The 144,179-nt window shown below is 44.4% G+C and overlaps 2 long non-coding RNA genes across 4 annotated transcripts; one reads left to right on the top strand and one right to left on the bottom strand.

The window, feature by feature from the left end:
- Nucleotides 1-81,437: 81,437 nt before the first annotated feature.
- Nucleotides 81,438-109,088, bottom strand: LOC311608576. Of its 2 annotated transcripts, XR_014783023.1 has the most exons (4): nucleotides 108,966-109,088; nucleotides 108,749-108,847; nucleotides 85,847-86,014; nucleotides 81,438-85,002 (listed from the first exon to the last, which is right to left on the bottom strand). It is a non-coding gene; the product is annotated as an uncharacterized lncRNA (long non-coding RNA). The 2 variants fall into 2 exon arrangements; XR_014783024.1 differs by lacking the exon at nucleotides 85,847-86,014.
- Nucleotides 109,089-123,814: 14,726 nt separating this feature from the next.
- Nucleotides 123,815-134,991, top strand: LOC311608573. 2 transcript variants are annotated; one of them, XR_014783019.1, is made up of 3 exons: nucleotides 123,815-124,219; nucleotides 124,573-126,146; nucleotides 133,867-134,991. It is a non-coding gene; the product is annotated as an uncharacterized lncRNA (long non-coding RNA). The 2 variants fall into 2 exon arrangements; XR_014783020.1 differs by having other exon boundaries at nucleotides 123,815-126,146; nucleotides 133,867-133,999; nucleotides 134,146-134,991.
- The last annotated feature ends 9,188 nt before the right edge of the window (nucleotides 134,992-144,179 follow it).

Below are 144,179 nucleotides of genomic sequence, written 5' to 3'. Positions count from 1 at the left end.
GGTGTGTTCCCATCTGTGTGAGGAGCAAATGAACTTCTGAGTGAATGTGTATTGTTGACATTTGCACAGCCATGTCAAGGACCCCAGTGCCTCAGACACATAGGAATGGAAAGGCCTTCCCCAGGCCACAGTAGGAGTGCTGAGAGAGTATACAGTATATGACTATGGCTTTCTCCTCCCCTACAACTATAGCCTCAGACTCTGAGACTGCACCCCCCCCCTCTCTCTACACACACACACACACACACACACACACACACACACACACACACACTCCTTGTTCATCTGTATACAGCAAGCCTGCATCTTTGAGTCTCTTGTATAAAATAAATGTGCTGAGTTTCTGGGCTGCTGGTGTGTCCCCATCAGGGCACACAGCCTACCAGATCCCAGCTTTTCTGGATGTGTGCCTGTGTGTCTGCTTTTTCTTCCTTCCCTGTAGCCCCAATTAGGACAACCCCTAAGCTGTACAAATCAAGGCACATTGGTCTTTGTAGTTTATCAAGTTACATTAGACAGAGTTCATACCTGGCCCTTAGGTATGAGAAGAAGCCCTTGCCTCTCCCCGCTCCACCGATAATTTCATTCACCCATTTATTCAGTGACCACCTTGACTACATGTGCTGTATGCTGTGAAGACTTCAATATGGCTCGTCATCTAAGCTGCATGGGTTGGGGATGTGAGACGTGTGCACAGACCACAGCCTTATATGACCCAGTGAAGTAAATAGTGCATGGTATTTATAAACAAGCAGACATGGGAAGTCAGCGAGGAGTGATTAATTCCAGACCCTGTACTAGGAGGGAAGAGGAAGGATTATTGAAGGTTCTCTCTGGGAACCAAAAGGTTCACTACTCTGGGAAGTGAAGGTGTTGTAACCCAGTGTGGGAACCTGCAGTTTTCATAGGTTTGATTTCTGACTCTGTTGGCTGTTGGTTGTTTTCGTTTTTTGCCGTTGCTGTTGTGTGATTGATTCATTGATTGGTTGGCAGGTTGGTTTTTGTTGCCGTTTACTTGTTTGTTTTCCAGCATGGCTCTGGAGTTTTCTGACTCTCACCTTTGTCATAATTCTCCTCATCTCCTGGGATCACCCTGACAGTTAGATGAAGTGATACGGGGTTCAGCACAGAGAGTTCCACGCACCTCCTCCCCTGGTACTTCTGTGATTGCACTTGGGAGGTGCTGGCCAGGTGAGATTCCTGGGATGAGCACAGTTGCGAAAGTCATGGAAGGGAAACGGGGCTGTTCTGAGAAGGAGCAGCCTGAGCAAAGTCCCAAGGGAAGAAAGTTTTCAGAGAAAGATGACTACCCTGTGTTTGTACAATGGAGTATGTGGGCGATCACAGGGAGGGGTGGGGCCGGAGACGTTGGCGGCATTGGGTAAAGAAGTGGGTCACTGATCTTGGAAGGCCAACAAACGAGTCTGATCTTGGTAGGGCAGGGTTTCTAAAGGACAGCACATGCTGCTGGGAGGAAATGGACATTGTGTTCTATTTTCATTCATATTTACTTTTATTTTATAAAAAGAACATTGGCAACACTACTATTTCATATATGTCCTGACCCCTCTGCCCCAGTGGTTTCTAGTTACATCTCTAGCCCAGGCTCTTCTGAGGCACCGTGTGAGTGGTAGGTTGTAGGAATCTGCTATGTTCCTTCAGCCAGTTTCACAAGCTTATGGATTCCTTATATAGACTATACCCAAAACACTCTCACAAAAATGAGGCAATGTTGGACCACTCAGATACTCACCAGGCCTGGCTTGCTGAGCTCCTGGATCTGAGACATATCCAGGTGGGGCATTATCCCACCCTATTGAGGTGGGATATCCATAGTCAGACACTGACATTCTTTAAAGATATGTGCAAAAACCCTGGGGATGAAGAAAAAACCCAGAACAAGCAAGCAAATAGAAATATGATTGGCCTTCCCTACTTCCTGATTTTAAATTAGTTACACATTGGGGGCTAGAGTCAGTGATACCCTAGCCTTATGGAGCAAACCATAGGCAAATAAGTGACTATCCAGAGAAAAATCTTTTTTTTTTTTTTTTTTTTTTTTTTTTTTTTTTTTTTTTGGTTTTTTGAGACAGGGTTTCTCTGTGTAGCCTTGGCTGACCTGGACTCGCTCTGTAGACCAGGCTGGCCTCGAACTCACAGCGATCCGCCTGCCTCTGCCTCCCGAGTGCTGGGATTAAAGGCGTGCGCCACCACGCCCGGCTCAGAGAAAAATCTTAACAAATAGGTTTTCTGCACTATTCTTAATGATGAAGCCCCCTGAAGATAGTACATCACTACTCAGATTAACACATGTAGAAGCATTTTCTTATATCAGCCTCTTATTTTATTATTTCTGCCTTCGATTGGTTGTTATGGTGTGTAACATACTGGGATGTGTTTACTCGGATAAGTTTGCACATGAGCCATCAGCCTTTGGGTTAGCGATTTTAGCATCTAAGAAAGTTTGCTCACTGCCTTATGCTATACAGAACTATCACCAAGGAACCTGCGCAATAGGTGTTGTGCTCGGAGCTGGACTGAGGGGTCTCATCTCATTTTCTCAAGGGAAAACAGAAAGAGCTGCACAAGGATTGCAGGAAGTAGAGTCCGGCGGTGACTTGTTAAAACGCTTAGCCTCTTTCTCTTCCAAAAACCTTGTCCTCTCCTCCCTGAGGTAAGCCACTGCCCTCAGACAATCAGCAAGAATTAGGCAGGTTATGATCCATGAAGCAGGCCTCCTCTGCCTGTTACCCCAGAAGAAGGCCAGTGGAAACTTTCAGCTCCTTCCTCTCTTCTTGAGAAAGAAGCTTTGACCTGTGACTCAAGAAGGTCAGGCTAGTTTTGTTATGACCTGAGCTCCCCTACTTGAAGGAGGCAGCATATAGGCCCATCCCAGGTATGGGGGAGAAGGAAGGGTTCAGGACTCAGGCAGCCTCGGCCCTGGTGCCAGCTCTCTCAGTTGTAGCCAATGAGGGCTACTTGTTTTCTTTAAGCCACAGTGTTTTCATCTGTAAGGTGAAGATAGTCTACACACCTCGGGGGCAGTGAGAGAACAGCATGATTCCCTAATACGGAGCACACTGCCTAAGAATTATGAGTTTAGCTCCTCACAAGGGGGACAAATTGGGGCATGATCTGAGGTGCCTGTTGTGGGACCCTGGGAGGCTTCCAGGAATGGAAATCCTACCCTTTTCATTAGTAACATGTAGACCAAAGAATCCACGCCCATGGCAGACACCAAGCTCAGACGCCTCTTCAGGGAACAGCAGTTACCTTGGACCACCCATCTTCTTCCAGGTCATCTGGTACTTCTTTTCTCTCTGGTTATTGCAACAGCCCCTCCCAAGAAATTAATGAAGCCAATGGCCTGTCCAGTCATGCCTGGGTGCATAGGTGACCCCTGGGCAGGCTGCCAATCCTTTTGCATTTTAAGTTTCCGTGGGTTCACCAGAGTCTACATGTTTTAATTTCCTGAAAGAAAAAAAAAATTTAAGTACATGTTAATAATCAAATTCAGGACTTGGGACCGTAAAGCAATACTCTGAATTTTTACAGGGTGGAATTTGCCAAATTAAAAAAAAAAAAAAAAAAAAAAGGTAAGGTGGGTAGCAAGGCTAAGCCCTGGTCGGTCCTAGCCACCTCTTTTATTTCAAGTATTAAATAATCAAACTTCCATATCGATAACTGCTCACTTATCTGAGTCAGAGGATGCCTAAAACACTTTCCTCTCTGATAGTAGCAATAATAATACATACAGTTCTTGAGCTGGCCCTTAATCATTTCCATTCTCTCTTAATCTCCTAGCACTTCCAGTGATAAAAAAAAAAAAAAAAAAACCAAGGCTCTGAGACTCTCAGATCCCAGATTAAAGCGCCTGGGCTGAGGAGTCAGCCTTGAGGTTTAGTGCCTCCTCCCGCTCCTCCACTCATGTGACTTCCATAGGGCAGCTCCAAATCCCTTCAGGTCCTTCCTCAGCCTTTTGCCTTTGCCAAAGACGTCGGGCCTGCTACTTTCTCTAGCCGGTAAGTTTTGGACTGTTGGCCTGATGACCTCTGTAATCATCTCCACCAGCCCGCAGTTTCTTAGAAAACTGAGGTTCTCTCTAACTCATCTGTGGGTGTCCAGCACCTAACCCAGAAACTTGGATGTGCTAAGTGCTTAGCCACTGAATGCCGAATTAACCACACCTGCTGACTAAATATCTCACAAGCTCCTGTGCTTGGATTCCTATCTATCCCAATCCTAGCTTAGGGCCTTGGATGTAGCCTTCCCTGTTGAAACTCCGTAGAATCATAAACTCTTAGCCAGGTTCTTTGAGCAAACACATCGCTCAATGTTTAGCTTAACCCCAGGGTTCTTGGAGGGAAAAGATTCAGATCATGTTTGAGTCCCCAGTGGGATGGCTCATGAGACCTGGGTCAGCTCTGGGCAGAGTGGGCGCATGAGCCCACGTTCACATGGCTGTTCTGCATTTTGCTGAGGAGCTGGTGGGGCAGATTGCGTCAAGAAGGTGCCTTGCCAGGAGCTAATTGGTAAGACACAGGAGCTGATAGTCAGAGCCTAGCCCTTCCCTGGCCTGATCAACGGCCCCTTTCACAATCCTGATGCTGTCTCACAGATGTTCTTGCAGATTCCTTGAAGCCAGAAAATAGAACTCGGAAGGGACGAGCTGCTGCTGAAAGGTCATCACTGCAACTGGCTTGTATAAGGGCATGTAAACCAGCAGCTGGGCCCACCATCAAGCAAGAACCAACGCCAGAGGCTCTGGGAGAAGCTGGCTCCCAACAGGCAGAAATCTAATGAACGCATGAAAGAGAAACATGGCATTAACTTGCTTCAGTGAAAGAAGGGGGCTATGGTTGAGAGCGATGTCCCTGAGCAGATGGCTCCACCGTTAAAGGCTAAGCTCATAATCAAAGGGACAAGAGCTGGTTGGTACCGGTAATCCCATTACTCAGACAGAGGCAGGGGTTCAAGGTCATCCTTAGCTATATAATTAGTTTGGGCTATAAGAGATTCCCCTTCCTAGAAAACAAAGCAACAAACAGCAACAAAGAAAGGCTGTGATTAAAAATAAGTTAATCTGTGGAGGTGAGAACAAACTCTTTGTCGTTTTCAGCCTTTGGGACCCTGTACTTCTGATGTTAAAGATTTATTCTAAGGAACATGGCTGATATTAGGGGGAAGCGGAAGAAACAAGGTATTACTGGAAACAAAAATGGAAGCCACGTAACCTAACGTCCAACAATGATGTCTGAGTGCTGATGTAAATTAGAATGCACAAATAACATAATGCTTTGAAGTTATCTGTATCTGTGATTCTTTAGATCACATCGCTATTACTCATAGTGTGAGGCTCACAGGAAAAAAAAAAATCGGAACGCGAAGGCATATTGTGTTGCATGTCCAATACTGAGTAGGGGGGGGAGGGGGGGCAGGAGGGAGGTAATGCTTTTTTGGAAAAGACAGGAAAGAGTGGAAATAGATGGTTTGTAAAGATAGTAAGCTTGTGGGTGGCTTTTTATTTCCATAATCATGGTATTATGTTTTTGTATAATTTTTTTTTAAAAAAACTTATGTTAATCAGAAACTTTGAATAACACCTTAACAAGAATGTGCTGCTCACCGCAGCCGTCCCGGAGAAGCTAGCTTTCAAGATGCTCCCTCCGTTCAGACTTTGCACACAGGAGTCCGGGGAAGATCGCTCTTTCACTGGCAACAAGTTTGATACTGCACCGGGGAAAGCTGAAACCCTTTATGCATTGTAGATGGACACACAGAAGCTGTGGATCCAGGCACAGACTTAAGTGTAACTTCCCAACAAAGACAGAACTCCCATAACAAGCGTCTGATGCAAAACTAGGCCTATACAGGAAGACTGGGAAAGACCATGAATGTATGGATTTCAGTGTCCTGGCAAAAGCACGGCAGCTTAAAAATCAAGGCGGCCCGGGCTTTAAGGCATGAGAGTGGGAGACACTTGTGGTCTTCTTTCCAGATGCTCCCCAGGTACCCACATGCGGCCTGTCACCCCCAGCGCTCTGTATCTCTTTGCTGAGTAGCCTTTTAAACATGTTAGAAAACCCGGGTACCTTTCATCTCATCCAAGTCTAGGGCCAATGTTCTCCCTAAATACCGAGGTCAATAAGAAGGAAACCATGTAATAGTCTAAATCCCAGACACCCCCTACTCACCCCTGCGGTCTCCAGGAGTCCTGGTTTTCTACCTATCAGAAAGGAATTCTAGTTTTTTCCTAAGGGCCTGGACAACAGTCAGTCGCTTCACTTTGCCTGAGAGAACAGCAACTGGTGCTGTCAATAGTTATTATCCCAACACGGACTTTAAAATGAGCCATAATTATGCCATAGCCATTTTTAGAAAGTTGTAAAAGTCTAGTGTCCACAGTGTTTCTTAACCTTTCACAGCTTTTTTTTTTTATTAAAACATGCTTTGATAACTAAAACAAAGCAAGGAAACAGTAGTATGTTACTTAATTTGCTCTGGCTTTTTTTTTTTTCAAAGTAGGTGGCATATTATGACCTACAGTACCTGGAAAATATATTCTGCAGCTTGAAGGCTATTTGTATAAAATACAATATTTCTCTCATGATCACAAGAATGTTTTATACTCTAGTTTTCTCACATTTTTACTATGTTTTGGTACACTTGACTGAATGTCCTAATTCAGAAAAAAATTTTTAATTAAAAAACTTCAAAGTAAAAAGAATTAAATTTTGATCTCTGTGTAATATCAGACAACTTAAATATTCACAACAATCTATAATTTATGACAAATAACAGGAGACAGTATATATTCAAAATTAACTTTATATTTAACTAAAGACTACAACGTTTTGAGTTTTGCTTGCTTCTTTTAATGAGCCTATCTCTGATGAATCTTAATAAAGTGGCTTTAACAAAATTATCCACTGTGTATTTAGAATGTTTCTCAGGTCAAATATATGTTTTCCTTTTTTTTTTTCAAGATCCTTAGACAGACCCCCAAAATGGAAAAACAGAAAAGCATAATCTTTCATTTGAGTTGACATTTATGATTTCAGACTTTTAAGGTTCTGAGTGGGGCTTATCTTTCAATAATGACACAAATATAATTTATGAATCATAGCTGACACAAAAAACACTCTTGAATTTGGGGTTAGAATTCCAGTTTAGAGAATTTTTGTTGTTGTTGCTCACATTTCTGATATGGCAGCCTGGCTTTAGTCAATTGAGCTTCGAGATAAATAAATAATACTGAAAATTGCCCTTTTGGCTTTTCACTTAAATCAAAGCCTCTGCTTGCTACTCCACCCCCACCCCAGTGTAAACCTAGTGGAGTTAGTCAGTTTTGCCATCTTTCATTTCTCTTCAGTATTGGTCAGTGAGGTGGATGCCTGCTGTTGGTTGTTTAATGTCACTTTGCCCCCAGAACAATCTAGGTCACTTTGTTAATGAAAACTTACCTGTTCCTTCTTATTTGTCTTACATGTTTGGACATTCCGATCCCCTTTCCAAATAAATTCTACTAAATCCAGAATTTTTTTAAAAAAATCCCTGAGAAGACAGATCTAATAGTTACAGCATTTTTGCTTTTCCCAATTATCACCAGCCAGCAATTTTTTTTCTTTATATGGGGCAAACCTGGCATGGATTTATGAATGAAAGTTCCTGAAAAGAAGCTGTGTATGGTTACGAAAATAAAATTTTGGAAGAAGTTTCTCTGTCTGCAGAAACTGATGGACAGGTTGGATGTTCAATACTGTGGAGAGATTCTACATTTTTAACTTCAGAGGCTAATTATTTAGGGCTAGTTTTAGCTTCTGGAACTGCTACTCCTTGCCCCACTCTGTATCTGAGCTAATACCTTGTTAAAAAATAAATTAAAACCCCTTAGAAGCTGTATTAACTTAACAGGACACTAGCTCCCTCCAATCGGAGAGAGCTAAGAATGTCATTGTTTTCCTTTTTTTTTTTCATTAATTCATTCATATTACATCTCAATAGTTATCCCATCCCTTGTATCTTCCCATTCCTCCCTCTCTCCTGCCTTCCCTCTACTTCCCTCCCCTATCACTGTGACTGAGGGGGACCTCCTCCCCTGTATATGCTCATAGGGTATCAAGTCTCTTCTTGGTACCCTGTTATCCTTCCTCTGAGTGCCACCAGGCCTCCCCTTCCAGGGAATGTGGTCAAATATGGGGCACTAGAGTTCATGTGAAAGTCCGTTCCCACTCTCCACTCAACTGTGGAGAATGTCCTGTCCATTGGTTAGATCTGGGTAGGGGTTCAAAGTTTACTGCTCGTATTGTCCTTGGCTGGTGCCATAGTTTGCGCAGGACCCCTGGGCCCAGATCCGCACATCATAATGTTCTTCTTGTAGGTTTCTAGGACCCTCTGGATCCTTCTATTCCCCCATTCTCCCATGCTTCTCTCACCTAGAGTCCCAATAGGATGTCCTCCCCTCTGTCCCACTTTCCTGATAAGTGAAGACTTTCATGGGACATATCCCTTGGACTAGTGTCCAGATATAAGTAAGTATATACCGCTTGAGTCTCTCTGCTTCTGGGTTAACTCACTCATTATGATCATTTCTAGTTCAATCCATTTGTCCACAAATTTTGGGAATTCCTTGTTTTTAATAGCTGAGTAGTATTCCATAGTGTATATGTACCACAGTTTCTTTATCCATTCTTCAACTAAGGGACACTTCGGCTGTTTCCATGTTCTGGCTATTATGAATGAGGCTGCTATGAACATGGTTGAGCAAATTTTCTTGTTGTGTGCTGGAGCATCTTCTGGGTATATATTCCCTGGAGTGAAATACCTGGGTCTTGAGGAAACCCTATTCCCAGTTTTCTGAGATAGCACCAGATAGATTTCCAAAGTGGTTGTACTAGTTTGCATTCTCACCAGCAATGAAGGAGTGCTGGCTAAGATTAAAAAAAAAAAAATCAAGCGACACCACATGCTGAAGAGGATGCAGAGAAAGAGGAACACTCCTTCATTGCTGGTGGGAAGAATGTCATTAACATATTGGACCTACAGAACAGCTCCTCCATCTCACTGCACCTGCCTCTCTGATGTCCCTACAAAGGCATTCAAACTTGCCTTGATTTATGGCTTTCTTTGCTCTGTAAAACTGCTTCCATGTTGGAATATGGGATTTAGCCTAGCCTAATTTTATGTTCCCAGGCCATTGTCTCTTCAAATGACTCCAGAATAAATGATCTTTTATTCCCTTTCAGATGGAGCTGTGTTCTTTACATCGACATAGTTAAGTAGAAGCCATTTTTTGCACTGTGAATTTTCATACTTTCATGGCCCAGCATGTGAGGTCTAGCTCCCATGCAGCCATGCCATCCAAAGGGTAAACAAGGGACACTTGGCAGTGTTGTGTCTTGGAGCTACAGAGTTCAACAGGGTAGTTGTAGCAGGTTCACTTCCAGCTCAACACAGTGAGCTCACAGCTCAGCCCATTGTCAGCACTCACACTGTCCATCTCTCCACACAATCCCACCTGGACTTCTCCGTATACAAAGCAATGTGCTCATTTCACTGGTTTGTCAAGGAGCTGGCCAGTCCACCTTACCATTTCTTTGATTCTTTAAACTTCCTTCTCCATAAAGTCCCCCCAGTGCTTCCTTCACTTCTTTCTTCAGAGAAAAGTTGTATTTAGGCTTCCACATTTCTCTCAATATCTACAATATTCTACTTTCAATAATCTAAAGCTATGCTCTATAATAGGGTAGCCGCAGGCACAGACCAACATTTAGGCCTCAGTTGATTGGCATGAAATGTGTTCCTCTTCAGTTCACTGTCTGCATTGTCTGACTGGTGGTTTTGACAGCACAAATGCAGAGCACTCCCAAGGTGGCAGAGAGCTCCAGCAGACAATGCTGATCTAAGGAATATGACTATGTTTTTCTTAAAATGTAAATGAAAGTCAATGTAAAAGAGCAAATTAAAATTACTCTTCAGAGACATTTCTTTGAAAATATTTTAAATATTAAAAATTATGAATTAAGATTCCCAAGAAATCTATAAACAAACTATAATTAAAAGACACCAGTGTCTTAAAATAAAAAGTCCTTGAGTAAAGCCAAGTTTTTAAATTCAGGATTTTGAAAATCAAATCTGCTTTTGCTAGTTCTTTAAGCAAAAGTTGAACCACTTAACAATTCCAGTACCTGATGGTTACTTAGTTGAAAATGTCATGGATCTATATCTTACCTGGTCTATAGGTCCTATCTCTTTAAAAGTGATATGACTTGCTTAATTTGCCAATTTTCCCTTAGCTGCCTTGTAGAACAGTTGGACATCTATGCTAATTCATGACCATCTCAAGAGTCATGGATTAGAAAATTCAGAGAGAAAGAAAGTAGGCTCTCAGGTCTGGTTTTGGCAAACATCTACACAGCTATGCTATTTATTTAAAGGAAGACTATAGCCCACTAACTGATGGCTATGCTCCTGTCTCTGAAGCATTCTACTCAAACCTTATTCTTCAAAGCCTAACCATGTCCCCAAAGCCATAAGTAGCTCAGCTCACAGTTGTTCTAGCTGCTCACTGTTTCTGAGACACAGAACAGATGAACAGATCTGAGGGCCTGAGACGGATTAGCCACAGAACCAAATAGTTTGAGTTATGAATCAAATCCCGAAAGACCAAAATGCTTCATGTGTTTTTGTGCTCAAGATACACAGTGGCATTTGTCTTGAGAGGTGGAGAAAGGAGCCCGAAGCAGGGAGCTCTTCTGCCTGCTTCTGAGAGCTGGCTCAGTGGCTAAGTGGAGCCGGTTGGTCAGGTCTAGCACACACAATTGATCACCACTTCCACGTGCTTCCTGTAAGTCCTGTGTTTTCATTGCCTAGGCTAGACACCTCAGTGAGGAAGCAAGGCCCTTTCAGTCCACTTTACCTGGGCCAACGAGACTGAGAGGATTTAAGTGGTTTGCTCAGGATAACACAGCTGATTAGCAACAGATTCTAATTCAGAACTGGAACCCTCTTGAAGGCAAAGCTCTATGTGTAACTGTCCGCTATCCTATCCTAACTGGCTTCTCTGTGAAGAGAAGTCTCCAGACATGCTCCTACCCCTTGTCCCACCCCCCGAACCCGAACCCATCATCTGAGGGATGAAGTTGAGTTGAAAGCTGCCTTATCTTATGGCTGAAGAAAGTCAGGCTGGCAGTGGAGAGGGGTGGCAGAGGTTGCCAAGAGCAGGCGTGTGGTTGTGGTAGAGCGTCTTCCATCCTCACGTAGATCTAGTCACGTCTTTCCTCTGTGTCTGATTTTCCATTTGATTCTTGGTGGTGTGGGTCAAGTCCCATTCTCGGGATATTCTTAAGGATGCCTTCATTTTGCCCCAATCAGCTGATTTAGCCAACTCTTCATTCCCACCGACCTCTAGAAGAGCCTCAGTCTGGGCAAACACTGATTTTGCATCTCCCCTGCCTTTGCACACGCTCTTCCTCTAGCTACAATGTCTTCTTTCTTCTTGCCTGCCTGGAGAAAAGATGTAGTTCAAAGGCTACCCTTAACATTTATTCCCAACGCACATGCTAAGGAGGTTGGCCACACCATCTTCTTCCACCTCCAGGGTAACTTCAGTTCTCAGTTAAAGCTCTCCCAGTCTCTCTTGTGTCCACTGTCTCACCAGGTATTAAGCCTCTGACAGACACTAAGTCTGCATCCTTTCTGCTCCCACCACACACACACACACACACACACACACACACACACACACACTCCCTAACAGAAGCAGGCTCTTGGTGGCATACTGAAAACATGAACAAAGAGACAAAGGTAGGTGACCCTGAGGGCCTTGTGTCCTGGGAGAAGACTTTGTCCTCAGCCCCTACAGCCCCCTTTGAGCAATATCCCATGCATGGCATTGAGCCACTACTTGGGGCCATTGCACAGGAGCTTAGGGTGCGGTCCGATGTGAAAACAAACAAGGAGGACAAAAACAAGCTGTGTGTTGAAACCTTGAAGGGTTCAAACTGGTCACACCCTCTAAGTCAGATGGGCTCTTGGTACAAGGTGGGGGGTATCAGGCTGTCACAGGTATGGTCTTTTGGAGCAAAGCTGGAAAATGGGGGAAAAAACAAATGGAGATGTGAAACTGATTGCCTTGCTTAGCTTCCCCCCCCCTCGTGTGCCTGCGCTTGTCTTCCCAGACCGAGGAAATGCTGACCTTCCTCTGCTTTAATTACCTAATTATTTTGACACCTTGGGCTGTTGCATCACCTCAACACATTGTTTGTCAAGGGCACTGTGTTGGGTGTTTCGAGGCTTCAAGGGAAGCAACTGACAACAGACAAGTTCTGACAATGAGGGGAAAGCTTTGAGCATAGAGAGAGAGCCAGTAGAGGAGGAAAGGGTGGAGCAAGAGAGAAAAAAGGAAATGTTTGGTGAGTTGGGAAGAGACTGTCTTGAGAGAGGTGTCAGTGAGGCTAGTAAAACTGTGTGTTTGGGTCTGGAAGGTTTCCCTGAGCAGGCTATGAACAACATTGTTATCAAGCAGGAAAATCAGTATGTTGCAGGTCTACAATAGCCACACAGTGCCATATGGCTGCTTGTCTAGGGCTGTCACCTGGCTGGGAGGCTTTCTTTGCTTTGGACCACCCTAGAAACAAAGTCAGACTAAGGACCTTTTCTCCAACACACACACACACACACACACACACACACACACACACACACACACACACATACAGGCACGCACTCACACATGCTCACGCACGCACGTGCATGCACGCATGCGCACACAGAAGCATTCCTACTTAAATGCTTTCAAGACTGAAACTGAGAGAAAGAAAGCAGCCATAAATCAAACAGTTCAAAGAGAACTCCAAAATCAAACATGAGCAAATATTATTTATCAAAATTGTGAAACATAGCCCAGATTGCTCTCTCCAATGGTACCTCCCAGTACTGTGTGTAAAAGGAGCCAAACAAGAGGGATTATAGAGTTGCCAAAAGCTTGACGGTCTTGAAACCCAAGGACAAAGCAGGGTTTAGTGGTATGGCCTACGGTGGGTTCTAGGAGGCCTGGACTTCTCACTAGCTTGATATTGATGCCTAACATAAATGGCCTTGGTCTTCCATCTGTTGAAGGACATAGCTCTCTTTCCTTCATTGTCTCAGGGATAGGGTATTACTGGAAAACTCTGGTAATGGTAGTGGCTATTGGTAGTCTCTATTAAGTTTGGCAAATCATCCTACAACTTCAACTGTACTCAATTGTCAAAGGCTTTAAAATTTAGTTTTTGAGGCAGTTGGGTCAGAGGTAGAGCTCAGTTGACAACGTGCTCCCTGGGCAAGCATGAAAGACTTGACTTCAATCCCCTGGAGCCAGAGAGTTGGTTAAAAGTACTTGATGCTCTTGCAGAGGACCCAGGTTTGACTTCCAGCACCTACATGGTGGCTCACAACTATCTGTAACTCCAGTGCCAGTAAGTCTGAGTCTTCTTCTGTCCTCCAACTCCTGGTCTTCTGGACACCAGGAACACACATGTAGTCATTCATACATGAGGGTAAAACACTCATACATATAAAATAATTCATGATGGTAATGACGATGACGATGACAAAAATAACAACAACAACAACAATAATAATAATAATAATAATCAGGCATGGTGAGACTCGGTTGTAATCCCAGCTCTGAGAATGTAGAGAAAGGTGGGTAGCTGGAAATTGGCTAAAAAGTCTCCCTTAATCTGCAAGGCCCAGATCCCAGTGAAAGGACTTTGACTCTGAGGTTGCCCTCTGGCCTTCACATGCATTCATATTCAGCTACACACACACACACACACTCACACAGGGGGGGTGGAACAAACATTCTTTTTTGTTAAAAAAAAAAGCAATGTGCTTGCTCAACAACTATTTATTGGGTATATGTTTTGTGCCAGCTACTGGTTTAATATGAAGGTAAACACAGGTATTTTATGGAACAATATGAATAATTTATATTATCTAAAAATGTACCCTACATTATTTTTCATAAGCAGAGGAGCTTTCAGTTGTGGCCTCTGTTCTTTCTTCCAACAGCATGACACATATTTGTCTTCCTTTGCCTCTTTACACGCACCAATGAGCAGGTGTCTGAGAGACCTTCGGTCTCTTCCTTGCAGGTACAGCTTAACACCTGAAATGATTCATCCCCCATCACTGTCAATAAGGAAAAAGTGAGGGAACCATGGCTAGGCCCAGCACTGCTGGAGGGGATCCCTAAATCTCTAGAGTGCCCAAGACCCACTTTCCCTCTCTAGAACGCAAGAAGAAATGTTGAATATGGCTGCATGTGGAGGGCTATTGAGAAACCTACATGCGATCATATTGTGATAGATGTCAACATTCTAAAGTACTACATAGAGGTTTCTGTGGCTCACCTAAAGCATCGCGGTATGGAGCCAGTACTCATAAATAGGATTCCTGATTCCCGCTGAAACAGTCCTACTGCTCTAAGGTCCTCGAGATTCTTCCTCTACTACAGGAAGCAGGTAGAGAGAAGAGCCCTGCAGAGGGAATAGTATCAAGGTCCCCACAGGACCAGGCAAAGGGAGTTTCCCAAAGGGAGTGAGGCACTCAGGGAGGGTCTCTTTGATATGCCATGAGGCAATGCCAGATGAGTTTTGATGACAGCAATATCAAGCCTATACATTGGGATATCTAGTGTTGGCCAGGACTCCCCACCTTACCCCACTCCTCACATTTCCTCCCTAGATCTTTCTCCCTGACTCAGCACTGTGAGCGCGTGGTTGGGACTTTTCCAGGCCATGCCAAATGCTTCCTGATTCTTTGAGGTTCTGTCCATGATCCCCCTATTGTATCACTGGAGAAACTGACATCTTGAAGAGACCACTGTGATTCACTGTTTTCTTTTCTTTTTTGTTTTTTCTTTCTTTTTTTTTTTTTTTTTTTTGGTTTTTCGAGACAGGGTTTCTCTGTGTAGCCTTGGTTGTCCTGGACTCACTGTGTAGACCAGGCTGACCTCAAACTCAGAGCGATCTGCCTGCCTCTGCCTTCCAAGGGCTGTTTTCTGTCACTCAAGGTCAGAAAGCACCACATCTGAGGAATCCTAGCTCCTCACACATGTCATTTCAACTAGTTGTTTTGTAGGTTCCTTAAGAGGAGAGACCTGGTTGTCATAGCAACCGGCACCCCTCAACATCAGAAGTGGCACGCAAAAGGCACTTTGCACAGGGTTCATCTGTATCTGGGATGCCAACTCACAGCTGCTCTTCTTACTTTTCATCTGTAGGGTCAGGGGCTATAAATGAGATGATCCCTGAATGGCATTCCATCTCTAACTGGAAGTTTTTAGACAAGCTGACTACCTGAACTTCACAAACAGAAACACTGTGGATCTCTTTAAGAAAGTGACTGGGAGTCTCCAGGACCAAAGGGAGATGGGGGAACTAAAAATGGGTAAGCATGAGAGGTGAGCTCAGACAGACCTCTAGGAGACAGAGTTCTGGGTAAAATAGGCTCCTCAGCAGCAGCAGTGTGGGGAACAGGAGGCTGTGATGTGCAGTGGAAAGACATGTGCTCCTGGGCTGAGCCTGTCCTTATTTGCCTGGGGTCCCTGAGCCTCCTGCTATTGTGGTTTGAAATGAAAACATTAATTCTTCCCCAATGTCATGAGCTATCAAGAGTCTTACAGACTCTCGAGGTGGCTGTTTCTCTCCGAGTGAGTTCTGATTAACAGAAAGGTTTCGAGACAGCATGCTGATGGCATCCCTAGTTACACACAGCTCAGTGCTCTTGCTGGCCAGCTGATCAGCCTGTTGGGACCTGTTTCTTGTACTGTAGGACAGTTCCTGGAGAATTACTGTCCCCACAACTCTCTGTTGCCTGTGTACTGCAGAGAAAGCTGTTCCAACATCTAGCCCTCCGCCTTTAGAGTCACACTCCAAGCTCACATGAATCACTCAGAAGCCCATAGTAACCTATTTGCTTGAAAAAAAATAATGTTTGACTTTGAGGGGATTTTTCCTATTCTTTGATCAAGGGAATGTTACCCACTTTTTAATTTATGAGATGGTTCCACACAGATGATTGGGGTTAAGTACTGCCTTGATTGCAGTCTTGGTTTTGGCTTACTCAGAGGTGATATGACCCAAATCCAGTTATTTTCCCTCTCCACGTCTCAGTTTCCTGGTACATAAAATTAATACTCTTTTCTTTCTGGACTACTGAGAGAATTAGGCTGAGAATTCAAATTAGGCAGCTTGTCCCATGAAAAGTACCATTAAGAGATTAAGAAGACACGGTTTCTTCACAGTCCAACCTTATCCTCAGCCCGAGTCCTTTTTGGGATCACTGCCCATCTTATTGGTCTCAGAGACCATGAAAAAGTAGGCCTGAATCCTAGTTCCACTTGGCCAAATATCAAGTATTTCCCTTTGACCACAAGCCCCATCCATGGCAAAGGGCCTCAGCAGAGAAACTGAGGTGGGAAAAAAGTGTACCCAGGGTTTCACCACAAGTTGGAAGGAGAACCAAGGCATTCTGACTTCTGCCCTGGAGTGCTCGACCACTTCCCACCTACCTCCAAGAACAGAGGGACCAGCCAGAGCTCTTGGAAAACTGCATCCTGGTAACACAGGCCACTCAAGTGCTAAACTCTAGCCCTTTGATGTGGCCTTAGCTCATGACATTACTTTATTTCCGTAAGGTAGAAGATAAGCGTGGCTGCTGGTGCCACTTCGGGAAGGAGCGCAGTGCTACACCCAAAGGCTTTTAGGAATTTTCCCACAGGAGTATTGCAGCCAATTGTGCAACCTTGAAAATGTTTTCCTGCAAATGAATTTTGCAAACACTTAACATCGCTTTCGGAATTGTTTTATGACCCTCCCAGCATCTCTATCCTACCAGAATTCTTAGATAACTGCTTCCTTTTTTCAGGTAGAAACAATTTCTGGAGCAAGAGAGGGTTTGAGTAAATAAGCAAAGACTTGGACAAACTGTCCTACATATTGACTGGGCACTGAAGGAAATCTGCACGCTATCTTTCTGCCTGCTTGGGATGTGAGCACTGTGTGATCCCTTGTTTAGAACCGAGATTGGGCTGACAGTTGGAAAATGTCTCTCCCTTTATGTGGTCCCCTGACTTGTCCCAAGGAGAACTTTCCTATCTCTAGACGATCTTGAAGCCTGCGTTCCATGCAAGAGTTATTAGCTTACTGAGGTCATCATGGCGGGATTCTTCCACTAGGATACTGTGTAGGCTTCAAATCTTTCAAGGTTGCTTTTCAACCATGAGGTGCTGTTTTCAGATCTCTACTTATTCTACAGGTGAGGGTTTTATTAAGAGGCTCCAGCGGAGGCTGTTACTCACTGGTAGCTCAAAGGGTCGTGTGTGTTGGTCAAAATGCCAGGGATTCATTATGCTATTTCCTGTGTGAGGCTAGAGAAATCTCAACTCTGTGACTGGAGCCCAGGACTTAGTTTTGACCTCCCGTCAGTCTCAGGGCAGGGCCCCCGGCCATTGCTCTGCTGACTAGATCAGAAAGTTGTTCATATTAGTCATCGTTCTCTGTCTATGGAGTGTCCCATGCAATGTTTACTGTGTGACTTCTAAGAGTTCCAGAGTTGATCCATTCCCTTTTCTGTAGCTGGAGCAGCTAGGTAGGGTGCAGAGCCATTTGTCTCCAGTAATAAGTAGCTCTCTCTGGCTGTCCCAGGATAATAATACCGTGGCTTGATCTGTGTGCTGGAAAACATGGAGTTTCGCAGTCAATGTGAAGTCTTTCAAAATACATAATATTATTTTAACATGGCGGAGGCAATAAAAACTGGCAAGGCTTTGTTTATGCCGACGTTGTTTCCGAATTTCCTTGGGAACTGCTGCCCTCACCACCTGTCTCCATGTCCCCATCTACGGAAGAGAATCTGTAACTCAGAAAGGCTTAGCCAAGTCTCAAGTGCTCCCTCACATCAACTGCTCTAAAATAGCACCTACCTTGGGCCCTGCTCGTTAGGCTCAGATACCATCTCTTCAAGCAGCCTTCTCTGACTTGTCACCTTCTAGATAAGCTGGAAATATAATTAATTGCTCGGTTCTTCACATACCCTTTTCTTACAACAAAGAGCAGGCTTTGCGTCCTAGGCAGTGACATTGGGGTGAGGGCTTCGTACTAATGCGTAACTTGCAACATTCCCTAAAGCACCCAGGGGAGAAGAATTGGGACTGGAAGAGAAAAGACAGACTAGCCGGATACTTGGTTTAGGGGCCACAAAGCACTTATATTTCATGAATTCGGAAGTTTGAGCTCCTCAGGAGGGATTTTTTTTTGGGGGGGGAGCATTCTCTTGGGAGCTTTCAGAGATTCTGGAAATCCATGACAGATTATTTTATAATTTTAATAACACAATCTAGCTGGGGGAGGGAGGGGAGGAGGGAGGACGAGAGCACACGGAAAGCATTAGATGGCCCTGCTAAGCGGAGAGGTACAAGGGAAAAACAACTTTGAAACATTTGCATGTTAAAGTAGAAAAACCCTTCACTTAGCAAACTGAGTACTTGGAAGACTTGAGGTTAAATTGGTTAGTAATATTTTTGAATGGACACCTTTACAAAAACAGTATGGGAGAGTCAGTCGTAAGATGTCTGGGCACAGTTTCTCAGGCACCTCATCAATGGTATTCTGGCATCCAAGCAAAAGTTATACAGTTCAACAACACAGAAAGCGAAATGCACAAAGTTCTTCATGAAATCGTAATTTTAAAAAAGCAAATACCGAGAGAGAGAGAGAGAGAGAGAGAGAGAGAAAGAGAGAGAGAGAGAGAGAGAGAATCTAAGACAACATGACGGTGTCAGAATGGGATCACGGTCTTATTAGGTAGAAAACATCATGCAAATTATATTATCTAGGCATTATAATGAAAACTTTAAAAGGAAATGCTCATTATGTAATGTTAAGTGAAAAAAAATCAGGCCATAAAATGAAATATGCATTATGCATGCATATGATGAAAAGACAAGAAATAGATAAGAATATGCAGAAATCCAAATAGTTGGATTTGGTGTGGGATTTTGGCTTGTTTTCTGTCTTAAAGCCATTACATCATCTTTCCAATGACAAGCTACATTTTAAGTTATTGAAAACAAAGTCTTGTTAGCCCTGTCCTTGCATAAATTCCCAGAGAACACATTATTCTTATTCCTCTCTACCTCTGCTACTTGTCTTGATTTGGATCCGTTCCATCTCCCTTTCCTCTTCATTCCTTAACTAGAGTGGAAAAAAGAAATGGACCCTCATGAGATGAGGAAGCAAAAGGCACGGGATGTTGAGGAAGCCATGCATCTAAACTGGAAACGAGTGGAGTGGCTTTAATACCTTAACTCATCCCTTGGGTCACAAAGACAGACCCAGATTCTTCAATGACCACAAGTGGCCTCGGCCTAACAAGCCTTGCCAACGAGGCACAATGTTCCCGTCCTCAGAAATAGAGCCGGGCAGAGCTTCCAAAGACCCATAAAAGTCTGCACTTTTGGAAGAATGTGACAACTCTGGCAACAAACACAGATTCGTCATTCTCTATATTAAGAGAACGTTCAGTTGCATCAGGCTCCTGAGCTGGGCCAACACTTAGTAAAAAATTGAAGTTGGCAAAGTCAATTTTCATCTAGCCCAAGGCTCCTTTCCCTCCAGATGATCAATAAACACGCCGTAACAGTTGACAAGGTCGGTCCACACTCAGTTCTCATCTGAATCTTGTTATCAGCCTAATTAGGTCGGTGTTCTTACTAATCTGACAATTCAGAAGTGAACACTGAGGCTCGAGCAAGTAGAGTGACTTGTCTATGGCCACCCAGCTGGCCACCGACAGGATGAGAACAGTACAAGAGAGTGAGGCCTCTGACCTGCTGCTGCGTGTTCACTCGCCTTCTGTTTTCTGGGGCAGTTAGTACACGGCCCATCTCAAAAATTACCTGTGTTTTAAAGGATGGCAAATGGGGAAAAGGCAGTAGGCAGTGTGCAAACTATACAAAGAGAAAACAAAGTAGTATTCTTAAGATGCTAAACTTGCCTGACCTGATTGTTCTGAGAACTATAGAGGGGGAAAAAAACCAGTAAAAATTAAAAAACTCTATTTGCTTATTTTTGACTGTGCAGCATATGTATCTGGAATGGCCCCAGAAAGTTTTCAGGCTGCGGTGGCAAAACAGAACGAGAAAGGGGTTGTTGCTTCTCCAAGTCTTCATCTAACTTCCTTCTCAGCTCCATTGTCTCGGAACCTAGAGTTCTTTATTTATTTATTTATTTAACTTTTTATTTATTTATTTATTTACTTTTTTATTATTTTTATTTTTTATTATTAATTTATTCATATTACATCTCAGTTGTTAGCCCATCCGTTGTATCCTCCCATTCCTCCCTCCCTCCCTCTTCCCCCCCTATTCCCCTCCTCTATGACCGTGACTGAGGGGGACCTTCTCTCCCTGTATATGCTCATAGGGTATTGAGTCTCTTCTTGGTGACCTATTATCCTTCCTCTGAGTGTCACCAGGCGTCCCCATCCAAGGAACATGGTCAAATATGGGGCACCAGAGTTTGTGTGAAATTCAGATTTCCTTCTCCACTTAACGGTGGAGAATTTCCTGTCCATTGGCTAGTCTGGGTAGGGGTTCGAAGTTTACTGCCTATATTTTCCTTGGCTGGTGCCATAGTTTGAAGAGGACCCCAGGGCCCAGACCCGCCTGTAGTTTTCCAGGACCCTCTGGATCTTTCTATTTCCTCATTCTCCCAGGCTTCTCATACCTAAAGTCTCAATAGGATGCCCTCCCCTCTGACCCACTCAGAAAAATGGGAATAGGGCTTCCTCAAGACCCAGCTATTCCACTCCTTGGAATATACCCAGAAAATGCACTACCACACAACAGGGACATATGCTCAACCATGTTCATAGCTGTCTTATTCATAATAGCCAGAACATGGAAACAGCCTACGTGTCCCTCAGTAGAAGAATGGATAAAGAAACTGTGGTACATTTACACTATGGAATACTACTCAGCTATTAAAAACAAGGAATTTCCAAAATTTGTGGACAAATGGATTGAACTAGAAATTATCATAATGAGTGAGTTCACCCAGAAACAAAAAGAGTTAAATGGTATATACTCACTTATATCGAGACACTAGTCCAAGGGGTACGTCACTATGAAAAACTTTTTTAACTTTTTAAAAAATTTATTAATTTATTCAGATTACAACTCAATGTTATCCCATCACTTGTATCCTCCCGTTCCTCCCTCCCTCCTGCTTTCACCCTTTTCCCCTCCCCCCTAGGTCTATGACCAAGGGGACCCTCCTCCCCCACCATATGGTCATAGGCTATCAAGTCTCATCTTGGTAGCCTGCTTATTCTTTCTTTGCCATCAGGCCTCCCCACCAAGAGGAGGTGGTCAAATATGGTGCACCAGAGTCAGTCCCCGCTCTCCACATAACTGTGGAGAATGTCCTGTCCATTGGCTAGATCAGAGTAGGGGTTCGATGTTTACTGCTTGTACTGTCCTTGGTTAGTGCAATAGTTGGAACCTAGAGTTCTTGAGTGCTCTTCAGATGCAAAGCTGGGGTGATGCTGAGGTCTAGTACCTGACTGAGAGAAATGAAAACACCAGAGAGATTGGCCTCATTTGCCCACTGCCTTGTCCTCTCCCTTAAAGCCTCCAGTCCTTCCAATGGAGGGCACATTGGAAGAGCTGACCAGAGGGGTGAGTAGTGATCAGCTCTGGTTTATACTATCTATAAGCCCTCACTCTGGGTTCATCTTCCATCCCCAAGCTCCACCCTGAACTCTTCAGGATCTGTAAAGACCGAGTCTTATCTTCAGCCTCTGCTATCAACATTGCTGGCATCTACCATCTTAAATGAGTGGAAGCTCGTGGCTCCAAAGAAGAAGCAACCATTTCCAAAAAATAAAAAATAAAAAATAAAAAACCAAAAACAACAAGAAACAAAAAAACAAACAATTAGGGATTTTGTAGAAACCAACAGTATTAAAGCTGACAGATCAAGATTTTGCAGACACCACTAAGGAGTTCTATTAGTAATATAAAAGGAAGCACAGAAAGAATAAATAAAATGTTAAGTGTGAAATCTATGATAATTGGTGGGGGACAGGGTGCTGGAGTGATGGCTAAGTGGTTAAAAGGGTTAAGAGCCAGTACTGCTCTTACAAAGTACCCAGTTCAGTTCCCAGCACTCATGCCAGAGGCTCATAACTGCTTATTACTCCAGCTCCTGGGCACTCAGTTCTTCTAGCCTCTGGGGCAGCCATACACATGTGCACATACTCACCTCATTCTCACACAAATAATTATAAATAAAAAACAAACCTTTAAAAATATGAGAGCGCAGATAATGATCATCATTAGGACCATAGACTCATTAGTGCAATGGGACAGCAAACAGAGATTGGCTTGAGGAAATCATTTCAAAAGTAAGAAATATGCAGATGTTTTGTGTAGCAATTTCCTCCATGATTGAAACATTGCATTCTGAAGGGAGACTCCTTCAGCTGGAAGGCAATCAATTCAAAATAGCTCCAGGAAGTTCCTGAAACCGACCAGATTCATTAGGTGCGTATCTTCCAAGAGTGAATAATTAAGACTGCCAAGAGTCACTCTTGGACGTGTCAAGCTGCAAGGAAGATTCATAGACCAGACCAGCTGCCGGGAAGAAGCAGAAACCAGCCAAGCCACCTGCGAGGTTTAGACCAACTGAGTCATTTGGAAAGGACATTTGCTCTCCAACCTGCTGAGCTGCCTGCAGGCTGTGCAGTGGGCTCCAGGTTCCCAGTTTTTGTGAGCTGTCACCCATACTGGGGTTGGCTTTGGTGAGGAAGCTGTCTTTGAGTCATTTCTGCTTCTGTAAACAACCCCTCACCCCATTCCTGTAAAGAGCTCTAATAAAACTCATTGGTTCACCAAGTTGAAGTTTGATGCTATCTGTATTTTGGTCTATTGTGAGCTCTCCGTGGAGTGAGTGGACGTGTGTGTGCTGCACCTCCCCAGGAAAAGTCTTGTCACACAATAATAGCCAATAGAGAAAAGCCACAATATTCCCAGAAAGAAAAAAAGCCATAAGTAGGGAAGAGGGAATATCTGAGAGAATTATGGGAGATAATTATCAAAAAGGAAAAGATCAAAGGTTGGAAGAACCCATAGGAGAAAATAAAATAAAGAAAAACATTTAGACAACAATTATACTGAAAATTTAAACACTGAAGAAAAATTTTAAATTATAAAAAGCTTTTATGGAGAGACAGTGAGACCAGACAGAGACGAGGAGTTGGGGAAAGACATCAACTACAAACTAGCGCAGTAGTGGCAAGACTGTTTCTGGGGTAACCAATTGCTCTCTTGATTACTTTTGAAGTCTGATCACAGGATCGAGTTATACCTGAACGTGTAAACACGGTTAAAACCCCATGGCTAGGGAGGTCATAGACACCACCAGAGAACTTACTCATATTTATTTTGTAAGTGGTCATGTTGTCAAATTGCTTTCTAAATATTTGCTTATATCCATACACTTGTTCTCCTCTCAACCTTGCTCAGAGAATCTTATCTCAGTCTTAATGCAGAAACTTGTCACTGTGCCGAAGAAGTGGAAAGAACGTAAAGAGACAAAGGGCAGAGGGCAGTGCTGTGAAATATGTATGGCCGCTGCACATGTGAAGTGTATGTGGCCGCTGCACATGTGAAGTGTTTGTGGCTGCTGCACATGTGAAATGTATATGGCTGTTGCATACGTGAAGTTTCTATGCACACGTGTGAATTCAGAACATCTGTGGTCACCTGTTTCAGACCAGCATAAGATTAAGCCCACTTAAGAAATTCCCAAATAAAAGAGGGAGTTACTCCTGAGGCCCAATCCCTAGCCAAGAAGCTACTGCAGTTGATGGCCTCTCAAGGAAGGAGTCACTTTCTTTGTGTTGCACCACTGGTAGGTTCTCCATGCCCCAGTGAGTGACCCCTCGCCTATGCACATCTGGACAGTGTTATTTGACTCCTCATATAAAAGAAAGAAAGGAACTTGGCATAAGGTTGGAAGGGAAACCTGATGACCTGATGATGAGCTACTGGAAGAAGTTGAAGAAAGTATGTGGGGTAGATATAACCAAGGTACATTGTATATGTGTGTGTGTGTGTGTGTGTGTGTGTGTGTGTGTGTGTGTGTGTGTGTAAAAGTTGCAAAGAGTAAACACAAAGGAACAACAATGATAATAAATTTTTTCAGCAACAAGCGAAGATGTAAGAGGACCATGAAAATATTTTATCATATTTTTGAAAATAGGGAATTTTTGTATCCAGTCAAATGTTTGTTCAGATGAAAAGGCATGTTAAAATACTCTAACACATGCAATTTTGAAAGCTTGACATGCAAACAACCATATGTAGTACATTTTCAGTGAAACAAATGAAAGGATGGAGTAAGACATATGTCACATAAGGTGACCAAATATCTTTGTAAATTTGTTATTGTCTTTAAAAAAAAAAAAGGCAAATTGAGAGACCAGAGAAAAGAGGAAACAAAAGCATGTCCAAAAAGGCCAAGAATTTAAAGTCTTAATGAGATCCCCAGAATAGGCATTGGATAATGAACGTACATTAAAGACCTTGACTTACATAATTGAAAACATGGACAACTTTATATAAGACAATGCAAAAAAGGAAAATACAATGGGCACATGTAGGGGGAAAAAAAGTACTGGTATATAAATAACCACTTTAGAAATAAAACAGCCAACTCACCAAATAAAAATTAGTCTACAGACTTGTTCTCCACATGTTCCATGCACGTTCTAAATCACCATATACTTTAAAAGATTTTAATATATGATTTAAAATGATCAATCAAGAAATATAAAGTAGAGCTGGCATTGGTATAGAAGACGGTTAATCCAATTGTCAACTTGATCTGTAGACTCACCCCGGGATAAGCCTCCCAGCATGCCTGTAAGGGTCATCTTGATTATGTTGATTGAGGAGAGAAAAATGAGACCACTGTGGGCAGCAGCATCCCCTAGCTGGATTCCTGGACTGTGTAAGCTCAGAAATGAATCTGATCCCCAATCCTAGCTATGGATGCAGCTTTACCAGGCTGTATGAAGCTCCTGAAGCCTGAAGTTCCTCACCGTGGTGATGGACTGTGCATGCTGAAACTGTGAGCCAACATAGACCCCTCCTTCCTAAGATTTTAAAAAAATTTTTATCACAGCAATAGGAAAAGAAACTAAGACAGTTATTATTATCAGGTAACAGGAAGATTACAAACTTATACCAAAGATAACAAAGAACTAAAATAGAGAGAGATCACACAGCTCAACTGAAGTTTAGGAAATTTAATTCAATAATTTCTTTAATTTAGCACATTGAGCTTATCAAATGGTAGAGGACAATTTGAATATTAGAAAAGCTATAAATATAATCCATCCTATAAACTAATAATTACAGTAAATGAGGGGGAAATGAAGGACTTAAGGACTGGGAATGACGAGATAAAATTTTCTTTTTTTTTTTTCTCCAGATGGTGTACTTCCTTTCTTAGAAGAATCCACAGGCTGGAGAGATGCCTCAGTGGTTAAGAGCACTTGTCACTTTTGCAGAGGACATGGGTTCAGTTCCCAGCACCTACAAAGCAGCAAAGAATCGTACAGGACTTCAGTTTCATGGGACCCAACACCCTCTTCCAAACTCCTAAGACATCATGCATGCATGTGGTGGACATACATACATACATACATACATACATACATACATATAAGAAAATCACAAGAATCATAAATTTTTTAAGAAAATGAAATCTACCCACAATATATTAAAAGTAACAGTAGTCGAGTAGCATGACTGATTATAAAATTAATTTGAAAAATATAATTAGATCTCTTCAACAAACAACTAACTAAAAAACATTATTTTTTAAGCATGATGTCTTTTGCAGAAATATCAGAAAATGTCAAATGCTGAGCGGAAAGGCAGGTACCAATACATAAGGCTTCTATGGGAAACAAAAAATATTATTGGAATCTCCTCCTCTGTGACGTTTCTCACTTTCACTTGGGATCTTTTCCTTCAACTTGAACAATTTCCTATAGCTTCTTGAAATGCTGTTAGAAAGACACTCTCAAACATTTTTAAATGAAAATATATTTATTTTTAATATACTTGTTGGATATTAAAGCAGTTTTAATGTGCATTTTAAAAATGTTTGTATGTATGAATGTGTGCTGTCTTCTCTTAAGTCTCAGACTAATTTTAATTGTTTTAAGAGAAGTTTAGATCAATATCAATTCAAATACCACTTTTGCCTTATTCTTGCCTCTCTTTAATTGGAATATTTGACTTTATCTCATGTATATCTAAAGCAACTCACAGATAAGCTGTAAATGATTGTATCTTTGTTCATGCTTTTCTGTCTCTTGATGTTTTCCTATTGTTTCTTTGTTCCGGTGTTTGTGCTTTTCTTTGGATATTGCTGTTGTATTGCCTTGAAATTCAATATACTGTCCTTTTGGTCCATACTTATTGGCCCAGTATGATCTTATACACTTTTAATAATTTCTTAATCTTTAGAGGTTATAAGATTTTGAGGTGTTTAAAACAGATTTTCGTGTCTCTTGTGTGTTTTTAAAAAACAGAATAATAGAATACTTCCTACTCCTTATCAGTTAACTCCACAATGCCATTTACTTCTGAGTCTAGCATTCTGCCTCTTTTTTCCCTCTCAGTTTACAGTTCTTTGTTCATTATTGTCACCATGCCTTTCAAGTTTTGATGCAATGCTGATCATTGTAGATATGGACTTTAGGGATTTGGGGGTTCTTATTTTTATATAAAGAAAATGAAACTTGCTTCTGCCGAGCGGATAGGTGAGCAGCGAGTACTCTGCATCCCGACGAGGCCTGGTTTTAGACATCATGAGATGTTGTCCCCTTCCGGCATCTTCCTTCTGGCCAAGGCCCTCCTCCCATAATCGTGACATCCCTCCCTTGGCTTGCGACGCTACATGGGCTTAAGTGGAAAATTCACATGGTCCACTAGAGTCCTTCCGTGAGGATAAACCTTACACTCCATCTTCTGGGCCTGAAACACCTCCTGGTACTGACAGCTCGGCTGGGCTCAGCTTGGCTCTGCTGTTGCTTTTGCAGCTTAAAGGATTCCCCTCTCTTGTGTATCTCAGGAGCTGAGCACAGCTAAAAGAGAAACTTCACACAGATGTCTAGGAATTGCTTCTCTTCTCTTCTCTCCCCTTCCCTTCCTTTCTCTTCTCTCCCCTCCCCTCCCCTTCCCTTCCCTCCCCTCCTCTTCCCTCCACTCCCCTCTTCTCCCCTCCCCTCCCTTCCCTTCCCTTCCCTTCCCTTCCCTTCTCCCTCCCCTCCCTTCCCTTCCCTTCCCTTCCCTTCCTTTCTCTTCTCTTCTCTTCTCTTCTCTTCTCTTCTCTTCTCTTCTCTTCTCTTCTCTTCCCTTCCCTTCTCTTCTCTTCCCTTCCCTTCTCTTCTCTTCCCTTCCCTTCTCTTCTCTTCCCTTCCCTTCTCTTCTCTTCCCTTCCCTTCTCTTCTCTTCCCTTCCCTTCTCTTCTCTTCCCTTCCCTTCTCTTCTCTTCTCTTCTCTTCTCTTCAGAATTCCCCCTTCTGGGCTACATAGGTCTTCCAAAGCCCTCCCTCACTTCTCAGCCCTGCAAGCCTTTTCCCCACAACCCCTTCCCTGAACCCTTGGGAACTATTTGCCTCAACTGAAGGTGGGAAAGGGAGGGAAGAAGAAAGTGGAGTGTCCACCTAGTGAGCTCTCACAACTTGAGCATAGAAATGCCATCACTTCTGCCTGACTTGGCTTCCTTCCATGCTTTCAAACTGTTATCTCGTAGACTTTGACCAAGTTTAACAGTTGGCTTTGATAAGGGGCATAGTCACAGCTAGAACTAGAAGTTTATGAAACCACAAAGAAAAACAAACTTGATATTATCTTGCAAAATTGAGCGCTTATGGACATTATGAATTCTACTCACATACATGTGCTGCAAAGAACTCTTTACGTGTGTAGACCAGAACTGCGGATATGAACATCTTGAGAATTACTGCACATGCCGGCAAGCTTGTAAAAATCCACTCAGTGTGCGAAGTGATGAAAAAGCTATTGGATATTCTCACAGAACAGCAGTTACATGAACTGTAAGAAGCAATAGACATGAGGCTTCCCAATACAATCTTAGTTACTAAGTGAAAGACTTAAGAGCCAATTGTCGCAGGTCATTTTTCTGTTACTATAACAGAACCCCCTGGACCAGGTAGTTTATGAAGAAAAGAAGTTCAAGTGCAGCCCACAACGATTCTTTCCCACTCTGTAAGCTGTCTCTTCACCCCGTTGATAGTTTCCTTTGCTGTGCCAAAGTTTTTAATTTCACATAATCCCATTTGTCAGTTCTTGGACTATTTCCTGGGCTATTAAGTTTCTATTTAAAGTTCTTGCCTATACCCGTCTGTGTTTTAAAGTGTATTCTCTATGTCTTCCTCTAGCAGTTTTATTGTTTCAAGTTTTAAATTAAAGTCTTTAATCCCCTTTAACTGATTTCCGTGCAGGTGAGAGATATAGATGTAATTTCACTCTCTCAAAATGGATCTGTTCAGATTTGCCAGAACCATTTTCTTATATAGGTTCTTTATCCCAGGGCAGATTTCTTAAACATTTATTTATGTCATGCATGGGGAGATCAAAGGACAACTTGTAAGAGTTGGCTCTGTCCTACCACCATGTGGATGCCAGGGTTTGAACTTGGGGTGTAAGGCTTGATGGCAAGCACTTTTATCTGATGAGTGACCTTGCTCGCTCCAGAGCATGTCTTTGATGCTTTTGTCTAAGACTAGGTGGTAATAGCTTTATGGGTTTGTTTCTGGACCCTCTCCAATTGTTCTATGAGTCTGTTTTTGTGCCAGCATTATGTGGGTTTTGCCACCATGGGTCTGTCTTACAGTTTAGGGCCATATATTATAATTCTTCTGTTGTGTTCTTTCTGAGTGGCAAATTATAGAAACGATTTCTTAAAGTACGCTGTGTTCTTGCTACCTAGGATTTCTTTGGCTACCAATGCTCCTTGTCTTTTCATGTGGATTTTGCAATTTTTTTTCTAGCTCTTTGAAGACTGTCATTTTAATATTGATAGGAAGTGCATAGATTTAAATTACTTTAGGAAGTTTACCAATGAACCCAACACTAATTCTACCAATAGAGAAGTGTGGAAAGACTACCTCACGAGTGTCTTCTGCAATTTCCCTTTGCAACGTCTTACCATTTTCTTTGTAGAGGTCTTTCACCTTCTTATTTAGATTTATTCACAGATATTTTAATTATTGAGAATGGACTATCTTCCTACCTTTTTCAGCAAGTTCATTATTGATATATAAAAAACTATTGGTTGTCATATGTTAATTTTGTATCTTGCAACTTTACTGAAATGGTTAGTTAGATCTAAAAGTTTTTCTGGTAGATTCTTAATGAATAGAGTCATATCATCAGCAAGTAAAAGTAGTTTAGCTTCTTCTTTTCTAATTCTTAAGATATCTTCTACACATCTCTTGTCTTATTGTTATAGTGAGGAGTTTGAGCACTATACTGAGTAATCACAGAGAGAGTGGTCATCCCTGTCTTATTCAAGATTTTCTTTCATTCAAGAGGAAATGGTCACAAGACTCCCTCTGCTTCATCTAATGTTTGGCTATGAGTCTCTGCATCTGTTTGGATGTTAGGTGTAGCCTCTCAGAGGAGAGCTATGCTAGCCTCCTGTCTGTGAGAAGGTCCTGGAGATGACAGGAGCTTCACAAAATGACCAACAGAGCCAACTAAACAGGGCCCAGAGTGGCTTGCAGAGACTGAAGCACCAACCAAGGACCACACATAGACTGGACTTAGGCCCCCTATACACATGCAGCCCATGGGCAGCTGAAGCTTCATGAGAGTCCCCTAGTAAAGGGAGCAGGGATTGTCTCTACATAGACTCAGTTGCCTGCTTTTTGCTCACCCACCCCCATGCCCCCACCCCTACCCCGAGTGCAAGGCTGCCATGCTAGGCACAAGGGAAGAGGATGTGCTTAGTCCTGATGCAACTTCATGAGCTGGGGTGGGTAGGGGCTCCCCTTTTATGAGGAATAGGGGAGGGGAGATGGGGAAGAGGGAAGGAAGGAAGGATGGGACCGGGAAAAAGAGGAGGGAGGAGGCTACGATCGGGATATAAAGTGAATAAAGAAGTCAAAAGTTTTAAAAAATATATTTGAAAAAAAAAAGAAAAAGAAAAGAGGAAATGGCCCAACCTTTCTCTTTTAGTGTAGTGAATGTTGGCTATAGGTTGTCATATACAGGCCTCGTTATGTGGAGCTACTTTCAGTGTAGTCATAGTCTTTCAAGACATTTCTCATGAAGCCATGTTGGGTTTTTCCAAATGCCTTTCCTGACTTGAGTAAGATGACCATGCATTTTCTTTCCTTTAACTGCTATTATTATGCATCACATTTACTGGTTTTTATGTTGAATCAGTCTTGCACTCCTAGAATGAAATCAACTTGGTTATGATGCATGCTTTTCTTAATGTGTTCTTGAATTTCATTTGCAAGTATTTTGTCATTAATTTTTATATCTGTGTTCAACAGAGAAATTAGTCTGACTAATTAGAGTTAGTCATTTGTTTTTGGCTGCTACCAGTTTTTGTATAAGGGCAATTCTGGCTTTGTAGGGCTAATTTTGTAGGGTCCCTTTCTTTTCTATTTTGTGGAGCAGTTTGAAAGTGTTGGTATTGACTATTTCTTAAAATATTTGTAATATCTAAACATAGAAAGAACGTCAGGAATTAAAAAAACCACATACACACATTCATACTATGTGTGTGTGGAAATGAGAGAGAGAGAGAGAGAGAGAGAGAGAGAGAGAGAGAGAGAGAGAGAGAGAGAGAACCAATAAATAGGCCAGTAAAGCTAACAGACAGTTCTTAAAAGAAAAAATATAAATAGCTATATTTTTAATGTTCCTCATCCTTAACCTTCAGGGAGATACAAATTAAGTGAGATTCAGTCTCAACCCAGTTATGACAGTGGTCACCAGAAAACAAATGACGACAAATTCTGGTAAAGATGTAAAGGAAAAGGGATCCACTGTTGGAGTGAATGAAAGTGAGTGCGGCCACCATGGAAATTAGTGTGGAGTTTTATTGTTTTTAATTTATCAGTATTAGTATGATCAGTATGCCCAGCTAGCAATCAATTAAGATACTGACACTTGAGATATATATATATATATATATATATATATATATATATATATATATATATATATATATCGCATCCCATACCTGCCTCAATCCCATGTCATCTGCTTCTAATAACTTCTATCAAGCTACCTCCCATCCATAATCCCAAATACTTGTTGATGTTCTTCATCTGGCCCAGATTCTCCATCCTTGCGGGCCATGTGCTTTTCCTCCAGCTAACCCATGGCAGTCTTCCTCTCCTCTCCTCAAGTCTCTCTCCTTCCTCTTCATGGTGGCCTCTCTTCTTCTGCCCAGGATTCCTCTATCTCCTTCTGGGGATCCTTTGCCACACCTCTAGCTCCTCTGTCCTGCCTAGGTGGGATGGCTTTTTATTAATAAAAAGGTGGGTCACAGAGACAGCAAGCAGTAATTAGCATCAAAATACATTAGACCATCCCCAACAGAGTTTATTAAAAAACAAAAACAACTAAAATAGATATACCTTGTGAGCAATGATACCATTCAGGGGCATGTTTGAACAGGGCTCTATGTTCAAACACAGAGTGCTTGCATGTCCATTTATTCCTGCTCTAGTCACAATAAGAAAGATGTAGAGGCAGCTTAAGTGTCCATAACTTGATGACTTGTCCAGGGATGGTCTTGTGCACTGTGTATTCAGATGCTAAATTCTGTGCCCTGAGATTTGGCTACAGTCTAGACATGGGTATTGTGTTGTTTCTATGAAGAACCTCCTGAAAAAGTGTTGTGTAAACAATGCTCCCCAATTATCTCTGTTTGGTTAATAAAGAAGCTGGTTAGTCAAAAACTGGGCAGAGAAGATGGGAGGAAGGACTTCCATTCTGAGTGAAGCACAGTTGGAGAAGGTAGAGGAGAAGGAAGCTATTAGGAGGTCACCATTAGGAGGTCACCAGAAGGACAGACAGACACAGTAGGCACATGTGCCAGAGTGAGACTAGATGGCAGGTAAAAGTTAACATGCCTGAGAAGTAGCCAGGCTAGTGCAGACAGGTTAGAATAGAAAAATACCTGCCCAGTCATAGTGCTTAAAGCTTGTTGAATAAACCTAATAAGTCTCTGCATCAATTATTTAAGAGCTAAAGTGAGTAATAGAAAAGGCCCCTACTAGTACCATCATTCTACAATGACTGGGTAATGAAAATGTGCATCATTCAAATCCTCCATAAAGGAATACGAAATTATGAAATTTGCAAGAAAATGGATAGAACTGGAAAATATTAGATTGATTAATGTAACTTCAGCTCATAAAAACAAACCCTACATCTTCTCTCTCATATGTAAATTCTAGCTTTCAATTTTTATATTATATCTGCATGTTTGTGTGAGAGTGGGTGTGACAGAGGCCCTGAAACTAGAAAGGGGCCCATAAGAGAATAAAAATAGGTCTTAAAGAAGAGCATAGGGAAGGTAGTCGAAAGCAGAAAAGATTGGGGTAGGGAATGGAAGGGTACAAGTGGGAGATGGAGCAAAAATAATGGCAGAGGAGGAATTAGGGAGAGTATTGACCAAAACCAAGTGTTATAAAATACCATAAGGACATTTGCGACATTTGTTACAACTCTAACTGGAACATGATGCCTGCATCTTAAGAGGACTGACGCAGTGCATCACAACAAGACGGAATGCAAAAACTCAAATGTAAGTGAAGAAGGCTGTGAGAGCCGACGAACTCACTCTTAAAACTCACTCTGAGAACTGGCTTGCTTCTGCAATAATGGCATTGGTCCATTCCTGAGGCTCCATCTCTGCAACCTAATCACCTCTTAATGGCCAGTCTTTCTCAACTGTTACATTGGCAATGAAAGTCCCAATGTGGGAACTTTGGACACATTCCAGTCACTGGACTTTCCCTCTCTTTGCTTTCTTCTTCTGCAGGAGTGGGATTTACGTCCCGCCCACTGCAGTGCACGTGAAGATAGACCTTGTTTGTCATCAACAAAGTATACAATAAAGAATACAGAGGGACAGGGCCTCGATGCTAGGTCAATAGGTCATCTAACTCCTTCCTTTTGTGGGGAGTGAGTTAGAATCCCAAGCCTGCATTACAAACAAGGAGTATACTCACCCAGATGCCACCTTGTTGTAAGGATGCTCAGGTGACAGGGATAGGTGACTAGCCAGTGCTCTAGTCTGACCAGAGAAATAGTATGAACTTCTGTTGCTGAAAATGCTTCTAGATGACTGTAATCTACAGCTGTGAACCTCCAACCTGTGCATTCTCCAGCTGAGGCCCAAACATCCTGAAGTAAAAGCAAGCTGGGCTTTTGAGTTCTTGGCCCAGAGAATCCATGGTCCTGGTAAATCCAGCTTGTGTCTTCTGAGTTTTTTCAAGTGTCACTAGAGGTTGAGTCTAGAAACTCTGAGTAATGTGGCCTTCCAGGCATACAGGCACTACTCAGAGTGGAGGTAGCTCCAGCAATGTGCTTGATGCCTAACCTCATAGCCTTAGGTCAGCCTTTGCTTTTATGAGTCTAAAATTTCTTTTTAGAAATACCTTAACAAGTCAGTCAGAGAGCTGTTGTAAAAATCAAATAAGATAATGCATGTGAAAACACATTGGAAATTAGTGTGTTCTGTACAAATCAAAGGCTATTATATGTATGTGAAAACCTGCTCGCTGTGGTTTGGGAGTATTCAAATAAAGAGTAAGAAACAGCTAGTATTTGAACTCCTAAATCCAAGGGCTCATGCCTTGAGAGACTGCAAATGTTAGAGATCCTTAAATCCAACCATTCATCAATCAAGACTACCACATCTATTATAAGAATGCAGTTGAGACTTGATACCCTATGAGCATATACAGGGGGAAGAGGTCCTCCTCAGTCACAGTCATAGGGGAAGGGAGGAAGCTGAAAATGGGAGGGAGGGAGGAATGGGAGGATACAAGAGATGGGATAACAATTGAGATGTAATATGAATAAATTAATAAAGTATATTTTAAAAAGAATGCAGTTGCATGGCGTGTGTTTTCTGAGGGAGAGGGGGAAAAAAGGGAACAAAAAAACCTTAGGGTAATCAGTGCAACCTCCAAAAAAATGTCCTATTAAGTTTGGAAGCCAAAAATTGGACAGAATGATAGAATACTGAGAGCTTTCTGTAGGCTGTTTCCAGAAGCCTCTGGAAGTAGAGTGAAAAGAGGAAGAAAATTAACATGCTTTTAGAACCTGCAGCATGCTGGACACTATGCCAGACTCTATACATGTCAGCTCACTCGACCCTCACATTACTGAGGAGTCATTACTCATCAAGATGACTTCATATCATCTACCTTTCCCAGTGAGGAAACAGACATGTGTGTAGATTGTCTTGGCCAAGTTCACACCTGAAGCAAGTCAGCATCAAAGACCAGGGCTAGTGCTATTGCACCATGTTGCTAACCCCTTGAATCATTTCTCTACTCACATTAATAAAAAGCCAACCAACAAACAAGAACAAAAAAACCAATCCCTTCTCAGGTATTTACTTGTTGGTTCATAGCATTCTTATTTTATCAATTCACTCTAAAAACGTATAGCAGAATAACTAAAAGTAATATCTCATTTGCACAGGACTTCAGCGTTTACACTGTGTTCACATCTTTTATTTCTTGATCTTTACCAGTGCTGTCAGGAAGGCATGTGTAACAGGGAGCATCATACAGATGTTCAGCAAGGGAAGGATTTATACTTCATTTGCTGCCACATAAAGGCTTTCTGTCAGGCTCAGGATGTCCACAAAATCACCTCTTCACATCATTGGCTCTATCATGACAAAGTGCACACGTTTGTGAGAAAGGATGGCTGTAAATCTATTTTCAGAATCGCTCCTGGATACCTTCAGTTGCTTTGTGGTTCACTTCCTGGTGCTGGTGGTTGAGTAGTTGTTTTCCCTTGTAATGTGTCCAGCAGATGAAAGCTTTCTCACTCATTAAGGATGACTAAGGATGGCTTTGAACTTTTGATCTTCCTGTTTCTACCTCCCGAGTTCTGGCATTATGGGTATGAGACAGCAACAGTTGGTTTACGCTGTACATGAGGCTGAACCCAGGGCTGCAAGAATACTAGACAAGCACCCAATGACCGAGCTATATCCCTAGCCAGAGAAAGTTCTAGGAGATACAGAATGGGAAGCTCTGCTCTTTCCTTGTTGCCTGATGCTCCTCGTGGCATTGACATTCTCTTCAACCTGCTGGCTGTGCAAATCCTTTAAGGCAGAAATCATCTTACGACATTTTGAAAAGATAATACAGAATAATGCAAACTGCAGATCCACTTGATGGGGCTCCTCTTCACGATACACCAAGAGCCAAAAAAAGAAAAGAATAAATGTGGGGAGCCAGACATGGTGGTGCACGTTTGCAATCTCAGCATTTGGGAGGCAGAGGCAGAATGGTTGTCTCAAGTTCAAGGCTGGCCTGGTCCACATTATAAGTTCCAGGCCAGCCAGGATGACATTGTGAGAGCTTGTCTCAAACAAACAAGCCATAACAACAATGACAAAATAATAAATGTGTATTGCCACAGACTTCAATTTCCATATTCCCAGTTGGCTCAGATGTTATGAAATATGATTGCATATAAGCTGGCAAAGTTTTCTTTATTTTTAAGATTTAAAGCATAAATAGAACTTCTTGGTGGATATGAATATATATCTATTTTAAAAAGCAAGCATACATACATAGAGAGTCCATGTAAATATGTGGAACTCAACCCAAGTGCTGTGGCTCGCACAAGTGTTGACTTCGCTGGTTGGATTTTGGACTATGGTAGGAGAAAACTAGGTGAAGAGGGTAAAAAGATACCCTTCATTTGGCTGTGTTTATCTCTGCCCTGTGTAGTGCTCTTTCCTGTAGTGTAGATTTCGAAGACTTTACCTTTCTCCACCAGATCCTTCAAAGGCTTTCATACAAAATAACAGAATATTTGAGAACAAAACATTTTAAGATTTACTGTGTTTCTCTCTTTGTGTTTATGAACATGTATATGTGCAGATGCCTTGAGAGATCAGAAGATGGGGTCGGGATCCCTGGGAGCTGGAGTTACAGGCGTTAGTGAGCCACCTGACAGGTGTGGTGGTGGTGGTGGCAGTCCTAGGACAGGGCAAAGCATGCTCTTAACCACTGAGTCATCTCCAGCCCTGGCAAGCGCTTTGCTGGCAAAAAGTGAGTGAAGGAAAGAGGTGGCTTTACCTACTGAATAATAGCCTCCTCGGCTGGGGCTGTGGAAGCCCAGAGGACATGCTGACTAAGCTTTGCTCCCGCGACCTCTCAGTGACCTCTCCAGGCTGCCCAGATGCTAGCTGCATAGGCAATGGCCCTTCAGCTGACAAAATTACAAAGAGTTTGTAGAGGGGCTTATATGAGGCTTAGAGCCTGCTTAAAACGGTGATGTCTCCCTGACATGGAAGCTGTCCTCAGATGCATAACAATTAAAAGCACAGAAAGCTGGGGAAGGAAGGGCTATGCCTTTCCATATTTGTGTACAGCTCCTGAACCCTGGAAACTGCTCAGTTGGGAATAAATATTTATCTAGGATACGCGAACAAAAAAGATCCTTATGATGGCTATTAGGGTATCGAAGGGAGTGCAGTGTTCCAACTATGCACCTTCCTATGACCCGGTTCTCTGCATTCATCCACAGAAGGGGATATGCACACTTCTGCACTGCAACAGTGCTTGCATGTGAGACTCTGGAGACAAGTCGAAGTGTCCATCAGTGGAGGATTGGTTAAAGCAATGTTTTTCAGTTTTAGAGGAAATGATTTAAAGGCGACATCCTTTCTTTTCTCTACAAAACAGTACAAATGATATGGGTCAGCAATGTTACTGCCCCATGAGAAAGAAAAGGGCTAGCAGGAGCGGAAAGGCAGATCCTGCTACACAGGAACACCTGGAAACTTCTGAGAGCGTACTGGCATGGAAAAGGTTCTTCAGTGGGTCAGATGGTGATTTCTGTAGGAGCCTTATAGATAAACACAAATAGTTTAGCAACCCTAATTTCCCTGCTCCTGGTTTTACTAAATACTGAAAGAATACTCACAAATAATCTATATTTACAACTCGTTAATAAGACTGAAGTTATTTGGTAGCATGGAGTTTAAGTTTTATCTATCCTCTGCTCAACAGGAGGAAAATCATAGCTGGTACTGGAAACCTAGCCAACTTCCCAGGATGATAATGAAATTTTGGATCTTGGAGGGGGGTGGGCGAGAGAATCTACAACCCCCCCCCACTTTATTACACCAGCATAATTCCTAACTACCTTCTAAACACATTTGTCCTCATATCCACAGGTAAAGAGAGGTCTCACCCCTCAACGCAGAAACTGCTCTTTGCAGGAGACCACAACAGAAAACCGTAGGGGACATTTACAAAACGACTGAACCCAAGGCTCACTGGGAGATCTTTTCAGAAGAGAGGGTAGAAAGATTATAAGAGTCAGGGGAGTAGGAGTTTGTGTGAGGTGGTGTCTCCTAGGAATATCAGAAACTACCCCCATAAAAATCTCACCAACATGACTGCTAAAGAAGGACAGCAGCACATAGGCCAAAGCAGATGCCGAAAAGCCCAGCAGGCCTTGCAAGGAACTACCGATCACTAAGTCTTCCGCATGAAAGAGAACATCATTTGGCTCTCCAATACCAGATGGTCATCCCTTAAAGTATGCATTCAAACAACGTTATACAGACTGAGCAGGTTGTCTTTATGTATTTAGAAATGTATAGATGCATAAGTATACATAAGTACATATGTATGTAATAACCATTAATGAGAGAAGAACCATGAATTTTAAAAGAGCAAGGAAGGGTGTATGGGAGGGTTTGGAGAGAGGAAAGGAAAGGGCGAAATGATGCAATTATGTTATAATGCCAAAACATACAGAAATAAGTTTTAAAGATTGTATCTGTCCTGGTGTCCTTTACAGTGCATCAGGTTATAGTGTTGAGTGTGTCCAATGCTGTGTGAGGTTTCTCTTGGGATGAGCCTGTTCTGCAATATAACACTGTGTTGTTGAAATGATCCACCAAGTTCTGGCCCTTTTCTTTCTTTTGATCTACAAAATTACCTTGTAAGTTGAGTGCTGAAGAAATAGAAGCAACACTGAGACCAGGCAGGGAAGAGCGTCCTCTTCATGGCTAGTTCCTGCCCTGCCTTCCTGCCAGCAGCCCACAGTTTAGACAACAGCAGCCAGCGTGATGCTGCTCTCCCAGGAGCAGGGGATTTGCTTCTGGTACTCTATGCACACGCAGTATGAACCCATCTTCTCAACGTGAAATAAGAAGTTATTTGAAGTTACTTAGGATGAAGCCATACTGTACTTCTACACACACACACACACACACACACACACACAGACACTGAATTGGAACAAGTGTGGGCAGTAGAGCTCTTATTGTCTTTTTTGCCTTGGGTAGCTGAGGGGATGTATTTGCCTCTGGCCATGGACTGCATGTTACTTATTATATATATAATAATATATAGAGACATAATATAGAATATAGAATCTAATATATAATTTAACATATGAAAGATATATAATGTAATATTATTTATATATTATTTATTTGTAATTATTTATAATATATTTATTTATAAATATAAAGAATTCATTTATTTATAATATATATAATATATATACTATCCTAGATGAAATGCCCAGATTAATCTTTCTAAAGTATATCCTGGTCCTAAACTACACAACTTAACACAAACAAAACAGGTTCTTAAGCCCAACACTTAGGTCTCATGCAGTGTTAACTCAACTGTCTTCCCAAATTGATTGTCTTTCTCCTGACTGGCCTTCCATTCCGAGCCGACTAGTCATCAATGCCTGAACACAGCATATGTGTCTCTCCCTCCAGCCATTGCTCATGCTGGGTTCTGTGCATGGAACATTCCTCCCGTCATCCTTCCCAACCAGCAGATTTCAACCAATTTTCTTCAGGGAAATTGCTCTAGTTTGGGTGTATGTTGAATGTGTCTCCTGTCAGTCCCTGTGTAGGTGTTTTAATCCTCATTGTGAAATTTTCAGAGAAATATCTCTCCTCTCTCTCTCTCTCTCTCTCTCTCTCTCTCTCTCTCTCTCTCTCTTTCTCTCTCTCTCTCTCTCAGCTCTGTTCTACTCTGCCTTAGGGCTTTTTTAGGAGAAAGGTTACAGTCACATATAAACAGCTGAACGTCGAGAACTATGAACTATGAGCTGAATAAATGCTTTCTCTTTGTAAAGGAACTCTTCTTCGGGTTAATGCCTCAGGTAGTATATCCAGTATAGTATACACCAGAGACTAGGTTTATTGTTCAGATTTGGGGTTAAGGTTGGAATGTAGTGCATTGGTAGGGCTTGTCTAGGATGTGCAAAGCTTTGAGATTAATTCCCAGTGTGTGCACATTTGCACACACAGAGAGAAAGAGAGAGAGAGAAACAGAGACAGAGAAAATGAAGCAAAAATAGGAAAGGAAATGGAATCAATGTAGATGCTCATCAAATGTGGTTTGTGTACACAATGTGTATGCAAGAGCCTTTGTAGAGGCCCTGGGATCCTTTCCCAGCACCCACATGATGGCTTAAAACTATTTGTAACTCTGTTTCAGGAGACCTGAAACTTTCTTCTGACTTCTTCAGGCAGCAGGCGTGATTGTGATATGCATACATACAGGCAGGCAAAAATGCCCATTAGACATAAAATAAAAAGAAGTAAATCATTTGAAAATCAAAAATAAAACGTATTAAATTTGCAGGAAACTATTAAGTAAGGTAACCCAGGTTCAAGAGGACAAACATTGTACGGAGCTCCCCCTCATACTTGTAGCCTAGCTTCTAGGTTTTACAGAAGGGTACATGAGTGGGCAGAAAGAAGCTTTACAGGAAGAAAGTAGGGGTGGACACGTAATATGAAAATGGGAAGAGAGAGGGACAAAGAGCAATCTTACTGGAATCTACATATTTCAACTACTGGAAGCCCAAGCAATCACTCGATAACATTTTAGTACCTCTTGGCTGGTCATTTCTATCACAACAAGGCACTCCACCCACTGTAATCCTACCTGTCAACAAGATCATTGGGATGAAAGGAAACCTCAGTTCTCCCTATGGGTCAGGGCTGATTGCCCAATCCGGGGATGTTGAGACAGGTGGACTCAACCTCAGCCCAGTTCTTGTTTCCTTTATTTTGGTTCATCTGCAAAGGGAGAAGGTGGTAAGAGACTTGCACTCTGGCCTAGTGAAAGTAAAGATCTCGCTTTGCTCATAGTGAAACACCCGCTAGAAAAGAGAAGTGACTGCTCACAGCCCTGTGGTGATGACGGTGTTTGGTCTGTGAGCTCTGAGGGATTGTGTTTGCCTGCCTCAGTAAATATTGAATGATTAAACAGAGCCTGAGCTGGCTCTAGGGTACGTTTCTCTTGTCAGTCTAGAGCCCATGATGTTTTTCAAGTGATCAGCATCTTCCACTTCCTTAAGTGTGGGTTTGAGTCCACAGACCCTGCATCTCTTTGTTCATGTTTGTCTTCCTCCTTGTACTTGGTGGATACAGGGACTTTCTGAGCTATATATAGTAACCGGGGCTGGAGAGATGGCTCAGCAGTTGAGAGCACTGCCTGCTCTTCTAGAGAATCAGAGTAAGGCTGCCACCAAATCACAGAAAATAAACAAATACCTGTAATCAAGTTTGAGGAGACTTCTCAGCTTATCTGTTGGTGAATTTTGGTTATCTTTTTGGGTGTCATATCTACCCAAGACTACTGAAGTGGACTCCAGTGTTTTTTCCTGGGGCATCTTTCATGACCATTTCAGAAAGAGTGAGTTGTGTCTCCAGTGCGCCCTGTCATCTTGCCACCTTGCCTGTGTCTCTACTATACCTTGTGAGTAATCAAAGGTTTAGATGGTAATTCTGGCCTGTAGAGGGAAAATCTACAGGTCTACAGTTTTCAGAGTGAGCTCTGCACCTATAGCCTGTTGCTGCGGGACTGAACCTGGAGTGGATATGCTAGTGATTTTTGAACTGATGATCAAAGAGTTTCAAAGTGAAATGTCTTAATTGGGAATGTCTTGAAATGTGCACCTAGACAATTTTTGTTGATGGTGGCACAGCTTTGGGCTGGGAAACCAGGTGCATCAAGGCCAGCGAGCTTGGGGTGTTTGCTGTAGTTACCGGTTGTTCCCCAAGTCAACCACGTCACTTTGGGCATTCGTTGTCAGTGTGAAAGTATGACGTCAGAGCTGAGGCTTCCTCTGGAACTTACTTGCTTCTCTCCACATGTCTCACGCTTCCTTTCACTAGGCCGTTGTTGAGCCAGAAAGTTCAAGCTTCAAAAGCATGGCTTTCTTGATCTCTGGAAGAGGCCTCATGCAACTAAATATCTCACCCACCAAGCTCCTCAAAAGCACAAGTTGTAACCCCCTAGGATAAAGGAAAGTTAAGAAACCATCAACAAAGATCATTTAATGAAATCACTGTGAGTGATTCATGACAGACCTCTCAATTCCAGCTTGCTATGCCAATTACCATTTTCCTGATGGCAATGTCAGTGTGGTTTCTCTTGTCTAAGTTGCATAGGTAAAATATATGTCAATTTAGACAAAGTAAAGAAACAGGCAGAATCTCACTGGGAAATGAGAGGATTCAAATATGGCATGACTGCTTTCTTCACATGGGAAGGCTGAATATGGATGTGGGGACCTACAAAGGCCCTATGCCAAGACCTAGTTTCATTTACTTCAATGAAGAGTTTTCAGCTCGGTGTAGTGGTATGCAGCTGATATCCCAGCACTTAAGACATGAAACTCTGTAGGATCAGGAGTTTACATATCTACACTTAACTACATTGTGAGTTCAAGAGCAGCCTGTCTCAAAAACAAAAAACAAAACAAAAACAAAAGAAGAGAAAGGAAGGAAGAAGGACAAGGAGGAAAACTAAGGAAGAAGAGGAGGGAAAGAGGAGGAGGAGAAGGCTCCTCCGTTACAGCAGCTTATAAATGACAACTGGAACAGGCTGCTTCAGGAGCTAGTGAGTTACTGTCAGCTAAAAAGTGTTTATTAGGTGCTTAGTACAAGCTAGGCACTGTTTAAAGAAACAAAGGTACAGGGGGTGAAGACAGCAAGCACAGAGCAGTAGAGGAAACAGCAAGGGTAAGAGTGTGTTTTGGGAAACGCTCCAGCAGAGGCTAAATGACACACAGGGACACAGGAAGGGCTTTAGAACTAGAAAAGATCATCCTGAGTGAGTAACCCAGACCCTGAAAGACACACATGGTACGTACTCACTTATAAGCGGATATTAGCCATATAGCACAGGATAAACATACTACATTCCACAGACCTAAAGAAGCTCGTCAAGTCACATCAGGTCTGAGTGTGTCCTCTTCTCCTGTGGCCTGGCAAGGCAGTCCTGCCAGAGAGAAGTGTCTGAAATATTGACAAGAGAGTCCATGTCAGAGAGAGCCCCCATTTCCTTTACTAGGGGACCCACCCACATGAATCCCGAGCTGGCTACATCTTTGTAGGGGGCCTAGATCCAGTCCAGGAAAGGTCTTTGGTTGATGCTTCAGGCTCTGCAAGCCCCTGTGAGTCTCAGCATCGGTTTTGAGGCACTGCTGGGTGGAGTATCTCAGAGGACAACTCTGCTTGACTCTTGTCTGCGAGCATAGCAGATTATCCTTAATAATGTCAAGAGTTGTTTCATTCCCGTAGGGTCTTGGGTTGGACCAGACATTGTTTGGACCTTCCCTCATTCTCTGCTCTATCTGTTCTATATTTATCCCTGCACATCTTGTAGGCAGGGTAAATTTGGGGTGGAAGTTTCTGTGCATGGGTTGGTGTTCCTCTCCTACTACTAGGAGGCTCGTCTAGTTAGAGGGTGTCCTCTTCAATCTCTATGGCCCTGCCTACTAGGAGTCTCTGCTAGTGTCCCTCTCACATCCCCTGGGAGCCTACTATGACTTGGGTCTCCAGCTTGTCACTAAGATGGCGCCTAACTACAGTTTCTGTTTCTCTCTACAGGCCTTTTGTTCTCTTGATCCTGCTCTTCCCAGGTCTGCTCTCCACCCTCATGTCTCTCTGTGTTTCCTCTCCTACTTTAATCACTCTCTCTAACCACTCCCTCTGTCTATTCTATTTCCCCTTCTGAGTGAGATTTGAGCATCCTCCCTTGGATCCTCCTTGTTACTTACCTTCTTTGGGTCTGTGCATTGCAGTGTGCTTTTCCTGTACATTATGGCTAAACTGCACATATCATGTGTGTCTTTCTGCATCTGGGTTACCTCACGCGGGATGGTCTTTTCTAGTTCCTTTGATTTGCCTGCAAATTTCACGATTTCCTCATTCTTAATATCTGAGCAGTATTCTATTGTGTAAATGCACCACAGTTTCTTTATCCATTCTTCTGTTGATGAGCATCTAGGTTGTTTCCAGCTTCTACTTATTATGAATAAAACTGCTATGACGGATGCACCAACCAAGGACCGTACATGGAGAGGTCCTCGACGCCCGCCTCAGATGTAGTGCATAGCAAGCTGAGTCTCCATGTGAGTCTCCTGATACGGGGAGCAGGGGCTGTCTCTGGCATGGACGCTGTGGCTTGTACTTTGATCACTTCCCTCTTGCCAAGCCACAGAGGAAGAGGATGCAGGCAGTCTTGATGAGACTTGATAGGTTGGTGTCAGATCGTAGGGGAGGAGGACTCCCTCTTTTTGAAGACTTTGGCGGGGAGGGAGAGGGAGGGGGCATGGGAAGGGGAAGGGACAGTGGGGGGCTACAGTCAGGATGTAAGGTGAGAACTAATTTTTAAAAAGAGAGAAGGGCTTCAGAGAAGACAAAGTTTGAATAGAATCTCAGAAAGTAATTCAGACATTGTAGAATATTGGAAATACTTAGGTTTTGAGGGGGTGCGCAAAGAGTAACTTGGGAAGGATTTTCTGGAGAACTGGGTGAACTATATTTCTAGTTTCTTTTAAGTCCCAAACACACTTAAAAAATTCCAGGGTTTTTTGTTGTTGTTGTTGTTGTTGTTGTTGTTTTTGTTTTGTTTTGTTTTGTTTTGAGACAGGGTTTCTCTATGTAGCCTTGGCTGTCCTGGACTCACTTTGTAAACCAGGCTTGCCTCGAACTCACAGCTATCCACCTGCCTCTGCCTCCTGAGTGCTGGGATTAAAGGCATGCGCCACCACTGCCCGGCTAAAAAAAACCTCCAGTTTTGAGGGTAGAAGATGGGAGGATGGTGTAGTTACATTTTAATTAAAAATAATAAATTAAAAATGTTCAGTTTCTCCCATGCCTCCAAGAATATGGAGTGTTTGCTATACTCTGCCCACAGAGTGATCACTCAGGAAGGACCCTGGCATTTGTAGTCAATAAGATGGCAGGATGTTGAGATGCTTGGAATACAAGTGTGTTCTCAGAACATGCTCTGGGAATAACAGGTTTCTATACTATTGGAACTCATCACATTTGTCATTTGTCATCTTCCCAGAAAACCCATTCACGGTAGATGGCATCAGCGCCACCTTCGCTCTGTTTGGATAATCCATGCAGTACCACATGGGGTTCAAATCTCAGAAGGTCCTCACAGAATCTAATTCTCCAACCTACAGACAGAACTTCCACCAGAGAAAGACGAGTTTCCTTTGTATGATGGCTTGTTCCCTGGATGACTTTATTAAAAATGCATTTAACACATTTGAGAGAATGCCCAACACTTGAGCTCTTTGGATTTTTTTTTTTTAATCTCTTTGGCTCTTGGTGATCCCTTTTGGGTCTGGATGTTTTCCTGCGTCAACTCTAATCTTCTTGGCTGACCACCAAGGACTGCTCTTGAGTTGCCATAGGCTCATGTTTATTTGTCTATTTTTTTTACTCCCGGTTTTCTGCCTCCTGAAGAAAATCTCTGATGTCTAAGCTGGCAAGTTGACCAGTACTAACTTAATGTCCTTTATTAGTAAAACTGGGTCTAAAAGAATTGACTTTAGGAACCCTGCAGCGGCAGTCCTTAAATCACCTACACGCAGACTCTAACAAGGGAAAGCACACTGCTTAAGCTGAGACTGTTCACCTGTCTTCCTGGACCATTTCTATCACCTTTTCATGTAGTAAAATCAGGTCCCAAACCATGTTCACATAAATTCCCATGAAGTAATGGATATAAAATTGTATTCATAAGCTGGGTGGTGGTGGCACACAGCTTTAATCCCGGTACCCGGGAGGCAGGAGCATATGAATCTCTGAGTTTGATGCCAGTCTTGTCTTCAGAGCGAGTTCCAGGACATGCAGGGGTACACAGAGAAAACCTGTCTCAAAAACCAAAAACCACAACCAAATTATTCATGATCACCTGACACTGGAAACAACTCGCACATCCATAGACTGGTAGATGACTAAAACACTAGAAAATTCATACAATGAACTTATCTTCAGCAATAAAAAAAAATCTACTGAAATGAGTTTCCAGTGCATACAAATAAAGGAAACAATTCTAAGAAGTAAATTCTATTATTTCTGTGGCATTCTTAAAAAGAAGCAAAAATACAGTACTGGCATTGCATATGAAGGATCAAAATGAATTTTTCTTTCCATGAAACTATTCTATGCTTTGATTGTGATATTGCCTAAACAACTATTTGCATATGTCAAAACTCATTGAATTAGATGATAAAAATGGGAGGAAATTATTGCAGATAATTTATATCTACATAAACCTGATTTGGAACAGCAATGCAACAATAGAACGACCTCTTCATTTAACTAAACTTGGGACTCCCATCCCCACACCCACCCTACACACGAACACACACTCTCCCTCTCTCTCTCACACACATACACACACACCCTACACACACACACTCTCTCTCTCTCTCTCTCTCTCTCTCTCTCTCACACACACACACACACACACACACACACAAACACACCCTACACACATACACACCGTTCACACACACACATACACACACACCCTACACACACACACACCCTACACACATACACCCTACACACATACACACCGTTCACACACACACTCTACACACACACACATACACACACACCCTACACACACACACACACACACACCCTACACACACACACATACACACACACACACACACACACTTTTGACCCATCCTATTTGCCAGCTTTCTCTTCCATCTTCTGTGCCTCGGGCTTCGTCCTGCAGCTCAATGGACTTTGTCGTGTCTGTGTGCTCTGCTCGGTGTCTTCTCTCCTTAGCAAAGTCCACAGCTCTAGACCCTCTCTTCAGGGACCCTGCACCTAAGGAGGGGCCTCTGCTCACTCTTGTGAGGAGGGCGCATAACCTCTGAGATTTTCCACACTCACTCAGAAGGGATAATCCACACTGGCGCCTTGGTAACTCTTGTGTGTTATTCTGCACAGAGGAGGAAACCTCTCCCCCCCCCCCTTTTTTTTTTAAAGAAAATGTCTATTATATCTTATTTAAAACAACAATAAATTCATTACATGGCAAAGTTAAAAAACAAAACAAAACACGCAAAAGCCAGCTATTTTCCTCACCAAACCTGCTGCAGTGAGAAGACAGTTACTGTTTTAGCTTTTCTTTTTTTTCCAAATCTCTCTAGTGTCTTGCCTAACTGGGGACAACTGAACTGCCCTAGCTGCTGCCACATGCCCTCTGTTGCAACATCACATGTCATGTCGCCTCTGGAAAACTCCATTCACATTCATGATTAAATGAGTGTGAGAGAAACAAGCAGTGTACTGTGCTAGGGTCATTATGAAATCACTGTTGTGAAATTAGCTCTCCGCAGTAGGGTTCCAGAGAGCCACAGGGGTTCAAGGATGACACTTTGAGAACCACTGCTTACAGCTGCCTCCCCCTTTTTTGAGACAGGATTTCTCTGTGTAGCCGTGGCTGTCCTGGGCTCGCTTTGTAGACCAGGCTGGCCTCAAACTCACAGAGACCCACATGCCTCTGTCTCCCCGAGTGCTGGGATTACAGGCGTGTGCCAATACCGCCTGGCTTGTCCACTGCTTATGTTACTCATGGTTGTGATTATTTTTTTGCAGCAGTTTTAGGTAAGAACAGGTTGTGTCAGGGCTCACTGTAGGAGTTGTGTGTTCTATGGATTTTGATAAAGAGCTTATGTCAAGGCTCCACCGTGGTTACATATGATCATGAATGGGTTTTGAGCTTTTGTCAAATACCTTTTCTGTATTATTAATATGCTTGTGTGGTGTTTGCTCTTTTAACGTGTCATTACACTGTTACATGAATTGGTTTGTGAATGTTGAGCCATCTTTTTTTTTTTAACACTTCAGATAAGACCTACTTGGTTATGGTTTATAAATTCTTCACTTTTGAACTGATTGATTGATTGAATGTGTGTGTGTGTTTGTGGGTGCAGGTATGCCTGACTATGTGCACATTTCTGGAGGCTGGAAGTGTTTTTCCCTATTGCTCCCCACCTTACTTTCTTGATATAGTCTCTTACTGACCTTGAATGTCACCTTTCCTAGGCGGGCTGACTGGCCAGTGAGCTCCCATGCTCTTCCTGTCTCCACATCCCAGTACTAATAACAGTCTAAAGCAGCCATGTCTGGGGCGACTTACGTCACGGTGCTGGGAATCCAGACTCAGGTCCTCCTGCTTGCACACACATGCTCTAACTCACAGAGGCGTCTCCCTAGCTCCATGTGTATAATTCTTTTAAAGCATTGTTGGATTCAGTTGCTATTATTTTGCTCAAGAAGGTGGCCTCTGCATTCATTAGAGACACTGGCCTACAGAACGTGTCTTTATTTGTATTGATGGTCTGATTTTGGCATTATGGTAATGGTGGCCTCACTAAACACATTTGGGAAGTATTTCCTGTTATAGTATCTTCTGAAAGAGAATTGGTGTCATCATTTCCTTTAAAAATTCACTAGCATACCCATCTGATCTCCCTCTCTTAAAGAAAACTGTACCATGGTAACTGTAGCCTTAATGTGGGTGTTAAGTGAAAACAGAGGGGGGCTATCACATATCCTTTACCTAGTCGCCCCCAATATTAACATAGCGGCTCTATAGTGTTACATCCCAACCAAGGTCTTGGTATGTGGCCCAGACTAACATCAAATTCACTGTGTAGCCTAATGTAACTTCATATTTACAGCAATCTTCCTGTTCTGGCTTCCTGAGCACTGGAATTACAAGGTGTACCCCACCATGCCTGAATGATACAATCTATGTCATTTATATTTCTTCATTTTACATGCAGTCATATGTGTCTGTTTTAGTTCTATGAATATTTAGCATAAGTATTGGTGTGTTATCTGTGACCAGAATCCAGATTAAAAAAAAAAAAAGTCTGGACTCCTTATACTTACTGTCACAATCTGGACACATCTTTGTTGTGATATGTTGGTGTTGGTTCTCAGCTCGACAGCGTGTAAGATCACCTAGGCAACAAGCCTCAGGCCACGCCTATGAGGAATTGTCTAGATTAGGTTAAGTGAATTTTAACTGCGGGTGGGAGCATTTCCAGGCTCCGAGATCCTGGACTGAAAAAAAGGAGGAAGCAAGCTGAGCTCTGGCATTCACCCACCCGCTTCCTGACTGTGGGTGAAATGTGACTAGCTGCCTCACACATTTCCCCACAACTTCCTTCTCCCTCCACAACCTCCTCACCACCATGGACTGTACCCTTTAACTGTGAGCCAAAAGACACCTCCCTTAAGTTGCTTTTGTTGGCATTTTTATTGTAACAATGAAAAAAGTAACTAACACGATTGCTAGCCCAATTTTTAGGGGATATCCAGAAGCATATCCTGCGGTTTCTTTCTTCTATTGTCTGTCGGAGTGGCCCCATAGGCCATTACAAAGAGCTGCAGCTGATGTGCGCATTTCTGTATCAGCTACTGAATTCAGTGTCGTGTTCATGTCACGTACTGTCACCACTTTAACTATTAGAAATTGATGGCCACAACATGTCTTTCCCCAAGTGAGAGATAGCCTAGTCACCATTTCAGAGCCAAGGGACAGCATTCCTCATTTGTGACAGTCAACAAGTGTCATGTTCAACCTGCCTTCCAGGCTGTGTGTGATAAGCTTGTGTCTTCACAGCACACTGCTGGTTTGGAGGACATGCTTCATAAGACAACCCGTTTATTCACTAATCGGTTTTGAGGGATGCCTTTTGTGTCAGTCCTGGGAAGGAACCAAAGATGAGTTGAACAAATACTTCTATAAACAAAACTTAGATCCTAGTCAGGAAAACATGACATTTACATATAATCAGTCTTCTTCAAAATAACATCTTCACAGCACTGTGCCCAGCAGGGCAAACACCCTTTCACTAGGCCTCACATGGTGTCCTTTTCTCTACTCCATTTCCCCCTCTTTATGAATACTTTCACAACACTCCAAGCAGGCTCTCTTCCTTTCCCCTGTAAGATGATTTTTAGGTATGAAATGACATATACTTTAAGTAACTTATGCACATGTCTGAGGTCCCTGGTAGATAAAAATGCTTGACTGGTAGGCTCTAGTTCTATTAAGCTGAGACTCCAACATAGGCATCCCCCAACGTGGGCAAATCCAGTAACATCCTGATAAAGCACAACTACTTTGTGACGTAGGACTCAGTCCTGCTTCCTCTATCCAGAATTCTACACATAAAAAATTAAGATACAGTTAAGCTGTAAACACTTGGTATGGAACTTAAAAACCATGCGCAGAAAGCACGAGACCACAAAATATTCTCAAATTTGTTTTGTAACCCCAAAGCTTATGAGCATTCCTTGGTTTCCTGCCGTAAAGAACATCCCCCCTAGGTTCTAAGTAAAACTCCCCCAGGAATAGAAAGATTAGGAAACACTCTGCAAGAGGACACCACAGCTGAACAGTGCCTTAGGGATCTGCTAGTTCAACAAACTTGTTTTAAATATGAGGAAACTGAAGCACAGTAGAGGAAGCACAGCATCAACTTGACAAGCTTATTTTACCATTTCCCAACAGCCTATCTGAAGACACCGCCTGACTTGTCCTCAAATGGCCACACATTATACATCGAGCCCTCCATGATATTGGCAGTGTACAGCATTTGTCCAGGGTTACATGAAGCTGACAAACTGCAGAGAAGGAAGAAGCTGTACATCAACAGTACCAAAGGGATCCTCTAGTGACCACTAAAAAAATCAATATGTAGCTGTAGTTGGGGTTGGGGTTGGGTGGACAAGGCCATCTTAGGAGTGAAAAGCTCTTCATCTTGGAAGAACCTTAGGAACCATCTAGAAAAGTAACCAGAACCTGCATGATGGGGGACCTCTATATGATGATGTCACCTATGAGAGGTCATTATAGAAATGATTGTGGTAGACGTGTGTCCATCTCTGGCACTCAGTTTTGAACCGCATCAAATAGACAGGTGCTAGATGATACCAAAGGTGCTTTTCAAACCGAAATTTGGTTTTGATTCTACATAGCATCCAATTTCCTAGCTTGATAGATGAGGAAACGGGGATATAATTCTTTTGAAGTGAGTTGGTAGCCTAGCTCTCTGATTTAGAGCCAGGGCCCACTTTTTATCCATTGTCTATGTTTCTGGAGTCATCCCTTCCACAGTATCCTGGAACCTTGGGCTGACTTGTGCAATTGCTGTCCTCAGGCTGTTGCTCTTGACCTCCTTTTTACCTCTGGGACTATTGGCAGCACTGGAGTCTGAACACATCCTGAAACTGGTACATGGGTCAGAGAGCTGTCTTTCCTTTCCCTGTTAAAATGAAACCAAAAGAGATAGGATCAGTGCCTTGCTCAGCAGTCATCAGAGAGTCTTCCTCCTTCAGCAGATGGGGACAAATACAGAGACCAACAGCCAGACGTTATGCAGGGAGTGATAGACCTCGGAACATTCGCCATTAAACTGGGTGTCTCCATCAAGTCTCTCCTCTCCAGATTCAAGGAAACCCATTGAAGAAGAGGCAGAGAGAATGTAAGAGGCAGAGGTGATGAGAAACACCAAGTAAACAAGGCCCTGTCTAAATCAACAAGATGGATGCACATGTGAGCTCACAGAGACTGAGGCAGCATGCATAAGGCCTGCACAGGTCTGTACCAGATGGGGTTCTAGGGCTGAAAGGAGAAGTAGATGCGTGATTCTCTTCCCCAACCTAGAAGTTATCTACCGCTGATAACCACTTCTAGATAAAGATTTAATTTTCTCCAAGGATGTCTCACTGGGGACACAAACTATTCTTACATGCAGGCTACATGCCTAGCAGTAGATGGACAACACAAAATGAACTGAGTAGTACCTTTGGAGACCCTTGTCTCATAATCTCATGTCAGGGCCTTTCCTCTTATCTTTTCTTTTCTTTTTTATTCTTTTTCTTTTTCATTTTACAGGTCCTTTGCATATATATTATGGCTTCAGGCTTTGTGTTTTTATGGAATTCCTGAGTGTACAAATGAGTGGGTCTTAGATTCTCCTCCTCTTCCTTCTCCTCCTCTTTCTTCTTCTCCTTCTTCTTCTCCTTCTTCTTCTTCTTCTTCTTCTTCTTCTTCTTCTTCTTCTTTTCCTCCTCCTTCTCCTCCTCTTTCTTCTTGTCCTATCCTAATTTGTTTCTGTTTTATCTTATTACTATTCCCTATATACTTAGAGACAAAAGGAAATAAAAGATGGAAGGAGATGTGGACAGGAACTGGGAGGAGTAGGAGGAGAGAAGCTGTAATCAAGCTATGTTATGTGGGGGGGGAAAAAACCTATTTCCAATTAGAAAAAAACACAAACAACTATGTGTGTGCTCATTTTTAAGGCTGACTAAATATTAGAAGTAGCCTGACAAAGCAGGCAACAGCCTACATGATAAAACCCCACTACCTCACAAACACACTCTCCCATATCTGCTGTAATACCATCAGATGGTATTCGCCCCACTTGTTTTTACAAGAGATTCGTTCTGAATGGATACATAATAGTTTTAACATTCAAATTCCTCCAAGGAAAATGCCCCGAGGTGGAAACTAAAACTACAAGTAATTTTTAAAGACATTACAGTAGCAAGACTTGGGAATTTTTAGGTTTAGGATAAATACTTAGGTTTTCCAATAATATTCATGTATTAAAGGTCTTTACCTCACTTAATGGTCTCCCTAAGATGTTACAGATTAGATAGTTTATAAATAAAGAGAAAAGTTTTTCAGTGTGAAGTCGGTGGTAGAGATAAACATGAAAAATAAAACCAAAGAAAGGAAATGACCATATTCACTGGAAAAGCCACGAAGCCAGCACAGCTGTCAGACACAGTTCCAGCAAAGGTGACCCGGAGGCTAGAGTTGCTGTCATTATTTCTGTCACTCTTTGCTTTTGGGGTCTCTGCGTGTTGCATCTTGGGGAGTTTCTGCATTATGATTCATTTTATGTCTTTTCCCCGAGAAAATTATATTGGAGTCTTTTTTTTTTTTTTTACAAAAGTCCTAAACTTACTATTCTTTCTGCTTTGGGGAAATAACTTTATCTGGCCCTATTTGGAAGTCTTCCTTATGCCTGAGAGATTATGATAAGCATGAAGTTGATGCTAGAAATTTCTTCGTGAGGCATGACTTCAGGAATCTTTTTAGGGTATCAACCTCTAAGCAAACCCAAGCGGCATAATTGGAACAGGGTATACTTAGAGACAGTTGACAAACTCCAAATGGCCAGGAGAATTGGTAACAGATTAAGGGCACTTTTTGTAATATTCTTAGAGCTCTCTGAAAATATAGTTTGAAGATAGGGGGCCATGCAGGGCGTGCCCCTAGAGTAATAGAACTCAATAAATCAGGTGGATTGACTAAAATAGCTTTTCCTACTTAATAGCATGGATGATGAAAGGATAAGTAGAAGGAGTGAGGTATTAGTATTTGCTATTCATAAAAAGGCTGGTTCAGGTGTTTTTATTTTTATTTGTCTGAAATGCTTTAAAACTGCAAATATCACCAACCTAAAAGTAAGCTTGTCATATAATAAGTACGTTTGCTTTGGTGGAGACATCCTTTAGATTCTTTGAATTGGAGTTATGGGCCTGATGATAATAGTGAAATCTGTTGTATTTGTACTTTCTTATTGTGATTGAACTTGTAATCCCAGACATGTAATGAAAAAAATCAAACATGTCCGGAGATAAAGTGACATGATCTGTACTTCTTGGATAGCCAGGAGTCAGTCATTGTTCTGTGAAATCTGTATAAATAAAGAAGTGAGCTGATTTCTAGTAGGTCAGAGCTGCAAGATTCACCTGACCACCGACCGTCTTGCCTGACTCTCCCCTCCTTTCTTTTCTCAGGGCATCCTGCTAACTGTTGGGCCTGGCCCCCAGCAGGGAAGAATGAGAGAAGGAGAAAGAGGCAGGTTGTTTTATGATTTCATATTTTTAAAAAACAGAGTCTCAGATACACTCAAATCCCGGGCTCAAATATGTGCATATGAGAGCATGTGATCCTCATTAACTGGTAAATAAAATGGGCACGAATCAAAAAGTATTTAACCTTAGTGTGCTTTATAAAAATAATAAACATGCATCTTTTGTTCTTTAAATGGAAATAAAACAAAACAAAGTTTCTCAAAGTGGGTTAGGGGGATGGAGAGGCGGGCTGGGAGCTGCCTCTTAGCCTTCACGTGACAGAGCTTGTTGTCTTTCACTGAAGAACTGATGATGGTCCTGCCTGAATTCTGCAGGGTAAAGCCAGGCAACAATCTGAGGCCTGGGAGAGAGAGTATGACTCAGGAGAATCAACGCTAGATCATGGTGCAAAAACTACATCCAGCACTGCAGGGGACGCTGACTTTCCGTAGGACTTTAAAACAGAAAAACCTTTGAAAAGGCATTGGAAATGCGCCGTCCCTGGACGGTTTCCCAAGCATTACTAGAAATCTGATGACATTCTTATCTTAGTCAGGTGCAACCTGGATCTTTCGTTTTCTCTTCAAAAGGCCACATGGCTCCATACACCCTCAGGCCAACATAGCCCTTCTTGATAGTGCCCAGTTTTGGGGTGACATGTCCAGCATCACACAGAGAAGGGAAGCATCAAGGACAAGATGACACAGATGGCCCTGCCCCCAACCCCCATTCTCTGTTGTTAGAGTCAAAGAGTGAGGATCAGGAGAGGAAACAGTCTCCAGAGAGATAGCGTAACAACTCCTAAGCTGGCTACTAAGGATCAGATAACCAGAAGTCCAAGGTCACAGGAGAACGTCAGGCCATCAAGAGTTGACCATATTGCACCCACGTCCTCAGGAGAATTCTGTCCTGCTAGCAGGAGGAGGCAACGACAGCAGCCAAGGCCAAGCCTGCGCTTTCGGAATGGGGTCAGACTCCAGGTCCCTCAGAATCCAAACTGTGCCAGGAGCTGGGCAGGAAGCCGGAGCCAGGCTAGACTACGTGCTTTCCATCAGAGACCTTGAGACCCTGGGGTGGTGGCACGGAGGACCTTTTAAACATACTTTAATTCAGTCTTCTGAATTTGCAAGCACAGAAATTAAAGTCCAGAGTGAAGGACGGGGACACAGGAGGCTCGTACGAGGTCACTTCGCAATTTAGAAAAGAGCATGGCAGAGTCAAGGGGTAGCTTCGGTGTACGGCTGTGCTCAGAATGCCCTCGATGACACTTCCTGCTAAGAGCTGCTGGGTGAGCAGCTTGACCACCCTGAATATTAATGTGGACAACGTGAGATGAGGGTGTAACTGTACTGCCCCAGTCACAGGGCTGTTATGATAACTAAACAAGTGATTTGCACACCGGAAGTCACTCGTCACACTTCCAAGGAAAGCCATGCTCCTCTCTAGGAGAGGCAGCCCAGAGGTCCCAAACCTGACTGTAAAGATGACATCATTCCCCTATTGCATGTTCCTAGATTTGTAATAACAGTGAGAGTTTTGGTGATGAGTAGAGTTTTAGAACCAAGAGTAGGCAAGGATGTATGACCCCAGGACAAATAACACACTTTCATTTCCTTCTTTTTGGTAAAAAAAAAAAATCAACTAAAAATAGTCTGGAAAGTCAGGTCAGACACACACTGATCTTCTGGACGGTGAATGTCTCTGGTATCTCATTTCTACAATGAGGATTGCCAAAGGATGGGACTAGAGTGAGAATTAAGTCAGTAGCTAGGAAAGAGGGCATGAGGCACCTGACACAGTTCTTGGCAAGAGCAATGTGGACTCTTAGCGGCTGAGCTAGCCCTCTAGCCACCATCACTGTTGTTTGAAACACAAAGAATTTTGAACTGAGTACTTGATCAATGTCATCTGCTCCCCACCAGCACCAGCACCAGCACCAGCACCAGCACCAGCAGCCCTTTGTCTTTGCCTTTTAAAGTCTCTACTCTTTTGGTCAATCTTACAAAGTAATTATGTTTCTGATCAGTAAGATCAAAATACATGGACTATTTCCAGGGTAGGAGTTGAGTTTTAGGTAAATTCTATCCTAAATGCATGGGAAAGAACCTCGAACTGGTAAAGTCTCCATTTCCAGTGATGAGATACAGAAAGGACAGACCTGCATGGATAACTCTCTGCTTTTGGCCATCTTGTGGCCAAAAGATGATGATGATGATGATGATGATGATGATGATGATGATGATGATGATGATTGTTATTATTATTATTGTTGAGACAGGTTTTCTCTATGTAGTCTTGGCTGTCCTGGACTCTGTAGACCAGGCCGGCCTTGAACTCACAGAGAATTGCCTGCTTCTGTGTCCCAGAGTGCTGGAATTTAAGGTGTGCACCACCACGCTTGGCTGGCCAAAGATATTTTAAGGCTCCTTTCAAATGAACTTGGTACACATCAGTTGATGTCATTGCTAGATTTTGTGTTCCATGAGTGAAAACTGCCATGGTTTACAGCATTAAAAATGCAATTGCTTTGTGTCCCAATGGTGTAAGGTTTGTTATTTGGGAGGGTAGCTCATAGTGTATTAACATTCAAACTCAAGGACAATCCAGGTGTCTAAAATCCAACGTGTACCTGGAAAGTATCCTTAGAAAATATTTTCACTTGTTTAGAATGAGAGCATTTGCTAAGTGTCACAACATATATGTTGGAAGAGTTTAAGTCAGAAGATTCTTTGTGCCTGCCATAACGGTGAGGGGGGCTGAAAGACCAACTCCAATAGTGAAGAGCTTGTGATTCTCCCACAGTGCATACAAGTTTAGCTCCCACCATTCACGCTGGGTGACACACAACCACGTGTAACTCCAGCTCCAGGAGATCTGAACCTCTTTGGTCCCCAAGGCACCTGCAACACAACACATACATACATACATACATACATACATACATACATACATACATACACACACACACACACACACACACTTAAAAATTAAAGTAAGGATGATTAATGATGTTAGCAGTGGTCCACACTTGTGCAGAACTTGTACAGGCCACACAGCCTTTCCTTGCTAGCATTTCTATGAAGGCGCTACCCTGTGAGGTAGGCACAGTTTATCTCCGAAAGACAGATGAGAAAATAGAGAAAGTCGATAACTTATTCCAGAGGCATAAAGTCTCATGTCTTCAGCTTGAATACACCACCAAGAGCTCCAGCAGCTGGAGGCGTGAAACAAGAATTTGGTCAGTGATAAATCCTGGTAATGCGGAGCCAGTAGAGCCAGGAGGATCAGCCCCATACTAGCCCTCCAAAGGAGGGAGCGTGTGGAGCAGATGGTGCACACAGAGCCCTTCAGCCTGTTTAGTTACCTGGGTATGGATTAAAAAGAAAAAAAATCAAAGCTAGGGTGTTTGGAACTGAGGGCGCAATCCCTGTGCCTTAAAAACAGCACAAATTACATTCTTAAGGTTCTGGAAGCTGCTGACATCTCTCTTAAATTCCCTGGGTTTAAGTCGAATCATTAGCAGGAAGGACTTCTTCCAGAGGCTAGAGAAGGATTCTTTTCCTTGTCTCTTCAGCTTCTCCTTCTTCGATTCAAGCCTCTTCCTCAGTCCATCACTCAAATCTCTCCCTATTGTCATCCCCCCCCAACTCTCTTTCCATCCTACTTTGTAAACATCCCATGCTTATGTGGTCTCTTATGGGTTATCTAGGATGATCTTTTTTTCACCTCTCTCCTCTCAATTTAATCCTACCTGGGGAGGGAGGTAGCATGCATTCACAGCTCTTGGGGGGGCGGGCGTTAGGCTCTGGGCATCTCTGAGGCCATCAGTCAGCCTATCCCAGGTGACGAGGTGACAGGTGGAAGGTGGCAGTTTTGTTCTGGCAAGTGCACCACTGGATTGTGTTTGCCTGTTGAAAGTCACTGTCCTCTGCCACCTGACATGCAGGACCAAAATAGAACCTCTGTCTTCTTATTCAAAATTAAATGCTCTTTCAGGTACAGCGCACATTGCCTCTCAACACCGGCATTCATTTTCACAGATAGCCCCATTCTTGTATAGATAGTAATTAATATTTGCATAATGCTTTAGAGTTTACAATGTCCCTTTTTATTTACATGAAATCATCAAACCCCTACAATAACCTTCTGAAACGGTTATTATTAACGCAGTTTTACATATGAAGACACTAAAGCTCAGAAGGGTGAAATGGTTTGTCCAAGGTCACCCAGCTGGTAAGGGCAAGACCACAATGCAAAACTCCGAGCCTCCACTGCGTTCAGTTCTAACTAACGCATCTGCTCTTGTCTACTTTTACCAGATGTGGTAGTTAGCCTTTGGCATGTACTCAAATGATGTCTGGAACCTCAGACTTCCTTTGGAGAGGAAAAATGGGCTTGTGAGTGTCTTGTAGTATGTAGGATGACTCGCGACACTTACCCAACATCTCTATCATTGCCACCATCACCATCATCATCATCACCACCACCATCACCATCACCACCATCACCATCACCATCAACACCATCACCATCACCACCATCACCATTATCACCGTCACCATCACCATCACTACCATCACCATCATCACCATCACCACCATCACCATCACCACCATCACCACCATCACCATCACCACCATCACCATCACCACCATCACCATCACCATCATTACCATCACCATCATTACCATCACCATCACCACCATCACCATCACCATCACCATCATCACCATCATTACCATCACCATCACCACCATCACCATCACCACCATCACCATCACCATCACCATCATCATCACCATCTGTTCTGGAGACCAAGAAGAAACTCAATAGGAGAAAACTATTTCTGTTTAGAATACTGACCGCTATATTGTAGTCCTTGGGAACAATGCTGTTTTAACACATGTGAGGGCTCTGTGGTTTGTTGGCTGCCATGCAAGTGTGGCTGGGGACAGTAGCCAGGCTCTTGAGCACTTACAGATAAACAAGATGGCTCATTGCTTGGTGAAGCAGTGACCCTTAAGCTCATCACTTTATAGTGGCCCTTCTAGATGCATGGTGATGCTTGCTGCTTTATTTATTCTCTGGTAGTTTCTTTTCAGACCCCTGCAAGGCCACTTGTTAGGTGTCACAAATCCAACTGCTTGGATGAAGAAGGGGGGTTTAAGGCTGACAGGATGCAGGACAGTGGTCAAGTCATGGCTGCTCTTTTTTCAAGGTGGAACTCTACTTCACCACCCTTTCTGGTCTTCAGCCTTTTTTTTTTAATTTAAGAATAGCCACCAGCATCTGAAATTTGCAACCTCAAAACCAAACTAGGGGTTCACTGGGCGGACTAGGCACGCTGCATGTGGCGGAGCAGTCAGCCGGGCCCCCACTTCATTTGAGTGAGACCGCCAAAAGCCTTCACGTGGCGGCTTGGCCACAAGAGTGTAATTAGGAAGTGCTCCCTGCCCCTCGCAATGGCCACCCCTCACCAGCCTAGGCAAGGGTGACAGATGGTAGGCAGGTGCATTCAAATGGTCTTGGTTTGACCAAGGGAAATGAACTACTAAAACCCAACTCAGTCCCACAATGAGTCAGAGGTGGGGGTGGGGAAGCCTCTCAGAGCTCTCTGGCCCTTGCTCTTAGGAATGCCCAAGAAGCAACACGCATTCCTAAGAGCATTTTTTACTAGGGGCCAGGAACAATTTCGTGGCTGCCTCATAACAGTAGAGCGCCAGAACCTGACTCCTAAGGCCCCTAGTAAAAATGTTCGCTTTCAAACTCGGGTGCTTAATCACACACGTGCCAGCCACCTGAAAGGTTCTCCGAACCCCAATAACCCACCCATACTTCACTTTCATTCTTAACCCCTTCTTAGAAGCCCTTCCTCGGCCCAGTTGAGGAGGCACATGACTAGAGTTTCCACCCTTGGAAGACAGCGGTGGTGGAAAGATTGCTGTTAGCCAAAGACCAGGCCAGGCAGGGCTATGGAGTGAGGCCTTACCTAAAAACACAAGGAAAAGCAACGCTAGCTAAACCTTGCTACCTGAGCCCTGAGCCCTCCTGCCTCTTTACTCTCCGTGTTTGGGATATCAATCTGAAAAGGAAAAGAGTTTCTCACCGAAGTGTTAGGCACCCTGCTAAAGACTTTCACACTTTTTGTTTTGTTTTTTGTTTTTTGAGACAGGGTTTCTCTGTGTAGCCTTGGCTGTCCTGGACTCATTCTTAGTCCAGACTGGGCTCGAACTCACAGTGATCCGCCTGCCTCTGCCTCCTGAGTGCTGGGATTAAAGGCGTGCGCCTCAAGCCCGGCCACGTTCGCACTTTTTAACTTGCTGTTTCACCCCCTAATATCAGACCAAAAAAAAAAAAAAATGAAGACAGAGACAGTGACCCATCACTCTGACCCTGCCAAATGGTGCGCTCTCCGGAAATTGTTACTGGATTAACATTTTTAGAAAACTACTTGAAAAAAAAAAGTCTTAGAGAGGTAAAGAATCTAAAGGTAACCAGGAGTGGTCTTGCTTTACTCCTAAGGTGCTTTACCTGGCTCAGAACACCCTACACATACCTCTTTCACCAGTGCAGTCCTTTCCGTGGTCCCTCTGTGGTCCCTGGGGACCCCCTCATTGCCAAATCAAACCACCTTTCTGCAGGTTTCATCATTCTCATCTCCACAGTTAAACTTTCATTTAAAAATTAATTGCTTCTTCAATTTAAAAAAAAAAAGGGGCCTGCGAAGCAAACCCAGGGACTTGTTCTTGCTACGCAGGCACTCTACGCCCCCAAACATATCCCACTTTAAGAAAATCTCTCTTGGTTCCCCCACTGCCTGTCCTCTGATGTGTACACACGACAAGACAGTACTGAGATTCCTCAAGAATCCATTCTGAGTCTCTGCCCACTTCTCCTTCCTAGATACACTCCAAATCCTGATCTGTCCAAAATCTAGGCCCCGGGCCCCATTTCTCTCCCAAACATCAACCTACAGCTCCAGTACGATGCTACCTTCTGGCATCTTAAAAGGGTGGTGCACACTTTAATCCCAGCACGCTTTAATGGAGGAAGAGGCAGGTGGGTCTCTGTGAGTTCGAGGCCAGCCTGGTCTTCAAAGCGAGTCTAGGACAGCCAGGGCTACACAGAGAAACCCTCTCTAGAAAAACAAAACAAAACAGCCTGGCCAAAAGAGAGGTGTTTTCTTTTCTTTTCTTTCGTTCCATTCTTTTATCCCACCTGCTGAATCTGCCTTTGTTTCCTGTTCAGCCCTCATTAGGAGCATTTGCATCCACTACAGTGAGGAAGTCAGGAAGCAGTTTATCCAGATAGATCTTCCCTTTGATGGCCACATGCCAATCACCAAACTCAGGGAGCTTAACTTTGGAAGTCAACATGTCAGCCATCCTGTCTCTCCATCCATCATGGCCTGGATGAAACCCTCATTTCTTCTAGTGGGACCCCTGCATCACATACACCCTACTCTCTCTTCCCCTTCATGTTAGTGTTATCCCCTTAGGAAGTAAATATAATCAAGGCCTTGAAATCCCTCTTCTTACTCACTGACTACAAGGCCGAGGTGAGGTGCTCTGGCTGGGCACATGCCCTTCTTGATTCATCCCCATCCCTGCTACCCCACACAGTGACTTGGGTCTCTTAAATCCTCATGTCACTTGATTCCACAGTCTGGAGCCAGCAGAGCTTGGCACATTTCTCTACCTTTTCCCCCCTGGCATGTGCTTCTGTCTCGTGATTGCCAGCTCAGTTGTACTTCAAGACCTCAATGACACTGCACCACCCTTATGCCGTTGCCCCCTTTTCCTGCTAGCCAGAACTGTGTACTCTGGCCCAATCTCTCACAGCAATTGTTTGTATTTCTATCAAACCACATTTTTACTGTAATTTGCTTCATATGTCAGTCACTCCATGTGCTTTAGGATCCCGAGAGTTGATAACATGTGCTTCCTTTTGATGTCTTCAGATTTGCTCACAGTCAGCCCTTGGGAAAAAAATGCATATTAAATTAATTGGTGAATGCTTTCAGAGGTGCTATGTGCTCAAAGAGGCTTCTCAGTGAAATGCCACTGTCTGTGGATGTGAGCTCCAGATTAAAATGCAGGTGGACTTTTCAGTCACCTACGCTGGAAACCAGATCTTACCTCTATGAGTAACTACACATATGATTGTAGGCAAGAGTTCTCAATTCTGGGCCTGACCTCCTTCATCTCCAAATACCTACCTCCCGGTGTTGTCACAAGTAGATAAGAATTTAAATATATATAGAGTATGAAATCTAACAAATCACACGATTATTAAGTGATGGAATGGTTTCTTGGATGCTCCCTTCCTCTCCCTGGGACCTCTTTCTATAGAATGGTTTTTCACTGGTGTCCCTGGGGTTATAACAAGCTCTATTACCATAAGATTTCACTGCAGTGCAAATCTGTAACATTAACCATTCGGCCCTGAAATTTACTCTGCCTGGAATAACTTCTTTTGAGAGAGGAGTCTCACTGTAACCTAGGCTGGCCTGGAACTTGCTTTGTAGGCACCTGCCTCTGCCTCCCAGATGCTGAGATTATAGGCAAACACTGCCATGTCCCAACCCTGCCTGGAATTATTAACTTTAACAGTTTCTTGAGCATAAACTTTGCTCATTGTCCTAACCAGAGCCTAAGAATAACAGCAACCCATCATTGCTGTTCGCTTCCCATCATTCCCCGCCTGTGTCTGGCTCAGGACTAGGCATTGAAGAGGCTCTTGAGTCTTACTTGTGGATAAAAGAGGCAACTGGAAAAAAACAAGATGTCTCTAGGGGTCACCGTGAATGGCCAGGACACAGCAGTGCTGATTTCCCACCACCACTGTGCTCCTGGTGTAAGCTTTGCGAACTTATTTTTGCAATCCCGTATTTACCCCCAGCCCATTCTCATTAATGTCCTGTTAACAGCCTCATTTGAATTGCGGCCACTGTCTTTCACACAAAGAGCACACATGAGTTCTATTTAAGTGTCTTTGGAGCCTTTCAGAGAAAAGGTGCCTTTATCCCACATTTGCACATTTAAAATTTATTTTTGACATCTTAATATGATTATTTTTGTTCTAGTAAAGCATTGGAGCAGAAAAAAAAAAATAACCGGTTAGGTTTCTTCCCTCAACATTAAAAACAAGGGATATAGCCAATGTTTCAGAAATGAGTTGTTTGGAGTAACATTTAAGGTCTTTCTCAGTAAAATAATTAGTCATTTCTAAAAAAATAAAAAAAGGGGATTGTGGGGAAAACAGTGTTCTTAGGCCTTTGTATGAATACTGGGGGCGTGTCCGGGGCTGTCTACTCTAGGGAAGGAGGATGCCAGAGAACCACTCCATAGAGGCAGGACCATGCATCCAGAGTCAACCCAATGGGGCTCTCTCTTCATCTCCTCCAGTTGCACAGTTTGGCCAATTTCTATAATACCGTTTCCCCATCTGTAAAATGGGGATAATACCAGTACATACTTTGTTGTGACATTAGGAGAATTGGAAGAAAAATGTCTAGAAACCATAGTGTATACCCAATAGATGTTGAGTCCTGCACTGTGGGGAGGGCATGGGCCGAGAGGACTAAAGCTACCCGTGTCTTTTTTGCCCCGCCTTGTTCCAGTTATACTTAAGGCTTAGAGAGAGAGAGAGTCAAGAGAAAGTAAAGGCAATACAGTAAATTAGACTGAGAAGTTTCTGAGAAGTTTGTCTCACAAAATGTGCAGTTCTTCAACTGTGTCACAGATGTGTGCCAAAGGTCAGAAGTCTGGAGGATAGCCTGTTACCCAGGGAAGGCCCACGCTTTTCCACATTGAAAATGTTCTTCTGTTTCTTTTTTCTTTTCTTTTTGTGGAAAATGCCCACTAAGAGACAAAATCTAATTTCCTTTCCCTCTTCAGTGTTTGTCTTACCAAGTGACCCTGTTTAAATTATGCCGCTGCTCTGGCTTTTGCATCCTGGTACACAGGGAAGATGGAGCAGCATAAACTACTGGCCTTTTCTTTTCTTTTTTTTTTTTAAATTTTTTTCTTTTTTTCTTTTTTTACATCTCGATTGTTAGCCCTTCCCCTGTTTCCTCCCATTCTTCCCTCCCTCCCACTTCCCCCCTTCTACCCTCCCCTATGTCTGTGATTGAGGGAGACCTCCTCCCCCTATATATGCTCTTAGGATATCCAGTCTCTTCTTGGTAACTTGCTATCCCTCCTCTGATTGCCATCAGGCCTTCCCATTCGGGGGACATGGTCAGAAAAGGGGCACCAGAGTTCATGTGAGAGTCAGATCTCACTCTCCACTCAACGGTGGAGAATATCATGTTCGTCGGCTAGGTCTTGGTAGGGGTTCGAAGTTTACTGCCTAAATTCTCCTTGGCTGATGACTACTGGCCTTTTCTAATGTCTACACTTTATAAACAGATTTTTTTATTCACTTTACATCATAAACCCTTCCTCCCTCTTGTCCCCTCCTCTGTCCCCTGCTCCTCAGATACAGGGAGCCTCCCACTACCAAGTCACCCCAGCACACCAAGTCTCATCAGGACTGGGTGCACAGTCTTTTCTGGAGAATACCTACACTTTCTTTCTCTGCCTGTGCATAACTCATGAGATGGCTGCCCTGGGCTTTTGTAGCACACCTAAGAAAACTAGCTCTTCATCTGCAAATGTAGGCTATTTCATTCTCCTCTACCACAGGCCTCCTGACAGAACTCAAGGAACCAAAACTGCCCCTTCAGTTAGGCAACCATTACAATGGGGCCATTAGAGGCAATTAAGGGTAATGTGGGCAGGTCTAGATCGCCAGATAAAGAGATGTTATTTCCAGAACTGTCTTTTTCATACTTAATTCCCAATTCTGTTGACCCTTTGGTACTGACAATTCTTCATCTCCTTTGTTCTCAGTAGGACCTGGGGAGGGCTCCAGCTATGCTGAGCATGGGGAGTCTCTGGCTTGCAGTCTCCTCAGGAGCTGCAGTCAGTGGAACATAGCTTAGGATGGCGTTTCAACCCTGCTGTTTTGATTTGTATTCAAGCTCACACCAGGAACTCAGTGTGAAGGACTTTTATCTCTACCAGATTTATTTCGCTTACTTCCTTTCTGTCTTCTCAGAGCCCAGCTGTCCGGCAATCTCCACCCTCACCCCAGCCCCCCCCCTCAACTTTTCTCAGTCAAAAGAAACTTTTCCCACAGCATTCTGCTAACTTCTGGCTTCTTCCTTCACATGCTCTCCAGAATGTCTGTGCCTTCTTTTTTTCTTTGCTCATTGCTGTCTAGAGCCAGAGTAAGTAACCCCCCCCAAGACCCCTCAGTAGATAAAGCTAAGACAGAAGCAAAATTCCAGTCCAATCTGCAATGCTTCCGAACCAGCACTTCATGTCCATTGGTAAATAGAACCGTTAGTAAACTTTACTCTGAACACTCCAGTCAGTGAGCGTCGTGTTTCTCGGTGCTTCTACAATGCCAGCAGTCCCCAAAATGGCCTGTGCACCAGGCCCTCTAGTGATCTCCTAGTCTAGTGATCTAAGTTTCTCCCAAAGATTCAATACATAGGAAAGTTCTGGAAGCCAGGTGCTGTGGCACACTCCTGTAACCCCAGCACTCTCGGAGGCAGAGGAAGGCGGATCTCTGTGAGTTCCAGGCCAACTTGGTCTATGAAGTAAATCCAGGACAGCCAATGATACATAGAGAAACCCACCTTGTCTCAAAAGAAAGAGAGAAAGAAAGAAAGAAAGAAAGAAAGAAAGACCTGGAAACAGTGGCTTATGGTAATGTCATAACTCAAACACAAGTAACCCCTGTATTGTAATTATTAATACACTACTGGTTATAAATTACAAACTAATTGCTTTATTACATTTCTGTTCACCACAGAACCATACAAAGAGAGAATATTATTAAATGATTACATTGTTTTACCGAGGTTCTAGGCACTAAATGACTACAAACAAGTTAATGAGTTCAGATGGCAGCACTGGGATGACGACTGAGGAGAGACAGAGGCCTCTAAGACAGTGGTTCTCAGCCTTCCTAGTGCTGTAACCCTTCAGGACAGTGCCTCATGATGTCCTGACCTCCCCAATCATAATTATTTGTTGCAACTTCATAACTCTAATTTTGTAATCAAATGTAAATATGTGATATGCAAGATGTCTGAAAATTAAACCAAGAATGATGACTCTTTGATTTAATTCTGCTAAGAATAATGGGTCTAGACTGGAAAGGGTTAAATATTGTAAACTAATTCCTAATGACCCAGAATGGAAGATTCTGCAATTGTAACCAAAGAAAGCCAGAGAAACATCTCTTCAATGGAAAATTTAAAAAGAACATGACTCTTAGTTTCAGTGCTTGTTTTTGTTTGCATGTTTTGATTTTTGGGACAGTTTCTCACTATGCCGTCTAGGTTGCCCTTGAAACTCACTGTGTAGCCCAGGTTAGATTTCAACTGGCAGTTCTCCTGCCCCAGAGTCCAAAATTACATCATCGACCACCGTGCCTGGATTGCTTCTAGTTCTTAACTGTAGAGGTTGGGCAAAAAAAAAAAAAAAAAAAGTCTACTAGGAACTACAAAGAGAATTTTATTTCTTTGTCTGTCAGTGTAGTGAGTTTATGATGCTTGCTTAGGATTACAAAACAATCCATTGTATTTGGTCCAGGCTATAAATTCAGGTTTTCAGATTGCTCAGAAGACTGTTCGAGAAAGCCGGAGGCCGACTGTCCAATCTGGCTGCTCCACGTGCCAGGGGTTATTAATTATGTCTGTTCTAATAACAAGCACCGGGGAGCAGCAAACTCAAAACATGAGGCAAAAGCAAAACAAAATAAGATGGTGGTTTGCCTTAATGACAGGAAGCAAGCGGCCACAGCCACAGCACAAACCTTGCCAGCAACAGATTGCAGCTGTGACCCAGCAGGGCGGCCATTACTATGGCGATCTGGGGACACAGAGTCCTGGGGACCTCTTTAACATCTGCCATGAGCAATGAGGTCACCTTCTTTCCCCGTGCTTTTCAGGGATAGGTGAAGGAGCATTAAAGACGTGAAGAAGAAGGGCCAGTGGACTGTTCTATAGGAGCATGGGTTAGAAAAGCTGCCTGGTGCATTATCCGGATCAAATAAACAGCCCAGTCCTAAACACTTCCATACATAAATAAACTGAATTCTAGACAAACTAAGTAGGATAACCCAGGTTATCAAACAATGGCAGTGTAAGAGCTGGGGTTTCCCACCCCACCCCCCGCCCCTCTTCTCTAGCTAACATGGGACTCCTTTTCTTTCTCCCCAGGAGAATGGCCTTCCTTGGCTTCCTAAAGATTCCCGCGATAGCCACCAGCCTCACTTAGGTAGATGTACAGGCATGCGGGTTTTCATTTTTGCCTAGAGTGCTGTTCAGATATGCTGGAGAACTGCTCACCAGCCATCCTACTTAGAAGTCTTTTCTTGGTCAGAGGTTCAAACATGCAGGTTCTAAGCAGGAGTGACATCATTTCTATGGGCACATGGAAGCTTAGACTTGGTAGGACAACCATCATTTTACCAATGAACTGGTAGGGCTGGTTAAACAAAGGAGACATCAGACTCGCCGGAGTTTGTCATCCCTTGACCTACTAAAGAGCCGGTTGCTTGGGATTCTCTAAGGAGAAAGGCTTGTGCTCCCCTCTGACCCACTGGTCTCCAAGGCAGAAATGAGATCATGGTCATCTCTGTATCCCGATTGCTGCCTGGGTGGTTTTCAGTACGGTTTAATAAACGAATGGGTCTAGCACTTAAAGGGATAAACGTACTAATTAGAACTCACACTCAGAGTCGGGGGCGACCTGGGTGGTAAGGTGACAAGAATTTTAATTCTTTGGGAATAAGGGGTTAAAATCCAGCTTGAAGAAGGAAATGGACAAAACGTTCACTGGGGAAATGTCTTTGTGTTGGCCGGAGGCTGGCTCTGGGATGAAGTAGCCAGGGGCCTAGCTCTGGGATGCTGAAGAGAAGATAGCTCTCCAAGGCTTCAGGCAAGCACGAGAAGTCCTGGGAAAGGAAGAATGTTGCACGTCTTGTGAATCAAGGAAGAAAGAATCTGCTGGGAAGAGAGTTGGCCATTTGGAACAGCAAGAGATGTGTTACAGGAGGCCACCCGGGATAAAAAAAAAAGTGTAAGGGATAAACACTAAGCTGTGCTGAAGACGGTGTGTAGAAAACGTTGGGTTCAAGGGTAGGATGAGTGTGTTTGCTGCTCCTAAGTTCTTTCTGTATTTCACAGCATACTGATTGTTGTGTCTTTCTATTTGCCAAGTGCTCTGTTATAACTTCAGTCCCTCTGATGACCATCCCCACTGAGGGACAATCAGAAAGCCCCACTGCATATAAGTTCAACTTGAAAAGATGAAGGAAATTAATTAAAAACAAACAAACAAACAAACAAGCTGGTGAGGTTTCTGTGAAACTGGCATTCTGTATTGAACAGAAATTTGAAGACAAATTGAAACAATTCGTTTGGAGAGCCATTTTAGCAATACTTTTCAAGAGCGATAAAATTCATCTAGTGATCCCACTCCTGAAAACTTAACCTAAGGCAAAAGTCTCTAGAAGAAGAAGAAGGAGGAGGAGGAGGAGGAGGAAGAGGAGGAGGAGGAGGAGGAGAAGGAGAAGAAGGAGAAACAGTATACTCTCAGGGCTCTTTAAAATAACAAAACCTGGGAAAAAGCAAATTCCCTTGGAGATGGTTAAATAACTTACAATATATTAACTCTATAGAAAATCATGTGCCCATTAATATGATAAATGAGAAGACTTTGTAGCAACATAAAAGACACATGACAAATAATGTTCAAGGGCAACATTGGAATCATGCCTACATATATGTTCCGATGGTAAAAATACAACCAAAAATTGAGACATAATGAAGAGACTGAAATTTTGTGTATAATTGTTTCATTTTTTAGGAAAATGAAAACAGATGAAATCTTACCTCAGCTAGAAAAAAATTTGACTCAGCATGTAGGTTAGATAGCATCTTTTAGACCCTTGGTCAATGCTCTCATTTTATAATTGTGCAAATAAAGCCCTGAGGAAAGCAGCTGTTTTGTCCCCCAGCCAGCCAGTGACAACCTTGGGATTGAAACACATGAGCGCAAGGCAGAAGGACCCTAGAAGATCCTATTCCAGAGGATGATAATGTATGGAAATACACCCAATAAAGGACATTAGCAAAATCAGGGGCCATAACAGTTCTCAGATGTGGGTAACAAATGGTGTTGGTGAAAAGGGACTTTTCCCTCCTGACGAAGGCCAACTATAACTGCTCACAAAATATGCTGAATATGGAAGATAGTGGGTAGTCTGCCTTTATAGGCCATCTTCACTCCAGCCTCAATAGGTCAAGGTCTCTCTACCAATCAATCACTATGTGAACACGTGTCCACTTGTTAAGCCTGGAGGTCCCATGGGGAATAGGGCATAGAAGGCTTTTTGCTCTAACAATGATCTCACCTGAAAGTAGAACACATTGCAAACAATTAATGATTGAACACAGCAATAAGTACTAGTTAAAAAGCGAAGTAAGAAAGTCAACAGAGACCATTGAGGAAGATACCCCAGGATGGGCCAGGGGATGCATGAAGAGCCATAAGCATGAGGGAGACACAGCCTGGTATGTGTCTCAATCCTTCTTCTGATGGGTTTTAGTTTTAGGACATTTGTATGGCAGTGCCATCCCTCTGCTCAGGGACACTGTCTGTCTTCCCTTTCCGTGGCCTGAGATCTTTACAAAATTAACGGGCATATTATATAAACTGAGGACAAGACTACTCCAAGATATGGTTGAGGGGAAGGCTTCTAGTGTAGATATGGGGAAGAGAACATCCAGAGGCACCTGGAAAATTCCAGAGTGAAGCGAGAACATGGTAGATTGACAATGGCTGACAGATTGAACTGGGCCATGAGAGAAGAGAGGGAGAGAGAGCCAGAGAGGAAGAGAGATGCAGGCAAAGGAGATGGGACAAGTGATGAAGAGGAGGGAGATGGAGGGAGGGAAGGAGGGGGGGAGAGAGAGAGAAAGAGATAAAGAGAGAGAGAGAGAGAGAGAGAGAGAGAGAGAGAGAGAGAGAGAGAGAAGACAGAGAGAGAGGGGGGAGGAAAAGGGTACGGAGGAGGGGGGAGGGAGGGGGAGGGAGGGAGGGAGGGAGGGAAGGAGGGAGGGAGAAAGGGAAGGGAGGGAATGACTAGAACAGTAGGGCTATATGAGAATGAGAAACTGAGGAAGGGCAAGCCATGAACTGCAGAAGTTTAGGGAAGGAAGTGAGGTGAGGAGAGCTGAGAAGAGCTACAGGCCCTTGTGACACTGAGAAAGCCTAGTGGCCAACCTGTGCTAATAGGCATCACAGATAGCTGTTTGTCCTTTAGGAACTGACAGATGACATTGGGCTCTCTGAAAACATTTAACAACTCTTTGTCAGTGCCAGGCTAAAGGCCCAGCTATGAAGGGCTCCACACTGCCTCCCCATTCACAGGGTCTCAGCCTTCCTTGGCGTGCCCACCTCCTGTTCACTGCTTTCATGGGACGCTGCACTTACCTCAGGCTAGGCACCGAAATGGGGCCTTTGCCTCTGTGATCACTACTCTTTGCTTAAAAGACCCCTTTCTCTTTTTTCCTCTGAGGCTTTGAAAAATTGTCTCCTCATCCATCTAGGCAGCACTTTCTTTGTGCTCTCAACATGCTTGGTTCATGCTTTTACATATCACATTGAATTGAAAGTATTTGTGAGTTGGGGAGCAGATGCCATATCTTATTCATGTTTTCATTTGTTTGCTTGCTTTGTTTTTTGTTAGAGCTAAGCAAGAGCTGTGGACCTATTAGTGGGCATTTGTTGAACTATCAGGTAGGTAGGTCACTGCATGGAAGAATGGATAGATGAATTTACTACTACATGAATGAATGATGGTTGATTCCCCATTTTAAAGGTAAGCCAGCTATGACCCAATACCTGATCTTGAAAAGAAAACCAAGATGAGGTGATTTTTAAGCTTATTTCCAGATCTGATGTCCTTGGGTCTAAGAGTCAATGAATCACAGTGGACTGTTGTCATTGGAATCAGAGATTCTACTTAGCCTGGTTGCTTGAGATAACTCAGAGGGCTTCCAGGTTCACAAGTAGAGATCAAAACATGTGTAGTCTCCTGACCTGAAAGACAGCTATACTAGGATTAAAAAAAATCTTGGGCACAGGCTGAGTGTCCGCCCGTCCCAGTTGGCAACATTCATAATACATCAACATACCTGCCAAGGGAAGAAACCTCCAGCAAAACAGGTTCTGAGCTGGCTCAGACACAGCACAGTATACATTCCTGTAAATTTCCAGGGCCATGAGAAGTCTTGAGCAGTTATATATGCCCAACTACCATACTACAGTTCCTGCAGCCATCTTTGCTACTTCTTGGTCCTGTCAGTGTAGACTTGAGGAAAGACTTGTACAGACTTAGGTCAGAGATCAAAATAGAAACAACTCCTTACCTCTGCTCTCAGTTGAGGAGAAGAGAGCGAAGACGCACCATTTCCTCGCTACCTGGCTGGGGGAGAAGTTCACTTGAGGCGCACGTCAAGCCAGAGGCCTGTCTTGATGTAACCATGTGCTAAGCCCTGTCTTGAGTGACAATGGAGAGCACAGGGGACAATACAATGACTCCTGTCTTCAGGCAGTCTACACATAAGTAGAGACCAGTGACATGTCAAGACGGTGTCAGTTAAGTCATCTGCAGCACCGAGTGGGTGAAACTCTGAAGACTGGAGGAAGGAAATAGCACACTATAAAGGAGTGTGCTCAACAGAAACAGGGATCCACCATTTCAGCGAGGAAAACTGCTTTAACAAATATCTTTAAGGAAGATGTGAGAAAGAGGGAGTGAGCACATCTAGGGACCTACCTCCTTATTTAATTTTTTAAAAAAAGTCATCTGCTGCCAGTTTTCACAGAATCCCTGCTGTTGTACTTGAATAGCAACCTCCACACTTTAGAATGCACTGCATGAAACGGAGAGCCCTGGAGAATTGTGGGGGCTTGCATCCCTTTGTCACCTGGATGACCACTAGCAGAAGGGGCTTGGCATAGCTCCGCCCTCGTAGGTAGAAGGCTGCACAGGGAAGCTCTCTGACCTCTTTCTTCTAAGGAGCTTCTGTGATGGAGTGTTTTTATAACCAATACAAGGCATTTGTAGAAGATAGGGAAATGTTCACGCAGACCCACATTCAGATAGATGAAATTTACCTGGCATGGTGAAGGTTACCATCTAGAAGCTGGGGGCACAGGACACACTGCTCCGGCTGGCAGCTGGGTCCTGTGGACCCTGGGATCTGACTCTGGACTTAACTGTCACATTGGACTGTGACCCCAGCCTCTGGCCTGTCCTGCAATCAGCAGGTTTCCAGGCCCAGGAGCAAAGGTGAGAGAACTAACTGCTGAAGAACAGAGACCCTTGGCTCTGAAACTCAGAATGTGAAAAGTACTTCCAGACCACCAGAGCTCTGTCCAAACACATGGAATCCTGCCCTTCCAAAAAATGTCACCAGCTTTGAAGCCACTCACTTCCTCCTTCCTGTCTTTTCGGAGGGAAGAGTGACAGTGAATCAACAATGGGAATGCACCACCAGCACAGGGTGCGGGCTTTCTCTTTAACAGAGCCAAGAGGTAGAGTTAGGAGTGATTCACGTGCAAGGCACAGGAAAAGTGCGACTGCCGTAAATGCAGGCCTGCCTCGGTGGCTTTTTGAAAGGTTTTCTCACAGATGTGGGGAAGCCTGTGGGTCTTTGCTATTTGGGGGAGGTTTTCATTTTGACTGAATCCTGGGGACTCTGTTCACCCTTTACTCTCTCTGTGAACCCTTTCAGGTCTGAGCCGAGGGTGCGCACACAGACGAGGCCGTCAGTGATCTTCAGATGGAACGATGAGCTCCTGGAATCCCGCGGTGAAAGCCTGTGTGTGCTCTGCCACCTTCCTTTGTTGTGCTGTGTGATGGGAGTCATCCTGCTCAACAGATTCCTAGCCTGGTCTCAGCAGATATGGTGTGTGTGTGTGTGTGTGTGTGTGTGTGTGTGTGTGTGTCTGTGTGTCTGTGTGTCTGTGTGTCTGTGTGATAGTATATTAACAACCACAACCCAGAATTGGCCTAAGCCTATAGAGGACTCCTGGGCTCTCTCTATGCCTGAGTTAGGCCAGCAAGATGGCTCCCGTAGGTAAAGGCACTCACTGCCAAACCTGATGACACGAATTTGATTCCCGGTGGGCCACAAGGCTTTCTGTCAAATACCTGCCAATTGTCCTCTGACCTCTTGCATGTGTACACACACACATAAATAAATCAATGAACGTTAAAAACAACTGAAAAGAAATGAAATCTGCTGTATTTATTCTGTGGCCTCTGACACAACTGATGCTTTCTTAACTGATTCGGCTCAAGCGTCAAGCTGGGGAAGTAATTGAATCACATCATTTCATTTTTCCTAACATTCCCTATCTGTCAGTCTGTTGTCTGTCTGTCTGTCTGTCTGTCTGTCTGTCTGTCTGTCTGTCTATCTATCTATCTATCTATCTATCTATCAACCTACTTATTTCCCTTTTGTAAAAAGTTCCACCCTGGAACTCATTATGTACTCTAAACTGCCTTTGCACTCTTGGAAATTCTGCCTCAGCCTCTCAAGAGCTACAGTGAAAGTAGGAGTCACTGTGGCCAGCTTCTATGGCACTCTTGAGGGAAGGAATATCTGTAATGCAATAGTCAACAGTACACCCAATAATATGCAATATGTCTGCTGCTGTATTTCTTCCTGTCAACAAGCCAAAAGATGACAAGATGCTCCCTGACCAGTCCCCACCCCCAGCACCAGCAATGTCAATGGTCTGGTTGGGGTATCCTACAGTTGCTGCCCAGAGTTCTACATAGTCCACATTTCCACTCTGGGTCCTAGAAACTGAGAAACTACGATGCTAATTGTGCTATCGGGTGCTGACAGATCCGAAAGCACCTGTGAATCACCAAAGAAAGCCTAAGTCACATTTTAGCGTTCAGCAAAGTGTGTTGTAATTACTTCTTTGGAAACCAAGAATCTCAAATGATATGGATGGTAACCAGATGAACCAGAATTTTCCACTGCCTAGAATACTCCATTCCCTGGCCATTATATGTAAACAGGAACTTGCTTTAACATTAGAATAATAATAATAACCTACAGTGACTAGATGTTCATAGTCTCTTGCTTGCCAACTGTCCAGTGGCATGTCAGCAGCAGAGATTGCTGTCCACAGCGGCCAGGTATTGTGGGGATCCAATCAGACTCCATTTCAGAAACCATGGGCGGTGTTTCCATGGAGCTCTGCCCAAAAAGAGGTGATCTAAATCTTGCATGAGAGATGTACATCAACAGGGAGCTTTGCCTAGAACACCGTGACCTACAAAATCCTATTAAGGAGCTCAGAATACACAATCAGTTTCAGAGACATCAAGGGACCTTGTGCAAGGCACCCCACACATTGCCTTGCCTACTTCCCTCTTCCCCCTTCCCCTCAAAAGAGCGACTGCCTCTGTCTGCAGCTCCCCAACCTGGGAGCAAGCATGCTGGTTTTCAATGCCCTGTTTTGTTATTGTTTGTTTGTTTGCTGTTATCGTTTTTAAGGCAGCCTGCTCCTTCTAGTAATCATAGTGCGGTTTTATGTAGTTCTGGAAAGGCACACACTGATTCCCAAGGGGAGACTTCACCTAGTGCTCAGACTCTAGCAGCCTTCTCCTCCATGTGTCTCCTTTATTCGAGTCTGTCATTTTACTTTTGATAGATCCCTTAACTAAGGATGCACATTTCTTTACTATGTGTACGGCCAGGAATTGGTTGGCTGACCTCCGCCCACTCCCCGATCTGTATTGCATTATTGCACATTTTCCCCTTGTCTTTTGTCTGAGCTGCTGAGGGCCTCAAAAACCGATGCTGCATACCTCATTATTTCGAATTGTGGATTTTCTTCCTCTAACTTCTGTTCTCTTCTTCCGTGACAAGGCCTGAATCTTTTCTCTATGATTTAGTGGTCACTATACCCATTTTGGAAATAAGGAGCATGCAGGTAAAAATGCAGACCAATGTGTCTTATGAAAGATTTCCAGATAGGAAAATTTGAAAGCTTAATCTTTTTCTTTTTTTAATTTAATTTTTTTTTAGTTATTTTTTTTTTTTATTTTTTGTTTACTTTTTTTTTTTGACAGCTTAATCTTTATCCTATGGTAGCAGCTATAGCTTCACTTCCAACACAGGTTAATCACTAATATTCAAAAGTCTATAGGTAAAGAAAAATGACGAATCTTTGCACAGTTCTTTCTATCTATAAAGCAAGTACTTCCCCATGCATGCTCTCATTTTGTAAGTATAATTGCGCTGTACCTATGGAGAAAGGGAGGCTTAGAGATCAAGTGTGTAGACAGAGGTTTTAAAAAAAAAAAAAAAAAGAAGCTTGGGCCTGCTAACATGAGCCAGGGTCCTTGGATTTTTCTCTCGGTACCAACTGTCTCCCACTGCCTTCTCATTTAAGTCATCGCCTTCTTCTTCTTATTCCTGGGCGAGCCTTTTGAACATGACAACCACACAAATGTGCTGTTTTCGTGGGTCTTTCCCACCTTCAGATGGCTCGCTGTAGGAGATCTGAGCTCCCTGACACCCAGGGTTTCATGCTTTGGTCTCTGATAAGCTTCCCCCTTCTAAAATAAACTCTAAACTGCCTCTCCCGGGCCCCTAACACCTAACTATCATAACAAAAGCTTTTTGGGAGAGTCAAAGAGAAGAATGGCTGTAAATTGGTGGGGCTTCTGGGTGAGAAAACACACGATAAGATCTCAGGGTCATGTGGTCCCACTAAGTAGTTGAGTTGGCTGAGTTCCTTTAATGTGACTCCGAAAAGAAGGTGTTGGGAGGCACTGTGTTGATTTTGTTTTCTGTCAGTTCAGATCACTGAGTCACTGCCAAGTTCATGGCGAAACGCCTTGGTGATGGTCCAGAAGCTCGGCGGCCTGGAGAACCACCTGGAAAGTGAAGCGCCCTGAAAGAGATGTGCATCCACGGTGTTGTGTCTGATCCTTCTCCTCCAGATTAGGCCAGATCTCACACTTGTTTCCCATTAGGCCCCAGATCCTGCCCACAGTCTGGGGGCTGGAAAGGCTAATCTCAAAGGGCCAGATATGAGTCAGTTTCCACACTCAACATCAGGCCTGTGGCTTCCTGAAGCACAGACAAGGAAGTGCTGAATTTCAAAGAGCAAGGTTTTTTTTTTTTCATTCTTTGCATACCATATCCGGAACTGAAACCACCGATTCATTTCACTTAAGATCTCACACTACACTCAAATCATCAATAGCATCCCAGAGATAAGATACTAACGTTTCATCAACGCAGTCTTTGTCTACCCTCATCAGCACCACACCCTTTTCTTTTGCTATGTTATTGCAGGATTCTTCCTTTCCAACTTTTCCACCTTTGCTGCAAACAGCACAGACTAGAAGGCTTAGTCATTTGAAAAAAAAAAAAAAAAAAAACGGTGTTCATGACCAGGAGTCAAGTATCCAAACACCTGCCGAGAGGATGGCTAAGCTCAGAACTTTCTACTTTCTTGCTAGTCACCTCAACTTTCTGTGAGCTTAGCCAGATGCTCACTTGTCCCACGCCAGGGGATAAATGGCTTGGTGAGGGTGACAGACAACCTCATTAACGCGTGACAGCGGTTAAAGGATGAAGTCTGTGGACAGACTCATGCAAAGCACCCTCAGGAAGAGAGAGGCAACGGAAAACAGACACATCCTCTAAGAGCTCGGGCCTGCGGCATCAACCTGTTAGCAGGAAGAAGGATTCCTGCCCTTACATAGCACAGCACATCTTACAAACAACTTTCACATCCTTTCTCTTTCTTGATTTTTACCAGAACTTGTGAAATCAGTCACACCAGCCTTACCCTCCCCACTTTAGAGATGACGGGACCCAATGCTAATGAGAGTGGGAAGATGGGCCTGTGTGGTAATAGGCCGAAATCTGCAGACTCTAGTGCTATGGTTTCTAAGTCCAGTGTTCCAGTAACTTCCATCAAACCTTACATATAATGCTTTATTGCACTATAGTCCATGAGCTAATGCTATAGGCATTTTAATTTTTAGGATCTTACAGGCCAGGGTTAATGGTTATCAGTCATTACATTGACACAACCCTTCCAGGCCCCAGTTTTCATTACTCAGAAGATGAAGAAACGGTATTAAATTTAGTCTTGCTTTCATTTCAAACACTCTGTTGGAGCAAGACATGCGTGACTGCTGAATTCAAAGGGTTTGCTCTGGAGCATGCATTTCCAGTATGGCAGTACTGTAGGTTAAGAAACAAACAAACAAAACAAAAACAGTCATCTGACTTCTGTGGTGAAATAAGTTAGTGAAAACCACCATTATTCAAAAACAGTGCTTACCTTCAGTCCTGTTGAGACTTCATAAATCTATGAGAGGGGGGATTATACATATACAACATTCCTCCAACTTGGCCCTAGACCAGGCATTTCAATGGATAAGTACCCTGTAGTGCTATTATGATCAACAGTAGGGACATCCCTGGTGATCCTATTGGCCTCTCAAAGCATCAGCAAGCGTTCTAACAAAGCTTCTATAACCACCCCAGCCCTACAAATCCCCATTCTTATCCACTGCTAGTGTTGCGCATGCTAGGCCACACAGTGTGGTCCTCCAAGCCCAGTACCACCTAAAGTTGATGGTGTACAATCTGGGTCCCATAACCCATCTGAAAGCATGTCACGTGAGCTTAGGAGTAGGGACAGCGCCTTATGTTGGTCTTGGTCCTTTACTGGCTTTTTCCTTCGTTGGCGGGCAGAATCGCGTCGTTCTCTTATGGTGGGAGAGGGTAGGTGAGCTTGCCCAAGTTTCAATCTGCCTATTGCCATTCTGTTCCCATGGTCAGTCTGGACTACTCCCTGTTTCGAAGAAAGGGACACTAGACATTTTGGAGAGGTTCATGGGATACCACCTGGGACATTTTCCTATTTAGCATCCTTTCTGTTGCCTCTGTGGGAGTACATCTGGGATAAAGCTCTTGCTAAACTACAGAGCAGGACAGCTCCGTGCTGTACCAGCTTAGATCCTTCAGAAGTTTGTAACTATATTCTGTCTAAAAGCAGTTTCTTCCTCTGTGTGCTTCAATCAAGCCTGATCCCGGCATCCAACAAGTGTGAAATGTATGCTCTCCAATTAGTCAAGGGGCTCGCTTTGTTTTAAATCTGTATCTGGGAAGTGCTATGAGCTGCAGACACTTCCAGATCGGCCTTCAGCTTCAGCTTCCGCTCTCTCTTTCGATCTCAGTTTCTCTAAAGGGCAAGTCTTTGGAACGTCACAGATACCACTGGCCTCGTTGCATTAGGGAGCCTCCATCCAAAGCTTAAGCTTCCTCCCTTGAGTTTGGGCAAACAAATAACAGAGCAAAACTTATTGTTTCTACTTTTGACCATAGACAAAACTGGTGCTTGGTGGCAGGTTTTCAACTGTTTGGGAGGCTGACCCAAATTATCTTCCGTTCTCCAATGCCACGAAGTATTTAGAACTGAGTGATGCAAAGGAAAGAAGGCTGTACTCTACAGACATCTACAGCAACCATCAAAACAGGGCTATAGCTTAGTCAGTAGAGTGCTTGCCCAGCATGCAGGAAGCCCTGGGTTTGACCCCAGCAGCACATACAGAAAATGTGATGGAATATTCCTGTGATCCCAGCACTCAGGAGGTGAAGGCAGGAAGATGGCTACAAGTGAGTTTACTACCAGCCCCCAGAATGTATGAGGCACTGTTTCAACAACAACAACAATAACAACAACAACGACGAAGACAAAAATCTTTGGATATTCTGTTTTATTTGCAAGGGAAAAAAATCTGAATTTCATTTTTTCCTTGAGTTGATTTTCTGCAGTGTCTTCATCCATTTGCGTGAGGATTTTCACTTGGACATTTCACCTTTATTATCTTATTAATCTATTTAAGTATCTTGTCAGGTCAGAACCATTGCATCATGTCATCATATTTTAATTATTTTATGAGCACAATGATGTATCTGAGGTCATTATTATGGGCTAGAGCTTTAAACTTTTGTCCTATTATCAGTATCCTGGACTGTGATTCAACCATCTAACCTCTGAATGACCTTGGGCAAGTCCTTTTTCTCTTTGGTGTTCTACAATCACAAAGATTTGGGGGTAAACTAAGTTAATCCCTAAGAGCATAATGTTGTTCAGCCTCTAGAATACCATCAAGGAATCAGAAAAACAAAGCCAGTTCCAGGAGAGCAACTTCTCCCTACTGCCTGGTCACCCTTCAGTGTATGAGGAATAGTCTATCTTTATCTCTTTATCTGAAGGGTGAGCAGCCAGGACCACTCACTGCAAGTGTCATGGCGATCAGTATTTTTTACTTTAGAAACTCTGCTTGGTTTAGGTGGAGAAATATTTGAGAGAAAGTTCACGTCTTGAAACTGCTTATGTCTTCCTGTTACAGTATGTGGGACACCATGGGGGCGGGGAACAATAAGCCAGAGTCATTCTTAAGGGCAACCTCTTTGGTTTATGTAAAATATGTGACTCAAAGCAAATTTGTCCATGTAGGCTGCCATGCCCGAAGGAGGACTTAACCTGGCTTAAAGGTAATTGAGCTTTTCACATATTTATCAGTTGCAATTTCGCATTTTATGTTGTGATGTCTAATTTCCAGAGGAAAGATAATTTACAAACCACATAAATGATAATGCTTTTGGAAAAAGAAAAAAAAACAATGAAAAGGAAAGCCCACAACTCCTAAAAGTAAAGATTTCAGTATGAACTCACTTATTATTTGTATTTTACACCCACAGTCTTGAGTCTCTTATCCCCAAAGTAAATTTGGTTGCCAAAGAATGTTTGGTACATTCCTGTTCTAGGGGCTTTGGATAAACAGTCCAGTTTCTGCAGACAGAATTGTATGTGTACATGTGATTGAGCGTGAGCGTGTGTGTGTGTGTGTGTGCGCGTGTGTGTCAGTCTTTCTCTTTCATTCTCTCTATGTCTATCTGTCTCTCTCTTTCTGTCAATCTGTGTGTGTGTGTCTGTCTGTCTGTCTGTGAGTGTCTGTCTGTGAGTGTCTTCTGTCTGTGTGTGTGTGTGTGTGTGTGTGTATGTGTGTGTCAGTCTTTCTCTTTCATTCTCTCTATGTCTATCTGTCTCTTTCTTTCTGTCAATCTGTGTGTGTGTGTCTGTCTGTCTGTCTGTGAGTGTCTGTCTGTGAGTGTCTTCTGTCTGTCTTTGTGTGTGTGTGTGTGTGTGTGTGTGTGTGTGTATTAGAGACACTGAATGATACAAGCTGTTGGGCAGAAGGAGAGAATGCATATGACAGCAACTCCTTGTTCCATTATGGCTCTTCCTTCACAGTTATCTTTTGAGACTACAAGGAATTTTTAGGTAACTTCATTCAAACACTAAGAATAAAAATAATGGCTAATATTTTTAAGCACTTAAAATGCCTCAGGAAGTTTTGTGGGAGAGTGTTAATATATGCTGTTTACTAATTATATACCAAGGGCTATGAAGCTGTTGTATCTATCCCATTTTACAGATTTTTTTTTTAAAGGTGAGTGACACCGTGGCAAGCTCCCAGGTTCCTTTATTCACACGAATTAAATTTTCATCTGACCACCACCAAGACTCCAGAACCTTTTCTTCAATGAGATGGACTCTCAGTTTCTTTTGGATGATCTGTCTTCGTGTTCTTTTTCCTGTTGCTGTGATAATCTGGAAAAAAGCAACTTAAGGGCTTTGGCTCACAGCTCAAGGTGCACACATCATAGTCAGTAAGTCAAGATAGAGCAAGCTTAGAGCATCTGGTTGTATTGCGTCTACAACCAGGTGGACAAAGAGGATGGATGCAAGACACAGTTCAGTTCCCTTTCTGGATGTATAAAGCCTAGACAGCTCTGTTCATTGAAATGATAGTGCCAATGATTAAGATGAGTCTTGTTTGGCGGGGGGAGGGGGGCAGGGGGGCAGGGGGGGCGGGGGGGGACAGTTGGAGAGATGGCTCAATGGGTAAGAGCATTGTCTGTTCTTCCAAAGGTCCTGAGTTCAATTCCCAGCAACCACATGGTAGCCCACAACCATCTTTAATGTGATATGATGTCCTCTTCGGGCCTGTAGGAGTACATGTTAGCAGAGCACTGTATACATAATAAATAAATAAATCTTTTTTTAAAAAAAGATGAGTCTTGCCATATTAATTAATGAAAACAAGACCACTTCCCACAAACATGCCCAGTTAACACTAATCATCAAACCACCAAAGCTTTCTTAGGACACTGAAGCCTCTACCTTAACTCACAGAAACCTACCGAAGTCAAGTAAGTAGAAGAGTCTTTGCAGCAGTCAATAATCAAAGTGCTGTTGAATTTATTCTGTTTTCCCATTGCACAGAGGAGTCTCTAGGACTGTGTGGATCTTACAGGTGGGGGGAGGAAGGTATAGCAGATGCCTCTATATAAGGGAAGATCATTTATAGAGCCTATCAAAATCGGTAATCACTGCCTCTGACTGGTGAGGCCTTGGAAGCTACAAGCCTTCTATTGCCACTTTCCTAAACCAGTGCAACTCCTAACTGGATTCTAAATGCCTGTCCTTCTCCACAGAGAAGTGTAGCTCCTGCTCTTCAGAAAGAAGTCTCCTTTTCACAGTAGACAGAGATCATTCTAACAAGTCATAACTGGCCAAAATGCAGAGATCAACTGACTGTGGGGTAACCAGACCCAGTTAATAGGTTCACAACACATCCCCAATACCTAAGACTCAGGAAACATCATGGAAAAGAGGGCAAAAAAAAAAAAAAGACCAATAAAAGCCAGCAGACCAGGGCATCTGCTGAGAGACATTATAAAGCAAAGAGAGGGCACAAAATAGGAGCCGGGAGAGATAGACGTGGATGGAGTTAGAGGGAACAGCTGGGTTGAATATGATCTAGATGATATATTATATGAAATTCTCTAAGAATTAACATAAAATGCTTTGTTTCTTTAAAAAAGAAAAAAAGGTAATTCTCTAAGGTTTGTCCACTTTAGCCCTTTCCAGTAGATAGCGTGGTCCAAAGAGAAGAAATTAGTGCCCCCCCCACACACACATGAAAAAGAAAGAAAGAAAGAAAGAAAGAAAGAAAGAAAGAAAGAAAGAAAGAAGGCAAGTCAGTTTAATAAGTCAAGTGGGAATAAACTCAGGACAGGTGACTCGCAAATGAGATGCCTCTCTCCAGTACATTTTTCTAATTGCTGTTAACCGTGTTATGAAACGATGATTCCTAAAATAAAGTCTATCTGGTTATATTTGGGCTAACTGTTTGATATGGGTTCGAGTAAGTTCTCAGGCTAGAAGGCCAGTTCCAAGGTACTGGATGACAGGTGGTCTCTATTTTTGATCACACACTAAACGTTTGTGCCTACCAGGCCATGGTGAGATAAATTGGTTGCTTGGCATCAGAAAGGCATGAGTAATCCTTCTCACCAGCAATAAATCCGATGCCTGGCACAGGGCAGATGAAATGCAATGTGACAACAGACACTGGCGCATGCTTGCCCCCCTCTGTCCTGACTCTTTGGTCCGCTTGGAAGCTGGCAGAGAGTATTCCAAACTGTCCTTGCAACGGTGGTCAAGGATTTCTAAGTAAATGCTTCTTTCTTGCTTAACGTTGCCAGCGGCTGAAGGAGGGCAGACGTGAAGAATGTTTGGATACAGCATAGTGGCAAAGCAGGACGAGAGGTCCGTGTGAGTGTCTCAGCCTTGACTCTGACTCTGCATGACTGTGGACATGACACGTGTCTCTACGGACCCCATTTTTCCTTCTGAAACTTAAAGGGGCTCCCTTTCCACCTCCAGGCTCTGCTGAGCCCCTGAGTTTGTCGAGCCCTTGTGTCTCAATTGTGGTGCTGTAGGTTCTCAAGCAAGCAGCAGCTCAAAAATTTCTTGCCTCTGCTAACAGTTTTGACCTACCCAGGCAGAGGTCATTCGTTGGACGCTGAAAAGGCACACGAATAGCAGGCAGAAGAGCAAGGTCAAGTTGCATCTCTGCTCAACACCCAGGTGACTGTGACTCAATTCCCTGCCTCTGTTTTGACTTTTGAGACAGGAGCTCTCTCCATGTTTTCCTCAACCTTAGAATGTTCCTCTCACCTCAGCCCCATGAACAGTAGGGTTAGAATTGCAACAGCACGTCTGGCCTAATTTCCTATCATAATCTTCATTTTTTCCCCTCTCTATAAAAAAAAAGTTATAATGTCTATTTCACAAAGTCATCTTGTGGGTCAGGAGCCATGGTGCTTATAAACCTAGAGCCTGACAGAACTGAGGACTTGGACATGAGGGTGGGGGCATTAAGAACACTTACTGGTTTTCCCATGAAGACACAAGTGATATACAGGCTTGGTCGGGGTCAAGAGCAAGGCAAATGTAAGGCAGAAGATGTTCTCTCTGAGCTGCTGTGTGTGCTCGTCTGACCATGAGAGCTACTCCAGAGCCATGGCCTTCTTCCTCAGTTACAGGGATCTTCCCTCTGAGCTTTCTAGTCCAGCAGGAAGTACCGCCTGCCTTACATTTGATGCCTTCCTTGGTCCTGCTCCCTTTCCCTAAAGACCCAGCCAAGGATACCAAATCAAAATTCCGGTGCAGATTTCAGCCTTCCCTTCTGAGTCTTCTAGATGGCTAAAAGTCAACAGCTCAGGAGTTCTCCCGACCCATGCCCTTCCTCTTGACTTGAGCTACAGTTTGCCTTTAAGACAGTAAGAGCTCCTGACCAGTGATGGGTGGGTAAGCTGGCATTGGTGGTAAAGCTGAAGCTATCAGAGAGAAATGAAACTTTTAGTACAAAGCATTGCCTTCTGTGCCAGTCCACGAGCTTAGACAGCTATGAAAGACTTCAAAAAGGTTAACTTCAGTGTCCCGTAGTGTGGAGTGCTGGAGCTGAGCTCAGCAGAACAGAATGGATGTGCAGTGTCATTTAAAATAGAGACAGAAGGACAGTCAAAGAGCGTCTAGACCACATTTAGCTTTAGGCAGATGAAGAGATGGAGGCCACTGCTAATGGACTTCTTGAATTAAACCAACTGTGCTGATTTCCGAAACCTCTGAGCCTAAGTTGGGTCTCACTTCATGAGACCCCATAAAATACAGACAGTATGGAAACTGCATGAACTCAAGCTTTAAGGTCAACTGACAAAACAATGGGTTATGATAGTGATGCAAGTTTGGGTAAATATAATTTACAATAACACTTCAGAACTTCCATTTCCCCTACAAAGTGTGATGAAGGTTCATTTGTGGAAGAGGTATAGAATATATGGCTGTAGGCATAAGATCATTACATGGATTGGCCTTTGAGCCAACCCTGAAGGCTGAACAATCCTTGTAAGGGCAGTTTTCTAATCTCAGGAAGCAGCTTGTCTCTGATGGTCCAAAGTTGGGCCCAACTGGGTGAAAGTTAAGCCAAGAAATGAAAGGGCTTATGTGTGCTTTGGGCTCGAAGCCTGTTGCTTACTGCAGTATAATCTGCCTTTCAGGCCAGTGGTGTGCTTCAAATATTTAGTAACTGGTTCACAGTTAGGAATCCCTCATTTGCTGTGTTTGCCAATGTCCTTGGTGAAAGCCCTTCCACCATGGCCCAGTTCAAGTTGGCGATGGGAAAGACACCAGCATTACGCCATTGCATACTATGTCCAGCATACCAAGTGCAGACAATGTAGGCAACATCACATATACACTTACTAATAATATGCCAAAATAAGTAGGAAACAGCAAGATGTAAGCATTTAGTATCATTTTGCTGATTCTTTTGTCTTGTGAATTAATTAGTGTGGATTGATATTACGATATAAAATAATGCCTCAAGCCAGCTGAAAGAGCCCCTGAAATTAACCAATCAGATCTTGTGAACTGGATGAAGCTAGCTCCCAGCAGTCCTTGGCCTAGATAGTCATGGGTTCAGATCTTGCCCATTGATGGGCCAATTGTACAACACCAAGTGAGGCTCTTGAACTTTGTGGAGCTTTAGTCCTTTCATCTACTGTGGGTGACAACAATAATAATGACATCATGGTTATTTCATGTGGTAAATAAATGTGCTACCAAGAACATAGTAAAGCAAGCTGAGCAAATCATCGCTGGCACATTCTCAAAATAAATTCTGATGTTCAGTAAACAGATTTGCAAGAAGCATGTGTGTATGATGCATGTTTGTAGGCACATATTTATCTTGAAACAGGGTCTTCTTTGTGGCCCAGGATGTCTTGGAATCCGCTGTGTAGTCCAGGCTGGTCTTTCAACTTCTGTCCTCAGAATGCTGGGATGTGTGTCACGTTGTGCAGCTACCGAAAGACAACAAAAACAGAAACAAACAAACAACAACAAAAAAAAATCAAGCAAAACGAAACAGAATAAAAACAGAACCAGAAAGATTTTATAGGCACCTCTTAACTGTACAAAATCCCTCAGGCATTACTCTTGCCCTGTTTCCAGTAGCTCATGGTGTATCACAACAGAGTACAGACCTGAGTAGCAAAGTAGACTGCAGACTAACCCATGACCAGAAAACGTAGATTCAAAGAGCACGGTAAGCGAGGCAAAGGGGGACCAGGAAGGATTCCTAGAGACAATTGCGTGCAGCTCAAGAAACAGACACGAAAGAAGGCTACCCAAGAGGAGCCCTGAAGAGAAGCAAAGGTGAAGACAGAGGGACTGAACCGGCAGGCACAGACAGTTTGCAATCGGTGGGACAAAGAATATAAAAAGGAGTGGTGAGGACATCATCAGAAAGACTTCCAGATCCTGCTAGCCTGAAAGCTGAGAAATCTGCTTCATGCCTACCCGGGAAACAGTGGCCCTAGGGCAGCAATTCCCTCTGGTGAGACACATAAATCAATTTAAGTACCTGGCACTCAAATAACTACGCATGGTAACTGCGAGAACCCCAGAAAAGCAGAGACACTTGTAAACTAAGTGAATTCCCTGTCTCAATGGGGATGTGATGTGTTCGGGGATGGAGGACGGCTTTGAGTTCTTAGCGGAAAGCAGCCATTTAGTTTCAGGCTTTGATAAAACACTGGAGCTGTTCTAGCCAATAGCAGTACTTTGAGAGCTCCGTATTGTCCACCGCGCCCCTCCTGCTTTACACTTCACACACAAAAATCGCCGTGTGACCTACATCCTTACCTGCTCCCGTCTGAAGCTTCATACTTAGGCTTGGGTTATGAATGTTCTTTCGTATGGAAAGGTCAGGTCTTGCATAGGTACATCAATATAAAGCCCTACTCATAACGGCACAAGCAGGAAGATGTGCAATTGAAAAGTTACTGCTGACAGGGGACTCCTGGTAGTTTTCTGGGAAAAAAAAAAAAAGCAAAGGCCTTAAACTTTGTCACACAAAAGCCTTGGTGTGGTGATAGGACCTTTTCTTTCTGCCTAGCAAAACCTTGCAGATGTGAGCCTGATTTGTATCAGCAGGCTGGAATACTCCCATACTCCCGCTCTCTCGCTCTCCCTCTCCTCCCTCTCTCTCACTCTCTCCTCTCTCTCTCTCTCTCTCTCTCTCTCTCTCTCTCTCTCTCTCTCTCTCTCTCTCTCTCTCTCTCTCTCTCTCTCTCTCTCGTCTCTCTCTCTGTCTCTCTCTGTCTCTGTCTTTGTCTCTCTCTGTCTCTCTGTCTCTCTGTCTTTCTGTCTCTCTCTCTCTCTCTCTCTCTCTCTCTCTCTCTCTCTCTCTCTCTCTCTCACACACACACACACACACACACACACACACACACACACACACTTGACCTCAGCAGAGACACTAGGTATGGTTAGCTCCTCCTCATTCTCACAGCAAATGCTCATGGAACATCTGGAGGCGGGGCTGGGGCAGGCACCTCAGTCAGATGAGTACAACCTAATGTGAGGTTTCCGGTCCTCAACACAGGCAGGGTACAGCAGCCACACTCGGCCAACACTGTGACACCAGAGAAAGGTGAACTCTTACTTTTAAGCTAAAAGTTCACCCAGCGGTTCACATAGCACTTTGTCAACCAACTCTCTCAAGTTGGAGCTTCAGCGTGAATGCTTGCAAAGACCGAGCCACTTCAGGAATGAGGCCTCGTGGCTGAATTTCGATCCTTTCTCAACAAGACCAGTCTCCTGGCCAGAATGAAATGGCTTAGCAACTATGCAGAATAGAAGTGATATTTCCTTCCTTTAACACACAAGAAATTGACATTAAAAGACAAGAAGTGATTTACCCCAGTTCCCTGGGTGGCTAAGGAGATGAGCTGGATTTGTGATACGGTCCTTTCCTTCCGAGATCAGGCTCCTGATAGACGGGGTCAAAGACTATTGTCCTGTAGCCAAGAAACTAGCTCTGGGGTGGACAGTGTTAGCATATAAAATAGGAAATGACATTGTGGTATCCTCAATTAGGCAAGCCTCACACTGGAGTCATTATAATATGGGGCTCACCTTGTCATATTGAGTAAAGTGTTCATTTGAAGGGCAGAGGAACCTGTTTCCTGTTTTAGACTAGATACTATCAAGTATGCATCCATGTATTCACTCATTTATATATAGAATATAATACATATTTATTGAGGCCCTCCCAGGCCCTATACTAAAGACAAGGGACACGGTGTTGAATGCGAGAAATTTAGATAAATTGGCTCCCTATGTATACATGGAAAATAGTCAATAGTTATAACATATGGCAAGATGACATCTTTGTAGCTTACCCCTTATCCACCCCCTTAAAGTGTTTACTCCTCTGAGGCAGGAGTTCTACATGACCCACTTAAGGATCTTACTGCCTAACACCAAGAGCGTGCTGCTAACAGGCTACAACAGTGCTCTGCGAGGTCGCAGTTTCTTATAAGGACTAGAGTGACTTAGGGTTCTTTCTCCCATTTGCTGACTATGGTTATTATGAAAATTCTGCTCTTGGGTCTGGCTGTTGAAAGTGCCCTGATAGCAGTCTCAGATGGTTTACAGTAAACAGTGGCTGTCACCCACCTGGCCAGCTCTCTTCCCCTAAACTCCCTTAGTTTGCCCTCCTTCAGGAGATGGGCTCTTCAGTTCTGAGCCTCCCAGATACAGTCCTTTCTGGTCACTTCAAAGTTCCTTAGTTGACAACTAAGAAAGGTCTGGGGCCCCAGGAGGCTGCCAAACAGAGGGATTCTGAGACAAATACTTGCTTAGATTTCTGTAAGACTTGGAGCTAGCAAAGGAATCTCTCCAGAGGGTAACGATGGGACTGTCTGATGAGGCAAAACTTTTCTACAACTGGAAAGGCACCAGAAGTGAAGGTGCCACACCAATAATGGGGCGGGGGAATCAAGCATGGGATGGGACGGGGACCTCTCTGAGGTGTCTCTTCAACCCAGTCTTCCATGTCCCTCCACTTGTCACCATTCTGAGCACCACAGATAGAACAAATCCATGAGATTTTTCATCCCTTTCTTCTGCATGAAACTTGCTCTTCATCTTCATCAGTCCTCTGATGGTGGTGATGGTGCAAGTCTGAGGCAAATGGCTCTCTTCTAATCTAGTTTTCTTCAAATTCCACATTATCATACATACAACCATCACAATTCCTTCCCCACTCTAGGCTAAGATCCCATCTTATTAGTGTGGCATTAGAGACCCTTCTCCATGAGTGTCCAATACATCAGCTTTGAGCCTCACCTTGAGCCCATGTTGATCACACTCCTGATTCTATAGTCTGCTGAATGTTGAGATTCTCATTTTCCTCATATGCACAATATTCTCCACAGAGCCCCAATACCAACCATACTCCCACCAACAACGTCCTTGTCCCTTGGACCGTTTCCGTGTGCTTCGTTTTCATGTACCCTGTGCTTGGCCCAACACTCAGATTATTTTCACTGGGTAGAAGGAAACTGAACTGTATTCTTTTCCTTGCAGGGAGTGTAAGCGCACACTTGTCAAGAGCACTGCAAACAGACTGCCTTAAATGAGTCCTAGCTTTGCCACTTACTGATGGGGACATTTATCACGTTACTTATATACCCTTCGTATCATCTGTAGGATGGGACTAGCGAAGGGCTTACCTCATGAGACTTGTATGGCTGGGTTTTATCCTCAGCTCAGAGGCAGTTAAACAGCTATCTAGTTGGATGTGACTGTTGATTCTGAAGGTCTCTTTATTTATACCTCCTCCATGAATGCTAATTCTATTTTTCCATGTATGAAGCACTTTAGAGTTTACCAAGACCTCATATGTGAGTTTTCACATTCAGTCAGCTCGGTTAAATGGGACTTAGGTGTTGCTATCCTGTGAAACTTTAGGTGACACAGGTCAACTCTTGGGGAGAGAAGGTGACAAGATCGGAAGAATTCTGGTTTTCTGTGCATAGAGTGATCAATGCTCTGGTCCGAGTTTGAAGCATTGGGAACAGTTGGGACACTGCTCATTACGTCTTCTTCATGTAAGGCCTGTCTCCACCAAAGGGTTCTGTAAAGCTCTTTACAGACCCAAAGCCAGACTCCAGTTCCTGCTGAGCCTGAATAGATCAATTGTGTTTCTGGGCCAGCTGGGGAGGCGGGGACGTGCTGTTTCACACACTCCCTGGAGGCTTCGTGGTTTCACTTAACCTCTGCTGCTGCTGGTTCTGCGACCTTTGTGCTGTGTCTGTATGTAGACCTCTCTCATTGCAAGACACCACGAGACGACAGAATCAGATCTGGGTGGTCACTAAAGAGGAGAAGCAACTTGCCCAAAGACCCCATTACTGTATGTGCTCCTCCCTGGCACAGGGCCATGGTCAGATGCTGAGTAAATAAGGACAGGCCACGTTTTTTACAGATGCTCAAAGCTTGGTTAGACTACCACATGGTAGGTGCTCCATAAATGCTTCCTGACAAGTGGCTGAATGACGGCTGCCGCCCAGCCAGTGAGGTGCAGTTTGCCATGCTGAGGCTCTTCCCTGCTCCCACTTTTCTACCTCTCCCATTCAGACTCCCCGTGAGTTTATTTGGTAGTAAGGCACCCAGTGGGTAAAAGACATAAGTGTTTCATGGTTTTTCTGTTTATTGTGGATTTCTACTCACATCTACAACTTCTTCTGTGCCTTTCTTCTGATGAGACAGAGTATAATCTGAGAAGCAAGAGGACCCCACACAAGATCAGCATTGACAGATCCAGGAAGTGGTTTGGAATTCCAATACTGTCTGAGTTTTAGTTCATTTCATAGAGTGTTCAAGCCTTGGAGACAATTCGTCTTAATAGACCCTTTATGGAACAGATACAAGGCTGAGAGTAAAGCCAGGTGTGGTAGCACATGCGAGAGAGCCGGTCTTTAATATCAGAAAACAGTAAAACAGAGAAAAAGAGAAGGGGGCGGGGGGAGAACACTGCTGTTCTTTACATGGACTTTCCTTCCCCAAGTGTCAGCTGCCTACAGCAAACCTGTCTCTTCACCAAAGTCCCTCTTCTCTGCCAAGCACTGCTGACACTGGGCTGATCTCAGAGGACCTTTCCCTATACCACAAGCCCCATGTTTACAGCTTAGGGAACTTCATGTGGTCCAGAGGAGAAAAAAAAAGTTCATGGCCTTGGAATAATGGTAACAACCTGCAGCTGACCCTCTCATCACTGGGCCATTTTCTTTCCTTGCACTACACATGTTCAGATGCACAAGATGTTTATGCCATGGGTGAATTAAAGGCTGGTGAGCAGATATGACAGCACTGATGTGTTGTCACTCCAGAGCCCTCTGCAGTGAGAAAGAAGCCCTGCATAATATCATAATGGCCTACTTTGGGGCTCTCTATTTGGCCCCTGATGCATGCTTAAGGAACCGCTTTTGGGTTTCTCTTGTGCTAAATAAACATCATCCAACTGAGATGGTTCAAAGAACCACAAAGAAAGAAACTCAAACCATCCTGAAACCACATTTAGAGATGGCCAGTAGTTGACATTTTGGTTGAGTGTTTGTCTCTCTTCAGTCTTCTTATTCGAAGAATGTACATAATTTTTTGAATAAATTTATTCTAAATGAACAGCTTGGTAATTTGTTTTTTTCCCCTCCATTTTGTAGAAAATCACAACTACCTAGCCTGATGTATATTAAATGGGAGAATAAACATAATATTTTTTAAGGCTTTTAATGTTTTGAGATTCCTAAACACTTGGAAGGGAAACAGTTCTCATCCCATTGGTTTATTTTGCTATTTATCGCAGGAGGCCTTATATCTGATAATGTAATGTCTAAAATCCCCAAGACTGGGATGTTGTTAAATCTGAGCAGTTGTGGGGCCTGATAGCGCAAGCCTGTAGCTCCGCTTACCCTGAAAGCTGCAGCAGAATGGCTGCAGACTTAAAGGTCTGTTTGTGCTACGTAGGAAGTGCAAGGACAGTCAAAGAATAGTGAACTTGTCTTCAATAAAGTAAAACGGGCTAGAAGTACAACTCAATGGCATAGCTCTTTACTATCCGTGTGGAGGGCCTCAGCTTGTGTCTCTAGAAAGGCAATGTATGTGTGCATCGTGTGTATGTATGTAAATTTGTATGTATATGTGTCATATTTCATATATATTAAATATATATAAAGTTAAAATACTTTTGAATAACAATTTATGTTTTACTTGACACCAGTGTTCTCAGTAGGTAGGAAGAAAATATCTATCTCCTGCATGTCACACATCAGCCCCGGGATGTGTGTGTGTGTGTGTGTGTGTGTGTGTGTGTGTGTGTGTGTGCAGCTGTGCTCACCTGCATCCACCAAAGGCGAGTGTCAGATGTCGCACTCTATCCCTCTCTGTCTTGTTCCTAGACACGGACTCTCACTGAACCTGCGGGCAGGCAGCTCCAGCAACCCTTCTGTCTCAGCCTGCGGCAGCCCTGCCATTACAAGAGGGATTGGCCCTTCCCAGTCTTATTATGTGGGTTCCTGGATCCAATCTCAAGTTTTCACGCTTGCCGCAAAACAAACACTCTTATCCAATAAACCATCTCTCGAGGACCCTCCTGCCAATCTGTTGGGAGGATATCGAGGTTCAGGGACGTTATGGTTCCAGGCTGGGTTTGTCCATTTGTTCGTCTGTTAAAATATTATTTTCAAAAGTAAAACAGGTTATAAAAGGATCCGATGTTATGTTCAAAGTTAAGTTTTAGCTGAACATTAATAACTGTTCTGTTTGTTTACGGTAGAATAGTGACAGGGGCACATTTTGGCTTTTCCTCTCAGGTTGCTCCTTAAACTGTGCTGCCTCGCTGCCTTTGGAGAGTGTCTGAGAGTCTTGACTCTACTTCAGACCCTAGGCTGGGTGTGCATCTAGGTAAGCATGCCAAGCCCTGTGCTGCCCAACCGCTACCCGTGCGAGTGCTGACGATGCTTTCTGTGGCCTCCACAGATGGGTTGAGTGCCTGTCACGTCTGTGGACAGGGTTTAATTTGATTAACGTGGGCCACTAGTCAGGACACCCTCTCTTGCTCAGTGAGGCAAGAGCTTCTGGGCATGGCTGGCTGGAGGGCCAGAGAGTGGTTGTGATTCATTTCAGGCCCCAGGCGCCCACCTGGCGGGGGGCCTGCTGCAAATGCTGTGGGACCTGGGGAAAGTGAGAGGCTGCAGGCTCCTGCCTGAGAGCTGAGCCTCAGGAGTAATAGCGAGAAGAGGGTGAGAGCGGCAGCTGCTGAGGTCGATATTTATATAAGGACTCTCTGGGTTTGAGGCAGGAAGTGAAACTCGTGTTGTGCCTGAGCACTTTCCTTCCCCCACACCTCTGCCCGAGGCAGTTCCTGAGGGTCCTGCCTTAGCTGGAGGGCGGGGTACCAGACTCCCCAGTCTGCAGCATGTTGGCTGAAAAGCCGGAGCCCAGGATCCACGAGCCCCAGCGTTTCCTAGTTCTCCACTCTGGTCCTCTCTTTCTTCATCCTCACCTGGTTTCCACTGCTGTGGCACCTGTACAACACAGCCAATCGCACTTCTCTGCAAACAGCCGGCTGTTTTGCCCCGGCTTACTTGGAGCTTCATCACTTGGGGTTTCCACCGCATTCCCTTCTGTGTCTCAGGTAAAATTTCTGCCTCGTTTCTGAATCAGAGTCCGCATCATAACAAGACTATCCAAGCACCACTTCTACTTGGAGAAGCCTTGGTCCAAGACGTCATCAATAGGTAGAAAGAAAAGCCCCAAAGATAGCATACACGCATAGGCAACCATCGGGAATCAAGAAAGAAGATCCTAGCACTATGTCTAATGTGTGCCCCTCAGCTCCACATGAGGCCTTCATGTAGATAGAGTGCAGTACTGGCAGAATGACACATAAGCAGGGCTCTCGCTCTCTCTCTCTCTCTCTCTCTCTCTCTCTCTCTCTCTCTCTCTCTCTCTCTCTCTCTCTCTCTCTCTCTCTCTCTCTCTCTCTCTCTCTCTCTCTCTCTTACACTGAGTTTTACTCATAGGTATTACCTAGTTCACTTTAACTGTCAACTTGTCAGCCTACAGTCCTCTAAGAAGGTACTGAGGCATTGTCCTGAACAGATGATTTGGCCTGTGAGCACATCTACGGGGATGGTGTGTCTTTGACACCGGCTGTTAACTGATGGAGGAGGCCCCCTTCTATGTGCAGCAGCATTCCCTACACAAGAGATCCTGGGCTGAATAAGAAAACTAGCTAAGCGTGGCCCTGGAGCAAGACAGAAAGCAGGATTCTGCCACAATTTCTGCCTCAGCTTTTGAGCTGAGTTCCTGCCTTGATCTCCATCAAGAGTGGACTATGACCCTTGTGTAAGCCAAATCAACCCTTTCCTTCTCAAGCTGCCCTTGGTCAAAGTGGTTGATCACAGCAACAGAAGGGAAACTAGAACAGCATATTTCAACTTATTTGAATAATAGAACAAAAATCAATACAAATGAGTTCCTATTGTCTCCCTTGAGCTCTTACCCGGTCTAAGTTGCCATGAAGTTTACTGCATTTCAGAGTATACAGCATGCTTAATTAAGCGTTCTTCCCTCATCACTTATTTGAAAATAAGCCTTCTGGGTGATGGCAAGAAACAAGAAGTGTACTGTCAGGTGTTTTAGACAATTCTATCAAGGAACTTTCCAGGAAGACTATGAATGTCAGCATGCTTTAGTGTCACAAACTGACAAAATTGCAAGAGACATCGGAGGTATTATATCCTACCCTTTTCACTATCAAATGAAGATGTTGAGTCACAAAGGGAAGTAAACACTTTGCTGGTGTTCATCTGAGAGACACAAGTTATCCAAATCGCTTGCTTCTTAAGCCAAGGTTTTGTGACTTCTCGCCCAACTAAAGGCAATGGACAAACCAAATGCATTGGTAAGTAGGACTGGATAGCACTCACTTGAGGGTGCCTGAGTAAGCAGTGACCAAAAACATGGAGCTATTGTCCAGAATATAGAATCTTTAGTGTAAACAGTCACCCCTATGGGGAAAGAAAAGTCCTGCTACCTATAGAACTCTCCCCATATAACGGGTTGCCTGGAAATTATAAGCTAAAATATCACTTTTTAGTGGTCTGGAATCTGAAATAAAGATCGTTCTCCTGGAGTGGCCTATAACATGCGGAAAGACTAGTGCACTCTAGCATGCCGAGCTTCTGTAAGAAATTAGAACTAAGCTCTTAGGAGGGGAATGCTGAAGCTTCTAGAAACCAATGTTAAGAAATCCAAGGTGTTTGCCATTGGAGTTTTAGATCAAAGAAAAGAATTGGTTGGCATGGCACAGTGCTTAGTGTAGCTTCACCATCAATGACCCTCAAAGCACTCCATGGGGGTAGGCAGGGAAGTCTTCCCTCTATCCCTTTATGCTACTAGGAACCCATCACTACAAGGAACGGTATCTTTCTAAAGCTTAGGGCACTTGAAGCTCAACTGGCCCCAATCTTTCCCTTACACAGTATGGACACGCTTCTATGTGCACATCTCTGAAGGCGCTACACACACAGACGAGGCCATAGCACGGAGATAAGGCCCTGTGAGTGGCTAGGACTACATTCATTGCTATACAGTTAACCTGTTGAATTAGGACTAGGACTATCTGTAAAGTAAGGATTCTTTTCTTGCTTTCTTCATATTACAAAGTAGAATAGTTCAACAAATTGCCTGTTACCACAAGCTAGAAATTGACAAGACTTGGATTTTAAGTCAACTGGGATGAAACTCTGTGTTCCAGTTCAAATATATCTGTGATGTCAATGTCATAGCTGAGGAAAAAAATAAAACAAAACAGAAAACAGGAGAAATATGTTAACAGACCAGACCAAGATGGTAGAGCAAATAAATCAGAGGTGGCATTCACATTGGAATCCTCTGGTTTTAAATCTCCCAGATATAGAGAAAAGTCTCAAAAGAAACAGGAGAAAGTGTTGACAACTGAGTCCAGTGTGGGCAAGTACAGAACTCTCTTGTGCAAAACATACTACAATTTCTGTTTCTAAAACAATGGATTCCAGTGGGTCAAAGCTCAAGATGTGTTCAATGTATTTAAATGTATCTTATTTCCCCTCCACAAACATAGTAAGCACAGCCTCCTTTTCAGGCACCAAGACAAATGAACAAAAAAACTTGTAGGGAGCATTCTTTTTCTATTTCTTAAGCTGTAAAGTATTGACTTCTTATGTGCATGCACCTATCTCTCTCTATCTATCTATGTGTGTGTGTGTGTGTGTGTGTGTGTGTGTGTGTGTCTGTGTGTCTGTGTGTATGTTTGTATGGGTCCATGTCTGGGTGAAAGTATATGTATATGTGTATACACATCTCTGTAGTCCTGAGGTCAACTCAAGTATCATTTTTCAGGAGCATGATGTGTAGTTATCCTGATGCCTAGGACTATCTGTAATGCTAGGATATTCTCTCTCTCTCTCTCTCTCTCTCTCTCTCTCTCTCTCTCTCTCTCTCTCTCTCTCACACACACACACACACACACACACACACACACACACAGAACAGTTTAGCAAGTTGTTACTACAATCTAGAAATTGACAAGGCTTGAATTTTTAGTCAATCAGCTCAAACTCTGTGTCCTTGGTCAAGTGTTTCTGTGGTCTCAATGCTACAGCATTGAGTGTTTCCTGTTGTGGGTGAGTGGTTGTTTGATTGGTTTTGGGTTTTGTTGTTAAGACAGTTGTCCATTTGCTTGTTTTCAGGCATTCTGCTCTTGTCTTGGGAGATGGCTCATTGAGTGAAATTTTGGCATGCAAACACAAGGACTTGAGTGCAGATGCTCAGTATCCATACACTATGCAGTTTTGGCCCCATATGTCTATAACCCAGGTTTTTGAGGAGCGCTTGTCCACAAGTGGATCCTGAGGGTTTGCTGGCTAACCAAAACACCAAGCTCCAGGTTCAGTGAGAGACCCTGTGTCAAGAATGAGGAACAACTGAAGTTGACATCAGCTTTTGGCCTCTTCACCCACTGGCACAGGTGAGCACCCACTCACATATACATACATATATACATACATACACACACACACACACACACACACACACACACACACACACACACACATGAAACAACCAAGGGGAGAATTACGCTAGTGAATATGCAGCACTGTATAGCTGGTAGTGACAGGGCCAACACTGAGATCACCTTGAAAAATCTGAGCTCAGTGGTTGCTCAAGCTAAGCGATCATAGGAATGTTAGCTTCCGTCAGAAAGAGTAGGGAAGCCATGTAGAGAAACAAACTGTGAGCCACCTTTTGCACTAGATGGCAATCAGAAAAGAAAGGGATGGGCTCAGAAAAGAAAAACACAGAGGTCTTATTCAAGGACCTTAAGATGAATTTAGTGAACCAGAGAGGTAAAACAGGAATCCAGGAGAACTGAGTTCTGAGGTCCCACATAGGATGGAAGCATGTTGGTATACAAGCAGTACATTTTGCCAGTCAAAAACGAGCCAGCCAGCTAGAACCGGGCATGGTGGCGCACGCCTTTAATCCCAGCACTTGGGAGGCAGAGGCAGGCGGATCTCTGTGAGTTCGAGGCCAGCCTGGTCTACAAAGTGAGTCTAGGACAACCAGGGATGTTACACAGAGGAATTCTGTCTTGAAAAACTAGAAGAAGAAGAAGAAGAAGAAGAAGAAGAAGAAGAAGAAGAAGAAGAAGAAGAAGAAGAACAAGAACAAGAAGAAGAAGAAGAACAAGAACAAGAAGAACAACAAGAAGAAGAACAAGAACAAGAACAAGAATGAGAAGAACGAGGAGAAGGAGGAGGAGGAGGAGAAGGAGGAGGAGAAGAAGGAGAAGAAGGAGACAGCTGAGTGGAGATTTGATGATGCTTTATAGTAGGATCTATGCACTTAATCAGCAAGTATCAGAAAGACAGCCTCTTTGACCCCAGAGTTTGCCAGTGTTAATTTTAGAGTAAATAAGAGGAAGTACTAGTTTGCATAGTGGATGGTGAGTTCAATGAGAGGTATCAACTGGTTGGCAGCACACAGGTGCAGGTGGCTTTAAGATGTGATTATTTAAACACCGCATCAAATTCATTCCACATGTGTTTGAAAGATGTGAGAGACCATGAAGGGTACCAAATGAAGCATCAACCTAGCAAGCCCCTGCTTGCTCACCTCTAACAGAAGACAAGCAATAAACACTCACTTCTCTGGCTCACTACTTACATTTTGATAGCTCTACATGAGGGGGAAAAAAGAGCCTTTCTTAGTTTTCAGCAACACCTACCTCTAAAATGATCCTTCTCATATCCACTTGGGCTCTATTTCTGTATTTTAAATTCTAATCAACGAACACAAGGCCCATTTTTTTATATCCTTTCAGATATTAAATTCTGCACTCAAGCCTATTTATTAAAGGCAGGATTGTGAACTGAATTCTAATATTCTGAGTGATCACCTGAGGGAATCTCAAAAACTGTAGGAAGAGTAGTGTGTAGCCTTCCTGGCTTTGGGGAGGCTAAAGAGATAAGCGATAGATTTCGCTGCTTGCTACGTTCTGTGACTATAGGAAGTGCATGTCACGGAGTCTACTATCATTTAGCAGATGGACATCCCATGTCTTATCCACAGTTCCTACTGTAAAATAGAAAGGCTGAACAAAATCGTGTTTATTTTTCCTTCTGGCTTGTATCTATGAATCCTCATAGTTCAGAGACCCATGGCTATGTCTTCCAACAAACCCTTTCAGTGTAGCAGACACCACTGGAAAGGCACTGCCAATCAAACCAAGGGATATACCATTGTCAAGTGGACATTTTCTTTACCATAGTATGTCCCCACTTTCCTTCTTCCAAGTCTGTGAGTCCACCCATCATGGAGAGGCAGAGTTTGGGGATCCTTCCTTGTTTCAGCTAAACTGGAAGAGAAGTCACCCAGGAGACAGAGCTTCTAGAAGTTTAGTAAAACTGATCCAAGTGGCAGGAACCTGTCCCCACACAGGTACAGGATCAGTGACCTTGATCTTAGATCATGAGATTTCCACATGATGAGTGTTTAAGTCGCCATGTAGAAGTCACTTAAGAACAGTGAACTGGAGGGACTGTGACCATTGTGTGGAAGGTCCAGGGCAGCACTGGATACATGTGGGCATCTTGAGAATCCAAGATTAGGTCTGAGACTGAAGCAAGGATCCCAGTCCTGGGTCATCATAGTAGGATCCTATGTGTATGGTTTATGTAGCTAGTACATGCCAGCATATGCTAGACTCTTCAAGGTGTGCCATCTTCCCTGGTCTCCTTCTTAACTTGGGGAGAAGAGACAGAAATTCCAGCCCATTAATCTATTTATCATCATCATCATCATCATTATTATTATTGTGTGTGAGAGAAAGTTCATGGCATATGAGGGGCAAGCATACCACAGTGCGGGTATGGGAGATCAAAGGACAACTTTGTGGCATCAGTTTTCTCCTTCAACCTTTATGTTACTGGGGACAAGCTCAGATTGCCAGGTTTGCATGGCAAGTACATATTCCTGCAAAGTCAACTCACTGGCCTGCAGCTGTCTTGCTAATGACAGAAGTTAACTTCACTAAAGGGGGAAAAAAAAGATCAAAACTTCTGATGTCAAGTCTTCCCATTAGAACGTAGATGTTTCTCAGTTCATCCACCTTAAACAGTTAAAAGAGAGACGAGGACTTGGGATGTGCCAGCCTGTCTCCTGGATCCTTGGTGGGGAGGGCTCTTCCTGCCTCACCTCTGTGTATTTTTGTCCATCTCTCCCATTTCAGTTTTCGCAAAGAAAAATAACAGACTCCCAGTGCTCGAATCAGGAAACTAGGTTTCCAATGTGTCCAGATGCCAATTGATTTTAACTGGGCAAACTCTGGTCTTGACATAAATGACAACCCAGGAGCCCTCTGACATGTCTCTTGTTGTCTTTCAAGTACTCCCTCTTCTCGTGCAATGACTCCCGTCCCTCCCCCACAATAACTGCTGTGCCCCCCTCCCCCCTCCCCCACCATCCCACCCCACCCCCCACCCCACCACAGCAGTGTGGGCTGAGTGGCCTGGCACTATGGGGGACACCCCAGTGCTTCACTGTGTAGACTGCTCCAGGGCCACAGCTGCCCCCTTACATTGCCCACTGTGGAGATTTACATATGTAAATGAGGTCCATGGATAAGCAAGTCCACTAAAGAGGAAAGGCCTTCTTCTTTGTGTTCACTTGGCCTTTACTTCCCCCTAACTAACTATGAATGGGATGCCAAGAGAGCAAGGCAGGACCCCCTTCTCATCCCCTCCCCCCTCTGCAATTCACCTGCATAGCAAGAGTTTGGATGGGGAAGTTGCCTTCCATTTTCAGTAGGGTGTTCTAGTCCAAGATTTTGTTAAGGACTTTGAGAGAAAAAGAAGGGAGTGTGAAAAAGAAGGGGAAGAAGGGAAAAAAGAGAAATGGGGAGAAACACAGAAATAGAAAGAGGATTAAAATGGGCTTTCCGGGCAATCTCATAGTCACTAATAGTCACGTGACCTTGGAAAAGCTAAGCCTGCACTGCAGTTGCCTGTGGCCTAATGGAACCAGATTTTCTTTCTTAGCCAATTCTCTATTTCTATTGGCCCACGACACCTCACAGACACTTCTTGAGACTTGTGTGAGTTAGGGTTACCTAACTCTGTTTCTAAAATCTGTTTTCCCTTCACCGGTCTTCTCTCGACTACACCTGTTGGGACGTCCTGCAGCTGCGTCCAGAAGGCCCAAGTTTGATGAACAATGAGGAAGCACTGGGTCATGTGTTTGGGCAGAACTTTTGACACCGTGCTGTCTTTTCCCAAATAGCTGTGAACTTTCAGATTTGGTCTGGCTCCCATGGAGGACTCTGGTCACCCCCAGAGGCTCAGGGACATGCGGGGTGCCTTTTTCTCTTGGCTTCTGCTTGGGAACATGCAGAGGGCTATATAAGGGTTAAATGAACTCTTTGTGATTCATTCTGGTCCCACCCTAAGAAGCTTCTTCCAGCTTCTGTTGACTCCTGTTACCAAGCGTAAGGCAAACATTGCCATCTCCCTCATACCTAGTTTGTTGCTTCCCTGTTTTACACTTCTTCGCCAAGCTTTCGCCCCTCCGGTAACGATTCTTTGAAGGTATTTTTCTGCATGCCCATTAAAATATATCTCAATTTACTTTGGGGTTTATGGTTGCTCTTACCGAGGCTAAGATTCAAAAGCAGCTGGATCTCTCCTTTCCTTTACATCATTAGTAATTCATGAAAAACTAAGTGGCAACTAACACGCAAAGTTCTCCAGGAGGTAAAACACGGAGAAGTAGCCATGACATCACTCAAACAGCCACGAACAAGCCCCCAAATAGGAGCGCGGATGAGCCAGCCACATATACACTCGGGGTTGAGGGGTTAGTCGCCAGGTAGGCTTAAGAGAGGTACATTTAGAACGAACAGAAAGTCTGGGGTTGGGTTTGCACTTTGGGGATGAGGAAATGGCAAACACGGACAGCACCCAAGAGAAGGCTACGAGTGGAAAAGTACAGGAGCAGGAAGAATTACCCGAGCAGCTTCCCCTGGCTGGCATGCAGCGCCTGGCGTGCTCCAACTGGAGCGAGAGGAAGAGGGCTAAACAGGAAGGTCGAGATCCAGGCAGGGGTGTAGGGGAGTGGGGCGGGGGAGGGGGCGTGTGGGGAGTTGGGAGCCTTTTGAGGCAGAAGAGAGCGGGTGGGGGCAGTGAACACTGGAGGGAAGGCACCGACATGATGAGAAAGGAGAAAGGTTTCAACAGAGTTGCCTGAACTCTTCCAACTCCTTGACTCATGCACCTTACCCTGCCCCCCCCACCCTCCTCTCTTCGAAAGCTTATCTTTTGATCTTCCAGGTGCATGACTTTCTGCCCAATTACTTGTCTTCAACCACTCAGAGCAGGTCAACCATGCAACTCAGAAGTCGCACTGTCACACTTGGCCTCGGCTGCTCCTGGCACCGTCTACACTACCAGTACTCTGCCACTAGAGTCCCAGGAGAAGAACTGAAGCTTCCTCACCCAGGTCCTCACATGAAGGTTTGCTCATAAGATGCAACCCAGAAGAAGGGTTGAGCACAGGGTGGTAGTGGGGAAGTCACCTTCTTCCCAGTCTGTGTAGTGGACTTGCCCCCATTTAGCCCATCACATCTTATGGGGTGGAAGTGGGGCAAGCAAGAGGGACAAATCCAGTGGACAGGGAAACCAGATCAGGAATAGTAAAGGACCTCACTTTGGCAAAGGAACCAACTCAGCCATGGCCACCACTAGTGCTGAGAAGCATTGGCCAAAAAATAAAAATAAAAAATAAAAAAATAAAATAAAATAAAAAATAAAAAAATAAAAAAAATCAACACAGAGAAAGTAAAAGTGCTTTGTCTTCACTGAGTAAGGGGACCCTAGGCCTCTTGTTCACTCCGCACCTCAGTTTTACATCTGTGCAGTGGTAATTATGACATACACTGTATTTATTTCCCTGGGCTGTTTTTAAGCTGGGAAAAGATGTGGGGGCAGGATAAAGACGTAAGTCACCATGCTCTGACTCCCCCCCACACCCCACTCTCCAGGACACACAGGCATGAAAATGCGAGCTGGGGAGAAAGCCTACTACCTGGAGGGTGAAGACTGCGGAGTGTCCTCTTTTCCACAACAGACTGAGCACGAGTGACCTCAGTGCAGTCTGCTCATGTGACTGGTTCCCACAGGGAACAAATGGTCCGTGATCACAGAATGAGTCAGAGGATAAATCCAGGTTGGGAGGATCCCGGCCACCCGTATACCTTTCTTTCACCACCCGTATACCTGCGGCTTTCCAAAAGGAAGGTCATAAGAACAGAGTCCGTGGCCCAGGGACTAGACTCGCTTGAGTCCTGAATTACGGTTGAATTCTTACATAATTGGAAAAAAGGAATTGCTTTGCTTGGAGGGTGGATCAGACACCACTTTAAAAAAAAAAACAAACCATCACGTAGTATCCTAGATAACCATTTCTTAAGATGTACAGCACGCATGCACTGAGAAAAGATAGTCCAGGGCCCAAATCTAGGGTTTCCTACCTTTTGTCTTTAGTGGTAGTTGGCTCCAAGGAGAAGAACTGATATTCCCTTGTAGTAGCGAGTAACTGCCCTTTATCAAAGGCTTTGCAGGTACCAGTCCTCTGACACGCTGTGCAAGTGTCTAACTTATTTTGTCCTCTTCACAACTGAATGGTTAGGATGCTTGGGTTTACAGGACAGAGAAGGTGGGATGGAGGGAACCTAAAATTGCCTCAAGTTGGAGAAGTCAGGTTGTTTGAGGGAGGTTGTGCCCCCTAAGACCGCTCTCATCCCAGGAGCTCTCACAAACAAGAGAAGCCTCCACTCCAAAGCTTTTCGGAATGGGCCCAGCCACCCTCCCCACGACCAGCACTGTTGGACAACAGGAGGCTTTCTTCCACTGGGGAGTCTATAAACACAGACCCTGCCTTGGCCACTAGCTTGAATGTTTTCGTCTTCTGGTGAATTCGTTACACAAGAATTTCCCAAGGACAACACTTTGTGGGGTTCCAAGAGGCGAGGGGGGGGGGGAAGGGCCACTCTTCCCTTCAGAGCTTTGAAGGTAAGCAAGTAGCCACAGAGCATACTATCAACTCCAATCAGGGGGGAGAAACGGGGTTACACGGCGAAAATAAGGATGCCTTCTGGAGTTTAGAAGTTAGTGGATTGGGGCGTGGGTGGGTAAAAGTGTTATGTGCACATTGCAAGTGCATCCAGGGCAGGCAAGCCAAGTGCATGATGTGGGCAGAGGGCAAGACCCAAGAAGAGGAAACAGGAGCACAGGGAGCCAGAGAGTCAGGGCAGAATTCTTGTGACCTCAGGGACTTCCCTGGGCCTTCCTGTTCGCCGGCCCTACTCCATCCTAGATATAAGTGACATGGCTTCTTAAGACCTCAGTTTCCCCCCCTCTGTGCAACAGAAAGCCTGGAATGATCTCGGATGAGATGACTAGAGGAAGGCTGGGCCAGGATCATTTGCTAGGGGCGCTTAGATCTCCCGAGGCTAGCGCCCCGCAATACAATGCAAATCATAGTTATTTATAATGACACAAACCGAGGCTCTGAAAAGACATTGGCCGCCGCCGCCCAGCGCTCCCTCTGGAATCCTAAAAACCTGCTGCCTGCTGCAGGACTGTGCCCAGATCCCAGCTGGAAGCAGGCTTATCTCTTCTCAGCTCCTGGCGCTTCTTCCCATCCTGCCAGGATGTTCTTCATACAACAAACACTAAGCTGCCTGCATAATTCCACCTACTGAGGAGAAAGCTCCTGAGTCCTTCTGCCCTCCCCTCTCAGGGAGCAGAGCTAGAGCCCTGCACACCCAGGTCGCGACAGCTTCCTTTTCTGGGCCATCAGCATCTCACCCTGTTCAGGCTAGACCTGCCTGCCTGAAAATGCCTTGGCTTGGGAAACCAACCAGTGCCTCCTCCGCATGCTGGATGCAGACCTTTATTGGCGGAGCTGTCCCTTCCCAGCCAGGCTCGCACTAGGCATTAGGGACTCAGACATCAAAAAGTTAAAGAGCAAGGCAAGGGTGGGGTGGGAGGGAGTCTGAGGTCCTAATGCAAACAGAACTTCCTTAGTTACAGTAAGACGAGGGAGGCCACGCTGGTTTCAGCTTTGTAATCTTCTTCTAAATGCAAATGAAGACATTTTTCCTCAAATATAATCTTCTATATATATATATATATATATATATATATACATATACATATATGTGTGTGAATATATATATATATATATATATATATATATATATATATATATATATTTCTTATTTGATTTCGCTCTGTGGTCCACACTGGCCTGGAACTTACTATATAGCCCAGGCTAACCTCAAGGTTTCAATAATCCTCCCACCACAATGCTGGGGTTAAAGGCATAAACCACCATCCTTCCTTGTTCTATTCTTTTTTTTTTTTTTAATTAGGCCTCACTTATAGAAGTTGATCTCACTCACCGGTGCCCCTCTAAGGAACCTCAGAGAGGCTCAAGAGTGGTGCTTTCAAATGAGTACACAGGTGCATCGAGGGTGGTGATGCCTGTGTGCAGGCTTGGATTCAGAGCCCCAGAGGTCTCTGACAGGAGCTAAGGATCTCTATTTCTAGTAAGTTCCTAGTTAATATGGGCAGTGCTGACTCAGACACCTAATTTTAAGTAGCAAAGGCCTGAGCTCTAATTACGCAGTTTGAAAAACTACACGTCTTGAGGATAGCAGGGAACTTCCCCACCCTTCGTCATCCCTAGAGATGACAAACCTTGGCTTCTAGGTCTAGCATCTGCACCACTTCCACACCAGGTTCATCATCTTACTCCTCCCTAACTCCCTCAGGCTCTGGGTGGGTGTCTACTGTCCACCTGGCAGGCTGGGAAGATTCTAAGCGCCCTGCCGTGGAGGAAGAGCTTTAAGGCATAGCCTTTACTCCAACAGAGGAGCAGAAAAGGTCAAGTCACTCTTTCCAGTCCCTACATGCCACTGGAGCACACACAGAAGGGAGGGAGGGAGAGAGGGAGGGAGGGAGGGAGGGAGGAGGGAAGGGTGAGAGGGAGGGAGGGAGGGGAGGGGGAGGGGAAGAGAGGGAAGGAGGGAGGGGGAGGGGAAGAGAGAGGGAGGGAGGGAGGGAGGAGTGGGGGGCTCTTGGAACACTCACCTTCTCCATGACCTCTATTAACCCTAGCTTATGGAAGTCACATCCCTCTCAAACCCACTCTTCTCCCAGGTCAGCTCCCTTTGGGTCCCAAGATGCTCCCACTGAGGTAAAGAGTATTTTTAGTAATGCCATGTGGCCCATTCTTTGCCAATCCTCCCTGGACATGAATCTTGGATTCCACAAACACCAGGGCTCCTGATCCAGGAGGCCTAGAGGAAGAAGAGACATCTGAGTGCATTGGAAAATGCAGTGTGTGGCTTTTTGAAGGTTTAGCCTGGACGCTGTGTATAATGAAAACAATATTAACACCTACTGTTTGGGAAGCATTTCAGCATTTACCAAGCACTTGCTCTAGACTTCTTTCATCTCATTTTCCCAGGAGGCACTCAAGGAAAGTAGGAAAAAACTAATCTCATTCATATTAGTGGGAGAGCTATATGACACAGTTACTAAGTGCTCCACTTGGGTCACTTAGCTGCTAGACCTAGCCTGGGGCCTTTTTTGATCATCTCCTGTAGTCCTAGTGTATTCTGGTTTTGAAAGGACCTATTTTGAGATTCTTGCCCCTGGTGCATTGATATTCCTAGATGGGGCTCTTGAAGAATCAATTAATCGTGAAAGCTATGACATCACCAATGAATTAATCCATAAATTGAGGGGTTCACAATTTAATGGGCTATTGGGCGGTGATGGAGGTAGAGTCTAGTTGACAGGTCGTTCAGAACGTTCATTTCTTTGGCAGCTCTATCTTGTCTCTAGTTTCCTCAGTGCCTACCCTGCTCCCTGTCTTCCTCCTCCTCCTCCTCTTTCCTCTTTCCTTCCTTCCCACATTACTTCTATGAAGGCAACAGCAATACAGTGAGAGAAAACAGCATCTATAGATTATATTACAAATCTGTGGTCAGGCTGGGACATGGCTCAGTGGTTAAGAGTGTATACTCCAAGGACTCACATAGTGGCTCACAGTCACCTGGAACTTCAGCTCCATGGGACCTGGCATTCTCTTCGGCTTCCTTCAGGCAACCTCGCCCCCCCCCACCCCCAACACACACACACATACACACACAAGTTCCAACCCACATCACTGCACAAAATTAAAAACAAACAAACAAAAAGCCTGGGGGTTAGTTTTAATGTTCTTAAGAAATCTTAGAGTAGAAACAAAAACGGGACAGCACGCATCAGTGGTCCGGGGAAATGACAAAGAACACATTCAGTCTGTGTGCTGGAGGAGAGGTTCGCAGGGTAATTCTCAGAGATGCAGGGACAGCTAAGAAAAGGTAGGAGATGGTCCTGAGGCTCTCCCAGCCTTTAGCCTGAAAGAACAAGGAGAGAAGCAGTTCCCTGGGTCTGAGGACTATGGAAGAGGACAGCCTGATAATAGCAACAGGTTTCAGAAAGCAGCCACTGCAAGCGGCAGCTGGCAGAGACTGGGAGGAGCAGCAGCACCCCATTTTTCTCCCTCCTTTCACTTCATCCCTGCTAATGTGCCTCTAGCCAGTTACCAAAGGACCTTTCCAGCATCCACAAAGTCCAGTGTCCTGAAGAGGCTGGAGAAAGGTTTGAGAACAGAATAGAAAGTCTGGTCGGGGACAACCCAAAGGATGTCACTGCCTAAGATAGCCAAGGAGGCTGAGGAAAGGATGTAAGCGAGAATCTGGGCTGAATTGACTCAATTCTCCCAGAGTAAAATGCCCCAGCTCTACTGCAACTCCCTAGGAACCAGTCTGGAAATGGGCTTCAGGAAAGCTCAACAAAACCCAGACTAAAAAAAAAAAAATCCAAGAAAACCTATGATCTCCACAAGGAGGAGTTGGGGTTCCAGCCCTGGGCTCAGATCCCAGTCAGATTGTTCAATCAATCCCGGGATGTCATTCTTCAACACCTTTGAATCTCTCAGAGCTGAAAATGATAACCGCACTAATAACATTGACCTCTGTGCTGACTCTCTCAGGACGGAGTGGCACATGACACCCTGGGGATACCACATGGGGAGGTACAGACTAAGACAATGTCTGCCATCTGGCCTGGGCCAGCTGAACTTCATCCACCCGCCCTCTGGCCCTCTGCGAACACAGCTCACCACACCTGGGTCTTAGGGAGGTCAACACCACGTAGCATCGGAAAGGGTAGACCGGGGCGCTCTGCTGTAATCAAAATGCCTACAAATGCTTAATCAGCTGCTAGGTTACAAATACTCACTTTTAAAAATGGGGCGGGGGGGGGAGGAGGGGGGAGAAGGACGCCGGGTGTGGTGCCTGTAATCCCAGCACTCATAGAAGCAGAGGCAGATGGGTCCCTGTGAGTTTGAAGCAAGCCTGATGTACAAAGCGAGTCCAGGACAGCCAAAAACAAACAAAACAAATGAAAGAAAGAAGAAAAAAAAAAAAGAAACCTCACTGGCAGGGCAGAGGGCAGACCATACAGCTCTGCTTCTTACACCCTCACACGGTGCCACATGGAGCCCTGACCTGCCCTTGCAAGTGACAGGTCCTACCCACGTGAGAATCAAACCAGATGAAGAACAAGGAAATATTTTGCCAGTTACTAAATTTTTATCCCAGCGCCTAGAAATCCCAACACTAATGAGGTCATCAAGAACATGGACAAGTGGTACTGCTTCGTCTGAGGAGGCTCCTGAGGACCTAAGAACATTGGCTAAGCACAGGACTCTGGACAGAGGACAGACAGCACTAGAGACGACTAGGGTTCAGGACATGACAGGTGGGTAGCTGAGCACACACCCGAGTCGGACACATGCGGGAACCCCCAACTCAGCAAAGCTAATGACTTGGCAGAGTCCCTTCTAGGGTTCAGTTCTCAAAGATTTGCTTCAGCAGCAGGGTTTGAGGAACAGTCTTCAACAGACATGTCCAAATGTGGACCCCAAATAATGAGACCAGAACCATGTCTTGTACCAAGACCCTGAGCTGTGCAACTCTTTTTTTTTTTAAGATTTTATTTATTTATTATTCTGCACGCATCTACACCTACATGCCAGAAGATCACATTGTAGATGGTTGTCTTAAACTGAAAGGCAACCCTGGCCTCTCGGAGAGGCACCTGTCACGCATCACTGAGCTCGTCCTGTTTTGCTCCTGTCTCCTGCCTGCCTCTTCCTGCCTCTCCCCTCCGTGTCTCCGCTGCTGCTGTGCTCTGCTCTGAGGGTCTCAGCCTCTCTCTCTCCCTACGTTTACTCCATGGCCCCACTGAGGCCCACAGTGCTTATTCCAAGGAGTCCAATGCTAGATGACACATGGTGTCCTGCTTCCCCCAAAGCCCAAGTGGCATCAGAACCCAGGTTCGACCCAGGGAACAAAGCTGCCTGCTCTGCCTAGACGGCCATTCTCAGCACGTGTTTCTTTAGGCAGCAGGATGGAACCATTCCCACCTTGAGGGCCTTCTCTTTGTAAAAAGCAGCACAGCTTCAGTGCTGGGGGTGGGTGGTATTCCGAGTCTGGGACGAATTCCCAGCTCTGCTTGCTGTGCTACCTCACCTTAGTTACTTAAAGTCTCTGAGCTGTCTTTCCCACCCCTAAGTTACAGCATCTGTATAGAACTTATGAAGGATGACATTAAGCCTTGAAAGCCGACATTAAGCCTTGCTTGGACTCTGAACACAAAGCTGGCCAATCACTCAGTGAAAGGTCACTGCTACTGTAGGCAATCTGAACCTCAGAGAGAAATACACCACTAATCTAAGGCCATTCGCCTTGCTGGATGACCAAGGACTACAACCCGAGATGTTTGAACACAGGGCCCACATTCCTCCCTGTCTACTGCCTCCCTGTCTACCATGTTAATCTAGCCTTTATCCCATTGGATAGTAAAACAAGTCAGGAAATTTTGAGATCCCTGAAGACTGTCGCCTTTCCCCACAACCCAGCTAGCTCCAACTCTTGGCTCCCTACGCAGCCCTGCCCCCCACCCCCACCCCCGCCATTCTTTCTAAACCACAGCACTTTTCAATGACCACTGCTTTATCTTGCTTTGCTCTGTTTACCTGAGGCCGGCCTTCCCACGTGATCAGCTAGTGGTTTGCCAGCTGGTGTGAGTCTGGGGTCTAATGGGTCTACAGGCCCGGACGATTCATTCTGATTCCCTGTTGAGGTGGCAGAGAGCCAATGTTAGAAACGCTAGAGGTTAACGGGTTCAAGAAATTTGTGACCCAACCACCAAGTAATTAACAGCCAACGGAAGGCCAGCAGCCTGCTTCTTACTTTGTACTGATTTTCCTGAGCTGTGTAGAATTCAAGATTCCAAAGTGGGCACCCTGTTAGAGGTGAGTTATCCGATCTTCCTTATTGTAGGGGCAGCGGTCTCAGAGTAGAAGTCAGAATGAGGGGTGACAGGGCGAAGAGTTCAGAAATTGGACTCTGTAGCCAAACTGCATTGGCTTGGCTCTATCACTGACTGAGAGGCACTGCCAAATTATTTCACATCCCTGTGCCTCAGTTTTCTTCCTTGTAAAAGGGATGCAGCAGTCATGTTTGCAGAATTGAATGAGTTGTACCCAGCCAGGGCACTCACAGGCTGGACTAGGGGCTCCAGATCCCCTCTTACCCTGTGCTGGCTGGTCCAGCAGACAATTCTATCCCGCATCCAAGAAGCTCTTGGGAAGGACCAAGGCAGAATCAGTGGGAATACTTGAGGGAACAGTCACTATGGCCTTTGCTTCTGATGTAGCCTTGGACTCTGTTGTCTTGTGAGACTCCTTGGGAGCTTGGAAAAGGAGGCTGCCAGAACACCATGGAGTCCCATCAGACACCCTGGAACTCAACAGTTTGTTGGGAACTCACAGCCTGTCACCCGACTCTGGCTCTCTGTTCTACAATCTGTTTGATCTCCCGGGCGTGGCTGATGACACAGAGCACCCTCGCTTCACTCACACCCAGGTATTTTCCTTCAGACTTCAATTCCAATAAAAAGAACTCAGTGTTTCATTTGCCACGGCCTTTCTGATGTTTTGGGGCCTGGGGATCCAAGCATGGCTGAGAAAAGCTACAATCCGCAGAAAGCACTCTATCCCAGAGGCTGTGCGCTCTCACGGAGGGGAGGAGTGCCTTGTGCTGCAAGCGTGAGTGACAGGAAGCTCTCAGGACACCTGTGCAGCTGCCCCAGAGTATATGGTGGTTTTGGTGCTTAGAGCAAGGGAGAAAGAGAGAGAGAGAGGCAGGTGTTCAGCCCTGGGCTGCTGCTTTCCCTACAGCAAGGCCCCATCACCTGTCAATCAATACCCCCGGTCTCCGAGCCCACCCTCACCTAACTCACAACTCCCAGGGTCAGCTTCCTGTCTTTTTCCAATGCCCTCGAGCCCCGCTGGCCTTACTTCCCACGGTCCTGGTCACTCCTCCCTAATTATAGGGTTATTCTTTACTCTCCAGGAGTGTCTTCCCCTGTATCCCACTGTCAAAAACCTAGCTCTGACCCTTTCACTTCCAGTGGTTTGGAGAAAGTTACGTAACCCCCCTCAGGCCTCACTTTCTTCATCTACAAAATGGGGCTATCTCAGAGGACTTTGACGAGAAGGAACTAAGATAAAAATGCAAACGCAGAGCACAGTATCTCCAACACATAACTCTTAGTAAAAGTTAGCATTAATCACAATAATCAAAATAACAGATGTCACGGATCATTGTCCTAGCTCACGCCATCTCCTCCACAAGGCCTTCTGCGGGCTTATTAGCTCTCTTCTTCCTTGTCAAGGCTTGATCCTGGGTCTCCTCCTTGACTTCTTTCCACATTAATTTTTGAAGACAACCAATGTCGATTCCACTAGCTCGTCCAGTAGGGCCAGCCAATGAACTGCAGGGACCCTCATGCCTCTCCCAATCCCTGCCCCTCCCCAGTGCGGAGGTTACAGCTGTGGCTTTTATTGCACAGTAGGCACTTTACCAGCAGTCCTTTCAACCCACTGTATTCCTTTTGAAAAATTTGTTTGTTTGTTTGTTTGGTTGGTTTTTGTTGTTGTTTGTTTGTTTGTTCTCTTTTGTTTTCTTATGCCTGTGGCCATTCCTATATTCTACAGGAAATTTCAGCAACTTACTCACTTATCCTGTTTCCCTCCATGAAAGTAAGGACTGTGACCACCCTGATTCTGGGTCCTTCTCCTATCCTCAAGGTCCTAGAAGTTCCCACAAGCTCTGCTTTACTTAGGTGTTCCTCGGGGTTCTACAAGAGCTTAGAGCCTTGAGTCTCAACCTCCCCATCGCTCTGACCCTTTAATTCAGTTCCTCACATCGTGGTGACCTCCAGCCATACAATTATTTTTCTTGCTACTTCATAACTGTGACTTTGCTACTCTTATGAATTGGAATGTAAATATCTGACCTATGTATGACCCCTGTGGGGTCGAGAACCACAGGTTGAGAACCACTGGCTTACAGAAATTTGGTTAGTTACGTTGGCTTCTATGGGGGAAGACAGAGGATCCCTCTTCAGAAATGGCATAGATAAAGCAGCTTGCTATGGAACCTCTCTGTCTCCATGGATACACATTCTAGCCTGGGCCACCCAAGGGACCAAGTGGTCAATTTGGTGAATTTCATCCTCATGTCCCAATACCCAAAAGCCAGAACTTGTTTGTTTGTTTGTTTGTTTGTAATTTTTGGATAAGGTAGATTAAGGGTAATCCAGTTCAAGAGAGAAAGTACATTTATCACCAAGGAGCTGTGTGGAGATGGGGGGAGAGGGTAGCAGAGGTCTTACTTTCTAAGAATGGAAGGACATACTCTGTGCTTTGTGATCCCAGGCTGAAGGAGACCGGACGCCCAATTAGGAAACTCCCCATTCGGGTCAACAGAACCCCACAGCATGGGAGGCAAAAGCTCAGAGGAGCCCCAGATTTCTTATTCATCTGACTTATGCACAGTTGTCTCTGCCCCAAGACAAACATATTTCAATTTTTCTAGGTTGCCACCACCACCAGAGCTGAGCCCACTCACAGAACTCCATGGCTCTAGGGTTTGGGTCAGTTCACAGCCACTGTCCTTCGGCATTCTAGTTTCAAAAGACAGAGTCTAAAGGGCCTCCGGGTCTAAAGGAAGGCCCAGGCATCACCATCCTAGCCCAGCGATGAACGGCCACCCCAGCAAAGAGCAAACAGAACCAGGACTGGAATGCAGCGGTCTGGCTCTGAGCCCCGTGCACTTTCCACTACACCCCAAGTGCTCCCGATGGCTGTCCAATCCAAGGCCATAACCCTTGGAGAAAAGAGGTTGTGAAACGCTTCCACTTGAAGGCCAGGCCTGGCTGCGGGCCCAGATGCTTCTCTGTCGATCCTTCTAACCTAGTCTCAACTCAGATCCCATCCTGCTGGATGGACTTAACTCCTCTCCCCCACAGGAGCAAGCCCTGCCTGCCCCATCACCCCTGGAGCGATTCCCACTCCCACTTGCCCCACAGCACCACTGAGCCACAGCTTTTGCAGTGTGACTGGTCTTTGTCCTTCATAATTGCTTAGCAGCTGTGGGGGGCGGGGGAAAGAAAAAAAGAAAACAGTAGCCCAGATGTTTACTTATGTTCAAGGTTGAAGAGCCCAGCTTGGAAGTTTTTTTTTTCCTAGTCCCTTGAGGAAGTTACTAGAAGCCTTAGGGGTTTGGGTTCTCTGGCTCTGTGTGCCTCTACCTCATGCTTGCTCCCACTTGGAGGCAGGTGACACTGCAAAGTGCTGGGAAGGAAAATGGTCTTTTGGAAGAGACATGGCCTCCACCAACCTTCCTGCCACCTATGCCCAGGGCTGTCAACCCCCTACAGCTTTCATCGCATCCTCTGTCTCATTATCTCTTTTGTTTGATCTATAGTTTTATAGTTTACAAAATCAGAACGAACAAGCAAACCCATTAAAACAGAAAATATAACAAACAAACAAACAAACACCCTTCCTTACTGTATGTGATATCCAGCACTTTCCTGAGGGACAGACAGGACAGATTTGCATAATGGAAATCATCATCATCATCATCATCATCATCATCATCATCATCATCATCTGGATTTATATCAACCAATTTACACAGTGAGAAAGCAGTGTGATATGGGGCTGGCAAGACTGTTCAGCAGGTGAAGGCAATTCCTACCATGCCTGATGACCTGTGCTTTATCCCTAGGATTTCCTTGTATAAGGAGAGAACTGACTCCTACAAGCTCTTCTGTCCTGTGCAAGCCCAGGAAGGCATGTGTGCCTGCGCAGCACACATTTGTTACTTAATTAAAAACTTTCAAAGAGAGCAGGATGGTCCAAGTGACTCCACCCTCAGTGCCCCCGTGATCTTTCTGCTACTAGTAATTCTTTTTTATTATCCATCTTGCATGTCCAATTAAATAAAAAGCTCTCTAGAATCCTGCTCTTCTCAGACTCCTTGTCCATTCACACAACCTCAGCAACTCCTAAAACTACAGCCCTTAAAACCATCTGCAGTGTGCCTTCAAAATGTCTTCCCAACATGACTTCTATAACTTCGGTGCTTAGGGGTTGTTTGAACCCCACAATATGCATTTAATTCTCTGGAATGTTGTTCTAGGATTCCCTACACCTGGACACAGATTTGCCCTTCACTAAATACTACCTCCTGGTAAAACATTTCTGGATTCACTTCAGCTCCCAGTGACCCCTTCCTCCTGACATTCCACTGCGTGAACCTGCCATGCCCCTTACGCTCTAGGCTTTCAGTGCCAAGGTGCAGTGCCCCAGGCAGGGATGCAAACTGCCTTTTCATGCTGGGCTGGCGACACCAAACAGAGTCATTTGGAAAGAAGGGATTTAGCTGAGGCATTTCCTCCATCAAATTGGCCCGTAGGGATGTCTATGAGGCACTCTCTTGACGAGTGGTGGATTTGAGACAGCCAAGCCCACTGTGGGAGGTGCCACCCCCTAGGAAGGTGGGCTCACCATACGAAAGCTGCACAGTTTTAAACCATACAGCATCCTAGCACTGAGAAGGGGAAGAGCATGTGAAGTCCCACCCCTGAGAAGATATTTGAGATTGATAGCGTCTGGGAAGTGGAAAATCAGTTTTCTCCAAGGGAGTATAACTGTGTCTACCATCCACAGTCCGGGGCAGGTCCCATGCCCAGAAGTAGTGGGGCCAACACAAAACGACTCCATGTATTTTGTGGGTTGGTTTTGCTTGTTTGTTTTTGTTTTGTTTTAGTGGGTTGGCTTGTTTGGTAGTTTGTTTTGATTTGGTTGGGTTTTGGTTTGGTTTGGTTTTTGCAAGAGAGAAAGAAAGAACATGGTAGGTAGGTAGAGAGGTGAAGAGGATCTATGGGGAGATGTGAAAGAAGGAAAGAATTTGACCAAAACATGTATAAATTTTTACATAAAAATTAATTTTTAAAAAGATAAAGTGGGAGCCAGGCATGGTGATGTATGCCTTTAATCCCAGCACGTGGACGCAGGAGGCAGAGGCAGGCGGATCGCTATGAGTTCAAGGCCAGCATGGTCTACAAAGGCAGTCCAGGACAGCCAAGACTACAAAGAGAAACCCTGTCTCAAAAAAGCAAAAGGAGAGACAGAAAGAGGGAGGGAGGGAGAGAGAGAGAGAGAGAGAGAGAGAGAGAGAGAGAGAGAGAGAAACTGGGACACACACACGTCAACTCTTGGTCATGAAAGATTTTTTTTTTTACATCCAGCTTTCTAATGAATGGGCCATTTTGAGAGATTAAAATAAAAGGAAGAAGAAGAGAAAATAAAACAGACTGAGCAAAGCTGTGGGGAGCCCAAGGACAAACTGTGTCCCTCCATGGCTTCCACTTAGGTTCCTGCCTCTAGGTTCCTGCCCTGAGTTTCTGGCCTGACTTCTCTGGGTGATGGAGTGTGAAGTGGAAGTACAAAGCCAATTAAGGCCTTTTTCTTTCCAAGTTGCTTTGGATCATGGTATGTATCATAGACATGGAACAAAACAGGACACTTGCATCTCACACCTCAGCCCAAGGCTGGGCTTTGCAACCCCAGAAAGGGTTTGTTCTGTGTATCCCTTAGAGATGGTCTACAGAGATAACAGTTCAAGATCAGACTTGTTTAAGGCTTTTTTTTTCCTCATGGACTAAGAGAAAAAAGAAAAGCAGAACAAAACAAAATTATGAAATGACCTTTCCTCATCAAGGAGGGGAGGATGAGGTGGAGGGGCCAGCTCCAGGTTTAAAAGGAAAAGACTCATGCTCCTAACTTTGAATGGTTTTATAAAACCCACCATGTGCCTTGGATGGTACATACTTGCGACCTTGCATCATTACTCTATGGAGCCTCGGTTTCTTTAACTGGTAAATGGTGATCAGCCTTGCCCCTTCCATCCATCTGGATCATAGATGTCCAGGTGCTTTGTAAGGACCGCTGTAAGGCAGGTGAGTAACTTCCCAAGCCCAGCCACCTGCGGCAGCCCCGGCCTCACCTCCTTCTCCAGCTCACTCCTTTTTTTAAAATCTCTGAGCCTGCTGGGGATCCATAGGGAGCGAACACCGCCTTTTGTACCTGTGCTCTTGACTTGCGAGAATTCTGATGCTGGAAATGCCCCATGACGCTTGCCCTATTATTAGGTTTGGTAAGATTGGCAGAAGACTAAAAACAGCCAGCACAGCCAGCACTAACCTTTTGGTTTCCCATTTCGGGAGCCAGTCTCAAAACACAATTTCTAAATTCCTTGCTTTTACAAGGACAATGCGTTTGTGCAGTTCTAAGCAACACACTAGGGGAAAGGGAACTTCTCAGCACATCACTGGGTGGGTAGTTTGTCTTTCCTGGGTTGGTTCAGCCCTGATCCCTAACCCAGGAACATTTGCTTTAAGCTGGAACTCGGACACTGAAATTCAGCCAAGTTGGGTGGACTGCCTGGTGCCTCCCTGCTGGCCTGTCTGAGCCTTGATGCCCTGCCCTGCCCTGGAACAAATGTCCATGATCCCATAAGGAGGGAGGAACAGGAAGAACAAGGGGAGGACAGAGAGGAGGGTGGGGCTTAGGAAGCCCCAGTTTTTTGCTCTGGAGTCCATATCTGCCTCTGAGATAGCCAGAAGAATTTGTGCCACCCACATTTGCTTTATGTATTTATTCTTCCTTTAAAGTGACTAATTAAAATCTCACATCCTTAAGACATACAGCATGTTGTTTTGATATCTGTACACATTATGGAATGACTAAACCAAACTAATTAATATATGAATCACCTTATCATTTTTGTAACACTGAAAAGAAATTCTTTGCAGTTTTAAAGAAGACAATATATCATTAGTCTATATTAACTCTGCTTACCATTTGCGATAATAATCTTCTATTTATTCCTTATGTCTAACTGAAATTTTACGTTATTCTTACCAACATCTTCCCAATCCCTTCATCCAATGACCTCCAGGATAACCGTTCTCTTTGCTTCTATGCCTCAGTTTTGTTTTTTTTGTTTTTTTTTTTTTTTTGAGATTGTAAATGCCATATTTTCACCTTGGGGTTGAGGGTTCCCAAAGTGTGACCGACTGCAGAGGGCTATCCAACTCCCCGAAACACATTTGCACCCTAACTTCATGTACCACCCCCACCAACTCTAAATCAGCCAAGATATTTTAAACCTTGTTTTGATCTTTGCATATCAGTTACACTATTTCTGAGCGTGTTTATTTTTATTTTTATTTTCCGGTGGTGAGCACATTGCTTTGAGCCCTCTGGTAGCACGTTTCCACTTCCTCTCACTTTCCTGCATGCCTCTGTGACCTCCAGGCCTGTGGCTCAGAGCTGGCTTAGGTGGTTTTCCTAGGTCTGGGAGCTTCACGGTAGCCAGGAGACGTGGGTTCTCCTGCCTCTCGTGTTCCGTTGCTCCTGACATCCTCAGAGGTGAGATGAAATCCCTGTTGTTTCCTTTGCCCCATCTCCCAGGGAAACAGCTCTCATCCCCTGTCTAATAAAGGTAAAGGCACTGAACTGCACAAGATGGAGATGCCAGGCATTTACTCCCAGTCCTAATACTCACCTTGAGAAAAACCCTCATCTCTTTTAGGCTGGAATTAAAATTTCCAAATCTCCCATGTTTCTGCATTTCTCTCTTTCTTTGTTCCCCCCCCCCCATGGTGTGTTTCTGCATTTCTAAGATACTCACCAACACAAGAATGCTGCTGATTCAGTAGCAAAGTCAGCTATGAATTGTGGGACGTCTGTTAACTAGAACCTTGGCCTAGTGAGTTAGAGATATAAGAGAGGAAAGAAAAAGCATTTCAAAAGGTGATTATAGAGGGGTTTTTTGGTTGGTTGGTTGGTTGGTTTGGTTTGGTTTTTTTGGTTTTTTTGTTTGTTTTGTTTTGCTTTGCTTTTTTTGTTTGTTTGTTTGTTTGTTTTTTACTCAGTTGTCCCTTTCTAATAGTCTCTTGTGAAACATGTGTAATCACGTTTCACATTGCTTGTGCGGTGTGCGTGCTAAGAAGCCTCGTGAGTGAGCTGCGCCCTCCCAATCTTCATTGAGCAGCATATCCAGTTAGTGATATTTGCCCAGTGCTCACAACGGTTTCCGCTAGTTAGCAACCCACCTACTGCTTCTGCCTGCGTTGGGCATTGGTTTGGAAAGCTCTGCTTTAAAAATCACAACCCCTTGACTATCCAGAGAAACAACGGCATCTAGGCCCGAGAGGAAACTAAATTTTCGAGTGGAGGAACAGATAAAGAGATACCTCCTTAAGCCAGATCATGGGATTCAGATAGAAATCTCCATGTGCCCTGTGTGGTTTAGGGACACGTCAAAACCCGGTTCCTTCTGTCTTTGAAATGGAAACAGAGCTGCTCAACCTGCACAGCACTGGCTGAGGTGAGTCCCGTATCAGCGTTAAGTGCTCGACACAGCTAACTTGTCTATTGCCAGTGCTAGACAGGAAATTAAAGGTCATTTTGTCCTGTCCTATCACTTGAAAGAGTAGGAAACTTTGAGTCTAGCAGAGCTAGTCACACAGATAGCTCATAGCTGTGCTGACTACAGCTTCGATTTTTATTTTGAGACAGCATCTCTGTCTGTAGCCCAGGTTTGCCACAGACTTGCAGCAAGTCTCCTGCCTCAGCCCCTGTAGTGCTAGGAGAACAGGCATAAGACACCGTGCCTCCTGATTTTCACACTGTGCTTCTTTATTCCAAAGAGCAACACCATGTCTTTCCTTATAAGAAGTATCAGGTTCCTGAGTTTTCAGGATGGACCTCCTTTCCAAGAACATGTTGAGAAGCTATGGATGTTTCTACTTATTTTAAGTTAGTTTAGTAGTTACCTGCCTTAAAGTAGTGGCTTAAATAAGATGGCCTCTCTATTTGCCTTGTGTTTCAAATGCAGAGTGAAGGGTCAGCTTCCTTGGCTTAAGAAAAATGTAGGGATGGGTAAAGTGGGTAACATGTATAAATTCCAAGAGCCACCAGGTCACCCATCCAGAAATCACGTCTAACATATGAATGTACTGGAACTCCGGACATCGTGTGCAACAGCCAAATGAAGACTTGATGTGTATTTTCCAGAACTCAAGAGAGATGAAAGACAAATACCTACTGACTCCCTGAAAGAATGAACAGTCTCATTGCTTTCAGCATCAATTATTCATTTAGATGTGGACACAACAAGCTTTAGCTGTCAAACGTGACACCAACCTAGAGTACCCTGGGAAAGGGGAACCTCAACTGAGGAATTTCCTACATCAAATTGGACTGTGGTCATGTCTGTAGGGGCATTTTCTTGGTTGCTAATTGATGGGGGAGGCCCTAGCCCACCGTGGGCAGTACCATCCCTAGGCAGGTGGCACTGCCCTGTATAAGAAAGAGAGCTGAACTGGAGCCTGAGAGCAAGCCTGTGAACAGCAGCTCCCCATGGTGTCTTCCACAGTTCTTTGCTTTCAGGTTGCTGCCTTGGGCTCCTGCTGAAATCAACCCTTTTCCTCCTCAAGTTGCTCTCTGTCACGATGTTTATCGCAGCCACAGAAAGCAAAAGAGGACAAGAGTGAGTCATTCTTTCCTACCTTCCTTCTTTTCCCCTTCTAGCCACAGAGAATTCAGGCAACTTATAGAAAAATGCAATAACAGACAATGAACAGTCTGTAAAAAAAAAAAAAAAAGAAAGAAAGAAAGAAAAGAAAAATGAATACCAAACCAATACCATAAAAATAGAATAGACTATAATATATCTAGGTCATGCTACCAGTGTGATAGCTACTGTGTTTTTCTACTTTAAATTGATTAATATTAAATATGGTTTAAAATTTCAAATTTGGGATCACAGAACATATGTTAAGGCTTAGTAGCCATGCTCGATTAGTGACTACTCCCTGGATATTGCAAAGAAGAATACTGCCACAATTGCAGAAGTTTCTATGGGGCTTTGTTGTCTAAACAGATAATATGTTTGCAATAAATTAACAAAAACCTTGGCTCTGAGTATCATATTATCCAACCCTGAAAAAGAAAAATTAAAATCAGCGTGGTATTACCAATTCACCAAGGGAGGTGAGTCTTTAGGTACTTAGACCTGAGGAACCCCATGTGATGTGTCATTCATGTACTAACATGAACAAATGCAAGAGCCGTAGAGGCAAGGTAATAACAAGTTTTTAACTTAGTTTTTTAAAAATCAAATTTGAAGGTATTAGTTACTAAAACTCAACTCACTGGAAGTGATTCTTCAGAGATACAGTTGGAATTTACAGCAAGATCTTCGTGGCATGACACAAGTGAATTTACATGTATAGTGAGTCCGGAGTGGCAAGATGAAACAGCCAATGTCAATCTTGGAGGCAAGCATCCAAACATTAAAAAAAAAAGCCCACAAATGTTCCAGGATGGGAAAGTATTGGGGAATGAGACAGAGAGAAAGCTTGGTAAGTATTACATATGAAGTGGAAAGCGAGATGAAGGTAAGCAAGGTGTTGGGGCCACATCAGAAAGGGATGTGGAGTTCGTGATGACCTGTTTAGCAAGAAGAGGGCCTATTTTACAGCTTCAGAAAAGTCATTCCGGGAGCTGAGAACACAAATCATCAGACGTGATAATGCAGACCTGTGATCCCAGACTTGTAACCTCAGGAAGCTGAGGCACAAGTAATTCTGAGTTCAAGACCAGCCTGGGTTATGTATAAAACTTTAGGCCATAGAGTGAATCCCTGTCTCAAAACAAGTGTAAGAGGTGGGGGTAGAGAATAAGAGGAGAAACACCCCTCACTGCTCTATTAAAGGCTGGCTTGTGGGGTAGTCAAAAGTAGGCAGGAAAAGTTATGAAAATGAATGGGAATAAACTAAGCACAGATATGCTGCTCTAATGGATGCTGATGTGTAGAAGAACGCAAATACATCCATATTTATCATCCTACACACAACTGAAGTCCCAGTGGATCAAAGGCCTCAATATAAAACAAAGTCCACTACATCTGACAGAAAAGAAAGTAGAGAACAGCCTTGAACTCATTGGGCATAAACTCATTGGGCATAGGAGAAAACTTCCTGAATAGAACACTGATAGTGCAGGCACTAAAACCAACACTTAATAAATGAGACAGCATGAACCGAAAAGCTTCTGTTAAGGCAAAGGACACAGCCAACAGGACAAAACAATGGGAAAAGGTGTTCAGCAACTCCACATCCGACAGAGGGCTCATATGCAGAATTTATAAAGAACTCCATAAACTAGACATCAACAAACCTCAACAATCCAATTGAAAAATGGGATACGGATCTAAACGGAGAAGTCTCAACAGAGGAATCTCAGATGGCTGAGAAACATCTTAAACGTCCAACATCCTTAGCCATCAGGGAAATGCAAATCAAACCAACTTAGATCTCATCTTATACATGTCAGAATGGCTAAGATCAGGAACACAAGCGACAGCTCATGCTGACTGATGAGGATGTGGAGCAAGGGGGAACACTCCTCCATTGCTAGTGGGAGTGCAAACTTGTACAGTCACTTTCAAAATCAATATGACTCTTTCTCAGAAAATTGGAAATCAATATACCTCATGACCCACCCATACCACTCCTGGGTATATACCCATGATGCTCCATCCGACCACAAGGACACTTGCTCAACTGTTCATAGCAGCTTTATTCATGATAACCAAGAACTGCAACCTAGATGGGCCTCAACCAAAGAATGGATAAAGATGATGTGGTACATTTACACAATGAAGTATTACTCAGCTGTTTAAAAAAAAAAAGGCATCATGGAATTTGCAGGCAAATGGATAGAATAGGAAAACTCATCTTGAGTGAGGTAATCCAGACCCAGAAAGACAAATATGGTGTGTACTCACTTATAGGTGGATATTACCTGTAATGGGAGGGATAATCATGCTATAATCCACAGACCCAAAGAGGCTTACCACAGACATGCTATACAGTCCATAGACAAGGTGGTCTTAATTGAGGACTTAAGGATCTTCCTTAAAAGAGGAAATAGAATAGACTCAAGTGTGGACTGGGGGTGAATAGGCTGGGAACAGGAGGGATTAGGTTGGAGGATGGAGGGAGAGAACACCTAGAGACAACTGGATTTGAAGGCTATTTCAGAAGCAAGGTAGAAGAAATACAATGCAATGGAAACTCCATGAAATGTACAAGGGTGACATGCCACAGCCTGACCCAGCCATCCTCTGTAACTAGGCAAGGCCTCAAGTGGAGGGATTGGAACAGAAACTTAGCCACAAAACCTCCAACCTACAGCTGGTCATGCCTGCAGGGTGTGCTGGGACAGTATCATCAGAGAGGCTTTATCCAGCAGCTGCTGGGAGCAGATGCAGAACCCCACAGCCAAACATTAGGCAGAACTCAGGAATCCTACAAAGGAGGCAGAGCAAGGATTTAAGGAGCCAGAGGATTAAAAGACACCACAAGGACACAACCCACAGAACCAACTGACAGGGACTCAAGTGGGCTCAGAGATCAGGGAACCTGCACGGGTCTGACCTAGGTCTTCTGTATAGATGTTGTAGTTGTGTAGTTCTGTGTTCTTGTGGAATTCCTAATAGTGGGAGCAAGGGCTGCTTCTGACACTTTTGACTTTAGGACCCTTTTTCTCCTACTGGGTTTCTTTGTCCAGCGTTGATGTGAGAATAATGTGCCTGGTCTTTTTGTAGATTGTTGCGCTGTATTTGGTTGTCCCTGGAAGGCCTGATCTTCTCTGAGGAGAGGTGAAGGTGAGGAGGGAGCTGATCCAGGGGAAAGAGGAGGCGTGTCTGGGAGTGGGAGAGACTTGACAGAGGGGATTGTAATATATGCATTCAGGATGTAATATATGAGAGAAGAAGAAATAAAAAGGAAAAAAAATTAGTTGTCAGTAGAGATGATGCAAAGCCACCTAAATGGACTGGTACTTCAGATGTATAATAAACGTAACTTGAATGATTAATTTAAATGGAATTTGAAATTTTAAAAAAGTGAAAAAAAAATGGAATCATCATTCTCTGACGCCACTCACTGTGAGGAGAAAGCCTTGAGAAAGTGTAATCCAGAGTGGGGAGAGATTATCCCACAGTGCAGTGTGGGTCCCAGTGTGTGTGTGGAATGCCTACTACCTTCAGGAAACAAAGCTATCAGCTCGGCGTTCACGAGAGAGTCAGTAAAATATAGAAGCTTAGCCTTGTCAGGGTGTAGACAGTATTTTAAAGCCATGAAATTTAGGGGACTGTCCAGGAAGAGAGCACACAGAAATCCATCCAAGAGCACATCAGGATGTGACATAAAGACAGGGATGCACAGGAGAAAGAAAGGCCAGGGGCCTTTGGTCACCAGGGAGCCCAGAAGCTTGAGGAGAAAGTATTTAAAGAGGCATGAAGGTGCAACACAGTCACGTCGTGCCTAAAATCCCAGACAGTTGTGTGCCTTCTGGCTTTGGGTGTATGTAGGTCATTGGTGACCTTGTCAAAGGCGGCTTAAGTGGTGTGATGGGTCAGAAGAAAACCGGAACAGAGTCGAGACGAGGATGGGAGATGAAAGCAGTACAGACAGGAAATGTAGTTTGGGGTTTTTTGTTTGTTTGTTTGTTTGTTTTAGTTTTCTATTTTTATTTTTTTAAAGTGACTTCTGTGGCAGCATCAAAGAAACAGAACGGAGGGATGGACATACAGGTCAAGAGACAGTCACTGTTTGTTTTTCTTAATGGCTATTTAGAAAGGCATATTTGTTGGTCAAAGGTGTACATGTTTTGGAACAAGAGAGATCTATGTGAGAGGAGATGAATGCAGAAAAGGAACTGATAGCCGGAAGAAAAAAATGAAAGCCGTTGCAAGTAGATGGAAGAGTAGCCGCAGGAACAAACACAGCTAAGGAACTGTTGATGGAGAGAGAGAAAACACTTCTCTGACAGTCAGAGGGAAACATCGTGTTCCTCAGAAGTGGGAAGGCAGAGCACGTGGGAAATTGTAGGGGACCAAATGTGGAAAAGTTGATCCAAAAAGCTGAAAAGAGAATGTCCTGGAAGTGATGGTGGGACCCACCTAGTAAACCTATAGAGGCGTATGGTCACGTATTTAAAGTAAGCCGGTTGATATCGTCTCTGATGTTTTTTTATGACAGCCTGCTGCTGAGGTACACATGAAGGCAGAGTAAGAAACAGGGTGTTTCATCAGATGGGGATTTGCCAGATGCAATAAAAGGGAACCCTGTGGGAGAACTGAGAACTGAGATTGTTGGAGAAAGTGGTGATGGTGCAGAGGCGGCCTGGAGTAGGGAGTAAACCCAGCCATCATCAATGGGCGGTTCATGTGACTTCATGATCTACTAGGACTGGGCAGTATGCACAGGCGTCTTCCCCCCCACTCCCGCCCCCCCCCCACCCCATAAGGAAGTTCATTGCTGGCTTCCACTAGGCCCTGCCAGATTCAGAATCCCCCATCAGGGTTGTGCTTTGCAGCCAAGTCCCATGCATTCCTTAGACCTGGGAGGCAATGTGGCCAGCAGGAAAGAACCTCGGGCATGCTGCGAGGAGGCCTGGGCTGGGGTCACTTCCTGTGGCACTTAGCAGATGGACGGGTTTCTCTTCTTCCCTGGACTTGTTCCCTCTCGTGGTAACCACCCAGCCCAAACTGTAGTTTGGCACACAGTTCTGATGAGACGCTAAATGTCAAACCAGTAAGGAGGAGGAATTAGGAGACTGGGGAAAGTTACCAAATATTGCCTGACACTGTAAGGAGGCACCGAATGCAAATCTAAGGCTTTTTACTGGTGTGAGGTTTTGATTTCAAATGTCAGCGAATATAGGTCACCACGACCCAAAAGCAATCTGCCTAAAAGTATGAAATGGTCACAAGGATGGGGCAGCGCATTTCAACATCGGCCGTGGGAAGCAACAAGCTCTTTGTGCAATGGCCAGTCAGCCCACAGCCAGCACGGGATATTGCTGAAGGTGGCCAGTCTGGGCCCTACAGTGAGGGACACTTACAGTCACTCTGCAATCCTCTCAGTGCCTCGGTCTTTTCAAGCCTCAGTAGCCATCTCTGCAAAGTGGGAAGAATCGCTTTACTTCCTTCTCAAGCGCATCAAGAAGGTGAGATTATTTTTTTTTTTCCAAGAGACAAAAATAATGACTGAAAATTACTTTGGATTGCTCTGAAAAGCGGGTAGGTACAAAAGTGAAGTGTCACTCACTATTATTAAGTGTGAGGCAATCCTTCCTACCCCCACCTTGTCCCAGGGCGACAGTGCGAGCTGTGTGACAGGCTATTTTTAAATTCCCATCTCTGGAAGCATATGGTCCTGCATCATGCCAAAGAGTGAAAAATGACCTGCTTAGGTTTGTTTTCTTTTCTTTTCTTTTCTTTTCTTTTCTTTTCTTTTCTTTTCTTTCTTCTTTCTTTCTTTCTTTCTTTCTTTCTTTCTTTCTTTCTTTCTTTCTTTCAGTGGAAGATTGTCTGTGTTCCCAGGAAACATGATGTTTTCTGTTCTGAACATTGAAGGTAAGTGTTAAAGCTCTTACGTTGTCTAAAAGGAGTCCAGGGCCATGTGATGTGCTTAGGCACCGGAGAGTTCTCACCTGGGCAATGGTGTATGTACCCATTTTTTTCTCTGAGGTTTCTCTGTATTGGTAAAGATGTTTCCAAGTGAGTGGGATGATGCAGTGAGTGATCCACAAGTTTTTTTCTCTAGTGCTCCGACAGTTTTGTTCATTACATGGCAATATTTTTAGCTGTAATGATTTTTTAGAAAAAAATACTAGAGCATCTATTTCATGAGTACTTCAGGGTCTCCTAAAAGAAGAAAAGATTCGCCTCACGGTTTTCCTGGATATTTATTATTATTTCTTTTGTTTTCTGTCTTATTAGTAGCCACTGCTGCCCTTTAGAGTTTTGTTTATTTTATTTTTGCAGTGCTGGCACTTGAACCTGGGTCCCTGTCCATATGAGGCAAGTCCTCCAGCACTGAGCTTCTTATTTTTTAATTAGTAAATATTGAGTTAGGAACCAATTGGTATCATTATGCCATTTTCACTTACTGGTGAATTGTGTCCTCCCTCTGGCTTCTCCTTCCAAATCATCTCTCTTCTATTTTCATGTCGATTTTAAACATCTAGATCTCTCCTATAATAAGAAGCACATGATAATTATCTTCACAGCTATGGTTTATTTTGCTTAACATGATGTTTGGTTCTATCCATCTCTCCGTGTCATAATTTTGCTCTTCTTTACAGCGGAATAATATTTCATTGTGTAAGAAGACTATATTTTCTTTATCTAGTCATCTGTTAATGGCCATCTAGGCTGATTCTATAATTTGGCTATTATAGTAGGATAAGTGTAGTACATAAGTGTAGATGGGCAGGTGCCCCTGCACTATTCTGACTTGGATCCCCTTGGGTGCATAATGAGGAGTGATATAGCTTGAGCTATATAGAGTATTTCTGCTTTTAGTGTTTGTTCCCCAGCGACCTCCATGTTCATTTCCATAATGGCTGGACCAACTTACCTCCCCAGCAACAATCTCCAGAGGTTCCTCTGCCCACTTCCTTAGCATGGTTCCCCTCTATGTGTGACCTAACCTTACTGCTCTCTTCTGCTATGTGGCACCATTCTCAATCTTGTCAAACTACCCACTCACTGGATTTGATTTCTGACACCAAATCCCTGGACACCAAATTCCAACTGCACAGCTTGATCTTGAGTTAAGCAGTTGGAAGTGAAAAGGATGAAAGCACTTGTTTCCTGGGTTACATGGAACCCAAGTTTTTAGAAAAAAGAGGGAAAAAATCCACTGTTAAGTAAATATTGATCTCATAATCTTTTTCCTTTCCTTGTTCTCCTTCCATCCTATGTATTTTTTTTTCTTTTTCCACCTTCCTTTGTTCCCTGTAAGATCTAGGATCCAATGCTCTCATCTTTAGGTCAAGTGATGAATGAAAATCGAACTGAAGGTATTTCAAAGCCCTTTATTCAACAAAAAGGAATTTATCAATGAGATGATGAAGCTTACTCAAGAAGGTAGGTATGCATCTTTAAGAAACAGACATAATTGAGAAGTTTGGAGGGTTTTACACAACCCTGGGGACCAAAATGATTCAGTGTACTGGAGAGTGCGATTCACTGGGACCCTCCTGCCTCATAATTTCCACCCCCAGTACACAGTGTATTCATAGTTACAGAAACAAAGGAAGAGAGGTCTGTCTGGGCTCAGACTTTCGAACAGCTGCTGTCCGTCACTAGGAAAAGCCTGGTGGATTGCATTGGTGGTGGGAGTACATGGCAAGGTATTTGTTCACTTGGCAGCAGATAGGAAGTGAAGGGTCCAAGCAAAACCAGGGCCAGGCATAACCTTCAGATACCTGCCCTTGTCACCAACTTCTGAGCACGAGGCCCCACCTCGGAAGCGGGGAATCCAAGCATTCAAAACTTGAGCCCGGAGAAAGGGAGCGTTTCAGGTTCAAAGCATAATGCTCTCCCACTGGTGCCTAAAGGATCACAGCCACCCCATAATGACAACTTCATTCAAAGTAACTTTAAGAGTCCCCAAGTCTTGGTAAGTCTCAAGATTGTTCAAAAGTCCAGCATCTTTTCTCAGACTTGTCATAAACTCTTGACCATGAGTCCTCTTAATCCTCTTAAGTGTTTTGTTGTTGTTGTTGTTTTAAGTTACACATTTCCAAGACACAGAGGCATAAGTATCCACACTGCAAATGGCCAGACCAAGACTGAAACCTAGGAGGACACACGATAAGCCTCATGGCTCCATGGATGATATCTGGGACACATGGGCATGATACGAACTCCAGCATGTCTGTGTTCTACCTGCAGTACACATGGGCTTTCTCTTAGGGCTGCAGCTCTCCTTGGTAGGTGTTCCATGGTGATGGCATCTTCAGTACAACTGGGCTTCACTTTAACAGATTCGTAAACCCACCATTCAGGACCTGATTCTAAGGCATCTATCCACACTCCATATTCCCTGGCTTCGTAGGCTTTTCACTGGGATCTTTATGCAAGCCACCATGAGCCAGCCCATGACACACAGTTCAGTTTAGCAGCCCTTACAAACTCTCCTCCTTAGTACCAACCTTTTCTGCTTTTCTCATCAAGATCAAAATGCCAACAGAAACAAGTTAAGGTAGGAAGAATTTATTTGAGCTCACGGTTTCAGAAAGGTCTAGTCCACCAGAGACAGGAAGGTACAACGGAGCTCACAGCAGCAGGAACATTGCAGCAGGGAGCTTGTTTGCATCCCATCAGACAGGAAACAGAGATCTGTACCAAGGTCAGTTATAACCCCAAGTGACCTACTTCCATCGTCAGGCCCCACCTCCCCAAGTCTCCACAGACTTCAAAATAGTAGCACATTCAGGGGACCAAGTATTCACACTGTGAGCCTATGGGAGACATTTCAGATTCAAGTCCGATTCCTTATGGAAGTGGACTCAGTTTGGCTGGAGAACGTTCCATGTCTTTCTGATCTGCTTCTGTTGTGCCAGTGTTGTACCCAAAGCATTTTGGGGTGTTTTTTGTTTAGGATATTAGCAAGCTGGGATGTTGCTCTGGGCAACCTCTATACCTGCCATTTCCAGGCTTCTGTGACCAAGGCCGACCAGAAGGATAGGAGCCCAGTGACTTTAAGTACCAATTCATCTGTGTTTTGTGGGGTTTTTTTTTTTTAATTCTTTAACTACTAGTGTCACCCAATGACATTGAAATCAGTTTAAAGACATTGAAAGTATACTTCTATTCCTCAAGAAAACATCTCTGAATTTTCTAGTAAAAACGTCTGCCAGCTTTGTTCAGCCAAGTTCCTTTCTCCCTCCTTTTCTCTGACAATGAAAGTAGATTTGGTGCCAACACTGAGATCTGGCAGGTGTTTGATGACACATATTCCTGATAAATGTTTATTAGATAAGTTCATTCAAGCTAGCTACCCTAGCTTTTGAGGCTTCATTGCTACTTAATATAAACTCTCCTTAAAAACCAGATGTCCAACACATGGCTCAAAGATCTTTTTTTTTTTTTTCATTCTTCTTCTGGGTTCTCTGGCTTCTCTTGTCGTCTGGTGCAATGGAGCAGTGAGAGGCCTGGTGCCCAAGTCCTGACTCTGCCATGAGTGGGCGGGGTGACCGTGCGAAAGCCATTTTAAAATTCTGAGCTTTAGGTCGTTTGTTTCTAAAATCAAGGGGTAGGAGCTGTGATTGACAAGATTTATGACCTTTCCTGATGAAAAGACAGATTGGGGTGGCGTGGGGGACAAACCCAGTGAGACACAAAGACCTTATGGCCATTCCATACTGGGAATGTACTTTACATGATGGAATTAGCCGTCTCTATACCAGTCGCTCTCCAGTCTGGCATGAGGGGTTGTTGCTTTGTAGGCAGCAGCCTGGGGCTGAAGAGGATGCAGGGCAGAGTGCCTGAGAAAAGCTAGGCTGGTGAGAAAGACCCACAGACAACATGATTGCCTTAGCTTCATGGCACTGTTTCTGTGATTATGTTATGTTAAAGTGAAAGGACCTTCAAGACACTTAGAGTGTAAAATCCTGGGAGAGAAAAGTCATTAAGAACATTTCCAACCTCAAGGCTGTTCTGGATAACTCACTTGGAAGCTTTCACTTTTATGGCAGATTACTTTTTAAAAGAAAAAAAAAGGCCCCAAAAGCTTGCATGTAACGAATTACAATATAAAGCTCTCTTCTCGTCCATGAGGAAGCACACTGTAGGCTTTCCCACACATTCGAGATGCTTGCATATAGAATTACCATTTGTTCTTCGAAGAAATCCTATGAAATAAAGCGCCATCAAAACCTTCCCTTATGGGGTGGTAGAAAAATCAAGAAGCTAACAGGCCAGGCCCCTTGTCAGAGAGCTCAGATGGTGGAGGTCAGGCTGTGAGTTCACTCAGATCCCTTACAGGTGACCCGGAACTATCCATTAAGAGTATGCTCCAAGGCACTCTTCACTGCACAGGGCAGCTTCCTGTGGCCTCTGGCAGCCAGCTCTGTGGGCCTGGATCGGGGCCATACCCCTGAGCTCTGAACACTAATGTGCTATCATAGATCACCAGAGCAGCAGGAGAGAGACCCAGGGATCAGCTGACTCGCTCACCTGACTTTATCTGCTCTCTGATGCTCTGGGATCCAGAACTGGTACAAGGAACTCGGGAACCTTCCCCTGCCTCTTCTTCCTCTCTTGGAGCTTGGCATCCAAAACCAATGAGATTCCACAGGGCCCATGGCCACAGACAAGATTAGGAATCCCTGTGTGAATCCACCTACTAATCTTACTGGCCAGGACTGGCCAGAGTTAACATTCGCCCGAGTTTCTTTAGGGACTTCCATTAGCCAACCGAACCAATAAAGCCCAGAGGGACTAAGGCAGAAAGAAATGTGACTGCCCATGAGTCATCCAGTCTCGACCTTCGGCATGCTTTGAAACTGTGTTGTGAAATGTTTTCCAATCAATACACCACTGGGCAGTAGCAAGGCCTGGGGGGTTGTGCAAGCGGGGAAGCAGAGTGTTTACGCTAGGTCATTTGAGAGGCTCCAAGTTCCTGCTCAGAGCAGGACCCGAAAACACAGGGTCCCCATCACAGTGAGTAATAGAATCACAGAAGACCATGCACAAAGGAGGAACAAAAGTGGGACACCTTTCTTTTTGCCACAGATCAGTGAAGTGGGTGGCATACGCTCATACCCCCAAGCCGGAGAGTTTATCCTTTCCTGTCAAAGTCCAAGACCAGGGTTAACTCCAGATCACTGCCGGGCACTTCCGTGCTGCAGGCAGTAGCTCAAGCTCCAGGCATTGCGAGTGTCCGAGGTGAAGGAAGCAGCTGGCAAGAGAGGCAGGTGCACAGAACAAGGAAGCTGAAGGAGGGTTCAAGTCCCATCTGCCGCTGGCAAGGCCTCTTAGCTGTAGGAGTGGTCACGTCACCTGTCAGGCCCCTAGTCCCTTCCTTTCTACCAAGGGGACAAGGCATCTGCCCCACAGATCACATGAAGCTCGGAAGTGATGAGGGATGTGAAAACACTTTGCGAGCTGCACGAAGACAGAGGACTATAATTAGTGGAAATCCATTGGTGTGATTTTTGCAAGCTCAGATGGAAAGAATCTCCCAGTTAGGGGATGGCACTCAGGTATGACTTGTGGTTAAAGGGGGAAAAAACCCCCAAGCTTATAGATGAGCCTGTACACATGACAGAGAACATTTAAGTGCCATTTGGTGCCAGTCAGGGCCAGCTGCAAGCTTGGGTGGCTGGTAAATGTTTAACGCTGGTTCTATGGTGATGTAAAAAAAAAAAATACCCTGAACTATAAGACTGGCTGAGTTCTGTTGAGTAAGTGCTTGCACCATGCCCTGTTGACTCTGCAATATCAGTAAGTCATCAATAACACAGGGCGAGGAGTAAATGTCCACAGCTGGCCCACACATGGAGGTACATGCCAGTTTAGGCTCTTGTCCTCACTGGAAACTTCTGTAAGATTGGTTAGTACCGCATAATTTGCAAGCCTGTTTGACTCAAGGCACTCAGGTTTTAATAGATAGACACACTCTGTCTCCTCTTCTTATTCGTCAAAATGAGAATTCTTACTTTTATCTAAATTTGCACTGTCATTGTTATCGAGAATCTTAATGATGTCTTTGTCAAAACTCTTGACCCCTAAGCTACAGTCCTGATTTTATATGTTGCGGGGGGGGGGGGGGGGGGGGGGAGGTGTGTGTGTGAAGGAACATGACCCTTGGTTCTCAAGTCGAATGGCTGAAGAGTTGAGCGAGTAAGGTAGAACGGAACAATGCAGGTAAGAGGAAGGAGAAAAATCTGGAACCAATTATCAGCAATCTCATCTGTGAGACTTTGGACAAGAGGCCTGTTTTCCAAAGGCACAGATTCTATCTGTAAAATGGGAAGGGCTCTGCCTTTGCCTCCGTCAGAGCCCTGCAACTGAGACCGAAGGCGCTTCCATGAGGGCAGGAGTTCAGGAAAACAGCGAGCGGGAATTTGCCTTGAGCCGCTGTTATTATTTACTTCAAATGTTGTTTCGACTACACGGCTTCATTATTGACGATAAGTGAGAATCAGTGCCTTGGCAGACTAGCAACAGAGAGCAACTCAAACCCTATTCCTGGTGTCTGGGCCCCTGGAGTCTGTCCTCTGCTAAGTATAGCTGTCCTCAGGAAGGACTGTGAGAGACGCAGAAGGGCCCCTGAGGGATGGTAGGGGAGAAGTTTTGCCTGGGGCCAAGGGACATTTGGAAACGGCTTTTGCCCATAAGCCTTCACACTACCAGTGATCCATGGAGGTTAAAAACAACACTAAACCCAAGCTCTGTCAGATGCGACTTTATCATAACCTCCAAGAGCAGCCATCTCTGAAGCCAAAGGGCATTATGTAGACCTGGGAGTGTGTATTTTAAATAAGTGGTGGCATTAATTCACTTACAAGCAGAACTGAACCAAACAACAACAACTCTGCGTGACATAAAACTCGATGGGGTGGAAGAAAGGAAGGATGCTCTATTGATTGGCCAGGGCACTCAATAAAAACCGTTGCTTCTGGGGAAACCCTGCCTGCGCCATGGGAACCCACATTACGCACTGCCAGGCTAGGCCTCTTCTTTCTTCGTTACTAGCAAATTGATATCTCTGCTCAGCCAGCCACATATATGATGGTCAAAATGCACAGTCACGCCCCAGGGAGGCACACTTGACCACTGTAAAGGGTAAAACTATTCCCTGCTGCCTTGCTTTTACCAAAGGTCAGTGGAGAGACGATTTACCTAAAACATTGTCCACTCACAAGTTCCTCTGGTCCCCTTAGAGAAAGGTTCTGTTGGTTAATGCAGTGTGGGTTTTGTTTGTTTGTTTCGGGTTTTTTTGTTTTGTTTTGTTTTTTGTTTGTTTACTTGTTTGTTTTTCGAGACAGGGTTTCTCTGTGTAGTCTTGGCTGTCCTGGACTAAAGGCGTGTGCCACTAAGCCCAACCTGCAGTGTGTTTTATACCTGTCCCACCAGGCAAGGTATCAAAACCTGTCTAGCCTCAGCTGGGTGTGGCGGTGTAAACTTTAATTCTCAGAACTCTGGAGGCAGAGGCAGGTGGATCTCTGTGAGTTCACGGCCAGCCTGGTCTACCCAGTAAGTGCCTAGGGCAGCCAGGGCTATGTGAAAGACAAACAGACAGACAAACAAAACATTGTTCACTCTGTATCCATCTGCACTACCAACTTATCAGGATCCAGCTTAGACAGAGATACAGAACTGGAGAGATGCTGGACAAGGGGCTTCACATGTCCTGAAGGATTTCATTAGAGGTTGAAACTGAGCAGCCTGTCAGAGCAGCGTGTGATAAGCCTGGGATACCCATAGACACCGAGGCCTTCAGAAGCAGAGGAGCCTAACTGGGGGTCATTGCAAGGGGACAAAGCAAGTGTCCTTTGCAGGAGAACTTGTTCGCTTGCAAGAGGAGAGGAACTTCCCAGCAGAGGAGACAGTCTGTGCAAGGCATGCTCCATGCACCAACCAGGGTGGGAGGAGTGGGAGGGGTGGGGGGGGGTGGGAGGGGGAAGGGGGGATGGGAGAGGGAGGGGGGATGGGAGGGGGAGGGGGTGGGAACAATCTTATGCACTGAGGCCACAGCGCGGCCTGCATTACTAAAACAGGGAATTTGTAAGGCATGTGGCAGCAGATGAGGCTGGAATTAAGCAGGTGGGACTGCTCATGTTCCCAGCCCTTTGAAAGCCTTTGGAAGAGTCTCAGATAGACGAGGGTTCCTTTTTTTTTTTTTTTTAGAACTGAGTTTCTAGAGAGGCATTGTGGAGCCAGGTTGAAATAACCAAGGCAAGCTGAGAAGGCATTGCGATGCTGTTTGGATGAGCGATGACAGGGCTCTGAGCTACAGCAGTGGTGTCTGGGCTGAAAGCAGAGAAGGGATGTCAATGAAGAAGTAGAGTCTGGGTGTGGACAGGAGGCAGTGGCAGGGGCAGCTTGTGTGTGTGTGGCACTACAGCTAAGACAGTGAGCATGGGTGCTGGGCCAAGTTTGAAGGGGCGTTAACAAATGCGCTTTGCAATGGGTTCTGCTCGAGATGACTTGGGAAATTAGGTCTGATGTTTTCCTATTTTCATATCCTCACAGACTATTAGAAACACTGATTCAAAGCAGGCAGCCAAAGAGTATAAAGAGGAAGCCCCAAGGAGAGGGGCTCCAGCCCAGGCTGCCAGCAACTTCCACCCAGGAAGGCCTTGCTCTCAAGATGAGGTGGTGCTATGCCTACAGCAGCCTGCAGAAGGGTTGGCTGACCTCTTTTGAGGTTATTCCGGGTTACCCTTAGGCTCGAGGGGGAGGGTAACAAACCATCATGACGAAGACCTTTCACAATTGAGAGACGCCCCTGTCTATTTTACCATGTTTAGTGTCCTGACAGGAAAGTTGGGCAGGGATTGTAGTTGTGCAGCCTTTACGAGTATACACGGTCTCTCAAGGTAATTTCCAGGCTCCATTTTAGAGGACCAAAGCCTTCTCTAAAAGTAGGGAAGGAAGCATCAGTGAAATAGTGCCAGCCCTCTCTGACTCCAGAGCACAGTGCATCACCTCCATTTGTACAGCCTGACCCTCACGAGTGTCTTCCAAAGCAACTTGGGGGATGACTTATTACCCTATTTCACAGATTGGGAAACTGAGTCCCAGAGAGTGGCTCTTGAAAACCTGTGCTCTGCTTCTCTTGCTGCCTGTCCAGAGTTAAAGGGCCCTGCTGTGATGTACCCCAACAGTGCCCAACACCCAGAATCTTCTAGAAGGAAGCCCTCCTTCAGGCTTCAACAATTCGCTTACTGGCATTGTGAGATGCTAATGACAGAAGCCACCAAAAGGCAGGTTTAACTAAGCTGACTTCCTCCCTCATTAATGCATGCGGCCACTTGTCCCCCCCCTTCCCTCCCTTGTAAAGTCAGCCCTGGGTTGGGAGTCCCCTTTTCTTTTCCTTCTAAGAGAATTCATCTGCTTTGGGCTATACCAGACAAGCCAGCCTGAAAAACAGCCAATCAAGAAAACAGCCAACGAAGCTCCCCAAAGCCGGACTCTTCCAAGTCATATGACCAGATGCGGGCTCACTGAAGCTCTTTGTGACTTAGTTCCAGCTACAAAAAACGGGTCAGTAATAGTCCCATCAGACAGATGTGACAGTCTTAGGTCACAGTTAGGTGTCGTTAGCACTTTTGGAGTGTGGGAAATCCTCTGTCCATACCTGTCTCACAAAGGACAGAGTGGTAACAGAGAAAACACACTAGCCTCATGGGGCAGGCATTTGTGACGTATCCCGTGCATGTACATTGTGTCCTGCACAGTGACAAGAAGACAGACACCTGAGGATCACAGCTACACAATGCTTCCTCCCCACAAACATCCAGGTTGACAAATTCATCAGAAAATATAGTCAGAAACTCCTTCCAAAGAATCAATTAGTCCCACAATTATATTCCCCTGAGAAGATGAAATAAATGCACATACTTTCCATAATCAATCAACTCTACTGAAACTTTAGTCACAGATTTGAAAACTGCTAATAGACACATTTCAGAAAGGTGATAGACAGAGGTGGGATGGAAACGTTGAGTTTTAGTCAAACATTATCTTGGTCCCCAAAGATGGATGAACCCTGTTCTCCAATAGCAGACAAGTAGGGCCCAGAAAGCCCTCAGAAGACCTTTTATTTTATTTTATTTTTTTTATTTAACTCCACCCCACTCATTCTGCAGAAAAGGAAACTCAGACTTAAAAACATAGGGCTTCCAGTCAGACCAACAAGGTAGGGTCAGGTAAAGCCCGTGAGCAACTGTTTCTCCCCCCCCCCCCCGCCCCCCGCAGCCCCCAGATTTGCTGACTGTGTGCTGAAGTCTGGCTGGGGAAGCAGGATGAATAAGTGGAATCTATGTTGATGGCAGACAGCAACACAAACCATGACCCCAGCGCAGAGTGTGTGTGCTGTAGCAGATATACAGACACTGCGGAACATAGAGAATTTATAGTGACAACTCTGCCCCAGGGTTAGCAGAGAAGCCTCCACCTAAGAGTGAGCTTATGAGTGTATAAAGCAGACAGTGAAAGAGCATTCCAGGCAAAGGGAACAGAGCGAACCTAAAGCCTGGCGAGCGGAAGAACACAGTGTGTATGGAAAGCTCCATACATAGTTTGAAACAGCTGGGGGGTGGGGTTGGTTATAGAAAGTGCCACAGAACTATCTCTGGATGTCAATAGGTCTCAGCTGCCATTCTCCACCTCATTTGGCACGCTCCCTGGGGCTATGGCCCGTGTCCACCTAATGGGCCAATACGACACCTGGCCAAGTGCTGATGGCTTGGTAGGACTTAATGAATTCCCTTTGAAGATGAGAGACTGGCTGGTGAGGGAGAAAAGAATTTGCCACTCGAGTGAGTCAACTGGAACGGAAGGTGTGTCCTGGCTCCCTGGGCCTGGTGCTCTGACTGCCCAGCCAGACAGCTGGGGTCACCTCCCCTGGGGCCACAGGGTTCCACTTGGGGACATCACGTCTTTTCTCAGTAAGTCTTCCTAAGCCACGGAGCTTCTGGTGCACTCCTGGCCTCTGTAGTTTTACCAACATAATTGATCCCAGAGCTCTGCTCCCTGCATACCCATTGGCTTCCTAGGGAGTGAAGGCGCACACATGCCCTCCCTACCCAGAGCACCTGCACATCACAGCCCCCCGTGGGACAGTAGGGAGGACATGCAACAGGACACATAAATAGCACCACACTCTAGTCATCCTTCTGGGTGCTCTGTGCTTCCTGTCCTGTGTTCTGTGTTTCCTTTGGGGATAGCTGAGGCACCCAGAGACAAACAAAGGCTTAAAGTGACTCTGCCTGCAAGGGTAGAAGTGCTCCAAAGTCTCTCTTATTACTACCTACCTTCCTGCGCCTATTTCCAGGCATCGTGACCCCTGGTGAAGATGCTTCAAGATCGGGGTTGGGGGACAGGAGAGACCACTGAGTCTGACAGTTCTTTTGGCTGTCCTCACACATACACCAGGCTCACAAAATGTAAAAACAGCCAGGCACACTGTGCCAGGATGCACTGTGACAAGGGAAACCGTCCACATACCACAGTAGCCATTGAGCAGCCCAGACAATCCTCAATGACTAAGGTTTTTTTTTCCACTTACACTTGGTTCTTTTGCTTTCACTAGACAGTTGTATTAGCAAATGAGAGCCCTGAGCCAGCAAAACAGGTCCTGCTCCTGCAAGAACCATGGTCCCTGGCTCGCTCCAGATGCTTAGAGTCAGAGAACATTTATTCACCTAGGCTTTCCAAAGCACAGCTCCAAGCAACTTTCACCACAGAGTTGCTATGACCCTAGGAGTCAAGTGGGTGCAGGAAACAGCTGACAGCCTGCAAGCGAATGTGACTGGGCACCGAATCAAACTAGAAACAAGTCAGACACAGCGACTGCATTAACAGCGTATGTGGCTGACAAAGGACAAGTTCCCCAGATACAGGAGAGACACTATCTACACAGCCATAGGAATGGAAAATAAAAGGAAGTTATCAGACTATATAGCAATGTACAAAACTGGGAAAGGAAGTGGTGCACCTAAGCGCATACTCAGATGCAGTCACCAACAGCCCCTGGGGTGCTAATGTAAAAAGCAAGAGATGTCATTTTACAGCAGTCACCTTGGCCAGAATGCTTTAAGCTGGACAGTAGGAGAATTTGGTGATGTTAAACCACAATAAAACAGTAAGATGAAAGCTTGATAAAACAATAAATGGATATAACCATTGTGGGGGTAAATTGGCAATGCCCACAAAGGTTAGGCTAGGCATACCTTATATTTTAGAAGCTCTACTCACACAACCAAGGAAATCCTTGCATAAATACACAAAGGGCCTTGTGTAAGGACATTTTCTGCACCATTTCTTCTAAGAGGGAAATGTCAGTTAAAAACTCTTCCAGTACAGAACTACATAAGAAACCATATTCATATAAAGAAACCATATTCATATAAAGAGCTCTTATGGAGGTAGATGTTAACACTAATGAACTTAGGCTGGGGTACCAATATTGGTATCTTTAAAGTAACAATGATAAAAGAAAAAAAAGTAATTTTCAGAATAATTCAGTATTATATCATTCCTTAAATTTTTAGTCATAATATGTCCCCTGGAGGGGGAGACCTGGTAGTACTCAGAGGAAGGATAGCAGGCTACCAAGAAGAGACTTGATACCCTATGAGCATATAAAGGAGGAAGAAGTCCCCCTCAGGCACAGTCATAGGGGAGGGGAGTAAAGGGAAAGCGAAAGGGAAGAATGGGAGGATACAAGGGATGGGATAACCATTGAGATGTAACAAGAATAAATTAATAAATAAAAAAAATTTGGTCATAAAACAATGTTCTCCATTGTCCTACACACTTATTGGATAAATGAACCAAACATGGACAGGGCATGAACACAGCATCTTTGGGATGGTCATGGCACTGAGACGACAGACAGACAGACAGACAGACAGACAGACAGAGTCAAAGAGACAGAGAGCAAGCTAGGAAGAGGTGAGCTACAATGGACTCAGCAAGGTTTTATTTGTTTGTTTGTTGCCTTAAAGGGCTGAAGGGGCTGTGAAGAAATGCTGGCACCGAAAAGTCCAGATGTTAAGGAATATAAGCAAAGGAGTCAGGCTAGCCTTCCTATTCTGCTGGTCTGGGCACACACAAAGAGGCTGTGGCTGCCCCTTCTTCAAACATGGAGATTGCTGCATAAATGGGCCCAGTCGGTTTGACTTTCCTTGCTTTTGTTTACTGCTCTGGAGGTTGAACAAACAAAAGTGGCGGGGGAGCCTGATGTAGTGTGAACCATGCATTACCAAGTCCAAAGACTTAACTAAGTCCATGGCCTGTCACTCAAATTTCTTGTCACCTTGGGCACGATACAATACCTCCAGGGCCTACTTTCCTCATCTGTAAAATGGGCACAACAATAACACACCCCTGAGCAGTTGTGATAAGCAAATGAATATGTAAAATGCCTTTGCGAGTGTAACGTGCGATGCAGCTGGTCACTACTATTAATGACTTGGATTTTACTGCAAAGGAAACCCTGGGCCAGATTTACATTTCTGGCCGACGGTGACTCACAGCACTTCCCTCCTGGAGCACCTGGTGGAGAAAACAGGCCAAGGCATCATCCTGTGGTTAACTGCTTGAAGAGTTCATCGATTTTTCTCTTGGGCAGGTGAGTCTGAGAGCAGGGATTGAACACGATGGCAAAATCCCCCCAGAGAGGCTATTGGAGACATCTGATTTTCATGTGTGCAGCTCAGGTGAGAAGACGCTCTATATGCTGGATGTCCGCACCCACCCACTGCATGATAGAGGGAGACTATCCTGAGCTCTGCCTTGAGTCTGTAGGTCATGATGCTGAAACTGGGAGCAGCAAGAATGATGGCTCTCTCAAACGGCAAGAAACTAGGGTTTATCCAAGAGTCGTTTGTTAATTCAGGGTCAGCAGGGCTAGCCTTCCTTTTAAGTGCTTTGGTTTCTATAATATGCAAAGACTTCTTGGATTAAACCTGACCTCCATGGTTCTAATGACTGTTATCTGAAGAACACTCAAGACAATTAACTATGAAATGCAGTGGAACTCCCCCTTAATTGATCTTCCTGATCCATGTATTGGTTTTGCAAATGGGCTCTCTGGGATTGCTTCCATGACTTTACTTGAATGGCATGTTTGCTCCTAAAAGACGGTTCCTGGTATTTTTTTTCCACTAGCCCTGCCTCTGCCTTTACCTGTTGAATACTCCTACCTCCCTACATGCTTGCTCCGGGACATGACCAAAAACACCTTTTAGGGGCAGCAAAGCACAAAGGTCACAGCTCAGGAAACAGATGTGGTATTTGAATACAGAGCCCCCAAGGTACTCCCAGGGGATGGTCTTAGTGGCAATACTGCTGCTGATAACACTTCCCCAGAGACTGCAAGGAGCTATACAGCCGACACAAGGGCAAGTCTGACAGCCAGCCACAGCAGCACCCTGATTTGAAGAGATAGGGGGACCCCAAGGTTGTCACATTCCTTCCCAACAGTTGCTAACTGGTTCCACTAGCAACCCCCAGGATCTAAGAAAAGACTAATGCCTCCAGGTCTAGGAAGAGGTGGCCATGACACCTGCAAGACTCAAAACCTACAGAAGCACCCCCATGCCTGCTATCTCCTTGGTTCTTACGCAGAACTTGAGCAATAGGAAGGAAAGGAGCCACCTCTCATGATGTGGAGGAAGACACGCCTCTGAAGTAAAGGAGGCTGCAGAAGTTTGCTTAGATTTATTCCAGTTCTTTCCTCATGTGCAACTAGCATAGTGTCATTTTAGGATACTGTTTTATCAGCGATCAAGCCAGAGAGCCAGTGCTTAAGTCACTGCAAGGAACACAGGAGCCAGTCGGCTCACCCAGTGCCTTCAGTAAACAGTTTAGGAGAAGGAACCATTTGTGAAGCCAAAGCTGCCTGTACATCCCAGTTCACATTGCTCTGGCTTCCAGAATCTAGGGCTTAGTGCCCCTCCCCAGCCCTCACTGCACTCTCTTGCCGTCTGGGTTCTTCAGTTCATTAGAAGAGGAAGATGGTGCAAAGCAGATGCTCAGAATAGCCCACCACCCACCCACCCGCCGCCGGCGCCATTGCTGTGCCTGTTGCCTTATGTGTCCAACATCAGAATGGCTCCTTAAAGCAGTCGTTCTCAACCTGTGGGTCTTGCCCCTTCTTGGGAAGGCAGACAATTAGTTCACAAGGATGACACATGAGATGTCCTGCATATCGGACATCTACACTGTAGCAAAATGACAGTTACGAAGTAGCAACAAAAAATAATTTTATGGTTAGAGGTCACCGCCACACAAGGAACCATGGGACCAAGGGTCACAGCATTAGGAAAGTTGAGAACCACCGCCTTGAGGGGCATTTTAGGGCTGGAGGTGAAAGCATAAACTCTCTTCTATTACAGAGACACTTCTAGCTTCCTGTCCTGTAGAGAGGTCCTCAGAATGGCAGTAGACGTTTATTAGGGGTGCAGAAGGCCAAGCCCACCCAGACTGCCCTAGATCAGAGCAATATTTTAATAAGAACCGCAGGCAGCTGCTGGAACACCTTTGGCTTCCCCCCCCCACCCCCCACCCCCGCAAGGCGACCTTCACCAGCTCCCTGTCCTCCTACGTCTGCACCAACCTGTGATGCTGCCATTGCTTCTCTGCCATTTTGTACCCAGGACAAATCTCTTCCATCCAGTAAAATACTGCCTTAAAAATCTCACCTCCACCAAGAATGCTATCAGATCTTGCTAATTAGAAATCTCCTCTCCTTCTAACTCCAAATGTACACATGGCCTTGAATTTTCTGCCTCAAATTATGGGGGTCTTTATGGTCATAATTTCTCTCTCTCTCTCTCTCTCTCTCTCTCTCTGCGTTTCAAGCTCAGGTCTACGGCTGATGTATTTCTTTATTTCTCACAGCACTTTGCAATGCTTCAGTCACAAACCAGCTCCACAGCACTTCTGCCCATAATGCTTTCATCTCTTTCTAGTTTTGGTATTGAAAGAGATTCATAAATTCCAATTCATATTTTTGTCATTTTCACACAGTTATTGCCATATATGACTATGATCTAGACTTGGAAATACTCACCTAAAATATTTGCCCACATACCTGCAGACACCCCCTACACCCTCTGCTACACACACACACACACACACACACACACACACACACACACACACACACGACGCACGCACACACATGCACAGAAAGAGAGAGAGACATTTTATTTCTCTGTTTTCCACAGCTAGAATCGCAGTAAGAATTCATTGATGACATGTGAGAAATGACTGTCACTTGCATTTCATAGTCTTACCAAGAGAGAAGGAGGAATGTGGTCTTAGAATAGAATAGAACACAATGACACAGGCATCCCAGAGTCTCTAACAGGACCTGCCATTTGGGACAAGCAAAGGTCCCCTGGCCCTTGTTCAGTCGCTTAATGGAGAAGATTTCAAAGACAGAATGCCACTGGTGTCCTTCCAATTATAGAATCATCTGATTAGAATTACAGTAAATGCATAGCTCAGTTTGCATTGTCCTGATGTGAACCGCGAAGGAAGCCTCTCTTCCTGAAAGCATCTGAGGGTGCTGAACTCTGGTGTCTACTGCCACATCATGGTCTTCATGCCTGGGCTGATGCCTTAGAAATGGCACAGAAACAAGTTAGGACACTCCATTTCGGTGGACCTTAGAGCCCAAGGCACCAGAGCTCGACGGGGTTTTTCATTAATGTTTAGAAGAAAAACCGAAATGTCACACACTTCGGGCATTAGCCTAGTCCAGACATGCAGAAGGAAGGTTATCTCTGGGGTAATTTCAGAATTAGCTAGTCTAGCTTACTTTTAGTCTGTTAAATGGAGTCTAAGTGGTGGTCAATAGGATGCAGGTTTGTAGCAACTTCCATGATAAAACTGGCTCCAAGTCCTATCTGGCTATAGAAGAACAAAGTAGGAACTCTTCAGAATTGCAAATGCATCCTCGTCTTCTCGTTCTATTATAGCTTGAGGCTTGGGCCTCATCAGGGTATTGGAACCAAGTCTGACTGTTGTGTTATTATTGCTTCTCACTTAATCATTGGACTGTTAAGTCTCACTGCCTGAAACCCAGCCAGAGCGTGGGGGTGGGGCGTGGGGTGGGGCAGTGCCATGACAGAGTGCCATTGGATGAAACTCTGCTCTAGTGAGCCATGAAATAGGCTTTCAAAGGGCCAGAGAATAACCGATGTGTGAGCCGCGAGTCAAACTGTCTCACCAGAGTTCTAACGTTCACAGTGAAGGAAAGGGGAGCCCCCCCCCCGTACAATGGGCATCTGCCCAAGTCACCCACGGAACCAGACCCAATTGCACCCCATAAGCAGGAGGTAGTCGGCTTCTGAGGATCTGGTTCCTTGTCTTTCGACTGTGAATGACAAGACATGAAGTCACAACAGGTGACTTTGTTCAGGTGTCCTTGTCTTTAGTGCTGACACTTGCTACCTGAGTGACTTTCTGAGTCTCTCTCCTCATCCAGCCTTACCTACCTCACTGAGTTGTTGTTGTTGTTTTGTTTTGTTCTTTTGGCTTTTGAGAGAGAATCTCTCTATGGAGTCCTGGTTGTCCTAAAACTTGCTATGAAATCCAGGCTGGCCTTGAAGTCACAGAGATATGCCTGCCTTTACCTCCTGAGTGCTGATATTAGAGGCCTGCATCACCAAGGCCAGATCACTGGGTTCTTATGAGTAGGTAAAGACATTACACATGAGTTACCCTGATTCCAGTTGGAAGGTTAGGAGGATAAACCGACTTTGCTAAACAGGACAGGACCAACCAGACAACTTCTCACTGGCTGTCTTACAGCATTGAAACTCTTAATGCCGTTCAGGCCTGCTTTGAACCAACCAAATGAATCAATCAAAGATACATGAGAGATTAGTTAGATGAAATAGAGGTATTGCAATCAAGGAATATGCAGAAATCAAATCATAAATATACTATATATGTACATGCATCATTGTGAATATGTAAAAATAGACAAAGTGGTAAATTTCTCAAGCAAACTTAATTGTCGGGGAGAATTATGAATCGGGCTCCTGGTTGGGAGAGATAACTAGATAGTGGAGGTGAAAGGGAAAGATTTTGAATTTTTTGGGGGGACAAGGGCTTTGAGACAGGATTTCTCTGTATAGCCCTGGCTGTCCTGGACTCACTTTCTAGACCAGGCTGGCCTCGAACTCACGAAGATCTCCCTGCCTCCGCCTCTGCCTGAGTACTGGGATGAAAGGTCTGTACCACCATGCCCGGGTAAAAGGAAAAGTTTTAACAGCTGTTGGTTTGGGGACCTAGTCAGTGCGCCCATGCACACCCTGGAAGTGCCTCGCTGTGCTAGCTGCTATCCCCTTTCCCTAGGATTGCAACAGCCTCACGCTGTGCTGCTGAAATTCTAGATCAAATTTGGTTTGGCATAGATGCAGAGGCCTCAAAAGTGTGTAGAAGGCATCCATAAAATGCTGCTACTGAACCCTTGGAGAAAATCGTTTTCTGTTCGGCCTCCGAAGAATAAGAGCAGGTCCTTCCAGTCCACAGAGTAGACAGTCCAGTCCATCAGTCAGGTGGCCCAAATCCTTCTTCCTTGATGCTCAATGTGTGGGCTGCAAGGCCCTCAAGTGGCTGTGCACCAACTGCTTTGTTTTAGGAACAAAACAAAACAAAACAAAACAAACAAACAAACAAAAACAGGGCTACAATTGAGAAAGTGGCCTTGTCCGAGGTCATAGTGAAACCAAGACCAAGTGCTATGCCCTGACTTCAGAGCTGGTGTCCCTGCAGTATGCCAACACTCTGAGAAATGTCACAGCCCATAAAGTTTCCAGGATGGGGACTTCCTGAGTACCATAGGAATCTTTCAATGTCCTTAGTCTCTTGCATAATAATGGGGAAAATCACGGCCCAGCGTGTGGAATTCTAGACTTTCATCCCATCTTGGGCACTGATCTTTGCATATGATGTACTTTGGCTTCATGCTGAAGTCTTTTTGAAGCCCTTGGAGGACGGTGCCTAGAAATTAAGACAAATGGAGGTAATTTTTAAAAAGAGTGTTCCAAGGAGTGCAAGTGAGCATCAGTGTCCTGCATCTACTCAAAGAGCACCTGTTCCCTCAGCTATATGTGGGTGTGGAAATGAAATGCCACACCCATCCACTAGAGAGAGACAGTTTCAACCCCGGGCCTTTGTGTGTGCACAGACATGGTCAATTAAAGCTCCAACGCCTCTTTCTGACTTCCAATGTCAACTCCAGTGGTTGGTTTCTTTAGTCCATGGACAATGTGTGTGTTGTCACTTCTTGTCTGTGCCAAAGCACAGGTTCTATCTCACTCCAGCAGAAGATGCTGATGCATAAAGGTCCCAGTTGCTGAGAAAAACCAAGAATGAAAAACGGGACAAAACCAAAGACCAGGGCTCAGCAGCTGCTCC

The sequence above is a fragment of the Acomys minous genome (genome assembly GCF_964271855.1).
Source record: "Acomys minous genome assembly, chromosome: 11".
Lineage (NCBI taxonomy): Eukaryota > Metazoa > Chordata > Mammalia > Rodentia > Muridae > Acomys > Acomys minous.
This window is presented reverse-complemented; position numbering and strand designations above follow the sequence as displayed.